This window comes from Phyllostomus hastatus, unplaced genomic scaffold, assembly GCF_019186645.2.
Source record: "Phyllostomus hastatus isolate PE091 unplaced genomic scaffold, TTU_PhHast_1.1 phas_contig_402, whole genome shotgun sequence".
NCBI lineage: Eukaryota > Metazoa > Chordata > Mammalia > Chiroptera > Phyllostomidae > Phyllostomus > Phyllostomus hastatus.
In genome coordinates this window covers 8,120,903-8,248,881 of record NW_025333873.1, presented here as the reverse complement: position 1 = coordinate 8,248,881, position 127,979 = coordinate 8,120,903, and the positions used below count along the sequence as shown (strand labels likewise).

The following is a 127,979-nucleotide window of genomic DNA, read 5'->3' as shown; positions in this document are numbered from 1 at the left end:
AACGGGTTAAACATTCCTGGGGCTTGGGCTAGGCAGACGGGACACTTGGCCTGGGCCCCACCCATCCAGCAGCCTCCTGCATCCCCATGTCAGCACCCTGCTCCAGAATAATACCTGTTTGACCTTGGGCAGCTCTCCCTTTCTGAGTCTCAGTTCCCCCTCTGTGTCCGTGATGGACAGTAGATCCTCACCAAGGTTCATAGGGCCTGAGGGGAGGAACACCAGCGTTGCGGCAGGCAGGGCCCCTCTGGAGCTCAGGGCGTCCTGCTGGGTTATATGGCTCCGTCCACAGAAAGCCATGGCTGTGTCTCCGAGGGCAGGCTGCACTGTCTGAAGTCAGCCCTCTGGTCTTTTTAACCCAATATGGAGGGAAAGTAGGTCAGTTTGGAATCGTCTTTCTCTACTGCACAACATAAAGGAAAACTGGAGTCAGGGAGGGTTTGGTGGAGTGTTTTCATGCCATAAAAGATGACCAGGTTAGTGTTTCTTTCCAACAGAATACCGTATATGTGCCCCAGATCAGTGTGTGTTTCTTCAGGCAGATCAGGAAGAGGCGGGGCCCCAAGGGTGACACTGTCTGGAGAAGGGAAGTAGAGGGTCAGGCCTTGCCTCGACCCAGCTGGCCCCTGGGCTGCTTCCTTCTCCTCCCAAGCCAAATTCTGCAAGAAAATCTGTTCCTGCTGGAAGCAGCTTTCTCAGGGGCCCACCCCTCGGATCTCTAGAGCCCTCGGGCATGCCATGGTGACACAGCCCATACGCACTGGCAGGACCAGCCCTGTCTGCACCCCTTCCTGGGACCCCCCCCGCCCCGGACCTTGTAAATCTAACTAAAGGGTTAGTGTCTGGCTGAGCAGGCGGCTTCCAGTCTCCCATCAGGACACTAAGGCAGGTCCCCTGTCCTGATTTGTATTCCTAACCCAGGTAATTAAATATCTTCAGTGTTATCCCCGGTGAATTATTAACTGCCTTGAATGTTGCTTCCTTTTCCTGGAAGGAAAGAGGAAGGCGGGGCCAGCGCCACCTCATTTCTCTCATTCTTCCCATGGATCCGCAGGGCTTCGTTCTGGGAGAAAGTCCTGGGGTCACCACTGGGGTGGCGCCTGGGGGAAGCGGGGAGGAAGAGGCCAGCAGCTGTGTCCTGTGGGTGGGGGGTTGGGGGGCGTGCCTGGGTGCAGGCTGCCCCTTTGATGCATTAGGCACCTAAACCTCATAGACATGCTCTGGACGAGTTGCCACCTATCAAAACTTAAAGTGCACTTACCCTGTAACTCAGGGATTCTGCCTCGGTAATCTTCCTGCTCCGGTAAAAAGAAGTATTTTCACCAGTGTCCGAAGAGACGTGTTTAAACGTCCCTCCGTAAAGAAGAGATGAAGTCGGCATGAGTATCCCCACACTGTGGAATGCTATATGGTTGTTTAAAGGAAGGACATGTTTAAGTTCTGACATGAAATGTTTTTCAAACCCCATTTTTAGGTAAAAAGGAGCAAGTTAAAGAGTGATCTATATAGAGGATGGCCAACATTTTCTTTAAAACATGTGTGATGTGCATAGACTGACCATAGGTATGTTCTAAAAAAAAGGTCTAGAGGAGAAAAATGGGATGGGGACAGTGAGGGACAATGTGTAAGTTTACTATGTATTCTTAAGTGTTTGTATTGAGAATATATAACTTGTGCAATGTTTTTAATGGAAAGTTCCTTTCTGCACCTGAAGACGCTTTCAACCTCCAGTAACAGCTTCCCTTTAAACGGCTTGAAATATAGGATAGTTAGTGCACGTACTGCATTACCCACAGCACAAGCAAAACCTCCGCAGCACTGGAACCGAAGACCCGGGTCCCACCCGCAGCTCTGCCATCCCCGTGTCACCTTCCTTAGGACGGTGGCCAGGTGGCACTGTTCTCAGCCACCACAGCTAACAGAGCGATGTCCAGAAACAAGGCCACCTTCTCTTAAGTGTCTTTCTTAGGAGTAAGGAAACAGTTCCCAAAGACCCCCTCACACACACACACACACACACACACACACACACACACACTCACACACGCACCCACTTCTTTTCCCATCTCGCTGGTCCCAAGTGGGTGCCGTGTCTTCATGAAGTCATCCCCTGTCAGTGACCTTGAGTACCCGTGTGGATGTAGTAGATTAACCTTCTAGGAGCTTGGATGTGGAGGAGCCAAGGTCATGTCCACTGAATATTTTGACTTCTTAAAAAGTGTAACATTCATGTAAGGACATTCTGTTCAAGATCATCCAAAACACACCTTTTTTTTCATCCAACTTCTTCCCATCCTAAAGCATTTTAAAAGGCAGTTAATGGTTTAACTGGGAACCACCACTTCACACATACAATAAAGAATAATGTTCCTCAAAAACATGAAAAGTGGAATTGTCATATAAGCCAGCAATTGCACTTCTGGGTATATACCCAAGAGCAAGAGAAACAGGGACTTGAACAGATGTGTGCACACCGCGTCCGCAGCAGCACTGCGCACAGCAGCCGGGACGTGCAAACACTCCCAGTGCCCGCTGACGGACGAGCGGATGAACGCGGCGCGGTGCGCACCGCGACGGGACGTCACCGAGTCGGGAGGGCAGGAAATCCTGTCCCACGCTGCAGCCCCAAGGGACCTTAGGGACTTGAAGCTAAGCGAAAATACGCCAAGTACAAAAGGACAAATACCACCTGATTCCACTGATAAGAGATTTTTAGAGTGGTCAGACTCGGAGGCAGAAAATGGGAAGGCGGTTGCTCGGGACTGGCAGGAGAGGGGACGGAGGCATCCCTGCTTAGTGGATGTGGAGTTTGACGTCTGGGTGTGGTGGTGGCAGCTATGGCACCACTGTGTGAACGTACTTAATGTTACTGAACTGTGTGCGTAAACGGTTAAAACGGTACATTCTACGGTATGTACACTTTTTAAAAATGAAAAAAAAACCCTTAATTGCTAAAAACATGAAATCATGAACAACTGTGCAACTACTACCCAGTTTATCAAATCTAAACATGATGTCTCTTAATTTTTTAATTTTTTAATTTCATTTATTTATTTTTTAGAGAGATGGGAAAGGAGGGAGAAAGAGAGGGAGAGAAACATCAATGTGTGGTTGCCTCTCATGTGCCTGATTCTGGGAACCTGGCCGTCAGCCCAGGCATGTGCCCAGACTGGGAATTGAACCGATGACCCTTTGGTTTGTAGGCCAGCAGCACTCAGTCCACTGAGCCACACCAGCCAGGACTAAATTGTTGTTGCTGTTTTGTTTTTTTTTTTTTAATGAAATGAATCATTACAGATTCAATTGAGTCTCTCAATTTATGTTTTGAGATGTGTCCATGCTACTCCCGTGGCTCTGGCCATCTATCTTAATTGCTATATTATAACTGGTTACATGCATATTCTTGTTACATGCATATTCTGTGATGTGTTAATCCCCGGACACTTGGCTGGTCCCAGTTTTTCAGTATTACACGCAATGCTGAAGCCAGTCCTGTGCCTTTCAGCGTGAGAGCCTGTGAGACTTCTCCAGAAGTGGCGGAGCTCCTGGGTTTTGGGTACAAGTACCTTCATCTCTTAGGCATTGCTCCAAGCAAGTTCTCTAAACACATCACTCTCCAAAGGGCTTATAGCAATTTACGCCCCCAGCAAAAGCAGCGAGAGTTCCCATTTTCCTACCCCCTCTGTACGACTTGGCACTTATCGGGCCTTTCATATTTTGCCAGCCTGACACAGGTAAAGTGACATCTCATTGCCACTTGATTTTGAATGGCCGTCCCTTTACAAAAACATGGTGTTGAGGTCTTTTGTTGCTGACTGCTTGGGCAGGCACTACTGGTTTGCTTCCCACACCTGCTTTCCTCCTCCTTTTCAATAAAAGAACTCCTAAATTTCAGCTGGGCTTGTGGCCACTTGAAATAAGGACTACTTTTCCAAGCATCTCTTCTGGCCACGTGCAGCCACGTGATCAGGGCTTTGTCAGTGGGACGTGAGCAGAAGTGGTCGCTGTATGTACCTTCAAGGAAGTGTCAAAGGAAGGAGCCCCGCCCCTCTCCTTTCCTCTTCTCTTTCCTCCCGGCTGGAAGCAGATACCATGGCTGCAGCTGGAGCAGTCATCTCTGGACCGTGACGTGAACTTGGGACCAGAGGCAACGCATGCATGGCGGAGGAACAGGTCAGAAGGAGCGTGGGTCCCTGGCCCACGAAGCGCCACACCGGTCCTGCCCACCCAGGCGTGTGCGTGGTGGACAAGTAGGCTTCGCTTCACTTTGGACACTGTTATCCTGGACTTTCTGCCCCTTGCCAGTGAATCTAACCCCAGCAGTACATTAGGAATGCGGTCTTCCACACGTGACCAACAGATTAGCCTGGGGAGGAGGGCACATGCCCTCATTAAACACCTGTGGGAGGTGACCGAGCCAGTTTCCTAGGCCTGGGTGTTACATCTGGGTTTGACTCAAGGCACCTAATGACCTCTGTCCCCAAAAGAAGTGTACACGAGAAGGACCTCCTCTGAGAGAGGAGGTGCTTTCAGAGTCTGCAGCCCGTGTGGGCCCCTGTTCTTCTCCTGCTCCTCAACGCTCTGGTGTGCAGGCAGCCTGGCCCCGACCCACCTCCGTGGGCTCTCTCCCCCGTGCCTGCAGCGGGGCTGTGCTTGTATCCACTGTGAGATGCGAAGACCCAAGGGCCGTGGGAAGTTTTTGTTTCCTGTAAGAATCTAGTGTGTGTGTTGTTACAGATGGGCGCCGTTCCCACTCACATGCTCACGAGGCTCCAAAACCACAGGCAACGCAGTTACTGCGAGTGCACTGAACTTCACATCCTTCTGCTTCTGGGTTCCCATCCTCAGACCCTGCCTGCCCCCACCCCAGCGTCTGTCTGTCCACGCCTTGTGAAGACTTTCCCTGCCCTTCTCGGTTGCCTCTGATATCGCTAGAATGTCAGCCGAAGAGAAAGAATAAATACATTCCTCGTAAATACTGGCATTTACACGTCGAAATCGGAGGATTTACCTGCCAAAGGTGGTGCGCCCCGCCCCCCCCCCCGCCCCACCCCGGGGAGACAGATGCTGCCCGTGTCATCACCCTAGGATAGATTTTTTTCTTTCTTTTTTTTTTAAGGAGGGTGGAGGGTGGAGTTCACTCCTTTGATAAGCAAATGAGTCCAGAGCCACCGGGATGCGGGACTCCATCAGCAGCACTCCCAGTGCCTTCCGGGGTGGTTCATTGTGATCCTTGGAACAGTGCTCTAGGAATTAACCTCCGGTGGCACCGAGCCCAAATGGTGCCCCAGGAATGGGGCGAAGCAACAGGGTGACAGGGACCGAGGATGCGCTGGGCCCAGCTCCCAGCTGGATGCTGGAGATAGCGAGTGAAAGCATAAGATTCTCACACTCGAGGAGGCCACTCTCTTTGGAGAGGAGCAGATGCAAACCATCATTATAAAACAAAGAAGTGGGTGTCACAGCAGTCTGCGTACCAGCAGCTGGAGGCAACAATTGATTTGCAATACAAAGGTCCCCAAAGATTTCAGGATTGAGGGTAGGGCCAGAGGTGGGGAGAAGCCATTAGAACCTGTCCTTGCATGAAGGAAGATGACTTTGGCAGTGTGTTAGTTTCCTGTGGCTGCTGTGACCAATTACTCACTACAGATGTGGTGGTTTAAAGTGAGGACGAAAAGGGGGACCACAGACCCCGGCAGTGCAGCTCAGCTGGTTGGAGCACCGTCCTGATACACCAAGGTTGCGGGTGGGTTCAATCACTGCAGGGCATTTACGAGAATCAGCCAATGAATGCGTCAGTACCTGGAACAACAAACCCTATTTCCCTCCCCACTCCTCTCTCATTACTAAATAAAAAAAAAATAAAAAGAAAAGGGGCCACATACTGAAACTGACAAGCTTGGGCCCCCCCACCCCCACTCACCCCCATACGGTGGTCTTACAAACTCAGGGAACACAAGCAGCCACATAGGACGGACTGAACATTAAAACTACTGCACTCGCTAAAGGCGAGTCACAACTGGTAGTCACACCCTAGGCCGGTGGCTCTGTTCTCTTTTTGCACGGAGGATAACAGACCTCAGAGTTATCTCCCTTTCCAGACCCCTCAGGGCACGCCCACTGCACGGGAGCAGGGGACCTCGATGCCTTCATTGTTATCCTGCTCCCCCGAATACCATCTGCACCCGCTGTAAATGGTAATGATTAACCACCCTGTGCCCGCCAGTGTAAAAGAAGCCTGCGCTTCCTTGTTTTCCTTGTTATCCAGTCCCAGAGATTTCCCCACTTTGCTTTCTCCCACCCCCTTAGCCTGCCACCAATGGATGTGACGCCCTCCCGTCTCCTCCTTCGATTCTGATGTGTAAGATAAGTCGCCAAACTTCCATTTCCCAGACTCTTTTCTCAATTCCTTGAGATTTTACTTCCTGGCAGTTGTCAGGTCGGTTCAAATAAGCTTATAAAAATTCTCTACAAGTTCGGACGTTTCTTACATAACACAAACAACACAGATTTATTCTCTCACTGTTCTGGAAGCCAGAAACCCCACATCAGTTTCGCTGGGCCCAAACCCAGGCATCAGCCGGCCCCCACGCCCTGCAGAGGATGGAAGGCAGGGTCTGTTCCTCACGGCTCCCAACGCCCGCCCAGTGACCGCTGGCATTCCTTGGCTTGTGGCAGTGTCACCCCTACCTTCAGGGCAGACACCTTCCAATCTCTTCCTGCCTCGTCTCCTCGTTGCCTGCTCTTCTGGGTGACACAGTGTCCCTCAGCCTCCCTTTCATAAATACGGGTGATTGCATTTAGGGTCCACCTGGATAATCTGGGGAAATCTCCCCATCTGAAATGCTGAACTAAATCACGTCTGCAAATCTGCAAGGACCCCTGCCCCTGGTTTATTTATTTATTTACTTATTTATTTATTGTCACACAGGGTGACATTCACAAGTTCCAGCAACTGGGCCATGGCTGATTTGGGAGCCATTATTTGGGCAACCCCAGGCAGATAGAGTAGAGAGAAACCATTCCAGGTGGGGCACTCAGCAAAGAAGAGGCAAGGAAGCAAGAACGAGCTTCAGAATTTCAGGAACCGGAGGGAGTCCGAGTGGCCTGGACAGGTCAGAGCACAGGCCCCTTTTGGCTGGAGCTGCGTCGCAGGGAGACAGCCAGTGTAGCTTTGGGTGCCACTGATGGGCGGGCCTAGGCGGGAGGGAGGACTGACCTGCCCGAGCAGAGGAGGGACTCATCGGTTCCCCCGTTAGAAAGACCCTGTCCCTGCAGGGAGGGAGACTGCGGGAGGGAGTGTGGGAAAAGCCAGCGGAGTGAAGAAGGACCAAGCCAGCCTCGAGGGGGTGGCGGTGAACACGGGAGATGGGGGCAGGGCACAACGGAAAAAAAACGGGGAAGGGGTAGAGTGCCGCGAGGCAGGGGGATGGATGAGGGAGGAAGTGGGAGATTTTGAAAATCGGTGGATTATCTTCCCCTCTGGCGTATGTTAATAGAGGCCAAAAGGACGGTGCAGTGGCTGCGGGGACGAGGGCAGCTCAGGCACGGAAGTCTCTGGGTGAACTCCCCGCTGTGGCTTGTGACTCAGTTCTGGGCCTTTGTTGGAGGCTTGGACAGGAAGCTCGCCAGCGGGCAGGTGTGCCCGTGCCAGCCACTCCCTCCCAGGTGTAATCAGGTGACTCACCCTGAGACACTTCCTAGGGTGGGGCTGCTTGCCCCCCGGCTCCATTCCTGGCGTCTGAGGACTCAGCCCCCTGGTGGAAAGGGGCGCTGCTGATTCGCTGCTCTTAGGGCAGGTTCACCCTCGCAGCTAACAACTGTCTGCAACTTTCTCTCGCAAATTCTTAGTGCTCCTTTCGCTGTGTGACCTTGAGCAAGCAACCGCCTCTCTGCGCTTTAACGTGTCCCTCTGGGAATGGGAGAAACCCTCGTGCCCACCCAGAGAGTGGTCGTGAAGACGGAACGAGCACTGGGAAGGGCTGGCACAGCGCCCGGCACGCAGGTGAGGGCTGCCTGCCTGCAGGTCAGTGAGGTTGGAGACGTGACTCTGGGACTGAAAGAGGCAGACTCGGGCTTGAACCTCAGCTCTGCAGTCCTCTCCCACCACGCAACCTGGGGCAAGTTCCTTAAGCATTCTGAACTCAGACTGTGGGGACTCAATGAAATAATGAATAACATTTAGCACTTTACCTGGCATCTGACTAGGTGGGTAGGTATAATCCTAAGAGAAGTCAGGCATTCTCAAGTCCCCCGGGGGAGACTCGAGTGGGCTCTGAAGGGATTCCTGAGCTCACAGCAGCCAGCAGGCACCTGTGGGTGGCACATGTGTGTGCATGCTCACATGCCCACATGCATGCACACACCGGCAAGCCTCACCCAGCCCCAGGGTACGCCCACAAATTGACTCCACAGCCGGACGCTGATTCTGCATCCCACCACTTCGACCGGGTGCACTAGGCAGAGTTGCAAACCGACAGCCCCAAGGCTGCACTGGCCTGCAGACGTCACCCTCACAGTGTTTTAAAAAGGAGGTTTCCATACGGGAGCCACCCATAGAATCCATGTTTCTAATTTCCTAGCAGAATCACAGGACCTAGTAACGCTGGACCCACATCCCTTTGTGGGAAGGACCAGCTGAAGCCACAAGCTGTGAAGTGTGTGCATTTCCAGCTCATCCACCACCTCTCAGGACCTGTGGGGGGGGTCTGAGTCTCAGACTGTACAGCCCTTCTGTGCACTGACTGGCTCGTGTTTGCTGAGAGCCCACCGTGAACCTGGCCCTGCGTGGAGAGCGGCTTTCTTTCCCTCTCCTTTTCTCCCCATTCCCTTTCCCCCTAATTAATTTTTTTTTTAAAGAGCACTGTGGGTTTACAGAAAAATTGAGGAGAAAGAACAGAGAGCTGCCACGTACTCCCCCTTCTCCTGCTGTGCACTTTCCTCTGTTACTAGTACCTTGCATTGGGACGGCACACCCGTTACAACTGATGAACCTTACGGAGACATCATTACCCGAAGTTCGGAATTTACATTCAGGTTCACGCTTTGTGTTGTAGTTGTGTGGGTCCTGACACACCTATGTCATGTATGCACCCTTACAGTATCGTGCAGAATAGTTTCATGGCCCTAAAAATGGGGATGTAGTTAACTACAGCTTGGTGACTGTAGTTAACAAGACTGTATTGTAGTAATTTGAAAGTTGAGTTTTTTCTTAAAAGTTCTCATCATAAAGGTTGTTTTTGTAACTGTGATCATGGGTAAGTTGCCATACTGTAGTGGTCATTTTGCAATACAGGGATAGGCAGAAGAAGGTTTATAGTTTGAGTATGCAAAAGTTTATTCTTGTAGTATTATTTATTGCAAACGTACTTTTGCCCAACCCCGTACATATAGCAAATAATTTTTTTACAGCTGAAGTAGAATGTTAAATGTCAGTTATAGCTTAACAAAAAGATGCCTTTAAATCCCCTCCGTTCCACTTGTTACCATAGTTCCCACAGGCCCTCTGGTCATGACCTAGGGTCTGGGTACACAGTCAGGACTTGGTCCTGCACTGGGAGAAAGCCTCCTCCTCAGCCCACTGCATGGGCACCAGCAATGCTCCCCAAACATCTCCCGACCTCCCAAGCAGCCCTTCACTGGCCAGGAAGTCGGAGCCAGCCACGCCCAGGAGTCTCGGGGCACGGTCTCCTATCTTCTGCAGACCCTGACTGTAGCATCTGTCTTGTGCTAGATGTGAAGGGCTGGGTGAGACCCTCTGGGTCTCTGATCTCTAAGTACCCCCTGCTCTGTGCCGTCTTTCGGTCGTCCAGGCAGAGGTGGAGAGGAACTGGTACAGAAGGCCAGCAGACAGACTTCTCTGGACACTGTTCCTTGCTCTAAGCCAAACCGGCAGAAATGACTGAGGAGCGCTAACGGTGGCCCCCCTTTGCGTGAACCTCACACTGTGCATCAGTGGCGTTTGCCCGCTCGGCTGTTACTGCGGCTCAACTCTCAAAGCAGACACCTACCGACGATCCATGGGGGCTCTTTAAACGAGCACTCGGGGAACCATCGGTCCGCTGCGGGACCTCTCCTTTCATCAAAGCGCCACCACGGGGGGAAAAAGGGCTCTTTAGCTGCTCAGGAAACGAGAGGCAAGGGCTGGGTGTGAGCGGTGGCAGAAGTCAGCGGATGGTCTGGAACCAGAGTCTGTCTGTCCCAAGGTTTCAGCGGCTTCCGAGTCTCACCAGCTGTCCTAGCAGTGTGTTGCGTGCCCACACCACACACCTTCCGTTTCCTTGCCATCTCCTGGCGGCCACACACCTCAAAGCCAAGCCCCCGTTACTTGTTTAGTACGAAGACAAAGTATTAACCTGTTCTAAAGTTAACTGTATCTTCAATAGCTTTCCTAGTGATTCAGTGATTTATCTGCAACTTTAATCAGCTCATTTGCAGAAACATAAATGAGTTTTCAAGCACGTTATGAGGCTATGTAGAAAAATTTAAAAATTTTAGTTAACATATTGTAGGAGTCACTGAGTCCTCACCACCCACCCCCGTCACACACACTCTCATTTAATCCTGTTTTAGGAGGTGGTTACCATCTCCCTTACCTACACCACGAGGAAACTAGGGCTTTAAAGACCAAACTGTCTAACGCTGTAAAAGCTAAAACAGCTTGGAACCTGGGCAGCCTAATTCCAGCAAAGCGATCCACTACACTGATGTCCAAGAAAATTTGAACTAATGTTCATCTAGGCAATTTCTTAAACTACCAAGTCGAATACAGGCAAATTTCATTTGGTGGAAGGCCCTGGCAAAAAAAAAAATCAGAAAAAAGTTTTGTATGAGTGGAACATCAGAGTGAGTGGTTTACAGAATGTGGAGGCGGTGACCTTCAGTAAGAACCGTAAGCCCGCGTGTACCTATGCCGCAGTTGCTAGGTGCTTAGCGTCACGTGGCCCTCAGACCCGATGTTCTGTGGGCAGCGAAGGTATTATTCCTACTTTACAGGCAGGTAACGTTGAGGCCTGAAGGGCCCACGCTCCTCAGGGCCCACCCTCCTCCTTCGCTGGGGCAGAGCTCAAGGCCCACTGCAGCCTCTCAGGAGCGAGCCTGGCATGCCACAGAGCCCCTTTCACTCTCGCTGGCCTTCCTAGATGAATTCACTGCATGTCGTGGGCGTGGGGACCCCGAGGACGTTACGGAAGTCCAGTCCTTGCAGTTAGGTAGGTAAGGCAGGTGGTGAATGCTGCTCCTTCGCCGATTCTCTGCATTCCCCTACCTGCTCTGCCTTCACCTCCCTGAGAAAACAGTCGTGGGGACAGACCACCCAGGTCACTTGTCCTTAGGCTGCAAAGTGAGAGTGGGAGGATGTCACCTAGACCCCACCTTTGAGAGTCTTTTTCACCACGAAGTTGGTTAAGTCAACAATTCCAGACAAGTTGACTTCAGCTCACAATAGAAACCAACCAAAATAAAATTAAAATTGGTGAACAATGTGTATGATAAAAATTCATTTTCCCATTTAGTTTTTATATAATCTCCATTTTGGATGCTATCAAATTATCTGTGTGACTTTTCTTTTACATGGTAGCAGAAGGGACAGGAAAATGGAAAGAGTGTTAGCGTTAGTTGTGAATTGGGTTCTAGGTATCTTCACATATTCTCAATTCTTAAAACTCTTACGCATCATCGAGGATTTAAAAACAGCACTACCCCATGGTAAGGTGGAAGGCAGGCCCTTCACTTAGATCCCTCACACCCCCAAACTCACAGGGTTTATAAATAAGGAGGTAAAACTAAACCCACACCTCAACTCAAAACTACTTTTCTTTAAACGACACTGTCTCCTGAAGTGCAGGTGCAACGGAAGCAAACAGCTACCGGTAGAGATAAGGGGTTTGATTCAACACTCCAAAACCCCCTTGAAATCACGTTACCGATAAGGCAACAGCCCTAGATTCCATGGAAGTGTGTCATCACTCTATATAATTAGACAGAAATCCTTAATCAAAAGGTAGGACTGATACTATGAGAGTCATCACTGGCCCCAGGCTAGTGTCCACGTGAGAAAAATTTTTTTTTGGTTTTCCTTAAGTCAGAGTAAACTTGAACGGGCAGCCTGAATTATAACTGAGGTACAAAGGGGGTATTTATCTAGAGAAAAACACAAGACCAGATTTATTTCATACAATGTTATTCACACAGTTTTCATTGTCTAATTTATACATAATATACAAAGTAGTGAAGGTAACATTATTTCATATGAACCAATAAGAGCCAGGACTTAGACAAACTGGTCCAGAAACAATCCATGTCAAAAGGAGACTCTCAGGGGCAGAGCCTAGGTGGGCACTGGGAGTGGCAGGCCATAGAAGGTCTACAGTAACATGACTTTTTCTGGAATAGGCCCTGCAGTTTTGGGATGACTGGGTTGTCAACATCAGGACACACGGGGCCATAAGGACCCCGGAAGAGGACTCAGTCTCCCAATGTGCTATCCTCTCAGACCTGCAAATTTGCAGAGATTACTGCCGGTGCCAACAGAGGCTAAGGATTAAAGGAAAATCAGGAATTCAGTTATGCAAATCCAGGGAAGTCCCCACCAATCTTATGCAAGGACAACTTTGATCCTGAAGCCAGGAGCTGATTGATGCTGGGAATGGAAATTCAACACTGGGCAAAGAAACGCTGAACTTGGCAAAACAAGGTGGGGGGGGGGGCGCGGGGGGAGAGGACCTTCGAGTCGGGGAAAGCACTGCTTCTGTGACTGGGATGTGCTGAGGAACCTGCGTGACTGTGAGAAGTGACAGTGACAAGTGGTTGGATTTAATGGCCGCATCATGGAATGTTGGGTAAAAAACGAGTGTAACTCAACATCAAATAGGAGAAAGTATGCCTGGCGCCCCAAACTTTATGCCATTATTTTTAGGGTCGTGATATGAGCAGCTGAGTGATAAAATCTTCACACTGAATATTGTGCTCAGAAGATCGCTTTTCTTCTGCGGATTCCTAACCAATCCCTTACGTGTTCCGTCTGAGGAGATAACATGGTTCATCAGTTTTCAGCACTAAACATAAGTGGGTCAACATAAATGTTTTATACAAAATACTGACTTCAACAAAATACAAAGCACTTTCTTTATCTTTCAGAAACTGAATATACAAAGCAAGTTTTTTTTCCAAAATATTTTCATAGGCAAAGGATTAAAAACGATTTTAATTATACATATATGGTCACAATTTTGCCTTAAAAAGATTGTTGGGAAATGTACATAAGGCCGCTTGTAAATGTACATCATGTTACTGTTATGTCTTATGTCCAGAGAAAAAAACGTTATCATACAGATTTGCTCTTACTTGGGAGTAGGCTATCCAAAAATACAGTACTCTTCTGTACAAAGAAAAAAGTCACATCACATTTAATAAGATGGAAAAAGCATTGGCCTCCATGGTAACCAAATATCTCAGTCCAATACTTTCTATTACACATAATACCCTGACTTCTTGAAAGTGATCCAAATCCTAGCATGTCTGTATTAACAGAGTCAATTATGTTATAAAACAAAATGTTTCTCACAATAAAAAGAAAGGTGGGTCTTACTTCTGAAACCATATAAAGATAAAAAACTTTTAAAAAATCACTCTTGATTGGGAGAAATAAATTTACATTATACAACATATATGCCAGGTCAGAGAGGGCAGGGACATAAATGTACACTAAAATGCAAAGGTATCCCAAAGAGATAAAACAAACTCCATTTACAGCATGAAGGTTTACAAATGTACACCTGTACAACCAAGGAAAGCATCACTACTAAATTAGCAAGGTTTTTATAATAAACATTGAAACGAGATTTGCTTTCAAAGTGTAAACTTACCATCTATCACTACACACACAATGCATATATTTATAGGAAGCAAAAAAAGCTATCTGAGTATGTAATCATGCTTAAATGCTGAGCTATCAAATTCACTGTTCAGTGGCCCCCTTTTCACCTCTATCTGGTTCCTACTTTCTGAATCTACTATGAAAAAGCAAAATAAAGCTCAACACTTCCTCATCATATCCTTGTAATTCTATAAGCAAAACAATATACAAATCTCCACTTGCTCACCTCACACTGAACAGAAAAGTTAAAGCGGGCGTTAACTCTCCGTCAGCGCACTTCACCGGATGAAGTGTCACCATGATTGTTCTCCTACCTCTCAGGACGACATCTGTGAGTATATACAATGCTTCTGTACACGCCAGAGGCGCTTCAGGGCAGTGTTTGTATTAAAATCTCATCCACTGCAAATGATGGAAGTTCTTTCATTGCAAATCATTTCATTCTCGTCTTACTTGCTCAGTTTTATTTGCATGATAGTTTGTGAATTACCAAAATACAACTTAACTTTCTTTTTAAAATATTAATAATATTTATGTAGTTGATTGTTAATCTGTTATAAAAAGCTCCACACAAAGGACAAAAAAAGACTCTATTCCTATATACATCTCTATAAACCTGGTGTGCTATGGGGTCTGTAGACCTAGCAGACTGCAAGCCAGTTTATTAAAAGAATACTGTACTTTTTCCTTTAAAAACTATTTTTGTGACTTTACAAGGTAAAAATTTACAAAATATGTGACAGCTTTTTTTCTCCTACAGTTACATCATATACAGGCGTTCTGTGCTTTGCCAGCAATCCAATCTGATAGGTCTCCACTCAGGGCGAAATATAATTTATAATTCACCACTCCCACCCCCCAAATATACACAAGAACCTTAAAAAATTTACAAATGGATGAGTAAAGTCAATAAATAGTTTTGCTTAAAAAAAATTTTTGAAGATTCATAGTTGAGTTGTGTTTTGATAATTCACAAAATAAACGTTCTTTTCCCACGGTCACATTATCTTCTTTCCCTTTCTCCTTCACAGCATTCCATTTGGTGGTCCTCCAATGGGCCCGAGATCTGGGCTATTTTTCAAATAATATTTTTCCAACTTGGCCAGTATATGCTTCCCGTAGGTGTACTTGCGCAAAGTTGTAATGTGAGGTCGAATCTGAAAAACAAATAATCTGCTTAGGAATCTAAGTTATCTTAGTTTCTGATTTCTTAAAAAAGTGCCTCAAACCCGAGTAATTTTGAATAGTAATTGGAAATTTCAAATTCCAACCCGAAGAAAGCTGTTTATTACGAAAGCAGCTCTGTTCCATGCAATCGGCCCAAACTGCTCCTCTCACGACAGTTCAGAGACTAAGCAAACCACGATTCGTGAACTATTAATGGGCCAACAGCAGCAGAGGGGCCACCAGCGCCACAGGAAACTACAACTAGCCTATGATTTAAAATCAACGTTTGACCCATGTAAAATGGGAAATTGAGTACAGCTACATAAGATGGAGAAGGGAAAAAAATGTTAAAGGTAGATAAATACATAAGAAATGAATGTGATTTTATTGAGCAGATTACCTTGAGAATTGAATAAAAAGGGTACACCATACCTACATCTGCCAAAGTTACCCATTCATTTTAGATTTGTTCCCCAGTATAACACATATGAAAAAATTAAAGGCTAAGGAAATGAGATATGTAGTCTAAAGTCACACAAATTGAATCAACTGTTTTAAGTGCTATCAAATGTATTTACCTTGTGCATGATTATCTTCCTCTGAGCAGGTTCAGCCATATCAATCATTTTCTGAATCACATAATTGGCATATTGGTCCTTCATCATGGTGTATAAGGCACTGTGAGGACCATCATTCTGGCAGCAAACTTCATCAATCAGCAAAGCCCTCTCAGCACGGGAGGCATGAGTAACACACTTTTCTACTACATTGCTGAAAATTAAAGTACAAACACAAAAAATTATACTGTAACTTTTTCTTTATAGCAAAATTTCTTTGGCTTTTGAAAGAACTTGCTCAACACAATGGAAGACAAAAGAATCAAGATGGGTCTCTCATAATTCTCTACAATTACTTTTTGTTAACAATGTTCACTGACCTATTTGAGAGAGAGAGAGAGAGAGAGAGAGAGAGAGAGAGAGAGAGAGAGAGAGAAACACAGACTTGCTGTTCCACTTAGTGGTGCATTCACTGGCTGATCCTCCCGCGTGCCCCGGCTGGGGACTGGACCCGCAACCTTGATGCACCGGGAGGTCATTCTAACCAACTGAGCTACCTACACCCCGCCAGGGCTCATCTCTACAAGTTACTTTTAAAACAGAAACAAATATCATAGGAGAACTCATATTGGACTTCCACAAGTTTAATTATAGGCCTCTTAAAATTATAATTAAACTGTAATAAAAACTGCAATTTTTAAAAGCAGAAACTAGGTCATTAATAAGGCCTGAGACTTTCACAAACATGCACTAAATTAAATTTGCATTTACAGGTCTTGGGGACAAATAATTTTCTAACTACAGACTTTAAAAATAGAACATGTGGACAAACCAATTTGTTATGTAGATTCTTTAAGAATAAGAGCAATGTTCTATATATGCTTTTTGACTCTACTGAAGCATATATGCCAATATTACATTCTATATGCATAGCTTTGCTTACTAATAAAAGCCAAAGAGTTGAGGGAACGGATCCATAGAATTAGAAAATACTGCAATACCTGGCAAATTTGTGTTGACTCAGGGCTAAGACCTTTCCTCTGATTTCGGAAACAATTTTGCTCTTGTCTTCAGGTCGACCATGCTCCAGTACATGCTGAATAACATAATTGCCATACTGATCCTAAGTACAGATATTTAGAAATTATTTTCCTTAAGTTGTGCCTTATGAATGATTATTTTTAAAAAGATGTAGGGTTTTGTCTCACTGTGTCTTTACAGTGTATTAATTTTTAAAAATAATTTCCTAAAAAATATCAGAACCATTTCCAAAAAAACATATAAACATTTCAAATGATCAGGGAGCCTGTACCTGTACCAACTGCTCTGTGTGCTGGTGGAGCTCCTCCAAGACCGGCAAGGTCTGCTCCGCAGTGCAGTGCTCCAGGATGCGCTGGATCACTCTGCAGCCGTAAGGATGAGTTGAAAGTACAAACACCTTGAAACAATGGGAAGACTTAAATTTCCATTCTCTGACAATTTTGGGAAGATCTATAACACAGACAGGTTTCTGATGACGTGCTGAATTAATTTAAGAAGAGGGGTGGGGAATTCACATTTAGTATGACCACCACCACAGGGTACCCAATTTAGGAGTTAACAGGTATTTTGATTAAAAGGAACCTAAGATGGAGGGCATGTAATAATGAGAAGAAATGTATTGTGGGGTGGAGATAGTGCATACTGTAATTAGGAACTATTAATTACTATGTATTAGTGACTAATTAACATTTACCATGTCTTTTATTATACAGTTTTAAGTCTTCCTCCCTCCTCTCCCAAGAAATTTGGAAAATGTTGGGTTTATAATTCTAACAAAGGTTATCTTACGTCTTAAAGTAATGTAATGAAATTCACATTTCTACTTCTCAGCTTCAAAAAAATAAAGCCGTAGACTCACTCCAAAGAGAGGCAGAAATTAACGCACATTGTCTCTTTTTTGTATGAAAAATGTGTTAACACTCAAAATCTAAAATAAGTCCTTAACAACTACATAGAAGCCCCCCGAAACTGTCTTACTTGTCCTTTGAACGCATCAATGATGAACTGCAGGGACTGTGGCTGAACACATTCAATGCACTTCTGTACAACATGGTTCCCGTTCTGATCTTTCACACACTTGAGTACATGGCCATCTAGCTCCTTCACCATTTCACTCTGCGAAAGAGAAGACGACAGTTCAATAATTGCTTAATCAAACAATGTAACAGGATTAAAAATACTGCAATGAGAACAAAAATATATTCAAAATTTTATCTGTGATTTTTTTTTTTACGTACTGAAGTTTAAAATCCTGCCCCCAGAGTATAATCACCAAAAAGTCAATGAAGGTGAAAATTATTAAAACATATTCCAAGATTATAATGTAAATTATACTTGCTGAACTATACCTTAGTGAGGAATTGGATATTTAAACTACTATCCTCACTGTGTACATCTTTCTTACCCTCATTCTCAGCTGACAACTAACAACTGATTCAGAATTTTTTCTGTACTTGGCACGACCCTCCCCATAAATAATAATTTTTAATTTTCAAGATTTTATTTACTTTTCGAGAGAGGGGAAGGGAAAGAGGAGAGGGAGAGAAACAGCAATGTGAGAGCGATACATCAATTCATGTGCTGCTTCTCAGACGCCCCAACTAGGGTCCCGGGCCACAACCCAGGCACTGCCCTGGGACTGGGAACTGAACCAGAGACTTTTCGGTTAGCAGGTCAGCACTCAAGCCACTGAGCCACACCAGGGCAGGACCCAAATAATTCTTTTAAATGGCTGCATGAGTCCAAATGCACTGAAAAGGATAAGAAACTAAGCTCTTGTGGGATATGTGATTTTCCCATATTATCTCAATTATGAAGAAATTGTTGTTTTTTTTTATTCTACCTACAATTTGCTTCAATATGGCTTTTATTTACTACATTTAATACCTTCTTCAGAAACAGATTCTTGGGAGATTTATTTTTTATAATCTTGTTTTTTTTTAAATCCTCACCCAAGGACATTTTCCCTCCATTGCTTTTAGAGAGAGGAAGGGAGAGAAACAGTGATGTGAGAGAAAACCATCAGCTGGTTTCCTTCTGGTACGCACGAGCAACCTACGTATGCACCCTGACCAGGAGTTGAACCTGTGACCTTTAGGTTACAGACAATGCTGTGACCAACTGAGCAGGTGTGGACCTACCAGGTCAATTCTTGGGAGATTTTAGATTCTTACTAATTTAATGAACAAAAATGACCCTTTCAACTGATTACTAATAAGGTTAAACATATTTTCAGCAAGTATATTTACTAACTGCTTATTTTTTAAAGCTAATGCTCTTAATATTTTTTTAATAAATCTGTAAAACTTCATTAAATAAACATCTTATTCCTTTGAGATAAATATAGGTAGCCACACAATAATTGATGTGCCTTATCAGTGCAACAGTGAGTAGTACTTCGAAAAAATGGGAGTACTTAACAGTGTAAAGGTGTTCATATTTCAAATCTCTCACCTAAAGAACTCACCTACGTTTTCGCATAATTACACAGGAGCCCTGATGAGACACAGCAGATGCTTGCTCATACACGAAATTACAGAATAGAATGTACTTAAGAATCCAGACAGACAATACCATTATTCATTAACTGGTTTATCTAACATTTGCTCCTAAGTGCTTTATATTTTCCAATGTTAAAGAAATTTAAGAGATTGTTAAATCATCTATACCAGTTTGAGATAGCAGAAAAGGTCTAAGCTTGACTACATAATCAAATTTGTGGATTTTTCTCTATTGTGATATAACGTCAATTACTCAGGATTTCCTCCAGAGAAATGTTATTTTCTCACAGATTTTCAACGCTGTGACTAATGCACACACACACAACCCCATCCATATATTCCTATTGCTTTTAAAAAAGATGTTATTTATTTCAGAGAGAGGAGAAGGGAAAGAGAAGAGGAGAAACATCAATGTGAGAGTGATATGTGGATCAGATACCTCTAGGCTGCCTCCCTTGCCCCCCAACTGAGGACCTGGCTTGCAACTCAGGCATGCGCCCTGACTGGGATTCGAAGCAGCAACCTTTTGGTTCATTGGCCAGCACTCAATCCACAGAGCCACACCAGCCATGGCTGTTTTTATTGCTTTTAACCATGAAATATACTTCATTGTATGCATGTATGTGGGTTGAGAGTCAAAGCTGATCTCTTTCTAAACTTAGTACTTGTACTTAAGAATATATTTTTTAAAAATTTATTATTTTTTAGAGAGATGGGAAGGGAGGGAGGAAGAGAGGGAGAGAAACATCTGTTGGTTGCCTCTCGCATATCCCCAACAGGGAACACCTGGCCTGCAACCTAGGCATGTGCGCTGTCTGGGATTCGAACCAGTGACCCTTCAAGTCTATTGGCCGGTGCTCAAAGCACTGAGCCACACCAGCCAGGGCAAGAATATCTTTTAATAAAATACTTACTTTCTTATCCTTATTATATTTAATTGTACTACTCAACCCAGACATATACAAAAGAGTATCTGGGGTTATGAATATCATTTTAATAATCTGTTTATCTTAAATGAGAACCATGTAATTAGCGATGCTTCAGTTTATTTTAAAAATTTAGCACATCAGCATTTATTCTCACCCTTCTCTCCTTAATATTCTTAATTTTAAAAATTTAAAACATTATTTTCATCAGTTAAAAGGAAAATTCCTACAAGTATGTGATTCACATTGCATTAATCCCGTAACTTAAAGTATTTAGACTTTTCCAAGAACATAGTATATTCCCATTTAATTTATATGTATTTTCTTTTCTCTCTTAAAGAACTATAAATCTTGTTAAAAGAATTCTTAGGTTACTTTTCCTGTTGAGTGAGATTTTTAAAAAATTTATATATATATATATATATATATATATATATATATATATAAAAACTGATTTTTAAAATTTCATTCTAATGAAAGAAATATAACCCAAATAAACACTGAAAACAGTAAAATGTATTTCCAATATGATGGGAAATGAAAAAAGCAAATTTATTTGCTTTTTCTAAACCCATAATTGAGCACTCTCCTTGCCACATCGTAAGTACTCAAACATCTTCACTTAGAGATGAAGATGAAGAGAATGAAGACTGAACAAAGATCTGTTCTATAACTTTTAATTAATAATCTACTGTTTGAGAGAGATTTAAAAAATCCTTTTGTCTAACTGTGGAAACATTCAATATTTCACTCTAAGATTACTGTGAGATAAAAAAGAATAAAGTAGTACAAAAATTTTGTCTTAACTTACAATTACCTGCTGGTCAGATGAAATGGACTCTAACGCTTTCTGAATGACACGGCAGCCGTACATCTGCAAGGCCAGGGGCAGAACGTGACCACGAATACGAGTCGCCAGGGCTAACTTTTGATCCAAACTCCCAAACTGACAGAGGAGAAAACAGTATTACTAAAAAGTGACCATGGTACTTCGTTACACTTGAATAACCCCCCGTTTGCAGTCTATTGCACCAAATTGTAAAGTATCGCATTTGGGAATTATGCAGGAAGGAGGCGTTTAGGTAAAAGCTAATTAAGGCAAATCCACAGATGCTTAAAATGGTCACATGGACCTTAGGGGTCCAGTCACACCATCAGAAACTTCCTTGTTACTAACATATGTCTTCACTTTTCATTTCAAACAAACAACCCGCATCTTTTATTATAATGAATCAGAGCCATACATTCAGACTAGGTCATTCTCAACCACATTTGGGCATAAACTATACGACACAGATGTTTAATTATAAATTATTAGGTCAATTGCAAAAAAGGATACCTACAAAATCCAATAAAGACTACATCATTATTCACTGCTTTACCTAAGACTTACTCTCAATGCTTTATATTTTCAGATATTATTCAGGATTAATATTAACCTTCCCTTTTAACGTAGGCCTATGTTTTTAAAAGCATTTTTGTGATTCATAAGGTACATAAATGTTGAATCACTGTTGTGTTGTATACCTGAAACTCCTATTGCATGTCAATACTTTAATAAAAAACTTTTTGTGATAAAATGTAGGGTCTGGCAGAAATAACGCCACTGAGTGTGGTTGGCACGGTACATGAATGTCTAGCACAAGATGGACAGTAACTTGAACTAAAATGTCATATGATGTGCTTAAGTGTGATATTGTTATGTTACAGAATTACATGCTTACGATTTTGTAATAAAAGATTTTTATATAATAAAAAGGGGGCATTATTTGTGTTAGACCCTGTATATAACGCCATCTTAACCATTTTTAAGTGTGTAATTCAGTGACATTAATTATATTCACACTGTTGTGCAACCATCAACCACAATCTGTTTCTAATGTTTTCACTGCTCCCAACAGAAATGCTGTATGCAATAAGCAGTAATGCTGTGCCCTACCTTACCCCTGGTAAACCCTAATCTACTTTATGTCTCCGTGAATTTGCCTATTCTAGAGTATTTCACATAGATGGAACCCTACAATGTCCTTATGTATCTGGCTTATTTCACTTAAGCTTCATGTATGTTGTAGCATGTATCAGAACACCATTCCTTTTTATGGCTGAATAATATTCTATTGTGCACATATACCATATGTTGTTTATTCATTTATCTGTTGGACATCTGGTTTGTTTCTGCCTTTTGGCTACCCTGTATAATGCTGAAATGAACACTTTCACATTTGAGTCCCTGTTTTTAATTCTTCTGGGTACATATAGGGTGGGACAAAAGTAGGCTTATAGTTGTTCACATGGAAAGTAATACCAAAATAAGTAATAGCATAAGAATAAGCTGTGTTTTGTATACTCACGACAGTGAGCTTACTTTGCCCTATCCTGTCCATACCTAGGGAGGAAACTGCTGCGTTGTACAGTAATTTAGTTTTTGAGGAACCGCCAAACTCTTTTTCTATAGCAGCTAACCCATTTTACATTCCCCACCAGCAAAGCACCAGGGTTCCAACTTCTTCACATCTCTGACATTTATTTTACATTTTATTTGTACTGCAGTCACCCTAATAGATGTAAAGTGAAATCTCACTGTGGTTTTGACTTGCATTTCCCTAATAACTATGGGTGTTGGGCTTCTTTTCATATGCTTATTGGCCTTTTGTGTATCTTCTATGGAAAAACATCTATTCAAGTCCTTTGTCCACTTTTTAGCTAAGTTGTCTATTTGAGTTTTGGTTGTTCTTTAAATATTGTGGATATAATACTTTTATTTAATATGATTTGCAAAGATTTCCACCAAAGCTCATATACTTTTATGTAAAAATAACTCTTACCCAACTTCCATAGCTTTTCTAAGCCTTAAGCATATACTTGGATAGATAGGGAATACAAACATGTATTGGTGCTTACCTCAAAAAACTTTTGTATAACATAGTTGCCAAAAACATCTGTCATTAACTGATATGCTGCTTGTAGAATTTCATTAAACACCATCTGTCGCTCAGCTGGAGTAGCTCTCTCTAGTTTCTGCTGGATGAACCTACGTGGGAAACATTTCAATGTTATGACAGTCCACTGAAAAGTAGCTTCTGCAAATCTCTCCGACTGAGTGCTGAACACCTCCAACCCACACAAATACAATTATTTCCAGAAAGAGCTTTAACACATTCTTTTCTTTGGACAGCCAATGTAAAATAAAAAGAACAAAAGTTATGAAGCATTTCCTTTGTAATACCTTAACTTAAAAACTATTTAGAATGGCAATAAATATGGATATAAAGATGTTTAATCTTAGCCCTGGCTGGTGTAGCTCAGTGGATTGAGCGCGGGCTGGGAACCAAAGTGTCCCAGGTTCAATTCCCAGCCAGGGTACATTCCTGGGTTGCAGGCCATAACCCCCAGCAACCGCACATTGATGTTTCTCTCTCTCTCTCTCTCTCTCTCTCCCTCCCTCCCTCTCTCTCCCCCTCCAATTCCCTCCCTAAAAATAAATAAAATCTTAAAAAAAGAAAAAAAGATGTTTAATCTTTCTTAAGTTAGTTCCAACTGTATTATAATCAATGAAAAAAAAATTACAAACATTTTTATTGGTCATGTATTTTTCATAATATACATACAACATTACTATATCTTTTTACAACATAATTTTAAAAACCCTTAGAAATAAAGTTCATCAACACAACTGAATTCCTTGTAAGCTTGCTATTTTTCTTTCTTTATGCTTTTTAGGCTAGCCCTTTTGAGTGATACAATGTTCACTTGCTACTCTTAAGGAGAACTTTCAACTACAGGGAGATAAAATTTGTATGCAGCTATCTATCAATAACTGTTTTTTAAAAATTTCAGGTTTACCTTAAAAATACAAAAAAGAGAAAACGTCTCAAATTTGATAAATGTTAGAATTCTATTTTTCTTCCTGTGCTGTATCTTGAAAACACTAAATCAAGCATTATAGTACATGTATTTAATGTACAAAGGCACCAAATATTTCTGTAACAAATGTTAAGGCACAGTGAATACAAATCTATAAAAACACAAATGCATTTTGCTGATTTTTAACTTTTTTTTTTAAAGACAATGTAACTGGCTGGCGTAGCTCAGTGGATTGAGCATGGGCTGCCAACCAAAGCGTTGCAGGTTCGATTCCCAGTCAGGGCACATGCCTGGGTTGCAGGCCACAGCCCTCAGCAACTGCACATTGATGTTTCTCTCTCTCTCTCTCTCTCTCTTTCCTCCCTCCCTCCCCCTCCCTCCCTCTCCCTCCCCCTCCCTTCTCTAAAAATAAATAAATAAAAATCTTTAAGGGAAAAGACAATGTATACATCAGGGATGTTTAAGTCCAAAAACGCAATTCAGGGTATTTTAAGATGTTAAATGTATTCAGAGTTAATGTAATAAAAATAATCCAATAAAAAGGCACTGTTATATTTTAATTATACAAAATTATCACCAGCTCTGCCTGGTATAGCTCAGTGGAATGAGACTGAGCATGGGCCTGTGGACACAAAGGTTGCTGCTTCGAGTCCCAGTTAGGGCACATGCCTGTGTTGTGGGCCAGGTCCCTGGGTTGGGGGCTTATAAGAGGCAATGGATCAATGTTTCTCTCACACATCAATGTTTTTTTCCCCTCTCCCCTCTCTCTAAAAATAAATAAAATATGAACTGGGAAATGTTCATAAATTTAAACCTATTTTTAAAAATCATTTATCCTAATATAAAAGACAATATATAATCCATAGTAGGAATATATTTTTTAAAAGCCTCCAACTTTTATGCAGATCAAATGATTCTAGTCAAGGAAATTTAGGTTTTTACAAGGTAGCATTTTTTTTTAAATGAGAAGTTTTCTCTCTCTTTTTTAAAGATTTTATTTATTTATTTTTAGAGAGGGAAGGGAGGGAGAAAGAGAGAGAGAGAGAGGAACATCAATGTGCAGTTGCTGGGGGCCATGGCTTGCAACCCAGGCATGTGCCCTGACTGGGAATCGAACTCACGACACTTTGGTTGGCAGCCCATGCTCAATCCACTGAGCTACACCAGCCAAGGCTCAAGGTAGTAATTTTCAAAACAAAAAACACAGTGGAAAGTATCAAAAAGCACTATTCTTACCTAGAACCATGCTGATCTTGAGAAAACTCAACTATGTGTCCAATCAAGTCTCTAAGTTGAAGGTTTGGGAAGCGGTTATTTCTGAAATCTTCCAATAATCTGCTTCGGCCGGAAGGCATAATATCAGACCTATTATACCGAAGCCGAGAAGGAGGAAAGAGCTGGCTGCTGGAGCTGAACAGACTAGAAGTGCCTGAAGCACTTCGATATTTTGCTTCCGCTCCAGGTGCTGCAGAGATATATCGACCACTACCATTTGTCAGTCCTCCTACAACAAAGCATTTGTGGTCAGCAAATGTTTTTGACAAAGTCATTTCTCAAATCAAAGTTACTTAAACTAAAAATTCAGTCAGTAAAGAAATACCCACCCCACTAATTCTTATATATTATAACAAGAAATTAAAATTGAAGGGGAAATCTCACATTCACTTAATGTGTGTGGCTATGAGAGTATGGGGGGGAAGAGACTAGAACACATGAGAAAAGTCTATTCTTGGCAGTTTAGTTTACAGCATACTTATAACATCTGAAATCATACACTAAACCTGTATTTACTCTTGGAAGCTTGGTTTAAAACATGATCATAACAACTAATGCCATACATACTAGTATCAATGCCAGAATACTGAAACCACCAACAAAACTTTAGTTACATTAACAAGCAAGTTACAAATAACTAGCCAACTCATATTTTAAGCCACTGAAATAGAGTTTGACTAAAATTTACTCGCAGTGTTAATGGAACACTGAAGGCTAATCTATACTTTTTGAAATATATTTAAAAATCCATTAAGTCATATACTTGTATACTAAGAAATAATTTAATTAACACACTGATTAGAGCTTTGAAGTTAATCACCTCCACAATACTACACAATAAGTTCAAATGATACACTATTTTAAAATATTTTATGTATTTAAAAATACTCTCCATAAAATACTACTTACAGATAAGAAATCACAGTAATAAATAGCATTTATTATTCCTAGAGCTCTAATACTGATCATTTAAGACAATGACTAAAAATCCTCTTTAAGTTACATCCTATTCCAAAGAATAATAAGGCCAGTCAATAGAAACAAAAATAAATATAAGCAGGAAATTGTTCTTATTACAAATAACCATTTAAAGTACTTGACAGTGTCCTTTTAAAAAAGAAAATGTATAGAAAATTGCAATATGCAGATGTGGCAGTTCAGATGAACAAAGCCTGCTGCCAGCTGTTGCATTCCACGCCTATCTTGAGCAGGGCTGTGCATACTGTCCAGGCCACCAGGGTGAGATGATGCCAAGGACACATTGTCGGTGCAAATTTATACAGAGGCGTTAAAGGCCAAAAAGAGTTAAAAGGACAAGGATCAGTGAAACTGTTACAATCCCTGAGTGAACTCGGTTAGAACATCCCTCTTTTACTTTCAGTCCTCACTGCCCTAGCTTTCTTTTTCTTCATTCAATTTTCCATCGTCCTTTCTATGTATATATTTATATACATCTATCCCTTATATATATTTATATACATACATATTAGTTACTTGATCCTTAGCCCTCTACAATGTAAGTGCCATAAAACTGTATTCACCTGCATGCTAGAAACCTTGTCCCTAACACATGTCTGACAGACAGGTACACAACAAATATTCAAGAATATTTTATGTAACATCAACTGCTTAAGGGCCAGTTCTGTATCTTTCCTTAGAAGTGTATAATTTAACAAGTCATTTTATACACCAAAACCACAAACATTAAGTTCTCATGTTCATTCCAGTTCCACATGACTCATATATGAAATATCTAAAAAGTGGAAGAATTCAGTGACTAAACAGTTGTCTCAATTTGTTCACTATTAACCCTTCCAGTCTGCTATTCTTATTTCTATTTATATAGTTCCATTAACTGGTCACAACAATAACTGATCACTAGCCCAATCCAGTCTCTCACAATTCTCTAACCTTTTAGCAGGAAACGGTGCTATAATTATCATTCCAACCTTTTTTATAATTGCATTTTCCCACTCAAAGGGCCACTTGATGCCACTCCACACTAAAAACCCACAGCACCCTGCTGGAGTACCTCCTCTATATCCTTCAGCCTCGTTTTCATGCCATTATCCCAGACCCGTTTCTTACACAACGTTCCTAGCACGTAGTACCCTAATTGTCTACCTCGCCCCCTCTTCTGACGATCTCTGCATTGCTGCTTGTCATGACCTCAAACATAAAGCCTTCTTTTCTCTTTATCCTTGACACACTAAAGATTTTCAACACCAAATTCAAAATACATACCTCAGAAAATATTGTTAAACTGCCTTGAGTTTCAAAAAAATCTCAAAATTTCACTTCTACAAGACTAAATGTTCACTTACAAAACTAAAAAAAAAAAAAAAAAAATCACTCAGGGCAGGATTATCCTCCTGTTATAAAATAAGAAACATTTAAAACCCAATTTGTAATATACACTAGACATTTGAAATTTGGTTTTCTAAACAATGAAAGCATGTCATCCAAAATCTATTGGAGATTGAGGAACATTCTGCAAAATAAATGGTCTGTGATCTTCAAAAATATTGAGGTCACTTGATAGTATTATATTATCGTTAATTTCCTCAGCCCCCTTTGATAACTGTGGTTATATTTGTAGCAACATCCTTATTTTTAGGAAAATACACTGATGTATTTATAAGGAATATTATGTCTGCAACTTCCTTTTACAAACATAAGGGGAGAAATGCAGAGGAGAAGAGAGAGAAAAAATGATAAAGCAAATGTGAGAAAATAACATTTGGAGTATCTTGGTGAAGAATATGCTGAAATATTTTTGTATTATTGTTATAACTTTCCCACAAATCTGAAATCATTCCAAATTTGTTAAAAACATACAAACAGGTAGTCTGTATTCATACCACTGCTACTGGTATTCTAAAAGACATGCTCTGTACTGAATGTGTTAAAAGAATTAATCCCTTCAATTGATCACTAACATTCCTGTCGTATGCCATTTCTTAATCACTATCTGAGAAGAGTGTACGGGACATGAAGATCTGCACTATCATTTCACAGATGAAGTCACTATGGTCCAAAGTGATGTGATGTGACTTGTAGTCAGTCAGCCAGGACTATAAGATAAAAAGATAACATTTTTCAAAGGACAACACTGGGCAAACTTTTGTCCTGAGTCCTTGGCATCTCCTTTTAACACAGGTTTTATGTATTCAACATAATCACTTTCATTACCTACTTTACAAAGCCCATTTAATATTCAAAATTGATACTATATGCTAGACCCTGAGGATCCATGGCATGCATTATTTTGTTGAAAAAAACAAAAAGCAGCCCTGGCTGGTGTGGCTCAGTGGGTTGAGCGCTGGCCTGTGAGCCTAAAGGCCACCGGTTTGATTTCTGGTCAGGGCACATGCCTGGTTGTGGGGCAGGTCCCCTGATGGTGGAATGTGGGGAGTGGCCAACCAGTATTTCCCTCTCTCTCTCCCTTCTCCTCTTTCTAAAAATGAATAAATGAAATCTTAAAAAACGAGAGCAAACAACCTAATCTGTGAGCCTAATCCAACCTAAGTGTCTGCACACTAATATGGTCTTGTTATCCTCCTCCTGCACACAATTAGTTTCTAAAAACTAATGGTATTAGCTACCATTTATTGAGCATTCTTTATTGGGCACTGAGAGAGTGAACTCTGCATAAAATGCTGTACTGTGTTCAAGTGTGTCCCCTGTGAAAGTCTTTCTTTGAAGCCACTCGGCTGTGGAAACCGCCACAGCAGCCCTAGGAAACTAATACAGAGTTTAGTACTAAGAATGGGGTGCTACTGTAACAAATATCTAAAAATGTAGAAATGTCTTTGGAATTGGGTAATGACTAGAACTTAGAAGAATCCTGAGGCACGTAACAGAAAAGGCCCAGACTGCCTTGGAGAGATGTTTGGTAGAAACATGGGTATTAAAGGCAATTCTGGTGAGGGCTCAGACAGAAACATGATCAAGAAAGTTTCTACCGTTGTGGAGAACACATACATCATCATAAATAATGTTGGTAGAAGCATGAATGAATGCTAAAATTCCCAAGTAAGATCTTAGAAGAAAATGAGAACATGTTAAAGGAAACAGGAGGAAAGGCGATCCTTGTTATAAACTGCCAGAAACTTTGCTGAAATGTGTTATGCTGGCTTTATTAGCAGAACTTGTACATGATGAACTTGGATATTCAACTGAGATTTCCAAGATTTTGGAAAAAGTGTTATAAATGTGGCCTGGTTTCTTTCTCCTATTTACTTACAGTAAATTAAGAGAAAAGAACTTGAAGAAAAAATTGTTTACTGGGGGTGGGGGGAGAACCCTGCATCTGAAGATGTGAACAAGTCTTAGATTATTCGGACAGAGTGCTGAGGAAGCAGAGCCTATGCGTTTGACCAGAAATCCCCTGCCATGAAGGAAAGACCAACAGTATTTCTGAGAATTTCCTATCAGCAGCAGCACTGCCATCCTGAACTGAAAGGGACAGAGAAGAGACAAGATAAAGAATGACTCTGAGGGCAGAGTCACAGAGGCCAGAGGATCTAGCCAGAGGTGATTGTTCTCAAGCCCTGAAACTAAATGGAATTCGCCCCGCTGGGTTTTCAGACTTGCTCGGGACTAGTAACCCCTTTATTGCTTCCACTGTCTCCCTTTCGGAATGGGAACGTCTATCCTATGCCTGTCCCACTACTGAATTTTGGAAGCAGACGACTTACTTTCTAGGTTTCATAGATCCACAGGTACAGAGAATTTGGACCCAGGCCAAACCATATCCAGAGTCTCACCTGCTTTAGATGAGATTTGAGACTCTTGAGTTGATGCTAGAATAGGCTGACCCTTGGGGATGCTCAGATGAGGGAGTAAATGTATTTTGCATATGGGCCAAAATGTAAATTTTGGGGGACCAGAGAGAAATGGTACTGGGTTGAACTGTGTCTTCACAAGAGATATGTGTAAATCTTAATTCTTAGTACCTGTGAATTTGGCTTTATTTGGAAACAGGGTCTTTGCAGGTGTAATCAAGTTAAAGTAAGGTCATGCTGGGTTAGGCTGGGCTCTCGCCTGAAGACTGATGTCCTTGTAAGAGGAGGAAAATCAGGACAGACACGCACGGGAAGAACCTCAGGTCCTAGTGGAGGCACACTGGAGGGGCGTCATCTACAAGCCAAGGAACGCCAAGGACTGCCAGCAACCACCAGAGGCTGGGAAGAGGCAAGGGGGGATTGTCCTCCACAGCCTTCAAAGGGACAAGGGCCCTGGCAAACACCTGGGTGAGACTTCTAGCCCTCAGAACTGTGAGACAGTCAATCTGTCGTTTTAAACCACCTAGCAGTAAATACTTTGTTACAGCAGCACTGGAAAACGAACACGTATGTCTATTCCCTTAACAATCCCATGTGACAAAAAGATTTCCACTTTACTTATGCCCCAACAGCCTTAGAGAAACTAAAATACTTCATTCAAGCATGCAGAGCTAACAATTAGGTTAAGGGCTTTTTCTTATTATTTTCTTTTTACCTTATGTCTAAGGGCTTCTTATTTTTTTTACTTAAGCTACTTAAAAGCTTTCAGTTACACTCTACCACGAAGAACATTTTTAATGACATATGATATTTTTAAAATCTGGGATATGGCCCTGGCTGGTATAGTTCAGTGGATTGAGTGCAGGCTGCAAACCAAAGGGTCACCAGTTTGATTCCCAGTATGGGACATGCAAGAGGCAACCACACATTGATATTTCTCTCCCTCTCTTTCTCCTTCTCTTCCTCCTCTCTAAAAATGAAATAAATCTTTAAAAAAATCTGGGATATGCTTGAGCTTTCATGGGGAGTGAACCACATTAAGTAGTTCTAATTATTATTAACTACATATGTGCTATATAGACACAAAAATTTTATTAGGAAAAGAATGAGGCTTCAATGAGTTTAAAAACCAAAGTGATTTTAGTTAAAATTATAATTTTCCAAATGATTTTAAAGGAAGACTAATATAAAAAGCAAAAAGCATAAACACGTCAAATGTGCTACCTAGAATTTGTTCATTTCATGACAATATGTAAGCAAACAACATTAGATGCAAACTACAACCAAAGTTTCCATTTCTATTGCTTGTTAAGTAATCTTACCTTTTAGTTTCTAGTGCCTAAACCTTTTAAAAATATAAAGGGAAGGGGGAGACCATCTGTACAGAAGATATTTAATAGTCTTCCCTCATTCATCAAAGAGCATTTAAATGACTAAATTTTTAACATATGAACTGTAGTCTTCAGACTAGTACAGTATCATTTCAATGACCATACCAATTTCTATTATTCATCAAAAAATACTAGTTTTTGTATGGCTTAAAAAATTGCCGGGATCTTTTATCTTTAGTGAAAAGTAACTACTTCTGTGATTGTTGAACACGAGGACAACTTTAACCCCCAAAAGAACAAGCAAGGGGCTGAACTTTATGGGCCGTCTAGTATGAACAAATGAGAAGTACTTCCCTGCACATAGCAATCCACCCTCTCAGGTTTGACCTGAATTCCTTTCTTTGGTTACTACTTTCGGTGACAGTGAATAAATCAGGCTAATATCTGCATTTCCTTTTGAATTTTCCTGTTGAGATTTCACAGCCAGTAGCCTCTCCTGATTAGGGTGAAGGAAAATTGCAGGGCTAGGATTTTCCTCTAAAATCATGACTACTATGGATTTCTGCAGTCGCAAGATTTGCTTAATAAATTATGAAAACTGGGGAGAATAATTTTGACCCTAGGCAAACATTATAGGCACATTCATTTTCTCTCTTGACGGGTTTGCTATGATAGTGGGTAGAGGGCCGAGTTGGGAAGGTAATGTGAAAGAAGCATTTACCCAGAAAAACACACTCCGTCCCCAAATCCCAAAACAAATCATGCACGTGCAAAAAACAGAAACTCCACAAGTGGCTGTCATAAAACTTTTCAAAGTGTAGTATTGTAAAGAGCATGACCTTAATGCAGTGATCAAGAACATGCCGACTGGGGACCGTCAAATAATGCTTCGATGTAGAAATCTATGTGGGGCGTCAACCAATTTTTTAAACAAGAACATAGGCATCATCATCATAACCAAGTCATCAATAAAATACGAAGAAAAAAACACTCAAATTCACTTATACAAACACATGTTGAGATTTAAATACTCTTACAGCTGTGAAGAAAGGTCTGGGCTTTCATTGCTTTTTAATCTTTTTTTTTTTTTTTTTCCCTTTCCCAAACTCACTTATTTCACCAACACTTAATAGGCTAAATCTATTTTGCCACAATTTTAGTAAATGTTCACAACATTTCTAAATGTAGGAAACAGGAAAAGATTCTTTATATATCCAGATAACTGTTATATAAAAATAAAACATTCTTTGAGGTGTAGAGTTGATATCACCGAATAAGCCAGACAGGCCAGGCCTCAAAATGTTTACTCCTTACTAGCTTCATGACTATAGAAGCAAGGTAGTTCATTTCTTTGAGAATGAAAACTGTGTGTGCATGTATTATAAAAGAGGAGTGAAAAGTTCATTTGTCCCATTTGGATGTTCAACTGCTTCAGTCCAACTTGCCTTATAGTAAGTTTTGATATCCGGCAAAGTTATTAATTTCTCTGTGTTCTTCAAGACTGTCTTACCAGAATTACTGGGGGTGAGGGGTATTACTTTGTAAATTATGACTGTCTAACTGCTATCTTGTACACCTGAAACTAATATAATACTGAATGTCAACTGTAATTGAAAAATAAGATTGGCCTATTCTTGGCTATTTTCCCCATTTACATTGTTTAAATCAAGTTGTCAATTTCTTTAAAAAGCCTTAAAAAATTCTTAAGATTGTGCTAAATCTATACATTAACTAGAAGAAAGTTGGTACCTTTATAATACTTAGTCTTTCAACCCACAAACATGGTTATGTCCTTCACTTTTTGTCTCCTTTAAGTTGTCAGTGTTTTATAGTGTAAAGACTTTGCCCATTCTCCACTGGACTTATTCCTGGGTACATTCTCACATTATGTTGAAAATATTAACATATAAGCTACAAAGCAATTTTAATGTCACCCCATAAAACACATGCTGCTTTCATTTTTAAATGTTATTTGGCTAAGGCTACAGACATCTCATAAAGCACATCTGCTTATATTTTAAGAGCTACTATTTAGTTCTAATTCTACATTTACTTAATGTATATAGTATATAAACATAGTGCAATAATGTAAATTCTAGGTGAATCACTGGTAGATCAAATATTTTCTAGTGATTATCTTAAGTGAATTAACTGGTGAAAACACTGTCATTAGAGCAACAAATAACAGATGTTATTAAAGGATACTGAGTAAAATGTAAGGAAATGTAATAAAAATTAATCATTGTGACCGTAAATTGGAACTAAGATCAATAAATTTGTGTACAGAAAAAAAATAAATTCCTTTATACAAGTAATAATTTTAGAACTTCTTCACAACATGTGTCACTCATCAACAAATAAACTACTTTTAGACACACCAAAAGATTGAAGCTGTGCTTAAATTTACACCAATGTAAGAACCTGTAAATAATATTTTGCTGAGGGCTGGATATGCTGTCCTGTAGCCAGTCCCTGGGTCACCTGCCAGATTAAACATTCTTATTTCATGAAAGTCAGTAACGTATCTGAACTAGACAAGAACTTTTCTATAAATCTCAATAGTAACCAAAATGAGAAAGGTATCTAGAAGTCTAATAATCTTATACACAACCTGAAAAAACATAACCCACTCTACTGTGAGATAAAGTTTCTAAGAGGCCGATAAGAACATTGTTATTTATACACTTTGTGAAGTTGTTCAGTTCATTATAGAACAGCATAACAGAAAAAGCAAGAGCAGCAGCAGTCAGAACTGTGTTCTAGACTCAGTTCTGTTGTTTACTGCCTCTTGGGCTCATTATGACCTATAATTTTCTCATCTTCAATGGGCATATTAACAAACAGGATGAAATGAAATAATGAACATGAAGGTGCTTTACAAAACTATCAAATGCTATTCGGTTACAGGAAACTTACTACTTAACTGAAATCAGTACTTCCAATGAAAGCTTAAAGAAACCAGTTTTCTGCTTTAAGGACCATATATAAAACTCAGAAAAACTGGACATAGCCTTGCAATCAATTCAACCACACCTGTTTCCTTGTTTCCTTCCTTCCTTCCTTCCTCCCTTTTCTTAAACATTTTATTTTAGAGAAGCAGCTGGCTCTATCTGCCAAAGGTGGCAATTTTAACACATGCAACTACTACTTAACAGAAAATAATGATCTTAAAAGTTAATCCTGCCTACACTTAATATAAAATTTGTTGTGATTAGGAGAGAAGATAGGTTACACAATTTTCTAATCCACATCAAGCTAAAGTACCATTTGATTACTAAATTCATGAGGTTAATGAATCTTCAGAACCAACAGCCATCTTTCAATAATAAATTTCACTAAATACAAAGCCTGAGTTATACTTTTTAGCGTCCTTAAGAAATAAACAAGCCAGTTCAAAAATTAAAAAGGTACAAGGGAAAAATCTGTTAGTTTGCCATGCCCTAAATTAGATAAAAATACAGAATACTGGTTTACTCCCCAAAGTTCTATATCAATCTAATTACTACAAGCACAAAGATCACAGTAAATAAGAAATCACTAACATAATTGGAAATATTTAATGTTCTATCACAGGGAATGAAGTATCTTAAAATAAGATACTGATTTTTATCAGAGAGAATGATTAAAGAAACAACTGCAGGTAGAAATTTCCCCCATCTCTACACATCAAAACAACATGAGAAAATAATTCACTCACTAGTTAACACAACCTGATGCCCAGAATTTGACACTGCTCTTGCATTTCAAGATAAAAATCATTAACCTTAAAGTTCTCTTTCCTTGTTATTTCTATACTTGTTTCTTTGACCTTCCAGTAATTTAAATGTTGCTTTTACTCAAGTCAACATGAGAGCCAATCTGAAGGAACTCCAAATGGCCAAAAATGGTAAAATTTCAGGATTAAAAAAAGGTGTAAAATTGATGTCTCAGATTGCAGTGAACTGAAACATCAACTATCATAACATCCATCAATTTGCAGGTGCAATGATGATTTAAAAAAAAAACATGAGTCATCTTTAGAAGCTGCAAGGATACCAACTCATTCTCAAAGTTAGAAAAAAAAAAGGTCAGCATTATCCTGATTCATATGTGAACTCTGTATTTCAAGGTAATCCCACAACTGATGAGGAAAAGTTCCTTTTTATAGAAAAGTTCCAGCTAACAAATGCAGAAGAAATGACGTAAGTACAAATATCACCAATTCATAACTGCTGAGAAATACTTAGGCAATGATCAGACTGACCACCTCACAACGGAGATGCCAGACACGTGTCTCCTGATATGGCACAACAGAAAGAACACAGGACCACCTCTTGCCCAAAGCGACAAACCAAACAACAATCAGACCAGGCCTCTAGCTTTACTTGCATTTTATAGAAAATATAGAGAAACATGCTAATATAGAGGAACATAATAAACACTACCATGGGGAAGCAACAAGCAAAGTCAAGAATATGGGAAAGTCAACAGGACAAAGTTTCATCAACAAATACATGGAAAGGAAAAAAACCAAAGGAGAAATGGTTCCCTATTAAAAGACATGTCAAACTAATGCAATATGTAAACCTCATCTGGACTTCGATTCAAACAATACAACTGAAAAAAAGGCATTTAAGTAAATAATGACATTTAATAAATGCAAGTAATGAGAAATTATTCATTTAAAACAGTCTGAACAGCCCTGGTTGGTGTGGTTCAGTGGACTGAGTTCCGGCCTGTGGACTGAAAGGTTGCTGCTGGTTTGGGTCCCCGGCTGGGATGTGCGAGAGGCAACCATTGATGACTCTCTCACACATGGACATTTCTCTGCCTCCCCTTCTCCCTCCTATCTCCCCTCTCTAAAAATAAGTAAAAATCTTTAAAAAATGATTAAAGTGGTAAAAAATTTTTAAAGGTATGAATAATAATATTGTTTATTAGAAAAGAGTCTCAGAAATTTTATACAAGAAAATGGAAGAATAAAATTTTTTCATGTTCCTGATTTCAGTATACTAAAAAAAGTAACAAGATTGAAAATCCTAACAAATTTTAGTTTACAAAAAATGAACAATCAAAACCTATCACGGCCTGGCTGGGCGGTTCAGGTGGTTGGAGCATTGTCCTGTGCACCCAAAGGTTGCAGGTTCAATCCCTGGTCGGGATGCCTAAAGGAGGCAACCAATAGATGTTTTTCTTCCTTTCCCTTCCTCGCTCCCTAAATCAATAAACATATCCTCAGGTGAGGATTAAAAAAAAAACACCTATCAAATGAAATACTTGTACTTTAAATAAGAGGTGGTTACTAGTCACACTCTTAAAAATTCTGATGTTAATCAAATAACAATTATTTTTAATGTGAAATTTCTGTTTTGGAAAGCCAGAAACACCTAATGTTGTCATTAGGTTTTTCTGTGAATTAAATAACTAGCACAAAGGGGGGCCGATAAAAAAAAAGTTAATATGTTTTAATCCAACACTTTATGAATGTAGACATCAAGGCCTATCATTAACTATAATGAATATATGTCTTAAAATCTCACAAGACAATAACTTAGAACTAATTCCAACCAATTCTAATGACATTGAGAACTTATGTTCATCTCATGATACCATACTCTTAATGTGTAAACTCAGTAAAGTTATTTGAATATGCAAATTAATTTCCATAGGTATTTTATAAATCATCGGCCTTGATAACTTGATTCATAAGGAAATCCGCTTCAAGGATATACAAATTGAAATATGTTTTAGACCAGACAGCATGTAAGTCTTGCATCATGATTTAATCATAGGAAAGCCAAGGATTATTTCCACCAACAGCAAATTTATGAAATTTACTAAGTTATTTTCAACCTAGCAGAGTTTATTCCTTGTTAACAATATTGCCTGTCATACTAGAACTAAAAAAAAAATAAAAAAAATAAAAAATGGAGATTATAAAAGAAAATAATCTACAGATAATTTTAATCAGAGGTACATCGAAGTATCAAGATTTCAAGATGAAGCTAAACTAAGGAGCTGAACCATGGGTACCAAGTACCAGGATAATGTAGAACCGCTGGCCCAATTTAGGATTGTTTCTCATAACTGACTAGAATTTCTTTCTGAGGCATCTACAGTGGCTAGATTCTTTATAGTCTAAAGACAAAAATCTAGACTAATGTTTAATCACAGAGACATCTAAAAAATCATTTATAACCCAGTTTCTAAGCAGTCTGTGTCTACAGTCTATGCAGAACAATGAAGGTTATTTATACAGGCTCTAAAGCACAACATATGCAGTGTAACAGTCAACAGGAATCTGACCTGAAACTTACCTATGAAAAAAATGACAGGACATGACAAATATAATCTTCATGGATAAAACAAAATTATTATGAAAGGTCTATACTTAGGATTTTTTATGTTCCAAATTTGTGTGTATATTTCAAATTTTCAAAGGCATGTCTTATATAAAGGTTGTGGAAGTAGGTCTGAACATAAACAAACAATAGAAATCAGGAACTGAGCAGCTCCTGTGACTATGATAAACAAAGGAAGGTGTCAGACTAAAAACTGTGCGTTTACACAGAGAGTGCTGCAAAGCAGATCAGAGGACACCACCTGAGTAAATTCATAGTTTGTGTGTGTGTATGTATGTATTTATTTTCACTATCCCCAAAAGAGCAAAAGCCCAGAATTTGGGCTAAAGGACCAGTGTTTATTAAATAAGGAATCTGGCCCACTTTGCAATGATGTAATTCTAAAAGATGATTACTATAAAAGATACTTTTGTTACAGGAACACTCACTGTGTTACACAGTATTGTGTTAATGAGCTTCAGGAAAAAATAATAGCTATATGCTTGTGTGTATGTGGGGGGGGTCATCAAACATATCTGCTTACAATGATAACATTAACTTTTAAATCAGAAGCTGATTTAAATCTTTCCAAGACCTTGAAAATCAGCAATAGAATTTCCCACTTTCAGTTGAGGTAACTAGGATTACAAAAATCCAAAATCTAATTTTAATGAAATACTTTTTAGAGAAGATAAGGATTCGTACAAAGCCCCTGATATCCAAAAACCCTTCAAAATATACTGTTAACTCCATGAATAAATACTTCCCAGAGAGGGAAAAATGTAAACCACTAATTCAGTAATCTTAGGATAGGGGCAATTTTAATACATAGATATAAACAAAAGTTCTAAATGTCCCAACATCAAGGCTACAACAAGCCTAAACCATTTTTTGTTTAAGTTAACAACATATTTAAAAATAAAAGAAATATATGGACCACACCCTTAAGATTCTTTAATTCACAAACATTCTAATTTCTTAAACCCTGATACAATCCTTTGGTAAAATGGCCAGGCATTCAAAGGCCAAAGCAAAAACCATTTTACTAAATAAACTATTTAAAGTGAGAACTATGTGACTAATGTTTTTATTTTGGTGTGCAAATCTTTTTATAGTGAAAATTTTTTCACTATCATGTATAAATAGCTGACTTTTCAGATGATCTAAAACACACAGAAATCAAAAAAGCACAGACAAGAAAAAACACACCACTGTTTTCATAAAAGAAACAAGATACAATAGGGGTCTTTACCTTACTGTACATTAGACCCTCACTTCAGATTTTCATGACAAAAGAACTTTTTCAAAAGGCTAATATCTAAAAGCAAAAGCAATTTGGCATGTTTTATCCAACATTCAATATTTTACATATATTATAAACACACACACAAACACACTTACATGTATACATACAAATAAAAAGGGTTTTGGGTTTTTTTTTTTACCTAAATGCAAACTGGATGAGGATCCATGTGATGAAAGTGATGGCGGTGGCGTAAGTGAATGTCCTGGAGTTTGGCTTGGCAGAGGCATGCCTATTGGACTTGGAGAGGAGGAAAATCCCAGACTATTGTAAAATGGTTGCCCTATGGGTGCTAGGCTGCTACTAGATCTTTTGTACAAGTCAGAGCTAGTAGATAGAGACTCTCTCCTTGTGGCACTACTACTTGCAGAACTGCCAACTGAAGAAGAAATAAAAAAAACCCTAATTACATACAGTGTTAACTGAATAAAACCTATCCCCAACTCTTGCTGGGAAATAACAGAAGTGATCACAATAATTATTTTTAGAAACATTATGGAGAAGATAATTACTGTGATAACTATATATACTAACTTGTTAATCATAAAAGGGTATAAATGCACCCCAATAAAGTAACCAAATACTTAACATAGCAGTCATTATGTTCATTATTTCACACATATTTACCACTGACACATGATTACTGTGCTTTAATACCCTGGTATGATTTCTAAACCCTGGAATTTTCAGTTGTCTGCTTTATGAGATGCTAGAGAGTAAATTTCATTAAGGTTAAATTTTGGTAGTGTTCTAATCTCTGGAGCCAGTTCTTAAGACTTCAACTCAATGCCAAGAAAAGATTATATTCACAAATAGGATATTAATATACTTCCCTCACCATTCACATTTAATTTGGCTTCTATGCTGTGTCCAAACCATCGTACTTTAAGTCCATATTGGCCCGAATATTGGTCAGTTGTGAAATACAGATGGCAGCTTATTCCTCAGTACTTTTTATACTACCCATTCTCCTTATCCTTCAAACAACTGAATTACAAAATACATATGAAAAAACTAAACTTTCTTTTAGAAAATACTCTCATTACTGTTAGCACACTAAAAATGTACTTCCACTTACCCCTCAGAATCGTCCGTTCCTACAATTTTATTACAGGCTTGGTTAGCCCCTTACTCCGATAAAGACTGACCAGCCTCCTCACAGACAACGCATACTGTGCTGTGCATACTGTGCTCCCATGTATGACGTGCACCCACATTTTTGGCTGAAACTTTCAGGGGGAAAAATCTTTTGTTTTATTTCAATTATTTATTTATATTCCAGGGTATTAGTTTGCATACAGATATCATTACTGCTTTCTACAGTTACATTTTTAATGTGTAAGCATAAATACAAAAACTGAGAACATTCATATAGACACGGAATTAGCAGCACTCATGTATAATGTGTGTATCCTTATTTTTCCCTAAAAAATCTGGACAAAAAAGTATGCATTATACATGGCAAAATATGGTAATTACTTTATACTACATCCCTTATTGTCTTACATACCAATTCTTTTCACTTAATTCCAAATTTGACTATTAGCCTTCTAGTCCTTTTCTCCCTTTTTTTGCTCCACAAAACCATAAAGAGAATCCCATTCCCATGCAGCTATGCATGCAATGCTCAGAAACGACCCACAACTTGGCTGTTAACAGACATCTGGATAATCCAATTCTTTACCAAGTGTTTGAAGGGGCTGTCTAAAACACCTAACTCCTGCCTCACTTATTACTTACATTTTCAAGTATGCTTTCTTATTTCTAAGCACCACCCTTTAAAACCAAATGCCTTTTTAATCTAAGGGAAACTCATACTGCTTTTCTTAACCTGTCAAGTTTTTTAAGGACACGCTCTATATTCGGACCAATATGGTAGTTTGTTTCAAGAGAATTTTAAAGTTTCTATTCAAACTTGGTTTTCTAACCTCAAGTCAATTGTAAGTAGGTCATAAGGGTACAGATTAAAGAGAAAAATTAAGCAGAGCACATGATGGGAAGACCAAGTTAGGCTTACAATATAGGTAAGAAACTTTAAATTACACTGGTTCTTGCCAAATTCAAAATTCTACAAAGGAAAAACACAAGGCTCCCACTGCTATATTAGGCAAAATATTAAAACAGTATTCAACCTTTTATATCTGCCAGTGGAGTTTCTGAAAGACTGATAATGTGTTTTATTGAAAATTTCACATTTTAAGGTAGCATTGTAATAGGGAAATACTAGCAAACTGTATGCATTTTAATAGCAAAAAACAAGCATAACAACTAATGTAGTAAATAGTTCTTCATGAATTGGTTTTGGCAAAATTGTCAGTGTATACTACATTAACTATGCTAATTTAAAAGGACACTGTCAAAGTGATTTTTGTAAGACATGGCTACATTTTAAAGTCCTATTTATCTCAGAAACAATTTAACTGACAAAGACAACAGCTCTCTAATGAGAGCAGTAGTACTATCATTCCCCTGGCAAATAATCAAATAAACCATGGCTTTGACATATGTGATTATCATTTTCCTCCAAAAAGGAAAAGCCAAACCAAACACTTAAAAGTAATTCAGGAATAGCTTTAAACATAAACAAACAGGCTCCGTGAGTTTTACTATATGCCTAAATTATCTGCAACAGGATGACTATGAAATATGAAACAAAGACTATCTAAAATATCCTAAGCTAGACAGACAATGAAGTCACTAGTCTATCAATTGTGTATAAAATGTTAAATTACAAACTTTGAATTGTAGCAGCACTTTCTAAGGGTATCAAAAGGATGATTTAATCACTGTATTGCAATGGTTAAGGTTCCTAGCCAACTATTCTTATAAATGAGGGTATTTAGCACTGTTAAGCATTAATAATTTCCACATACAGGAAAGAGAATGATTGTGTACACGTTACTGTGTGTATAAATATGCACGTAACCGCAATATACTTTAGTTTTCATATAGGCAAGGAACTGCCATAATGTGAAATGGTAATGGTAGGTTTGTTCTAAGAGTACATATTAGAACACTTGAATGAATTCTCACAAAATGCCTAAGAGGAGTGAGGAGTAATAAGACCATTTACTGGCATTTGGGGTGGCAATCACTAATACCCTCTGAAGCAAGATGAAACAGAGGTACCCCAGACTGAAAATCAGAACTGAATAAACAATGCTTATAAAAGGGGCATGATGAAGACATGTTTTTGGGAAGGAGGCATCTACAGGGGACATTTGTAGGGAACAGAATGTTCATGCCAACCAATTCCTGAATGCAGGAGAAAAGCTCTTCAAAACTAAGATACAAACGAGAATTTGGAAGAATTGGGTAAGGGGACCTACAAATCTATACCAGACCATAACATATTTTATTAGATAAGGGTACATGAGGTTTATCAAAGCTCTTCTCTATTTTCCCTAGATTATTTAGAGTCTATAATCTACAGTTTAGGAACTAGTTATTGCCGCAAAATTTTTTTTTTTAAAGTTAGATGTTCTTTGATTTTCTTCAGCATATTTAGGATTATTTGGGGGAAATGCTTGTCAATTGTGTTAGAAACAACAAACCCCACCCCCAAAAACCAAAAACAAGAAAACAAACAAACGAACAAAAAACCCCCCCATCTTATGAGAGTGCTTGAACTGGAGATAAAAATAAACTCCAAAAGGAATGGGGAAAAAAGTAGGAAAATGACAACAGTGAATGGCCTTCATGTTCACTAGATTTTACCTAAGAAGTGGTTGTGCTCACTCTTTAAGTAGTTTTGTTAGGCAAGTATGATAATTCCCTGCTGAATTTCATTGTAACAAAAAAAGCATTTTGCATCTGAAGGTTTATAGCTGTTCAAGACCACTTCTCTTATAAATATCAAAAATTTAGAATACACTTCCTTAGAAAACTTGTAAGCATGTATTAATAATGACGGACACACGTTAGTTTTGCCATTTTCCACCCACCAGAAGAGACTACTACTTAATGTGGTGGGAAAACAGGTGAGACGCGTTACTGGGGACTTTGGAAGCGAGAGGCCCAACTGCGCAGCCCTGCCCCTCATGAAGGAAACACTGCTGACTGCGCCACAGGAGGGGGGCGAGCCCTTCCCCTACTGCTCCCTGGGCACCCCGGACACCTGCGGGGGGGGCAACGGGCATCTGCTCATTTCATGTAGTTCTTCCTTAGTGACAACGTCAGCTTGTGGGGGCGAACTATTTATTTTATGAAGCTATTTAACATTGGGATTTGTCAAGTATTATATATAAAAGTAGGACACAGGGAAAACACCATTTTAAAATAAGTTGTTAATGATAAAAGCTGAATTATTTAATCTAAAAAAAGAGAAGCATACTGGTAGTTTCTTAGGGGTTTCTGTTTAGAATATTTCATTATATTTTTATGTATTATACAAAATAAAGAAAATCGTAAGAACTGGTAGCATTTCATGAGAATAAATCTGGTAAGCACACAAAGACAGTTATTATTTTAAAACACCAGAAATTTAAGATGGCAAAAATATTTACTTCCTCAAACATTATGTACAGAATAAGGAAGAGCTGGTAATTAGCATAAAATATACTGCTCCAAACAAACCTTATTGAAACAACAATGACAATAATTCTTATAATCAGGGGAAAAGTGTAGTATACTTTAGAAAAGGATAGGCTGCTTGAAATGAGTTCAACATTCATAGATGTTTGCAAGAAGTAGTTTTTCTCCTATAAAATCCAATAAACCAGCATTTTAATCCTGCCCTTCCTACACTACAAGCTATTTATTATTGCTTACTTTAATATTAAAAACATACATATACCTCACATCCACTTAAGAGCACACTAATCTTAAAAAGAAACTTACCTGATGAACCAAATCCACTGAGGGCTGAGCCTATAGCAGCACCCAAAGAGCTACTGCTTCCAAAGCCAAGAGATGTACTTCCAGGTTGGCCGGGTCCATGAGAAAATAAAGAACTGCTCTGGGAGCTATTAGTCAAAGAAGTGCTCCCGTAAAATGAATTAGACTGTAGATTAGTGCTTGGCTGCTGCTGCTGCTGCTGCTGCTGCTGCTGTGGTGGCTGAGTGCCAATTGGCCGAAACAGACCATTTGTGCTGCCCGAAAGACTATTTGCAGTGCCTCCAGCTGCCGCCGCCGCCGCTGCAAAACCAATTTCAGATACTTCTTAAAACTACCCAGAAAAATGATTCTGTTTTTAAAATATCTCAAAAAGAACCAGAAAAATGATATCCCTGAAAACAACAGTTACACTTACCAGCTTGTGCTGCTGCTGAACTAATTAAAACGGGTGTTGGAGCCATTAATCGAACTGGAGCTCCAAGGCCAGTTCTTGCTCCAGGGCCAACCACTAAGGCACCAGTCTGATCATAATAGGCAGTTGGAGCTAGTACTTGATAGCCTAGATAATATAAAAATAAATGTTTATTAATGGAAACACTATTTGTAGAAAACATGCACATTTATTTATCCCTGCATTTGTGTTTTTACCAACCAGAAAACACAGCATTGTATACTATTACTATAAAACCCTTAGTTACCATATGAAAAGCAAACACATTTGAGAAGATATTATTAAATATATAAAAACATTAGAACATAGCTAAATTTTACCAAAGATGCCTTTCACATATGGACTACAAAATAAGGTATTTTTCTTGGTATAGAAATTATAGGCTATTTAGTGCTGATAAAAATATTCCTATTCAGTCAGTTTTGAGAGGAGGATGGATAAAAAGACTAAGGGAAGGGAGGCAGAACACTATAAAGGAATGTTTATTGTACAACGTTAGTTAAGTTCTAAACCAAGTGCCTCATTATCAGTATTCCCTTAGATTTTCCTTTGTAAGCATCCCTTTAAAAACTTAAATCATGACATAAACAGACACCTTAAAATCATACTGTAACAATCTATTTGTAAAAGTTCTCAAGTAAGAATTTAAATAAAAATCATGCAAGCATTAGTATTTTTGGTATTTTTTTAAAAGATTTACTTATTAGAGAGAGGAGAAGGGAGGAAAGAGAGGGAAAGAAACGTGGATCAGTTGCTTCTCACAGGTTCCCAACCAGGGACTTGGCCTGCAACCCAGACATGTGCCGACTGGGAATCACACTGGAAACCCTCCGGTTTGCAGGCCGGCATATGCTCCACTGAGCCACACTGGCCAGGGTGGGCATTAATTTTTTCATAACCCTGAACACAAGGCAGGTAATAATGTGCATTATTCTGAGCTAGAGGACAGTGATGTTTACCTCTTAGCAGCCTTTCTCAGTGGGGATTCCTCATCGGAACCACAGAACAGAAAATGACTATTTTGCCAATTTTCCCAAGGATGACACATAACCAGTACCACTGTGGATGCATGGGGCAGAAGTTAACTACATGTAGTGGAATCTTCAAGTCAACTGGGCTTAGTTCTCTCCCAGAACTCAGAGAAAGGCTGCCTACGTAGTAACAACAACTCAGGCTCAAGACTGACAACACTTGAGAAAAGGTACTGCCAACCTCTGATACTTTCAAATTTAAAATTAAAACCATTAAGATTTTCATATGCAAACGTCTGTAATTAAATACAGTAACTGACTGTTTTACAATTATAGTTATAATCATTATAATAAATACAAATTAGGAACACCAGTCAAATGAAGAAGTACATAGGTCAAACTAGGAGGGAATGCAGAGTGTCCAAGGCCTTTTCTCAAGGAATGAACTCCTTATGGAGTGATAAATTTGAGATTATTTGACAGCCAAATGGAGAGGTCAAATAGGAAATACAACTCTCAAGTGTACGAGAGAGGTGTAGGCTGGAGTTATAAACCTGGATGTGTCAACATAAAGGTAATATTTAAAGCTCTAAGACAGGATGAAATCACCGAGAAAATAAAAAAGGGGTCTATATATTGAGGGTACTTTGCATTAAGAGGATGGAGATAGGAGGAACCAGGGAAGAGACTTGGAAAGAATAAGCAGTAAGAAAAAAAATTTCAACAGTGTGGTCAAATAAAAAAGAATTTCAAGGAAGAATGAGTGATCACCCAAGTCAAATGCTGCTAAAAGCCCTTAAGAATTGAAAACTGAGCAATGGAGTTACCAACCTGGAAGTCATTTTGGTAAGAGACAGAAGCCAAACTGTCAAGTTTAGTAAAGAAGGGAATGGAAGAACCACAAACAAGTACAGACAATGCTTTTGAGGAGTTTTGCTATAAAAAGGAACAGAGGGGAGCTAGAAAAAAGGGGGATACTGAGAGTAATTGTTTTCTTAAGCAGAAAATGTACTTTATTAGCGGAACACAGTATTTTTTTTTGTTTAGAAATTTGTTATTGTGAAATAAAAGTAAAAAAATACAGTACTGCCTGCAACACAAAATGTGTAATCAGTGTTCAAGTCAAGAAACAGATATTGCCCAGTGACCCACCACTCCAATGTCCCAGGCTCTACCACAATCTTCTCTTTCCCTTCCACCAACGTACTATTTTACTATTCATAATTATCACTTGGTTCACATTATTTAAACATTTTTGTATGTTTCATCCAAGTGGTTGTACACACAGATATTCCTAGCTTCCATTTCCATTACTGTATAGCACTTCACTGGATGGACACCAAAATGCATCTATTCATTCAACATTTACGCTACCTGCTTGTCAACAGTACTGCTACATTTTTGTATGTGTATCCTGGAGCATTATGTGTACTTATTTCTCTAATCTAACAAATATATCTATAGTAGTTGACATCCTGAGTCATAGGGCATGCATATATTTTTTAACTTCGGTAAATAATGCCAAGCCACTTCCAAAGTGGTTTTGCAAATTTACACTTACTGCCTTGGTATTAAGAGTTCCCACTGCTCCATGATTTTACTTCCCCAGCCCAAACAACCCCAGGGCCCATCCTTTCCTATTCATGCACTGGACTGGGCTGCCTGGGCAAATCCCTGACCAACGTGTCCTTTTTCAAGAAGAAAACTGTGAATGATGTAATAAAGGAACAGAATCGGGAGTTACGAATGAGGTACACAGAGGGCTGTAAGGAGAGATGAAGTAGCCTTAGAGAAACAAGACAAACAGCTGGAATTAGAAATTAAGAAAATTGGCTAAAATTGGTAGTAAGCTTGCAGAGTTCTAGACAAATGGCTTGTACAACTATGAAAACAAGAACTTTTTAAAAAAAGATTTTATTTATTCATTTTTAGAGAGAGGGGAAGAGAAAGAGAGAAATATCAATGTGTAGTTGCCTCTCACACGCCCCGTACTAGGGACCTGGCCCACAACCCAGGCATGTGCGCCCCGACTGGGAATCGAACTGGTGACCCTTTGGTTCGCAGCCCGAGCTCAGTCCACTGAGCTACACTGGCCAGAGCAGAAAACAAGAACTTTTACTGTTGGTTCAAAAGTCACTACAATGTCCACACAAATGTACGTGATGAAAATTCCCAGATGACGATGACTGGCACAATGTCCACTTCAGTAAAGGCAACGAAGACAGATAACAAGATGAAACACAAAAGACATTACAAACAATGCAGAACTTCCAGAAGGAAAACATGAGAATGGAAATGACTGAAAAAATGACCAATGACATACCTGATGACATCTTGATAGCTCTGATGATTTATGAAAGCCAAGATACCATGAATCAAGTTCTTGATGACACTGGTACTGAGATCTTTGGAAATATGGCCAAAGCTCAGTCAGCTGCCTGAAGCTTACCACCTGCCTCTACTTCAAAGGCTACAATCTCCGATAAATAGACTGAACAACAACTCAAAACTTTAGGAGTGGATTAGTCAAAAAAGCCTTAATATTTTGCATATTGTAACTATTTAGTTGTAATTATAAAACAGGCACATTGCCAATTCCTTTTACAAAACACATTTATTTTGCAAAAAATGAGGATCACAAGTGAACAGGTGTTTCCTAACCCATGGCTATTTTGAATCTCTGGCCAAAGAATAAAAACGATGCAAGTGGGATCAGTTTGGATTTTAATGAGAACTCTTTAGGTAGGAGTGATGATGTGTAAAAAAGCTGATGACATTTTTGCATGGCCTAGAGTAACTGTTCATTACTTAGTGTAGTTTATTTTCTAAATCCTTTCACACCAAATACAAAAATCTTATTATCAACACCATTAGGCACCAACCTAAAGAATCTTGGAAAAACATTAAAATAGATCATTAATGCTAGATCTGTAGCTTGTCCTTTGTAAATGATATGTATTATGACCATAAGTGATTTTAATTGCCAAATTATTTTTAGATGATCAAAATGAAGAGTGCTATTTAAACATGTCTTAAACAAAAACTGCACGAGCTTTTCTTTGCTCCCCCCCACCTGAGAGAACACTGTAGTTGGTAAGTTTATTATCTTTCACAACGTGCTTGGCACCTGCCTTAAACAGCACAGAGAGAGATGGAAACACCGATTTGTTGTTCGACTTATTTATGCATTCACTGGTTGCTCCTTGTAAGTGCCCTGATGAGGGATCAACCCTGACCCTTGGTATATCAGGATGATGCCCTAACCAACTCAGCTACCCAGCCAGGGCTTTACTGTACACATCTTTAAATTATTTTAACTGAAAGAAAAAAATTACGTTTTAAATTAAAATTGAGGTCTCTTACAAAAATTAAGGTTTCTTCTGTTAAGCTTTTAAATGTGAACTCAATATATTAGCAAAAACAGAAACTGAATTAATATTTTATAGTACTAAAATGAGATATATTTTGGTCTTCCAAGAAATGAAGAAATAAGATTTGTTCCATGGGAATTATAATTCCTGTTTAATTCTGAAGTATATTAATATGAATATTGAACCCTCCAAATTGAAACCACCCTTCTCAATTAAGTAGCACTACTACGACAACACTCTAGCTAAGTGTTAAATAAATATTAGCGCTTTTTTCCCTTGGTAAATAAACTAACAACTCTGTAAGAAATCACTACCTAAATGTGTGTTAATGTCTCAGCAGTACTTATTTTTCAAGGTAAAATTGCTCTGGTATTTAATGTAAGTATGAAAAGTAAGAAAATATGAAGTAGCAGGTTATAGAGAGAGACTTTAGAATTATGTTAATTTTGAAAAAATTATGCTGTAATACAAAAACCCCAGAGGAGGTTACATAGGTGTAAGCTGGTTAATTTGGGATGATGGACATTTTGGACAAACACTGACAATATAAACATATTTTAGAACTAGTATACATATGGCATATGGCTCGGTAGTTTACAACCTTTAATCCATTTTATAATGTTCAAAGATAAGGTTCCATTATTGGTAGCATTAAATACAGTTACCTTGAATATTGATGACTCAAAAGATTTTACTGGATTACGGAATGCTAACCCAGAACTTGTTTTGATTCTTGGATGTACACAGTAATGCCAACTAACTTTATTTACTTTCTTGTCTACATGTGGGGGCTTTTGTTTTTAAAATTTGTCTTAAAAATTCTAATAAAGATTTATAACTCTCATGCTTTTATTTTTTTAAAAAACTGGCCAACCTGGAATACATGCAGAGCTGCGGTTTTGATTTTCTATCCCTTCAATAAGGAGGCTGAGCATCTGTTCATATGCTACTTAAGCATTTTGATTTTCTCAAGAAAGGCCTATTTAACACTTAATGTAACCATTTTCCTATTGGGCTAACTTTGCTGATCAATTTATAATTCCTTTTTTAAAAATTTTTAATTTTTTTAGAAAGGGAAGGGATGGAAACAAGAGGGACAGACATCCACCGGTTGCCTCTCCCACACCTCAGGAACATGCCCTGACCTGGAATTGAACCTAAGACCTTCAGTTTGTGGGACAGGGCCCAACCCACTGGGCCATACCAGTCAGGACCAATTTAACTCTCTATGTATGAGGTGTCCGAGTCTTTCACTGTTCCTTCTTTCTTAAATTTATTGTTCATGCTATTATAGTCGTTTCCACTTTCCTCTTCCCCACCTCCACCCAGTCCCACCCTCTGTCCTCCCTAAATCAATCCCCTATCCCTGTCTGGTCCATGGGTCACACATAAGTGTTCTTTGGTTCATTCCTTCACTATCTTTCATCCAGTCCCCCCACCCTGGCCTGTATTGCAAGTATTGTGTTCTATTCCTAGCCTTATCTTCAATCCCTTTTATAGGAACCTCTGAGGTAATAGGGTCAAATTCATTATTTCCTTTAACAAAATTTCCTATCTTTTAATACCTTGAAGAGTCCACTTTTCACTTTAGACATATAGGTCTAAAATCCAAATGGAACTGATTATTGAACCCAAGTTAGACCAGGGGTTCAATTTCATTCTTTTTACCTACCAACCAACAAGTAAGTAGGTGGGAATCCGTGTGCGCTAGAGGGCCCACCTGTTATACACAAATTTCTGACTGGGAAAGTGGTCAGGTCTCTAACCTCTGCACTGTGGAATCAACTAGCTGTGTTTCATCTTATTAATAAAACTAGTCACTCCCCCATCTTCCTCTGCACTGTTTTGTTATTAATTATAATGGTGCCTGTCCATTTCTTTTGGGATTTCTTTTGGGGGCTCTATTCTGTTGCATTGGTCTGTGTCTCCATGTAATAATTTAACTGCAGTTTTAGAGTAAATCTTACTCTAAAGTAAATCAGAACAGAGCAAGTTCTACTTATTTTTTCTTTAAGAGTGGTTTGGCTAATTTTGATGCTTTGTGTTTTTATTAAATTTTAGTATGAGCTGTCAAAATACTAGCTGTTAGAAGTTTTGATTTGGAATGCACTGAAAACACAAGTTAACATGGAAAGAACTGACATGTTCAAAATACTGAGTTGTCCAATGGTATCCGTTTATTTAGGTGTCCTTTAATGTCTAAACAAAGCTGGTTCCCACAGAAATTGTGCACACTTTTTGTTATTTATTCTTAGGTATATGCTACTGCTGTAAGTAACTATCTTTAAAATCTTTCATTTTCAAACATGATGTTGCTGGTTAACAAAAGATTTTTGTATCTAAAAACCTTACCAAAAACATATTAATTCTCATATTTACCTGGAGATTCACTGGTAAAAAGCAATGAGACAGGTGGGAAAGGCAGGAGAGTAAAACATCACACAAGTGACAGCCCAGAGGTGAGTTGCAGAGTTGAATATAGTCATTATGGTAAAATACAACAAACAGTTGAAAAAAAAACAAGGACAGAAGAGAGGTCACACTTTGTGGTCGTCACTGAGTTAATACAGTGTACAAGAATCATGGAGGCAAGGCTTACAAGAAGTGTGGGGTGGAATGTAAATTTTGACAAGTGCCATAGTCCAAGAGGGGACCACAACAGAGAGAGAGAGAACGCTTTTTAGCAGGAAGAGGCAGACTAATTAATTAGCGCAGTGGTTGCAGGGAAGGAGACAGCAGCGGGAAAAAGATGGAAGAACGCCAGATGGCACACAGGACCATGCAGAAGGATTAAAAGTCTATAGTCAATATAGTACAAGGGTCAGGGATCTAGTAGATGAGAGCTAAAGAAGCGTAAAAAGTGTGAAAGTTAACTGAGACAAAAAAAAAACAAACCTTAATTTTCTCCAGATAGCTCTTTTATCAGCCATTAAGCTTTGTATCTAGTTTACAATTTGAATGAGAAAGTGAGAATTATTTCATCCCAGTCCTGGGCAGAAGTAAAGAAGACACCAGAGAAAAGTTTTAGAGTGAGGAAATCATGTGAACAGTCAACAAGTCACTTGGGCACACAAACACTAACCCTAGTAAGGCCCCTTTAATGAGAATAAATTTTATATTTATACTTGTAAAGGGACTAAATGTTGTGGCTCAGAAGGTTAAGTAAAATAATGTTTTTTTCCCTAAAGTTGTACCTGTTTTTAATTTTATCATCGCTCTAAAGATATAGTCAATTCTTTTTAGACGAATATAGTATAAAAGGTGGCTTTCTTTTTAGGGTTACCAACATAGAATTCGCTGTTGAGCAAAACAAAACAAAAAGGCAATAAAGAGTTCTCTCATAGAATGGAAGGAAGTAAATATTAAAAAAAAATTCAAGAAGACCAAAGTTGATAAAATAGCAAAATAACCTTGATGTTTTTAGTAAATAAGATAATGTGGTCCTAATTGGTGTGGCTCAGTGTGATTGAGTACAGGCCTACGAACGGAAGTGTTGCCAGTCTGATACCCAGTCAGGGTACAGGGTTGCCTGGGTTGCTGGCCAGGTCCCCAGTAGGGGGCATGTGAGAGGCAGCCACGCACTGATGCCCTCCCCCACTCTAAAAAAAAAAGAAATACACACACACACACACAGAGGAAAGTGTGCTGCTTATGAAGAAATGGAACAAAGGTATTTATAAGAAATGAATAATAGATCCAGCACCAAGAGCCTAAAAAGCTTAGCGACAGTTATAGGCAGTAGAAAATACACACAGGCTAGAAGCACTCTCTTCAATCAAGGTCCCACTTAGCATCAATTAAGCAGGGCTGTTGCACACCATAACATGTTTCCCCTTCCTACCTATAGCAAAACCCCAAGAGAAACCCAGGTAGGCTTAACAGTGACTTTCATAAATTCCTAGCTCAGTTCTTTTTAGCCCTGTCTCCATGTCCCTCCATATGCCTGCACCTTCAGCTTCACAGTCTATTTCTCAAAGGGCTGCTTTTGCCAAGGTATCTAATCCACAATGGTTCCAGGACAGTAGCTTCTGTGAAATATGTGTATGCAGCTAAAAAAGGAAAAGAAAGAGAAAGCCCCCATTCTATTATCATTTGTACTTTGGGGAAAGCAGTATTAACACCTTCTCTTTGTCCAGTGGCCTAGACAAGAGGATAAAGGCAGACCTTAGAATTTCAGAGAGAACAGAATGAATGCAACTGTCATAGAAACCCTCCAAACACCCGTGGTACTGAGCAGCACTTTCCGCATTATAGAAACCCTCAATCATGTGAGTCAGGGTTTTTCCCAATACATTAAGCACATTTCCTAAATGATCTGAATACAAAATTTACATTACAATTAAATGGAAACTGAAACTCACCTTTCATTAATAGGTAACCTATAGTTGTAGGAGTACTACTCACATACTAAAAGTAAAAAAATAGGATACTTCAAAGAAAATGAGTTCAGGAGGGGAGTGAATGAAGGAGTAAAATAGAAAGTGATACATTTACCTACAGATATTCAAATGTAGTCTTTAAATCTCGCTTTAAACATAACAAGCACTGTTTTAGTGGCTCAAAAATACCTTCCTCCTTCCATTATTATTCAAGTAGTAATTTTGTATCTAGTTTTATAAAAATCTCAACAAAAAAATGTATTTTTATTGGCCCTTTCTAAAGTTGTATTGTGGCAATGGGCAGAAATTTAAATATTCTCCTCTATATTAGGCTTTCATTAGAAATTGCTGCTATTCGGTTATAAATATCAATAGTTTAAAATGTTATAAATGTGCTAAAAAAGACCGAAAATGTTAAATGCAAACTGCTCAATATTAACTAACTAACTAACTAACTGACCATTCTTATAAAGCAGAAATGGCGTATGTTTTTATCTTACATGCCAACTCTAACCAACTGGTTTTGTTTTTTGAAGAACTGCATTGAAAATTCCGGGCTACGTTCAGTTGGGAAGATGCTATAGTTTATGCCATAAAGAGAGAAAAAAATGGCTGTGCTGAGAATTTTAATACATATTTTCCATCCTTGTCATTAAGTCTCACAAACAGTATTAACTTCAACTCTTGGTATCTGAATTCTAAAAAATTTACTGCAAGGTAGGCAAGATTTTAAGAAGATTTTTCTTGAGTTTTTTCAGCCTGCAGTGTGACAGTCTACATTTAATATTTAAAATCTATTCGCACTTCTACAATGAACCAACTGTATACCTGGCATGCCAGTAGCAAGACCCTGACCAAAAGCCAAAGTTGGATTTGCTGCTGCAAGTGATTCTGCTTGCTGCCCCTGCTGGCCCTGATTGGGAGTGAGAGGACGCTGACCTGTTCCAGCACGAAGAACCTATAAAGGACAAATGATTTCCTTAAAAATGAAATTATAAAATAACAGATAAATTTATCTGATAACTATGTATATATCACTAATAGCCTTTGAACATATTTAACATGCAATGAAATGTTGATTTAGCATGAAATACTACAAAATAACATCAAAACACAATCACTGACTCTTGACAACCAGAACAATCTATAAGCAACATGGAAGTTTTGGCTCTTTCAGAAAAATCATTTCTAGTATTTATGCTTTTTAACTTACCAAAAAAAAAAAAGAAAGAAGAAAGATTTTAATGGGAGTGGGGGAATGTATGGCAAAATCTTAGATGAAGACAAAAATTTCACTTAGGTTTTATTATTCTTTAAGACTGAAAACAGAAACACAGGAAGCTTAAGGAAATACAGTATCATTATTCAGTTAGTCTGTTATGAGACTATAGTAGAGTGAAAACTTCCAACTGAACCAAGTTTTCAGAATTCAGAAGCTTTAATAAAAGTAAGTGAAAGTTGCTTTACAGAGTAAAACCTTGGGGTGAATAAGAGAACAAAAAATTACACCACCACAAGGTGAAAACTTTTAAGGCTGGTCAAGTTTAACTACTTTGTGATACATAGTAGTTGCAGTGGTTATACATAAGTATAATATACATTAATTTCACAAAGATAAATATTTAAGTATTTCAGAATAAGAGGAATTCATTGTTAAGACCATCACATGTGATGCTTGTAAGTAAGCACCACATGTACGTGTATTATTCTGGTAGTGTGATATCTTTACGTTTGCCTAAAGACAACAAAAAATTAATAGATTAAAAGATAATTTATTAAAGGATGTGGTATCTACAAGGACTGAGCCAAAAAACAGTTTCAACAGAACACTGATATAGTATTAAACTGTAGGGTGCAGCAGAAGGCAGGCCTGCTTGAGTGTGGTTGGTGAGGTAATTAATGTAAGTGTAATAGTTTATAGTTTTAATTTGAACATGTCACCTAAATGGCATATGGTGTGCCTGAGTGTGATATTGTTATGTTACAGAATTACATATGATTTCATAATGAAAGATTTTGTAATAAAAAGGGGCATTATTTGTGTTAGACCCTGTAAATTAAAGGAAATTCAGAATAAAATTTAACTGCGAACTAAGTAACACTATACTTGTCATTAACTTGCTTCTTTGGTATAAATACACTAAATACAGCCAGAAATCTGGTATTTATCAACAGTTTTTACATTTACCAAAATAGTTCTAGGAAAGTGGTTAAAATTTTAAAAACATCTTTGTGATAAACATTTTGTCTGAAGAAATTAAATCTAACCAATAAAGTATATAGTAATCTTCTTTTTCTGGTCAGAATTATATTAATATATAAACTATATCCTGAATTTAAATATCCTGAACTAAAAAAATTGAAGTGACAATTACTTTGACAGGAAGATCCTTAGCACATTTTACGAACTGAAAAGAAAATTTAAAAATTGCTAAGAGATTTCAAAAGAAATGTAGAAATGGAATACAACCTAATCTTTAAATTCATATAATACAAATTAGAAAAAAACCCCAATCATATAATGAAGACTTGTACACCAACTACACAAGAGTTTGCACAAGTAGGTTCACAGTTGTTCATAACTGGAAAAAAATGTACAGGTTATGATTATTCCAGTAGCTTTATTAACTTAAAAGAATGTCATAATGGCACAGTAAACCTACTTTTGCCCACCCTGTTTATGCTACATATTACATATTGAAGAAAATAAAAAGACAAGACACATATCTTGACCACAAGGAGCTCACGCAATTTCAAAGACACTTCAGGTATTAACTGAACGAACGCAGACCTATACCTGTTGCTGTCCAGGCTGAGCTTGAGATGCAGCTTGCTGATTTGCTGTGTTGTTTGCCGCAGCTGCAGCTTGTTGCTGAAATAAATTGGCTGGATACACCCCCCATGGAACACCATAATACTGAGGTGGAACCACTGCTGGACCTAAACCCCACACCCCATGCAAAAAGGGACAGTGCATAAGACTCAGAGCAGATGTCCTGAAAATCCCCTGTCCACTCACACCCGCTATACCCATTTGTTTTTCCTATTCTATGAAGGAGACAATCTCATTAAGGCACTGATTGTTGAAAGAGAGTAAACACTGAGGCAGTGGCCTTAACGTAGAGATGTGAAGCTAAACTCAAGAGGGACAATGAATTGACAGGACTCTTACCTATCCAACATTTACTGAGTGCTAGTTTATGGGTTTGATCCTGGCAAGCACATTATATCTTCAGAAGACATTAGACACCACAGAAAAGTAAGATTCTCCACACTCAATTCACTTAATAAATATTTCCTGATTATTGAAAATATTCACAAAAATAAAATTAAACACTCTTATCTTTTGATTTGCAACCTATAACATAAAACCAGGCAACATTCTGGTACCAAGCTTGCCACAACTATACCTGAATTGCAAACCTTAAATTTAAAAATATTTTTCATATTTGAAATAGACTTAGTAACAATTCTCACAAGGGAACTGAAAGTCACATGAAAACAGATGAAACACCAGGGTTTATGTGATTAGGAAAATGAACTAGAGTCAAGACAGGAAATAACTATTTAATATGAGCACAGAGGAACACAGACATAAGAAGGCAAACTAGGAAAAATAGAATTGTTCTTGCTCTATTTTGCTTAATTCAAGACAATGTTTGAGTCCTGGAGAGTAAACAGCATCATGTAAAATAGGCCCACCATTAAACTAATAAACAAGATGTCATGATTCCTGACTGACACAGCAAACATGTCCTAAAATTCCACTGAGATGGAATTTAGTACATTTAGTTTGTAGATTTTTGAAAGTCAAATTCTTGGTTTCATTTTTGTTTTAGAAGAAAATAAAGCCCAGTATAAATTCACCGAATCACAAAAATGAAATGCTTTAAAAAGTTTAAAAATAAAACATATTTCTAAAGATAGTTTAAGTACAACAAGGACTGTTAGAACAGTAAACAGGATTTGTGAAGGAAGGCTACAGTGTGAAACAAAACATGAGCCGGACATATGGTAACCAGAGGCTTTAATAGCTATTAATAGCTTGTGGCTACTTAATAAAGTCAAATAGCCTGCATTAAGATGTGCTGAATAAAAAAGTAAAAATATCTATTAATAATTTTAAAGTATGGATTATATATTGAAATGATAATATTTTAGATGTTGGGCTTAATCAAACATCATTGAAATTTTTTTTTACTTCTATAACATGGCTAAAAGAAAAATGTTAATTACATTATCTGGCTTACATTGTATTTCTGCTAGATAGCACTGGTCTTAGAAGGCTGAAGTCCAGAATCACTAGCATGCTCATCTCAAAACTAAGGACCTCTTAAAGTTGCTTCTTTCAGTTGAATAGGTTAATAATTTCCTGTATGAATGATATACCAGCACTTTACACGCTAACATCCAGGTAAATGGCACCAAAAAAGCTTACATGTTTATGGAATCACATGCAGATATGTATCAAAAACTACCAAATGTGACAGATTAGTTTCAGCCTACAAAGATATTAAACAAGAATATGAAATTAACACTTTTTTACTTCTTAAACCTCTGAGTATTAAAAAAAGTCCCCAAACACCTAGACAAAGACTATTCTATGGTTATGACAATAAATAACTGTAAGAAGTAGTCTTAAAACTGTCTAACTGGTCTGTGACAATCCATTTCAGTGAACTTATCTCTGCAAGTACAAAAAAAAAAAAAAAAAAATCAAGACAGCCTGGAATTAAGTCAGCCAGCCAATCGGCAAACTCATTCCAGTGAACACACTTCTGTGGCTGACATCACCCGGTTCCTGCCTTGGTAACCAATACAATCCATGCCTACCACGAACTCATTTGTCTTTGCAACTAACTGAAAACAAAACAACCTCCACTCAAACACCCTACAGAATATCAGCAAATTGCTTTGCTTAGTAAGACTGTGCCTGCCCTGCATACAACTTTCCAATAAATACAGCTTTAGTTTAGAAAAATGTTTTCCCAGCTTTACTGCAATACAATGGACACGTCACACTGTATAGTTTTGGTGCGTATTTCAGTTTTTGAGTGGTGGTTTCAGGTTTGACAGCTTTCAGTAAGTTCTTTCTAACTCCACCCCATCTTTTGTCTCTCAGCTCGCTTGCACATTTTAACATTGCTAAATAAACTTTACTTTTACATACATTCTCAAGACTGCAGAAGCAGTTTACCTTACACTCCCCCTGACCGGGGTATTTATAACACCCCAGTTTTGGGGTTTTATTTTTTAATCCTCACCCGAAGACATGCTTATTGATTTCAGAGAGAAGGGAAGGGAGGGAGGGAGAGGGAGATGAACATTGAGGTAAGAGAGAAACATCGATTACGTGCCTCCCATAGTGCCTTAACCTGGGACCAAACCTGCAATCCAGACATGTGCCCTGACCGGGAATCGAACCCGTGACCTTTTGGTTTACGGGACGATGCTCCAACCACCTGAGCCACACCAGCCAGGGCACCTCAGTTTATCTTTTGAGAAATAACTTTACTTTGTATTGTCTCTGTGGATAATGGATTGGTCACAAGAATGAAGATTTGTTTGACAATGTAAGATTTCAGGAACTATAAAACTAAAATGTAAACCAATTATTGTATGTACAGGAGAAAAGTTATCAGACTTACATTTTTCCTGTGGCAGTGCACTGAAAAATAAACTAACTCTCTGGACACTTCAGCTCATTCTGTATAAATGTTTCAGTTGTTCCTAGGAACTTCAAATTGCCCAAATAGACCAAAATAAAGCATATACCAAGATTAAAACTAAATCCATAATAAGCAACAAGGGTGAACAACAGGTTACCTGCTAATGTTGCTGCTGCAGCCAATCCTGCTGCAGTATACGGATCGGTCCCTGGAGGAGCAGCACTAATAATATATGGATTTGGCACAAATGCAGCTGGAGCAAGGCCTGCTGAGAATACACCAGCTATATTTAAGAAGGGGAGAAATAATGAATGAAAATGTCAAGTATGATTTTCTTTATTAAGTAAAAACATTTCTACTCTGAATTTGAGGTGGAGGCACACAATGTATATAATGGTTTAAATTCTTAGTGATCTTGGACATGTAACAACCTGACTATAAGGTTCTTCTTTTACAAAATAGGTATACTTTATAGGATACTGAGTATAAAATGACTGTCTAGTATCAGCACACAATGTATGTTTAGAACTACAACCTGTATTGCTCAACAGCAGTTTTTCACCCAATATTTATTAGGCCATACTATGAGCTAGTGATTAATGGCAAGGAAGACAGATAAAATCTGCCCTGCCAAATCCATCTAGTGAGGAAAACATACAAGAAGCTGGCAATTGGAATACAGTATTAAATGGTATGGGCATAGAGAAGAGGGGCATCTAACAAGCTTTGGAAGGGACAGGTAGGATGGAGTGTGGATGTAGTGCATAAAATAAAACTGGAGCTATAAAAAGAACAAGGACCAATAAAAACTTCCTGGATTTTATCCTTGAAAGCAATAGGAAAACTACTAATCTTTAAGCAGAAGAGAAAACTGAAGCCCAGTTCTGAGAATATATAGCCAGTAAGGATTCAGTCAAGGCTAAGAAAGACTTGTAAAATATTCATTTGCAGTACTTATTACAGAGAAGAAATTACTGGTATTTAGTAATTACTTTGTACACCTTTAACCATAAGCTACTAAAATATTACTTTGAAAATGTGCTGCCAGAGTTGCCCCTTCTGGAAAATAACTCAGAGAGGGAGAAGGTAAAGAAATAATGAAAAAGAATGTGTTTAAAGTTAAGGAACTACAAAAGGTTCAAGTTTAAGGGAAGGGGCTATGGGTATAAAAGCAGATAAACATAAAATAACTTTTTAAAAAGCATTCAAAACAAGCATGTACCTTGAAGATTCAGAAACTTAATTTGAATTGTATTATAGTGGCTTTCAAATATTTTGACAATGACCCTAATATGTAATAATATTCATATTGACCTAGTGTCCATTTACACATATACACCACAATAATCTTAAAAAAGTATTTATCCTTATAAAGTTCCAATGCACTCCATTTTCTATTTAGTTTTTCTCTTTATTAATGTCTGGAATCTATTTAATTTTATAAAATACTGGCCACAATCCACAACACTAATTTCATGCCCAGACACAACATGGCCATTTTAAAAATCGGCTTTTGATGAAGGAAGTAGGACTTAAACAGAGGGTTCAATAAAAATCCTTTTATTATTTAAAATACCATTTGCTAGTTACATTCTTAAACTATGCCCTAGGTCAAAGGTTTCAAGATTTTCCTCCGGTTTCTCTCTCATGAATTATCTTCATCACAAGAATGCCAAATGATATACTGGTATTTTAATGTTCTATTCATATGACTGCAAAACCTAAAAGCCATAACAATAATCTATATTTTTATGATTAAAAAAGACTGCTTGAAAAAACGCACTGGAGCATATAAAGTGGAAAACCAAAGTCCTTATGCAACGTCTACTGACAGTTGGTATAAACTTCTAAAATTTTTTAAATTTTAGAAATGACTTTAATAATAGCTCTCTCCATACTTACATTATAAAGCAGATATGAAGTAAGGTTTCAAATATGTGAAAAACAAGGAATTAGTTTGACCTAATGGATATATATTGAAACTTCTGCCAAAAAAATGGAGAAACACGTATTTTAAGCTCACAGATTCACTTAGAAATATTTACAACGTATCAGATATCAAATAACATGCTCGTGTGTATACACATAAATACACAGATACATATTTGTATGTTTGCATGCATATATACATGTTTGCATCTGTGTTTACATAAGCATGTATGTATAAATACATATCCTTTTAAAATTTTAAAAGCATATACACACACTTTCATACATTTTATATTCTAGGCTACCACAGCATTTTAAATATAATTTTTTTCACTTGGTAACTGACCAAATCCATCTAGTGAGTTCCCTATGTCAAAGATACTATCTAGTTCATTCTTTTTAATGGCTGCAGAATATGCACTCTACTGTTTAGAAAGAACATGATTTAACCATTTTAGTAGAGGTATATATATTTGGATGGTTCACAGTCTTTTGCCAAAAAAGATGTTGCTATTATTCCTTTAGTATGCAGGTCTCTGCATTATCATCACATTCTTATGAAAATTTACTTAAGTGGGCAAATATATGTAAATTCTTGATTCACATTTCCAGATTATCCATCCAGAAAAGTTGTACCAATTTATACTCCTATCTAGAGTAGGAGAATCTACTCACGCTCTAGCCAAAACAAAACAGCAAACCTTTAAACAGCTGTCAGTCAAGAGAGGTAAAATGAAGTTTTACACAAGGATAATTCAGTTAGAAAATATCATTCATAAAATTAAATATATGCTAATTCAGAGGTTTCATAGACACCTATTTGAAGATGCAATAAAAAGCAGAAGGCCATTTAAAATGATAGCAAAAGATAAAATATGTAGAACTTATCAATATGCAAAGCTACATGAGCAAAATTTTAAAGCACTCATAAATAACATAAAAGCAGACTTGGACAAATGTAAATGTATACGTGTCCTGGATAAGAATATTTAATGTCATAAAGATGTTGATTTGCTCTAAATTAATTTACTATTTTAACCTGAGCCCTGAATTGTGTGGCTCAGTGGGTTGGACACTGTCCTGCAAACCAAAAGATCTCTGGTTCAATTCCCAGACAGGGCACCTGCCTAGGCTGCAGGTCATGCCCACAGTTGGGGACATGCAAAGAGCAACCTGTTTCTCCTGTGCATGGATGTTTTTCTCCCTCTCCCCCCTGCCTCCATAAATAAATAACATTAAAAAAAAAAACAACAGAAATTTTAACCTGATCTTCTGGAAATAAGTGAATTTTAAGCTCATAAGAAAGAACAGAAAATTTAAAACTCTGAAGAGTAAGCAGTGATGACTGTACTAGCCTGCCTCGTATAAACATACCATGAAGCCTCCAGAAATAGAAAGTGTGCTGGCCCATGAACAGACAAAAATCAGCAAGTTTCTCAGAAAGAGAGGGAAGGGCTAAGTACAGGAATAAAGGAGGCTAGGGGGAAAGAGAAAAGAATCAGGCCCAGCATACATGCTGCTATTAGAAGTCATCCAGGAATGTATAGTTATCTTTGATTAAAACCAAAAATAAAATTTGGGCCCTAGGTAGCCTCTTGGAGAACAACACAAAGTTAAGGGAAAAGAACCAACATAGCATATCCACCCCCCTTCCAGAGATCTGATGTCAGAGTATCACACTTTTCAAACTAGGAAATAAGCCAAGGTTAGCCAAAATCAGATGGGCATAAAAATAGTTACACGAATCTACACATGTGATAAAATGACATAAAACTATACAAGCACATTTACCAATGTCATATTCCTGGCTTCGGTACAGCACTACAGTTATGTAAGGTACAGCCGCAGAACCTTTGTTCTCTCTTTGCAACTTAAAAACCCCAACACAGACAACACATACTTGACTTCTAGCAGTTCACAAATGTGTCGCTGTAGTAACTCACATTAAAGACCAAAGGTCAAAAACCTTAATGAAGAAAAAAATATTTTTAAACATTTTCTTGGGATTTCTATTTTTTAAACCATTTCAAAAACAAACATTCTGATTTGATAATAGACACAAATAATTACATTTGAATTTCCAAGGGTTTGACTCTCTCAACTTCGCACCGTGAAAAAAAACTTATGTGCTGGCAGCTTTCACCGAGTCAGATTTTATTTAACCAAGGATACAAGTAATAGTCAGAAAAAGTCCTTCCCTACTAAATCTTTACTCCTGTCATATAATCTATTAATCTTTGATCTCGAGGAAATGTTTCAAAAAGTAATGAAACAATACCACTCTGTAAAAGAAAAATAAAACATCTAAACACTTTAACACCGAATTTTCTCCCAGGGTGATCAAAATGCTAACTTACAAAGACTCACCTATGTGTGGTTGCTGAGCCGCGGCTAATGCATACTGCTGCTGCTGAGCTGCAGTTAACTGCTGAACTGTTAGTGCATTAGTCCTCTGAAAGAGCTAGTAGGGAAAATATTTAATACAAATGTTAGTGCCAAAGCATTACAAAAATATTCTATTTTAGAAATATTTAAAAAACTGGAAATAGAATATTTTGAACCTTATTTGAATCACCTTCTCAACTATAAGAACATTTTACTCAAGAATTAACACTAGGCATTCAAAAACACTATCAATGCCTCATAGCAGGCCACACCACTACAGTTAAGAGGAGCTTCTTTAAAGGAGGGGCATGCTTTACCTGCTGCTGGGAATTGTAGTCAAAGAGGCCTACAGTAGCTCCGGAGGAGTCCATTGGTACCTGATTACCAGGATAGTCAAACTGTAAGGAATCCAGACCAACTTGTTCCATGGCATCCAGATTCTGAGTTTCAGGATTTGAAAATTCTTCAACAAGCGGTTTATTAACTGTAGGAGTAGGAAGAGGCCCCAGTCCTTCTGGGGGATTAGTACCGGGGCCCAGGCGTTCAACTACTTCAGTTGGAGAGGCTTGACGACTTCCTGGAGTACGACTGTATAAACAAAACAGAAAGGTATTGTAAGTAAAATAACAAGTCAGAAGTTGAAGGGAGAAATTAGGAAAATCAGAAAAAACAAATGGCTGTAAAAGAGAGTAAATCAGGCATAACCATTTTACTTCATAATATTTTTTTTCCTAATCCAAATTCTTCTCAGGAAGTGACATGGTTTCATTTTTAAACATTATTAATGAATATTCTCCCCAATTTGAATAGCATAAAGATGTAACTTAATTTTATAGGTAAGAAAATTAGCCAATACCACAACTTAAGAGCTTAGACGACCTAAAAACCATTTTTCTCAAATCACAGACAAAGAACGGTAGGCACAAACAGCAAAAAGTGACAAACACGGGAAGGTTCGACCCACGTACTCCTGTCCCGCCCACCAGCAGCACGTAATTTTGCCATAGTGTCCTGTTAATAACATTTCAGAAACAAACCAGCCACAGAGGATCCTGTGGCCTTCATGACTTAAGGGTGCAGGATGTAGAATACAATAGAAAAAGGGAGTTGGACTAAGACAGAAGGCTGACTCCTGACTCTGAGGATGATTTTGAGCGGATCATCTCATCATCCAGGCTTCAGTTTCCTTACTGAAGAGACTCAAGAGATGACATCGTGGTTCCAAATGACAGGGACAACAACAAAAAAAAACCTGTGTGTGAAAACCCCGTATGATGTTGTCATCTTTATAACACCAAAGTGTTCCAGTTTAATCAAATCAGAAATGAAAATTATAATATTTATAAAAAATATTTTTCTGAGTAGCCTCCTTATAACTTTCCAAAAAACCCCCCCAAAAAACAACCAAAAAACCCCCACTGGATTAAATATTAAGTAAAGAGTCTTTAAAAAAAAAAAAATCACTCATGGTGTAAACTTTAAGAGTTACTTCCAAGATATTTAGGTGAACTCATACATTTTATTTAAAAATCAACCACTGTACATACATTAGAATAAATTTCAAACTCCTTTCCCCTTTAACCATACCTAATTTTTCCTGTGAATATTCCAAAGGTTTATCCCTCAGAATACATGGGGGAAAATAAAATGGAATGTTCCTTAAAATCAGCCTATTAAAATAAAAAAAGACAACCTGCTATAGCCCTCTCATTCCTTTCAGTTCTACTCCTGTAATGATATATTGATGATTGATAAGTTAATGTACATGTTAACAATATGCAGCATATTGTTACCATATGGCCACAGCTATTAGTTTAAAATGTTTTTACACTGTCAAATACAATACTGTATCAAAAATAATTCAGAAACAATTTAAATATATACTCCAAACTTAACAGAATAAAATTAAAAGGCTAATAATATAAAGTTCACACTAATATGGAAAAGTATAGCCTTTTGTACAAAACAACTCTAATGTGGCAAAAAGGACAGGATACAACAGAAAAAAGTCACTGTGCTTTCAGTGGTGCTCTTTTCTTGCTATAGTTAATGGTGGATTAACACTTCAATTATAAATGGATACTATGAAGGGTCTATCATCAACTCAGTTTTAAAAGCATGCCCTTGACCGAAACTTAGATTAGGTCACAGCAGAAGGGTGAAATCAAGATAAGGTTCTAAAACAAATTGACTAGCATTAATTTTATTTCTTGTTAAAAGAGGTTTACTGGTTTTGGATGCTTTTTTGCACTTAGAACAAATATAAATGACCCTTTTTAAGAGCCACTGTTACTCTGCTTTTGGTAATGAAAGGCAATGAATATAAAAGCGTACCCCCCATATGTACCTATATTGAGTTAACTGAGATTCCATGGTTCACAAAATCTCCAAGAAATGGCTCATTTTCAGGCACAGGTCCCAAAGCATCTGACTACTGAACTATAAAGTATAGGAAATCAGTATGAAGAAACAACTCCATAATATTTAGACAGAGGTGCACTGCTTAATCTAAGACCAAAGGCTAGAAGAAAAAACTATAAAGAGACAACTAAAAAGCTACAACTTACAGAATTCTGAGGTTCAATCTAACTTTTTGAAGTCTCTAATATGTTCCCCACCTCCCAATTTCAGGAATGTTAAGTATCAGCACAAACTCATATAAAGGCCACAAATCCTAAGAGCTAATTAACTGTTTCCTCGTTCCCAAGATTAAGAGTTAAATGGGGGATAGGAGATACAATACAGGGATAAATAGAGGAAGCTCCACAGAAAGGTGCTCTCAAGAGCAACCCCAAGAAACCTTCCAGGAAAAACCACTCTAAAGTTCACTAGATTTTAGCAGGAAAGAAAAAGTTAAAATTGAGACTACCATATTAGCAGGAAGGTAACAGCAGCTTCTAACATTACTCTTTCAATGGAATGCATTATTTGAGAGAATGTTTTGAAGAATTATTTTTTAAAACAATGGCTCATAATCGTTAACTAATATTTCATATAAAAATTAATGTTTCTCCAAATTAACACAAGGTACAAAGGGAAATAAAATAAACCAAAACTGAAAAAAATGTCTGCATCAGTCACATCCATTAACAGTAACAATTCCTAAAAAGATATGCTTTTCTTCTTGATAAAGTTAAAATCTTACTTAAAATCTTTGCAATCGGCATCCATTCCATTTGGCAAACCTCTGCCATTTATTTTAGAATCATCATCATCTCCTTGTTTAAGATCTCTGTTTTGGTCCTCCTCAAATGGAGAAGCCTTGCCTTTTTGATCTCCTTTCTCAGGTCCATCTGTTTCAGCATCTCTAGTGCCCTGAGGAAAAAGAATCTGTTTGATTCTGAATACATAATAAAACACACAAAAAAGGGCACCACAAGGCGACCTAAAACTACACTATGGTGCATGTGAACAATAAAAGCATTGAATCTTACTTTGATTTTGTGGTTGACTAATTTATCAAAGGCCAAAATTTGAGTACAAACCAATGATTTATAACAGAAGGGCTAAGGCAACCTTAACTACAGCGGTGCTAGAAAAGCAGTAACACCACAAATGAGATTAAAATGCTATTTAATGCATGTATGTTTTTGTTTAGTTACTTTCAGATTAAATACCATCACAAATAAGCAATTCTAATCTTGCAAACTATGTTCCATATTTAGTATAGTTCGATTTTTATAACACGGTTAAGAATATGCATATCCCCAGTGGTTGTACTGTTCCACATATTCAAGTGGCCAAGAGAAGACAGTAAGAGCACTATCAGCTACACAATTTCCTTTAGCTCAAGAAGGGCCAGAAAAATAAACTGATTTGAAGATCACCAAATAACCACTGAGCAATTAATTACTAGATATTTCTGTATTCAAAATACTTACAAAAGTTCCCTTCCTAAATCGAGAGTCCAATTTATCAGCAGGAGAAGAACTTAGCACATATTCTACCATGCTCACGCCAAGGCCTCCACTTTCTGACCGCGGAGACAGTATTGCGTTTACTTCACTGTTTCCATGAAAACCCTGTCCAGATCTTCTCTGTACCATAATAGGCTGGGACATTGAATGGTCTGTTTGGAAGAAAGAATGCAATTACATATTTGTACTTTTAACCAAATGTCATTTACACAGATTAATATACTAATGTAAGAAAAATAAGTATACTGTTTTATTTTTAATGTTATTATAATCTTTATTATAAAAAGCTCTTTGTTCTGTTGAGATTCACTGGCCTGGGCACATGTCTTGATAAGCCATACATAAAGAGTCATTTGGTAAAGAACAGATAAAAGCCTGTTTTTAAAAAAATGTATGTCAACCAAAAAGGTCAATGAAGAAACATTAATTTGAAAGCTCAGTCACCCATAAATATCTTATTAAAAAACACAGGTTCTTCGGCCCTGGTCAGGTGGCTTGGATGATCGAAGCTTCCTCCTGTATACCAAAAGGTTGCAGGTTCGATGCCTGGGGTCAGAGCACATACCGAAAGTGTGGGTTAGATCCCAGGTCGGGGTGCGTATAGGAGGCAATCGATGGATGTTTCTCTCTCTCCCTCCCTTCCTCTCTCTAAAGATCAATAAACATGTCCTCAAGTGAGGATTAAAAAATTAAGGTTCTTCAAACTGATGGTTGCCAGATGGGGTGTGGAGGTGGGAAAATGGGTGGAAAGGGTATAAAGATTAAGATGTACAAATTGCCAGTTATAAAAGCAATCATGGGAATGTAAAGTACAGCATAGGGAATATAGTCAGTAATAATGTAGTAAGTACGTATGTATGGTGTTGGGTAGGTAACAGGTTCATTGCAGTGATCACTTTGTAAGCTATATAAATGTCTAATCACTATGTACACCTGAAACTAATATTATATTGTATGTCAACTGTAACTGAAAAATAAGTTCTTTTGGTAATTCATAACATTTCAAAACAATAACCTTCAGAGACCAATTCTAGAATAAAGGTAACTCCTCCTAAATTGGCTGAGGCGTTTCTCAAGTTCACAGCTGTGTCCTGACAGATGCAGAACACACGCTGTCCTGCTATAGGACGCAAACATTAAGTTTGAAAAAACTAGTTATAACATAGAATTTTCTATTCCTGGTGCAAAAACTGAGTATCACCTAAAGAATATTTTAAAGTATGCCTTCTATTGTAGCTTAAAAGTCCTCCATTTATTTTTATTTAACACAAAATTATTCACCTGGTACAAGTACCTTTTCTATATATTTCTGTGACAGAAGAAAATGCAGTATTTAAGATCTCAGAGTAAATGGAATATAAATATAATAAAACATTTGAGGCAACAGTCATACAGATTTGCCAACAGAAAGTTTTTTTTTAAGGAACCAATCAATAGGCTGTCAGCTACCTCTGACTTTTTTGTGAACATGTTCAATACCCAATATTAGGTCTAGTCCTCAAAGGGCTGAACTATATCATACAGGTATTATCGTCATTTTATTAACTATAATAGCTTTAAAATGATTGCTACTTTCATTAAGCCATAGTAAAACATTCTTATTTCAGTACCTTTATCCATGAGAGATTAGTCATTATTTTTTATTTGCTCATTCACCCACTTCAAATACTTACTGTCTCTAATATGTAAGAATATCAAGACAGTCCCTGCCCTCAAAGATTACAGGTTTAGTAGAAGGGAGTCATAATAGAGTAAAAGTGCTTCAATAAAAACAATCCAGTATATTTTAAGAATAAAACTGCCCTGGCCAGTGTGGCTCAGTTGGCTGGAGCTCCTGTAAACCCCAAGGTTGTGAGGTGGATTCCCGGTCAGGACACAGGCCTAGGTTGCCGGTCTGACCGGTTAGGGAGCATACCAGAAGCAACTGATCCATGTTTCTCTCCCTCTCTCTAAAACCAATAAGCATGTCCTAGAATGAAAATTATTAAAAACAAAACAAAACAAAACAAAACAAAACGAAACAGAATAAAGGGGTATCAATCCCTCCCAGTTTTAAGAGTAAATCCCAAAGGGAAGGGCAAGAGTTAAGTGGGAGGAAAAACCCCCACAAAATTGGTGAAGTTGAGGGTAGAAAGAGCATTTCAGTTAAGAGAGACAAGCATGTTCAAAGACCTGGAAGTGCCAGAAGAAAATGAACAATCACAAGTAGTTCAGTTTGGCTGAGAAAATATGTATATGATTAGTGCCCTGTAGTAACGGAAAGAAATCTTTCTTTGAACAATTCCTTTAAAACAGGAATGTGTCACTCATGTTTGTACATGCTTGGCAATCAATGTTCAGTAAACAAAGTAATTCATTTCTCATGTCTCCTAGTAAAAGCTAATATTCATCTTCTAAATTTTATCCACACACAAAAGTTGAGGGAGGGAGTGGTATAAGGAATTAACTAAAATTATAAATTTGACATTAAAAAGAAATTACAGGGAATGTATATTGTGCTCAAGATATTCTACTTTAGAATGATATGATTTATAAAACAGTTGATTCTAGTAAGTGAAGTAATTAATCATTCAACGCCCAAAACAAAAATCAAAACATGTCTATCTACCAAGTTTTCAAGCATATGACTTAAAGCAAAATAAGTGCCTTTTGTATGAAAATGTATCTTGGTCCAAACACCTGAAAATTCTAAATAAAAAGTTTAATCTAATATATGATAATTAAAATCCAGGAAAAAATTCCTTGAGGGCAAGGATCGTATCTCATTTATTTTTGTTTCAGAGTACATCACCTTATTGGTTGAACTCAAAGATAATTCCCATTATTTTAAGGAAATTTTAGTCTAAATTAGTGGTTACCAAAGCTTTCAATCTTGTTTGGTTTTAAATGTAAAGAGTATTAATTGCCTGAGAACACACTGATGGTTGCCAGGGAGGAGGGGCTGAGGAGCTGGCTGAAAAAGGTGAAGGGACAAAGAACTACAAACTGGTAGTCACAAATGGTCCTGGGATTAGAGTAACAGCGTAAGGAATGCAGTCAATAATACTGTAATAATTATGTATAATGCCAGCTGTAATATTGGGGGCACCACAATGTTTTGCCCAAAGTATATGATTGTCTAGCCACAATGCTGTACACCTGAAACTAAAATGTAAACCACCACCATCCAAGAGCCCCAGGTAGGTGTGGCTCTGGTGGTTGGAGTATTGTCCTGTAAACTGAAAGGTCACAGTTTGATTCCTAGTCAGGGCACATGCCTAGGTTGTGAGCTCATCCCGCCTGGGGCTTATACCAGAGACAACCACCGTATTTTGTCGTGTATAATGTGCACTTTTTTTTGCCCACATTTTTGAGAGAAAAATAAGGATGGGCATTATACATGGGTAATACCTGAAGTACCTTGTATCTATCTGTTCTTGTGTTTTGTAATTATGTTACATAAAATTTCTCGTACCATAATATGTTCAAAAATAAATGATAAGATTCCTTTAGATAACAAAAAAACAAGTATCTAAATACAAATAAATAAAAAACTGAATTGAAAAAATGAAACATTTTTTCCCCTAAAAGTTTGCGCCAAAAACATGGGTGCACATTATACATGGGAATGCATTATACACAGCAAAATACAGTAATTCATATTTCTCTCGTGCATCAATGTTTATTTCCCTCTCTTGCCCTCTCTCTCAAATCAATAAGCATGTTCTTGGGTGAGGATTAAAAAAAAGAACAAGAAAAAAAATAGAGCATTGATGGCTAATATTTTCTAGCATTTCCTAACTTTTGGACAATTATTTTAGTTTCCTTTAAAAGTACAAAGGACATTCAAATCTTTTAATGTATCTTAATGATTTAGAGAATAAGGAACCACCTGGTCATTTATACTCACAATGTATAGTTGTGAGTATACTCACAACTGTGTGTGACTTGATAATTATTAACCACAAATTTGTTTTTATGTTACTTTGGTCATTTTCTATAGTTTTAGCAAGCTGCATTAAACACTCAATTATAAAAAGACAAAAGTTATCAGTAAAATACATGCTGATAGTTTCATGTGTACATCTCTCAAATTTCCCTGGTCAGCAACATTTAAAAGTATAATATTATTTTAAGAATATAACTATGCTCTTTAACTTATCAATAAATATTGTCACTTCTATATACCAGTTCCTTTTCTCTTAAACATTTTTTTTACTTAAGTCTCTTTCCACTACCTACCGGTATCAAAAGTATTCAAAGTTTGCTCCCTTTTCTGGGGATTCTATTTTAGTAAGGATTTTTATGTCCTTTCTGGGTGTGGTTCATATCTATTGAACCTAGACTGAACTATAACTAGATAAATCAGTCACTGTCCTGTAACACAATTAAAAATTTAAAATTTCTATGGTTAGTGTGTTCTCTATTTTAATGGAAATTCAGAATTTCACAGTTTTCACTTCAAGTAAGAACTTAATAAAATCTTATTGTGACAAGTACTTCTAATCAAATTTTTTCCAACTATTGTCTGGAAGTAGGCAGGGGTTTTAATAAATTCACAATTCTCACACATACACCAAAAACTTACGAGAAGTTCCCCAAGCAGTCTCTCTCCATTCATCATCCCCAAGAAATATGCCTTTTTGTCCATCTTTTGTTGAATCATCAGGTTCCCAAAACTTTTTGGTAGGCAAAAGCTATTTGAGGAGAGAAAAAGATTACATTTAAATTTTATTCTAATTACAAAAAACTAATACATAGAGGAAAGCAAACTTACCACCAATATGTTCAAGTTAGTTTCAATGCTAATAAAAATTCAGAGTGACCTATTACCTAATTTGTCTCAATAAGAAAATTACTTCCTACTTACTGGCTCTAATAATTCTAGATATAAACATTAAATCAAATTCAACATCAAATTTTTCCTGATATTCAACATTTTTCAAAACACATATTGGCTGAATGCCATTGATTTTCTTTATAAAATTTTCAAAAGACTTACTAAATTTCTAACTCAATACAAATACAACGGAAATATTTATATATATGATAAAAATTTCCCTTTACTTCCAAATACTGCTCTTGGATCACCTCCTATCCCACAGCTTCCCAATGGAAAATATATTTTCATTCTTATTTCACTTGATCAATGGAAGTGAACTTCATTACTCTTCCTAGGTCTTGAATACTAATAACTTATCAATTCCAAATCAGGTGCTATAGATAGTAGAAGAGACATAAAGAAAAGATCCTCAAATACCCTTGAGATAACAATCTCAAAGCTCTGTGCTCTATCTATTCTATATTGCACATACACATATTAACATAAAAGTTGTATTGACCCAACCATTCACAGACTACTCAAAATGTACATTTGGCCAATTCCTAATGATACTTCTAATATACATCTAGGTCTTTCCTCTTTCCCTTCCCCGACAATCAGGAAGTGCACTGGGGATATATCTATTTGATGAGAATAGATGGTTTTTTCCCGTGACATGCATTTGACATTTTAAATAAGCATTTGTCAGACTCCCAACCCTCCCAGCCCAGTTTTTCAGTGTTCTTGACTAAACCTGTACATACTTCTTTTACTACACACTAAATTATCTGTGTTTCCCTCCTGGTGGACACGGAGACCTTATCTTCAAAGAATGCAGAAACATATAAATTAACTATAGTAAACAGTAAGAGCTGAATTTGGTCTGAGAGATAAGATTGCGTGTGCTGGGGGTTCAAAGTGTGAGTAGAAGGTGAGGAAGACAAAGTAAATTATAAACAAATGCACAACTTGAGAAAATGAACAGTATGTGTGGAACAGAGTGTAAGATAGAGGAATAGATGCAGGAAGGTCAAAGTTGATGCTGGTGGAGCTATCTAGGTCAGATTATTAGGAACCTTGAAGACATGCCAAAGAAATTGCACATTACATTGAAGCCAAAGAGAATCAAGAAAGGTTGGCAAGAGTGACAATGGATTCTAGAAAACAACTCAAAATATAAGTTTTAAGAATACTGCATATACTAGAGGCAAGATTATCAGTTCAGGAGATACAATATAACAGGGCAAAGCTGACAAGAACTGAAATGGTACTCTCAAAAAGAACCAAGAAAATAAAATGGATTTGAGAAACATTTAGAAGAGTCTATAAAATATGAATGCAATAGGGGGAAGGGTGTGATAAAAAGGATAAAACTTTAAAGATTTCAGTAACAAGGTGAATAGTGGGTACTATTAACCAAAAAGCAACAACAAAATAGGAGAAGTTGCTTTGAAGAAAGTGGGAAAAGTTCAATTTTTCTGTTTCTAATCTACAGATCTTTTTGAATTTTCATTTTTAAAGATAACTAACTTCTGCTATTTTAAAAAAGTTTTTCCGTGTTCAGATCTTCCTGGGTTACAAATAATATGTATTTAAAGTTCAGACATTTTTAAACAATAATCTCCTCTAACAAGGACCCCAGTAAAATGTCTCTGTTCCTTCCAATTTTTAAAACTCTCACAATAAAAGTTTCTTGCGAATATGGAAACAAAAAACAAAACCAGTAATACTAAAGCACTGTACCTAAATATATTTTAACGATTGAACATTTATTCATAGTAACCAAATTAATACCTTAAAAATACTGTATAAATAAGCTATTTCAGGAAGAAGAGGAAAATGGCAAACAGACAATAAAGAAATGCTTTTATACCATACTTCATGAAGAAAAATGTTACAGTATCAGTAAGAAAATAAGGAATAAAAAATAAATAACAATTTCACAGAAGCATTTATCACAGACACAGAAGCAGCTAAAACAAACTAATCTTCTGAGGTATGAGGTATTGTACAATCTCTTTAAGGAGACTATCAAAGTCTTTTGGGATAAGGTTCCGTGCAGTACCTTGGTCACAGATCACTGCTTTAAAACACAAACTGCACGACTATGGGAAAAATCTATGTCAAGCACCAATCCGGTGTGCCCACTTATTGCCAAACACTGTGCTATGAACAGCTCTTGGTTTTGCAAATATTTCTCAGTTATCACACACAGGAAAATAATTTAGTAGTTAATAAAATTAATACTTCTAGCAAAGGCATTACCAATATTCTATAAACAGCGTTCTATGACAGTTTAGACACTGATTTCAAATACTTTTAGAGAAACTACTAGCTGATGACCAAGAATAAGTTAAAAGGACTAAGTATAGAGAAAGGCAACAATTCAGGATAAAACAGTTTAAAAAGATTAAGTGGTACACTGGTTGAACTGCAATAAAAATAGATATTTGCCCCTGGAGACTGTTTTACGATAGTAGAAATGGGGAACTACATTACAGAAAACAAGGAGTAAGAGATCTTGAAGATCTGTAAAATACATTATCCCATACTACTTCATATTAGTTTCCTAATTCACAAAAGCTCTAAACCAAGGTCAGGCAACTCATTATTTTTTGTCAACCCACTCCCTCTGTGCTTCCAACTCAGGAATGAGAGGGTGGCATACAAATTCATTCCCCTGTGATCCGCCATTTTATCAGTTCTTTTCTTCGAGAAGCATTTGTAGCTTGACCTCTCCATCTCCAAAGAAATCAGTCAAAACCCCAGTATACTGTTTCAAAATAAATACATTCCTGCTGGAGTCTATACTATGAGTTACACTTAAACGTCAGATTTTTCTACTACAATTTGTTATGTAAAATGAACAGACCAACCAAATTGACATAATTATAAGGATTATAAGGATTTAAATGTTTATGTCTGTATTATGGTGTTTTAAATGAAGGTGTTCATAAAACATCCAATCTAGGACAGTTTTGAGAAAGGTGGTTTTAAAAAAAATCCCCACTCGAGTACATGCTTATTGACTTTAGAGAGAGGTGAAGGGAGGGAGAGAGAGGGAAACATCAACTGCTTGCCTCTGCACCTGCCCTGGCTGCAGAATGAACCCCAACCTAGGCATGTGCCCGTGACCTTTCAGTTTATGGCCAATGCTCCAATGGACTGAGCCATACAGGCCAGGGCAGAAGGGAGGTGTTATTAATAATTATGCCATTTAAAAAAGATATGTATCACCCTGGCTGGTGTGGCTCAGTGGACGGAGCACCAGCCTGTGAACCAGAAGGCCACAGGTTTAATTCCCAGGCAGGGTACATATCTGGGTTGCGGGCCAGGTCCCCAGTTGGGGATGTCTGAGAGGCAACTGACTGATGTTTCCCTCACGCATGTTTCTCTTCCTCTTCCCCCCTCTCTAAAAATAAATAAAATCTTTTAAAATGTTTTCTTTAAATATTGTTTCAGAAAACAAAGGAGCAGCATTATTTATAATACTAAGCTATAAAAATACTCCCATAATTAAATACATTAACTCAGTGATTTAAATTCTGGGTTCCCTAAAGAATTTCAAGTAGAGGCCTCTTTCCCCTTATATAAAAAATAGGAACTTAGTGTTTATATATAAAGTATGTGTATCTATATGAAAATAATAGCTATGTGCCTCTGCAGTATAGTCTAAAAACACTATGTAGATTAGCTTTGCTCTTTTTAAACCACATGACATAATGCAAAAAGGTAGTTTTTGATGAAAGTGTGTCATGGAAAAGAGTGGAAAGAATGAGTTTATGAATGAATGAATACAGATCTGTTTCTGTTTCTGAATGAACTAGAAGAGACTGCCCTACTGAGGATGGGCATGGTCTATGAAAACCAGTACATATGAAAATAGGTCTAAACGTAATGCAGTGCTTTGTACATTAGATTTTTACAGCAACTTAAGACATAATAAGGACAACTTTATTTTTTAAAGAAAAGTTCAAGAATAGGCCAATCCATTAAAAAAGGATGTTACATTTAAAAAATAAACAAGCAATTTCAGAAAATGCAAAAACCAGAAACTCAAGGCTGCTTTAATTTATTAAAAGGAATGAATTCTGGGATAAAACAAAACAAAAAAACCTCACCTGTCAGGAAAGGAGGAGAAGACTGGTGAGAGAGAGACAGGCAAAGAAGGAAATCCCAGAAGGTTCCCTGCTGCCTGTGAGATGAGGAAAGATAGAAAGGCTTGTGGGAGAGAGAACCCAGATGCAGAAACCTGAGCAGGTTCCTTAGCTATCTCTTAGAGGTAACAGAATTAGTTGGTAAACTGTTAAGAAAAAAACTTAATTAGTGAATAACAGCTTATTTAAAAACACATTTTTTTACTACATGATGGTCACAGAAGCACTGACCTGCTGCTATCCGCCAAAAAGGCAGACAGGCTAAACCTGGCCACTTTAACTCTGCATTTGACAGTCCCATTGAGAAAGCCTAGATTTAAACTTAGGTCATTTACCACAGTATTACATGTTATTCACCCCCAGCTTGTCTCTTTCCCAAAAACCTCAAATATCCCTCCTTCGTCCCCAAACAACTAACTAAATTCCTCTACTACTATTCTGATGACTTTTTTTTTTTTGAACTGGAAAGATGTCTTTGGATTTACAAATACTACTTAGAAAAGGAGGAGGAAAAAAGCCAATTTGTAAATATCTACACAATATAGACTTGGGAAGTAAAGTGCTGGGGGGCAGAGGTGCCTAAATAGAATTACAGTAAGGGTGTGACTTTACTTGCTCTTAAAAAAATCATTAAGTTCAAGTTTTCACATACTAAGCTGAAATATTATTCAAATCTGTTTTTAAGGTATGCTATTCTGCTTTCTAAAGACCAAAGAAAACAAGCAGAAGGGAAACAACCAAAAGCCCTTTTTGACTGCTTCTTTTTATTCACCCACAGGGTAAATAATATCTAAGCAGCCTCCACTGCATTATAGTGGACATGTAGTTATAATTAGAAAATCATTCCCTCTCTCAAATTTTTGTAGGGCCCAGAATTTTACATTATGCACTGAACTAACAAGCTTACTTTGGCAATACTTATGCTTAAGCACCTTAACTCACCCTTAAATCAGTCCTCTGAAAATGACAAACTCTTTGGAAAACGCTGTTCTGGAGAAGGGGAGGGTTAGCTAGCTGCAGGGTGCCCTCTTGTGGTCCAGAGGAGTGACTAGACTCTTTTTCTGCATCTGAAGAGCACAGCATTGGATGGAGTGAGTCTCAGGAAGATCTCTAATCTACCAAGGTAAAATAATCTCCAGGAGCAAGCAATTAATTATACATCTTAGGTCTGTTCACCATTATTTTCTATTATCAAAGTCCACACTATGTTAGTACTACAGAACATGACAAAATAAAGATGTGACCACAGGGTTTTCATCATCAATTAAAATTTTCTAAACATTCACTAGGTATATGGAAAACTAAGTATTTTTGGTGTCTTACATTACTTAACGATAAAGTTAAATGGGATGCCCCCATGAGTCATAGATTAAAAGGACTGATAAAAAAGCATTTCGAGTGCCCACTGTGTGCTAGTCATTTGAAGCTATCAAGCTACTAAAGAATAAACTTTAACCAGTAATATAATAAAGTATATATAAAGATCCGTAAGAAGTCAGATGAGGAAGTATAATTCCACTGTAGATAGCAACGGGACAATAGATAAGCATCTTTTTCAGTAGTCTTGTAGAGGCTTAGAAGTTTTTTAAGCAAACACCCAACAAGGAGAAATTTTTGGAAGAGAGAATAGTAAACAGTAAGTATGGCTAAAGCAAACAACATACATGTATAAAACAGAAGGACAAGAATCAAGAAGGCTCTTTTCTGAGCAAAGTATTTATGATTCATTACCAAAATATAGTACATCATTTAACCAAGTCAATCAAATCAACTAGACAAATCTCACAAAAAAAGTTGAGAATCACACTACATAATTGTATAATCTGAGATTTAAAAAACCTGCACCATTAACCATTATTTTCAAGATTTATGGTTTGAAGTCTCAATGACTCAAATAATCAAAGTGAGGTATATATTCTTAGCATTCACAAATATTTACCTCTCCCATTCCCCGAGATTCTAATGCAAGAGCTTGAAAATCATGATTCATTTCATCCACAGATCAAACCTGTTGAATAACAAAAACAATAATTAGCAGAAAGAAAAATTTAAATAATAGACTGCGTCAACTATGTTTATATTATATTAAAGCTACTACAGATGTTAGCATGAGCTAAATGGGCAAGAAAAGATTTCTGTATGGAGACAGGTTTTCCTAAATAGAGCACATGACAGCAATCTACATTGAAATTTGTAGGAAAACCTGGGGAAGGGTTCTTGGGTTACTCTGCATGCCAAAAGAAATCCTACTAGTTTCTTGAGCAAAGTAATAGATGGTTTCAATTGTGTCTGCAGCTGCCAGTACTTACTGAGCTCCAGCCGAAGGAGAATGGGGGGGGGGGGGGGGGGGAGCTGTTTTACCATGGCTCATACAAAGGCTGCATGCAAATTGCAAATCAACTGGTGGTAAAAGTACTGAGGAAGCAACTCGCTACCAAAGCCACCTGGCAAGTGTGTGTCCTCTATCAGAGGGGTGAAGAAACCTCACCATACAGGCCTGGCACTATGGTGCTTTGTGAAATTAGACATTATCAGAAGTCCGCTGAACTTCTGATTAGCAAACGTCCCTTCCAGAGTCTGGTGTGAAAAATTGCTCTGGACTTCAGACAGATCTGCGCCTCTAGAGAGTAGCAAATGGTGCTTTGCAGGAGACAAGTGAAGCCTATCTGGTCAGCCTTTTTGAAGACAACAACCTGTGCGCTATCCATGCTAAATGTGTAACAATTATGCCAAAAGATATCCAGCTAGTATATCACGTATGTGGAGAACGTGCTTGAGAATCCACTACACAATAGGAAACATTCCATTCTTAAAAAAAAAAAAGTTCTCTTCTTCCTGTTCTTGGTAGTTCTGAATATTAGGTCTATTTTTCCCTACAGGGTAAAAAGGTACCTAAGTACATCATTGCAAGTTGAAAAAACAGGGAACAGAAACTGGGCACTTTTTCCATTTTCACTTGTGTGTAAACTTTTAAAACATAAATGCTGAGGCATAAAGCAATAATGCAGGTCAAAATGTTTCACTGAAGAAGATTCAGCAGTTCAACTTTATGACAACATAAATAAACCTGTTAAATTTTTCCGGACAATGCCAAATTTGGATTAAAAAAAAACAAACAAGTAAATTTCTTATCGATGGCAACTACAAAATGGTGTTTCTAGCACTTTTATCATAGAGTAGATTCCATCCACTCACTATACTTTTCTAACTGTACATACTACAAGCAAGTATGTATTTTTAATGTTATCTGTTTTCTGTGCTGTTCCTGTAAATTTGCTATTAAAATACATTAAACTACATTAAACTAAAAAAAATAAAAGAACAGATGCAAAGAACAGAGGAAACAAGCTCAAGTACTAAAATGTAGTTATCTTGTTTTTTTTTAATGTTGCAGTTCCTATTACAAAATTATTTGCCAAAATTTCTCAACACTTCATTATTTGTAGACCTTATACCAGTAACACTTTTCACTGAAATTATTTAAGTGATGTTTCAGTTCTACCTCAAAGCAAAATGTAAATTAATCAGCTGTAATTATAACAGGTTTCCCAAAGAATAATTCCTTTCCCTTCTCAAGCAAAAACTAAAGCATATATTTCTACTTTTCCATGTCTAACCAACAGTTTAAATTGCTTTTTATCTTTCATGCGACAATGTGTTCTTGAATCAGAGGCCCTTTGCCTGCTAGTGTTTAATACTGCTGGAAAAAAAATCACTTAGGTCTGAAACAAATTCACAGCCTCAAAAGTTTTGGGCCTTGCAACATAATTCTGTTATTTTCCTTGGTCAGCTCCCTCTCTCCAAACCTCCACAGCAGTTTGATGTTACAAAGCATGCCTCCCTCCTGTAATATGCTGCTCTCTGTTGTTCTGTCCCTTCTGGTAATTCTTTTTTACTTTATGGGTCTAGCTGCTTCTACTCAGGCTTCCTCAAAGAGTCCTATTTGTCACCTCAACTCTCAAATAAAGGCTACTGTTCCATTAGTATCCTATCCAAGAAACTCTCCTCTCTAACCTCTGTCCTGGGTAATCTCATTCACTCTAAGCGCTTTAGGTCCCTTCACCCCCATATTTGGATTTATAAACCAAATCTCTCCCCTCTTCAAAATTTCCAACTACTTTCTTCTTCCTCCCATCCCTGGAGACACCACAGGAAGTTCCAACTTTATTCTTCTTTCTTCCCTGCCTCTAACTTGATTCTTTTGTACACCAATATCCAATCACTAACATCAACCTCTTACTTTACTTAAATCTATCCATTTTCCAGCTGTCTGGTTGTTCAGACCACCATCATCTCTTATCTAATATACTGCAATCCTCTCCTGTCTTCCCATCCTACAATCTAATCTCCAAAAAATGTAGTCATCTTTCTGAACTCCAGTCTGACTTTGTGACTCCCATTTTTAATCTTTGACTTAAAGATAAAGCTCAAACTAAATGTGGCTTACAAAGGAAGTGTAACAGTTTCAAATTATGGTTCTAGCAGCTAGTACGTTTAGATTCTGGACAAGTAAACTAAACTGTTTTTTCTTACTTTCCTCAAGGGAACCTAACTGCAGAAGTTGCTAAATGGATTGTTGTGAAAACTGAATTAGACACAACAGTACCAAATACAAAAGCATTCAAAAGTTAGACATTAAGAAAAGCTCTTCAATCTTTGTATCAAATGGTACTTCAACAATTGGATGTCCATACAGGATGGGGCAAAATAAGATTACAGTGGTTTGTATGGAAAATAATACAATAATAACACAAGAATAAACTGTTTTGTGTATTCACAACTGTAAATCGACTTTTGCCCCACCTATATGTAAAAGAAAAATACCTTACAACTTAATATAAAAATTAACTCACAAAGATTATATACATACCTAAATATAACATCTAACATTATAAAACTCTAGGAAAGAAAAAAAAACAGAAAAGCTTGTGAACTTGTTTTTAGATCAGTCACATCAAAAGCAGAGTCCATAAAAGAAAAACTGATATCTATAAATGACTTATGTAAACATACTCTACAAAAAACATCACAGACCAGGAGGAAAATATTCACAAATCACATATGCAATACAGGACTTGTATCCAGAATATATTAAAAACTTTTTTTAAAAAATAAGAAGAGAACAGACAACGCAATTAAAAAATGGGCAAAAGATCTGAACAGATACTACATCAAAGTTATCTGGCAGCAAATAAGCTATTCTGTTATCTTGTTACAAAAGCTAGTACATTAACAGCTTTCACAAAATAAACATTTCATTCATTCTTCCATTAATTCAGTAAGCTTTAACCGGGCATCTTAATGTGTAAGATTTTGTAAAGAAAAATTAGAAGTTAAGATATGATCACTGTTCTCAAAGAGTTTAAATGAATTTGATGTTTCCTGGTAATTGGAGGAGTAGCTCCTACCAGACCAACCCCCCTACAGATAACAATAAACTATGGACAAAATAAACAAAAATAAAAATGTAATTTAAAAGAAATAAAACCACTTAAATTCCTATAAAAAACACAGTCTTAAAGGCTTGAAGATCCAAAGGACAGAGTTTGGGACAAGGAGAGCAGCTGGAAATTGAGAAGTCTTACAAAGGAGACAATCAAATTCTGCTTGGACTTTTAGATGATCCCTGAACTACACAGATGGGACAGATTCCAAGCAGCATTATTAAGGCTAAAAGAACTAAGCAAAATGTTTGCTGCTGACCACCCTCAAGTCAAAGAGCTTAAGTTCCATGAAAACAAAAACAAAGACAACCAGTCTTCTCCATAGGAACATAGAAACTAGAACATCTTCAATGTCAACATGTAACTGGAACACAACCCAAAATTATTAAACATAAAAAACAAATTATTAGACATATGTATAAATAGGAAAACTCAATAAAGACCAACCCCAAGATGATCCAGGTTAGAATTAGCAAAGATCTTAAAGCAACTGCTACAACTGTGTGCAAAGATGAATGAAAGAAAAAAATCATGTTAAAAAAATACAAAACTTCAGCAAAGCAAAACTATAAAAACAACCAAAAGGAAATCCTAAAACTGAAAAATATCTTTAAAAAAGTTTCACTGGATGCACTTAACATCACATTAAAGATAAAGGGTCGGTGAATTTGAAGACAGATCAATGGAGATTTCCAATCTGAAGGAAAAGAGAGGAGAGAATGAGATGGAAAAATTATTTGAAGAAAAGGTCACAAATTTCCCCCAAGTTTCAATGAAAGCAAAAATTACAGATTCAAGATACTCCATGAGCCCCAGGCAAGATAAATGGAGGGGGGGGGGGGGAGGGAAACAAACTGATACCCACACACAAAATAAAAATGCTGAAAACCAAAGATAAAAAGATCCTGACAGCAGCTAGAGGGGGGAAAAATTACATAAAGGGGGAAAATGATACAAATGACCACTGAGTTTGCACTACAAACAGTGGGGACCAGAATATAAAGTGCTGAAAGGAAAAAATGCTATACCAGAATTTTATGTGCTGCAAGAATAAAGGCTGTGCGGGCCAGGTGGCTCAGTTGGTTGGAGCATTGTCCCATACCACAAGGCTGTGGGTTCGAGTTCTGGTTAGGTTGCAGGTTCATCGATCCCTGGTCAGGGTGCATGCAGAAGGCAAGCATTTGTGGCTGCCCGTGCCCCTTTCTTCCTCCCTCTCTAAAAGCAATAAATATATCTGAAGGTGAAAATTAAAAATAATTAAAGGCTAAAACAAAGACATTTTAAATAGAAAGAAAGTTCATTACAACAGACTTCCACCTCAAAAATGCTTTTTAAAAAATTCTTCAGGCTAAAGAGAAATGATAACAGATGTAAATGTGGATCATCAGGAAGGAATGAAGAACACCAAAAATGGAAGTATGTGCGTAAGTACAAAGGACTATTTTTTCCTCTTAATTTCTTCAAAATACACATGCCCATTCAAAGCAAAAATGTCAACCCTGTATTATGGATTTTATAACATTTGTAGATTATTTAATTTACATGCACACTCAATATTCACTATAATAACTATTTCTAGCCATACCATCATGCTACTGGATTTTAAAGCAAAATCCAGTTTGAGCTCAAAATACTCTTTTATCACACAACACACACATGCATACACACATACATATAAAATTTTCTATACATATATATTATGGACACCTATATATAACCACCAACTATCAAGATAAGTAAAGAAATCTTGGTCCAAATGTGTCCCATTACTTCCTAGTCATACAATCTAAGCTCTCCATTTTAATATGACACTAATGTCTTAGTATAGTTTGCTTGAACCATCTTTGACTTCTAAATTTTTCTTTAAAATTTCCTAAATTTGGACAAAGCATATATTCATTATTCTGCAAGTACTTCATAAGATTTCATATTTCTCTTGACTCTATGCCCTTTGTACTTTTTTTAAGATTTATATTTGTGATCTCAATTTCTCTTAAACCTTGCATTTATAGCTCCTATATTTTCCACATCTCTCATTACAGCCTCAACTTCTTCCAAGCATTAACTGCTTCCTAAATCTAATGGCAAATCATACGAAGGTTCAGGATACTGCTAACACGTTATCAGGAATCACCGAATATTTATAGAGCTTTCTAATTTCTTAAGAATTTAAGACATCCAATTTACAAATTTAAATCCTATTTTCTTGACAATGCATTCACACAATTCTGATTTCATAATTCAATTTATAAACATACATTAGATGATATTAACCCCTGAAGTCTGTGCTCATATAAAGACCATACCAATTAATCATTTTTAAAAAATCATGTAACATCTTATTTATCTGTATTCTGAGAACAGACTGTCTTTATTAAGGTAATTGTTCTATTACTTAGAGTGGAAATGGCTCAAAACTGGATTATTATTCTGTTATTGTAAGTTCATGGTTTGACTTTTGCAAGTTGTTAAATCCGTAAATCTGAATTTACTTATATGTTATAAAGATGAAATAAGATAATATATTCAAAAGTGCTTTGTGAGCTATTAATAAAAAACGCCCACCAAATACTATGTATGTATCATTAAGAGCATCATTACAGACTGCTCTAGAAAGACCTGATACCTTCTGAGGCTCTTCAGGTGCTCAGTGTTTGTCTCTCTTGACTCAGCTTTTGTTAGTATATCAGCCTCCTACCTTGCTGTCAGGTTAAATATCAATGGACCTGAAAGTAACGGTACCACTTCTAACATTTCTAATTAGGTTACTTTTAATTTGCAGTAATCTGTAGCCACAGATATCTAACTATGGTAGACAGTAAGATTAAACAGGCGCTAGGAAGAATCTACCTCTAACAAACACAAAAACCACATTCTAAAGTTACAATGCTTTCTTAGGAAAACAATTTGGCATCATATATATAAACGCACATTATCTCTTAAACCTGTTTCCCCAGCTTTGGGAATCAATCCTAAAAATAAAACCTAAATATAAAAAAGCTTTATGTACAAAGATGTTTGTAGTAGTGCTGCTTGCAATCCTGAAATTATAAACTGTATAACTGTCCCACAATAAGTAATATAGTACTATAAAATGGAGTATCATGAAGCTATTAAAAACATTTGAGTTTATAATTAAGAAAATGCTTGTATAGTAATGTTAAAAATAGTGAAAGGAAGAGACTTCTGGTCAAGATGGAGGCACAGGTATACACGCTTTGCCTCCTTGTGCAACCACAGAGAGAATTACAACTAGATCTCAAAGAAATAACACCCAGAACTGTCAGAAAAATTGAGCTGTATGAAGTCTGACAGCCGAGGATGTAAAGAAGCCACATTTATCCAGACAGGTAGGAGAGCCGGAGTCCTGGAGACGCAGAGAGGCACAGATACACAGTGTGGCAAAGAGAGGTGGCAGTGGTGGCAGGAATGGCCTCACATTTATGAATGGTAGATAAAAATTGGGAGGGATACATTGAAAGCGAGGGATACCAACCCCAGTCCAGATAAATCCCTATAACTTCTGACTGTAAAAACTAGGGGGGGGGGGCAGCAGAAGAAACTGCCCGATTTTCAGGAGACCCCACTTAAAAGACCTGCATGGACTCAGAATGTATGCAAACCCACCCACTCTGGAATCCACCACCAGGGCAAAAGCTACAAGGGTGTCAGTCACATACGGGAAGTGTATGAAGTGACTGGAAACGGGGAAAGTGCCCGGAAAACTTCAGAAGCCAGAGAGCTACATAGTACCCTCTCCGAACCTTCCCCCTACAATGAGCCACAAAGCAGTGAAACGGGTTGCCCTGCCCTGATGATTACCTAAGGCTTCACCCCACACAACGTACAGGTGCATTTTCTACAATAGGCCACACTACTAAGACGGAGAGTCAGAGCAGCTCTACCTAATAAACAAACACACAGAGAGGTTGCCAAATTGAGGAGACAGAGAAATATGGCCCAAAAGAAAGAAGAGAAAACCCCTGAAAAAGAACTAAATGAAATGGAGATGACCAACCTATCAGATGCAGAGTTCAAAACACTGGTGATAAGGATGCTCAAAGAACTCATTGAGCAAGACAACAACAGAAAGGAAAAAATGAAGGTGACACTAAGTGAAATAAAAATCTACAGGGAACCATCAGTAGAGGAGAGGAAGCTGGGATTCAAATCAACAATTTGGAACATAAGGAAGAAATAAGTGTCAACGAGAAGAACAAGAACAAAAAAGAATTTGAAACAACCAGGACAGTGTAAGGACCCTCTGGCACACCTCCAAATGTACCAACATCTGAATCATAGGGGTGCCAGAAGAAGAGGAACAGCAAGAAATTAAAAACTTATTTGAAAAATGAAAGCAAACTTCCCTAATTTGGTGAAGGAAACAGACATACAAATCCAGGAAGCACAAAGCATCCCAAAGAAGTTGGATCCAAAGAGGACCACACCAAGACACATCATAATTAAAATGTCAAAGGTTAAACATAAAGAGAGAATCTTAAAAGCAGCAAGAGAAAAGTGGCGAGTTACCTACGAAAGAGTACCCATAAGATTATCAGCTGACTTCTCAAAAGAAACTTTGCAGGCAAGAAGGGACTGGCAAGAAGTATTCCAAGTAATGAAAATCAAAGACCTACAACCAAGATTACTCTATCCAGCAAAGCTATCATTTAGAATGGAAGGGCAGATAAAATGCTTCCCAGATAAGGTAAAGCTAAAGGAGTTCATCATCACCAAGTCATTATTACATGAAATGTTAAAGAAACTTACTTAAGAAAAAGATCAAAACTATCACCATTAAAATGGCAAGAAATTCACAACTCTCAACAACTAAATTTAAAAAACATATTGAGCAAATACCTGGTACAGAAACAGAATCATAGACATGGAGATCATTTGGAGGGTTATCAGCTGGGAGAGAGGAAGAGAAGAATGGTAGAAAAGATGAGGGGATCAAGAAGCATAAATGGTAGGTACAAAACAGCCAGGAGGATATTAAGAACAGTGTAGGAAATGGAGAAGCCAAAGAACTTACATGTCCGATCCATGGACATGAACTAAGGGGGGGGGGGCGGGTTATGGTTGAAGGGAAGAGGGTACCAGGCGGAGGAGGGCAAAGGGGGAAACACTGCGACAACTGTAACAGCATAATCAATATATTTTTTAAAATATTTTTTAAAAAATGAGCAGAAATAAAACAAAACCCATAACAGTCCTTACATGATCAGAGTATACCATTTTTTTCCATCTATTTATCTGAATTTTATTACCTTTCTACAATAAACCTGTGTAATGAATGAGAGGAGGGAGATTTTTATTAAGAAAAAAAGAGTACGTATAGTAGTAGACTTAAGAAATTTTCTCAAGAGTAAAGCATCGAAACTTTACTGAAGCTATTTTTCTGCTTATTCCAGGTTTTCATCTGTGGTCCAAACAGATGAGGTCATAAGCTAAAGAACCTCTGAATGTATGTGAGAGGTCTCTTACCACTATAGATCAATTCTTTTGTTTGCCCAGTGCAGGGGTCAACAAACTTTTTCTGTAAAGAGCTACACAGTAATCATTTTAGGCTTTGTGGAATAACAGCCATAAATAATAAAAAATGAATAAGCATGGATGTTGCTAATGAAACATTATTTATCAACAGTGAAACTTGATTTTCGTATATTTTTCAAGTGTCACAAAATTATTTTGATTTTCCCCAAATATTTTAAAAAAGATTTTATTCCTTTTTTTTTTAAGAGAAAGGGGTAGGGAGGGAGAGAAACATCGATGTGAGAGAGAAACATGGATTGGTTGCTTCTTGCATGCACCCGGACTGGGCACTGAATGTGCAACCCAGGCATGTACTCTGACTGGGAATCGAACCAGAAAGCTTTTGATTTGTAGGACAACGCCTAACCAACTGAGCCACATAGGTCAGGGCTGAATTAAAGTTAGTTTCTGCGGTTATAATTCTGCTTTTCTAGCAAAAGAAGTGTTTTATTAAATTCTAAAACCTGCCCTGGCCAGTGTGGCTCAGCTGGTTGGAGCATTATCCTGTAACCAAAAGGCTGCAGGTTCTACTCCAATCAGGACACATATGTAGTAGATTGCAGGCTGCATTCAACCCCTGGTCAGGATGCATATGATCCCTGATGCGGTAAGGCAACCAATCAACACTTTTCTCTCACATTGATGTTTCTTTCTCTCCCTTCATCTCTGAAAGCAGGAAAAATGTCCTCTGGTGAGGATACACACACACACACACACACACACACACACACACACACACACACTCTGTATATATACACTCCAACATTAGTCATCCACCATTTTATTGCACTTTGCAGATTTTTTTTAACAATTTGAAAAAAGAGCCCTTATCAACAAAAACAAAAAATATTACCATTTGCCTAATTGTGATACTTGCTTTATTGTGGTGGTCTAGAACCAAACTAAAATATCTCCAAGGTATGCCAAAAGCTAATTTTTCTGTAAGCAGATTACTAATTATATGGGGGAAAAACAACCTAGATATAAGCACATCAAATAATTTGGTTGTTTTCATATATACTAATATATAATCCAAAAGATTTATAAATGGTTTGTACAAAAAACCAATATGTATTAAGTACATTTCTATCATTAAGAGTACTAATCTTTCTCATACGGCATCTGATCCAATTCCCTATCACGTGCCTATCGCAATAAATAAGGGGGAAGACTCATTTAGGGCTACACTAAATAGTATTGAAGTACTTTCTACCACCATTTGATACTAGTCACATTTTCATACTATAATTAGTTTTATTTTAAGACAATTAGCCTTCAAAGATTTAACGTTAGAAGTTTTTACTAATCACCAATATCTAGTAATCTGTTATTTTTCTGGGGGCATGAATTGAATCACACACTTTAATGGTATGGGATAAGCCACTTAGCTAGTGGTTGAGTCAAGATCCACACCAACATATTTCAGTATTTGCTACTTGTTTGTCCATGTACTTCCTGGGGGAATTATGTATGCTTATAAATTTTACTAACAAAAAGGACAGTATTACTGACTCAACTACATTGGAAAAAATTAAGTTATATGTTTTGAATGAAATTTGGCAGAAATGTATTATCAATATACAGACTCCCAGAAAACTAGAAATATTCAGATCCTTAGTCAAATTTTCCCAGATTAGAAGAAGTTAGATTATTCTAGCACCAGCATTTAAACATTAAAGTTTTACCAAATATTTCTGTGTAAGAATGCTTTAGCTCTTTGAGGATAATCTCACAGAGATACTCTCAAGGAAGCAAAATAAGATAACTATACATATACAAGTACTTACATATATGCAAATATAAGGCCAAATATTTTTCCTTAAAATTCTCCTAAAGGGGAATCACCATATATTTGAGTCCTTACAACATCTCCTGTATTACAAGTCATTCTCTCAATTCATTTTGAGAAAATACTGCTTAGGAAAGTTCCTTTATTTTGAAAAACAAAATGTTGCTTCTACACACTAAACAACCTCAATTGATGCCCGTTGTTGATGCTTTTAGATATTACCCAAGAGAAGCAGGTCAAAGGGTTAAGCTAGTAATAAAGTCAACATAAAGTGGGTCTAAAGAGTCAAGAATACAAATGAAATGTTAAAGGTATATTATGAAATGAGCCTCCCCAAAATGGTATTTCTAAATTGACGTTTTGTTATTTACTATGCCATTATCGTAGAAGTGGAGGAAGCAGACTGTATGCCTAATAATGTAATGTAATATGAAACAGCACCACCACCTATGAAGAACTACTGCCTCAAAACAACAACAAAACCATTAAACTTCAATCTATCTAATAAAGCTGCTAGATCAAAATAGTACTGGTTTATCAGAAATAGGACAGAGATTGAACAAAATCAATCCATAACACAGAAAAGAAATTAGTAACTCAATTTTACTAATTACCAGTAATTAGTAAAAGTACTCAAACTAGAATACAGAAAAAAGGGGGTGATCACCTGGTTTCACCAACATATCTATGACTTGAAATTTAAAGGGAGAGGAGGAGAACTAATATAGAGGCTTAAATACCAAATATATTGTGTATCCCTGGCTGGTGTGGCTCAGTGGGCTGGGCCTGTGAACCGAAAGGTCACTGGTTCAATTCCTGGTTAGGGAACATGCCTGGGTTGTGGGCCAGGTCCCCAACTGGGGGTGTGCGAGTGGCGGCCAACTGATGTTTCTCTCCCTCTCTTCCCCCCCTCTCTAAAAATAAGTAGATAAAAATCTTAAAATTAAAAAAAAACTGTAAACGTAATTGAATCCTGGTTCTGACAAATCAACTATTAAAAAACCATTTTTTGAGAAAATCAGAGAACTCTAAATACAAAACGGGAATTAGACGATATTAAGGAAGTTTGTTGTAATAGCACGAGGATTGTGGTTTTTAGTAAGTCCTCATCAGTAAGAGAACAAAACAAGTATAAATTGTAGCTTGTAAAGGGATTAATTTCCACAAGGTTAACTGACTCAGAGTCTGAGCTTTTGTATAAATTTAATGTCACTTATTACTTCCTCAATCATTATTTTTGACAAATAATATATGAATTTTTCAAGTGAGCACAAACATCTTTGGACCAATTTTATGCTAGAGATGATACTAGGCATGTTAGCTAATTCTCACTACAATCCAGCAAAGTAGGTACTGTGTTCCTGCTTCACAAACAAGGCAGCTGTAGCCAGTTGTCCTCCCCTAACTGCCAAAGCTCCTGAAATGGCAGAGAATTCGATACTACCACCAAGCACAAACCATTACCCTGCTGATCTGTTAATAAACTCTAAAAGCTCACTCCCTAGCCGGCCTTTTACACTCACCCTATTGCAGTCCCTGGAGAGCTCTTGCCATTTACCTGTTCATGTGCCAATCCGACAATTTCAAAGTTTAGCTCAAATGCCACTTTCTTCACTGAAAACAACCCCCAAGCAATCTTTTTAATTCCCATGGCATTTAGTTGGTATTTCTCAATACATTACTATCATCTGTGACATGACCATTAGACTTGAAAACTTCTCTAAATCAGAATTAGGATGGAAGAAAAACATGTAATGCAATTTTGCAAACTTCTGGTTATGCCACTGTTCAATGAAATGTTAACAGTTACGAGGAAGGAGACCAAAAAGAAGAATATTAAGGATACTGTAATAGGGAGGGAAATTAATAGTTACTGACTATACACCCTTTAAAAAGCACAAGAATGTATTTATGCATATATGGGAAAAAGTTTCAGGATACTAAGTAAAACAGCAAGGTGAAAAACAGTCTGTTTCTATCACCTCAATTTTGTAAAAACTGGATATAAATATGGATACAAAACTGGATATAAATATGCTTATACATATCTATGCATACCTGGAAAACAATAAAAAATGACACTTAACTGTTAATAATAGTCACATATGAGAAAAGAACACATATGCTTTTAATTTTACATTTTGCAGTTTTTTTACTACCTTGAATATTTCCCAAATATTTCATTACTTGTATTTTTGAAAATATTTAAAATACATGTGTTAAATGAACGGACAAAGAAGTTGTATGTATGCACACACAAACACAAAATGGAATACTGTTCAACAATAAAAAGAATGAAATCTGCTGTACAGCCTACGGCCATACCACCCTAAACACACTCATCTCCTCTGAAATCTGTTGTATAGCTAAAGCTAATACAGTAATGTATGGAACTGTAATTGAAAAAAATGGAAATTTGCCATTTTCAACACTAGACCAAGAACATATTATGCTAAGTGAAATAAGTCAAAGAAAGACAAATACTGTATAATCTCACTTATATGTGGAATCTAAAATACCAAAATAATTGAATAAAACAAAGTAAAAATAGACCCAAAGATACAGAGAACAAGCCAATGGTTGCCAAGGGTGGGGGGGGGTGGAGAACAGTGGATAGGAATAATAAAACGTGTTAAAAATCATTAAATATGAGCGCAGGCTGTGAACCAAAGTGTCGCAGGTTCGATTCCCAGCCAGGGTACGTTCCTGGGTTGCAGGCCATAACCCCAGCAACCACACATTGATGTCTCTTTCTCTCCCTCTCCCTCTCTCCCTCTCTCCCTCCCTCCCCCTCCCTCCCTCCCTTCTCTCTCTAAAAATAAATAAATAAAATCTTTTAAAAAATCATTAAATACATTTATATAGTCCTTATTACAGTCAAGTTCGTTTGGAAATCAATGGCCTTCTATCTGATAGAATGCAAACATTTCATAAATACACCTATACACAGAGGCTATGTATCATGACATAACCTAGGCCATCACTTAATAGGGAATCTTATTAGTCTTATTTGTAAACTTCTGAGGGTTTTTAAGGCGCTAGAAAGGAATTTACATGTATACCCAACAACTACGATAGTAAAAATCTCTAGCCGCACCTTCATGACACTTTGGGTTTTAAAAAGTAAAATCCAGTTTGTAGATCTAAACATGCTCTCACCACCTGATTTAAAGGAATGCACTCATGTCATTAGCACTTAGTTTTCTAACCATTTCATCTAGGTTAGTTCTGCTCTTTGATATACTTGTCAAAATGTAAAAATAAAAATAAAATAAAATGGGAGTCAATGAAATCATGCATTTAAAACTCCTCATTGTATTTGACAGTATGCTGTGATAAAACATGATTCACATATTTCTAGCTTTGAGTGTATTTTGCAGAATTGTTCTTTGTTAAGTATTGTCAACAAGAGGTTAGGAGAAGTGAACTGAACTGGGTTAAAAAAATTTTGCCATTCATTAGTCCTACCACTTTACTCACTGATCTTAATTCAGAAAATCCCAGGGGAAACCACAATACTCCAGCTCCATGCTGTATCATTCCTAACAGGAATGTGAATAAAAAAGGTTAATTACTAAAGGAAGTTAACTCTAAGTTTGGTGCCTTGAAGGTTTAACCAGCTGGAGTACAACATGCATTAAGATTTGGGATGGATCGAAGGTATGCCTTCTTATTACAGATAATAAGGACGTATTAATTGATTCTCAGAAAACAAAACGGGCCCTTTAGGGATATGAGCACACCAATTTTAAGGTCACTGGCTCTGAAACGCTCACAGTGCATCAGAATCTAGGTAGAGCATTTTAAAAACTAGAAATAGTCAGATCCCACCTATCCAAAACTTATCTGAATTGGTCTGGGCAGGGAAACAGGAAAATTTTTATTAGCATTTTTTAAGCTTTCCAGGTGATGCTTCCCTGTACAGACTGAGTTGAGAACCTTACGTATCACCATAGCATCTACAGCTCAGGAACATAACCCCAAACACCCTACTGGTTTTCTAACTAAAAAGTTTTCCATCACTCATCTCGGAGCAACAGAAACCAGAATCAAAAACGTAGACTGCAGTTTCATGTTTGCCTCTAGCTGAATGAACTCAGACCACTTGAACTCTCTGGTCCCGTCTCTCCATTTGCACCTAAGAATAACCACTGTTATTTCCTCATATGGTAATTGTGAAGACTAAGTAAGATAATGTATAAAATTGAAACATTTGTGCTTTCCAAAGTATTAATTACCCATCATAATGAGCAAACACATTTTTTCTGTTTAAAAATCAATATAAAATCCTTTGACCAGTAATCTCTTTCCTGGGAACTTACCTTAAGTAAACAACAGCACCAACATGATGGAATGACCCTGTGTAATTTTTTTTCTGCAGGACTGCTTATAGTGGTTAAAAAACAAAAACTGAACCTAAGTTCAACAATAGAAACATGATTTAGTGAAAAAGTTACACACTAAATACTGCAAGTTAATAAAGTTATATTACTAATATAATAAAATGTTCATGACAGTAAATACCAAGTTGCCTAAGGTGTATCATTATGATCCCATTTTTGTTTTTAAAAAGTATAAAAAAATTAAACACCTAACTTTGGTGGGAGAGGAAGTACTGTTGGTTTTCTCTTTGCATTTCTCTATGTTGTGAAGCTTGTTGAAGTTAGCAAAATAAAGTTTTCTTAAAAAGGGTCCTATATAAACACAGTTTAAATGCATTACCATTTAGAGGTTTTATCACAGAATACAGTACAAGTAATCTTCTGCAATTTTCAGTTCATAAAAGCACTAGGTTGAATGCCCAACAATTTAAAGACTTGTGTCAAATAGCTACATGGTAATTTTAAAAAAGATTTATCTTTTTTATTATTGTTTAATTAGTTATCCCCATTCCCCGCTCCATTACTCTCCCCTGCCCTACTAACCACCCCCCACCCCGTCTTCGTCCATGGGTCCTTTTCATTCATTTTTAGAGAGAGGGAAAGGAAGGGAGAAAGAGGAGAGACATCAAACCCTCCTACATACCCTGGCAGCCCAGACTAGGGAATTCAACCTGCAACCTTTCAGTTTGTAGGACAACGCCCAACCAACGGAACTACAACAGTCAAGGCTCTATCTGGTAACTTTTAATTGTTACACATTATCAACTGGCATCAATATACCACCAAGGAGAAATAACGTAAGAAGTGTTAATTAGGTTGTAAGAGAACTAAAGAAAGTCATTTGAATGCATGGTCTGAAACAACCTGGGGAAAAAAAATAAAAACCAGCAGCAGATGTTAGAACAGTTTTAAAAGGATTTTTTCCCTTCATAATTTTCCAAAGTGTGTTCCTTAATTACCACCTCACAGTGTTCTAAGAAATAAGAGGTTCCTTGTCCAATACATTTACGGTATGCTGATCCTTAGCACCCACTTGTTTTTTTGTGAGCTCGGCATTTCGTCCTTCTGGAATTCATTCTCTATGTCATTTTCATAGTAAAGGCTCTGACAAGTCCTACAATTATAACTGCTTACCTTCAACCCAGTACTATCATAACTTTCTTCTGTAAATTTGTTAACACAAAGATATTTTGAAGCAGTATTTTGAATAATTTCCAAGAAAATAAAGAAAAATGAATGTGTGAGTTATAACATACATTTCAACTTTTGCCTAAGAAAAGGCATAACTTATGGCAATTAAGTTTTAAAATGTTTAGTTTATTATCACTATTATGAATAGTCTAATAAAAATATGTGACCTGTACAAAAACTTTGAAGGAAGAGGATTTTTTAGGTGATAACTATGAACTGTGATTTTTTTAAAAGTTCCTCAAGTATTTAAGAATATTTCTCAAGCTGGTGATCATTTATTTCCCAACAACTTCAAGTGAGATGACCAAACCAATTTCCTAAAGATATTCAAGTTAAAAAATTCTAACTTGTTTAGAAAACAAAACCCCCCAAACATCCGAACTACAGTTATCTGGAAAGAGAAATTAAGTCTATGTTAGTTTCAAGGAGTATTAAAGATGCACATCCCAAAAAAGGTGAGCGAGAAATATTGAGTATAATTTAAGTGATATTCATTTAAATAAAAATGTTGAAGGTACACTAAGTTCTCATAGAAAATATACACAACAAAACAAAAACTAATCTTTAAAAATAATGAAGCAAATATTGAATAACAAAAGTAATAAGTAAACTCTAAGTTCAACTGAAGACACAAAACTAAAAGGTATACAGTAAATTACATACGATTCACATTATCCATAGAAAGGAATCACGCCAATTCTTTGGAGGCCACTTTATTTCTAGTACTAAGCTTTAGAAGAAATTTTTTAAGGGGTTATTACAGAGAACACAGAGTTGTAACAGAAAATATTTTCAGCAACATTCTCTTACCAGATGGAAAATTTCATAATCCCATTTTTTAAATAGTCCCTTAAGGAAAGTCATGTACCTAAGTCCTAACACAATCCAGAGAGAACAAGGACTAAGTAATTCTGTAAGGATGCCAGGGCAATATAGTCTACATCTTCTCAAGTTATGATTTTGGATTTCCAAAGTTTTTCAGAATTGTCCAAATTAGATAAAGCCCTTAAATCTCATGGACCCCTACCTCTTTCTCCAATCATCTTTTCAATTCTCCTCATCTCCACTTTAAGCTCCATCATCTTCTTATCACTTTCACTGCACATACTAATCCTTCTGGCTGAATGGCATTTCACCCAACTCATCTATGCTAACTTCTCTTAAGTCTTTTTAGACTCAACTGGACCTTTTGTGAAAAGCTTTTCCTGACCCCTGCAGTGTCTACCTATGTAAATCAACAGCACTTTGGTGTTCTGAACTATAATCACAAGTTTAATCGTCTTCCTCTCCACTATAAACTCTCTCTCTAAAAAAAAGGGGGGGTCATTTAGCACCAACACCCAATGACAGGGTAGCATACAAACGCAAAGCTCAAAACATACCCACAAATTTCTGGTAGTCCAGCTGTATGAAAGGATACAATTTAGGATATTCACAGTAACAAATGGACTTATTCACAGTAACAAACCAGACTTACGTTAAATATTAGCAAACAACTGTATCTTTGGCAAGATCCTCGAGTACTACTACTTGCTGGTGTAGGAGCCACATATTTTAGAGAGTAAATGAAGGCACCTAAGACTTTCCTTTGAATAAGAAGCAATTAATTACACTCCAACTGTAAGGTGATTCAAGGAAGCAATCTATAGGCAAAACTTAGAGTTGTCATCCTCTCTAAACTTCAAATCTTAATTCTGTTTATGTTGGTTGTTTTTTTTTTAAGATTTTTATTTATTTTTAGAGAGAGGGGAAGGGAGAAAGAGAGGGAGAGAAACATCAATGTGTGCTTGCCTCTTGCACTCCCCCCACTGGGGACCTGGCCCACAACCCAGGCATGTGCCCTGACTGGAAACTGAACCAGTGACCCTTTGGTTCACAGGCTGGCACTCAATCCACTGAGCCATACGAGCCAGGTGTTTATGTTGAATTGGTTTTAAGGATTTAGGTTTTACCATTAACACTAAAAGTGCTGATACAGCCCTGGCTGGTGTGGCTCAGTGGATTGAGTGCTGACCTACAAACCAAAGGGTTGCTGGTTCAACTCCCAGTCTAGAGCACATGCCTGGGTTGCAGGGCAGGTCCCCAGCAGGGGGTGCACAAGAGGCAACCACACACTGATGTTTCTTTCCCTCACTTTCTCCCTCCCTTCCCCCCTCAGAAAATAAATCTTTTTGTTAAAAAAGTGCTGATATATACACAACGTTGATGTTAAATGACCTGGTCACCAAAATGGAGACACAAGTAGCTCTTCATCTGTATATAATTCTTTGTCGGTATTTAACAAGATCACACGATACTTTCCATATTTTTCTCTATCCACAATTTGCCTCATTTGACAGCCTAGCAAAGACCTATACTACTTAGGGTCAGCTTGCCCCTACCACTCATTTACCTTCTTTAACATCTGAATAAACAAAAACAGCACTACCTCTTTAGTCAGTTACATTCACATCCCACTGATCACTAAAAAGTCTTTCAGAAATAGTACTTAAAACTCAGAGCTCTCCACTTTGAGAGCTAGAACTCCCTACTTCTGTCTTAAGATGTTCACCACAATATAAATCACAAAGATCTACTGTCAAACTAGCTTCTCCACATACTTATTGGTGTATTTTCTGGTGTGCATTTGCGCGTGCACACACAATCCCCTCCCCCTTCTTTTTTATGTACCTTGGTAGTCAATTGTAGGTTTTACTGGCCTAGGTGGTGTTGATTTAGCCATTTTGTGGTGAGTTTATAGTCAATTTCACCAAATCCCTCCCAGGAAGGAGATTTTGGGAGGATTTTATAGTTCAAAGATACACTGACATACATTTTACCCTACATAGGTGGTGATAATTGTCTTTTTCCCCCTTGTCCCTCTTGCAAAGTATCTAACACTCCAACTGCCTCTTCTCCCTTGTCCTTTGACACTTCGTCCCCTTTTTTCTACTTGGCAGTTACAGGAAATCCTGCGACATGCACAGGTGTCCATATCTGGGTGTTTTCCAATACTCTAAAACCTTTTCTCTCTCCACAAGAGAACAGTAAGAGAATCAGAATTTAAGTGAAAAGTCTGTGATATGTGAACTGAAAATGGATGGGATTGCAATGGCTACATTTATGGAAGTGAAATATACTAAAGGAACTATTCATTTGCCAACCTGCTTGAATATCCAATCCTTTTTAATTCACTAAAGCACTGTAGAAAAATACAAAAACCCAGACAGGGCCAAAAAGTGTCCTGGCAGGTACTCAGTTGGTCAGAGTGTCATCCCGATATGCCAAGTTTGTGGGTTTTATCTCCAGTGACGGCACAGACAAGAATCAACCACTCAATGCAACAGTAAGTGGAACAAATCGATGTTTCTCTCTTGCTCTCTCTCTCTTTAAAAAAAGAAGTCAATCAATCAATAATTTTCTTAAAAAATAAAAAAAGAGGAGACGCTGTTTAAAAAAAAGTCACCAAAAAGAATTTTCCACTCAATTAAAAGGACTCTCTGGAAGGTGACACATGTTTAATTAAGCAAGTCTTCCGATTTTTCATTTGGAGTTATTAAAAGAAAAAGTCACTATGGAAAAAATATATAATATTAACTTTATGTCTCAAAACATACTGCTAGCTGAAACTCTAAGAAAAAGCATTTATCGTGTACCAACCTATATAATAATGCTATCCTGTGTTTCACTGGAAAAACTTGAAAATATTTCTCTAAATTCACTTTTTCCACTACAAAAGTAGTAAATTTTAAACAAAAAAATGTCTTCTAACCATATTGCTAAGCATAAAAATTACTTAAAATATTAGCATCTAAGAAGTTTTGAGGAAGCCCTTCCCAACCACATCAGAATTCAGGAGACACAGGAGTTAGACTACTGATGGCAATCCAACTAGCCCCTTTATTACCGACAGAGCTGCACTGGAAAGCGTAATTTAGACCCAGGCCGTCTTGAGTTTCCTAACACCGCACCCCATAATTATCGGAACCCAGTCACAGGTGGCACAGGACAACCACCAGAAGGGGCAGCGACCGTCCCTGGAGGCCTCCTGAAACAGAACAAAATGCTTTCTGCAGGGGGCAGACTCCCAAAGAGAAAAAGAAAGGGGCTAAGCCATAATTGATCAGTTCCTCTTACAAATTCATCAAAGGAAAGAGTGTGGAGGTGAGACAATAGGAGCAAGTAAGACTATTTTTATGCCTTCTTAAAAACAGGAAGAAATCTAGTATGTCACAAACCAATTTACCCAGTTATACAATTTCAATCTCATCTGTCAGTAAAATGGCCTCAAACTGTGATTGTAAGCCAAAGCCATGAGATACAAACATTCAGTTATTTAGAATATCCATACTGTATAAGTCTTAAGAAAATAAAAAAAAATACAGAATACTTTCCTATCTTAGAAAACCAAGTTTGAAGGTCACTGAATAAAGAAGCATGTAGAACTTGAGCTGAGGAGACAGAAAGCAACCTCCACTTAAAATTACAAAGATTCTGTCAGTGTCTATAAAAAGGAAACAGTTTGGTCACTGAGTAGATTGGTTTTGCGTTCATACCTGGCCCAAATCCAAATCTGTGATCGTAATTATAATCACTCCTGCCAGCTAGGGTAAGTACCTACACAGAAACACCAACTCTCACCATCAGAAAGATTTATAAACAAGTACTGAAAGGTTTAAGAGAAACAAAATCCTGATTATTAGTAGATGTGTTAAGACTACAGTACTGTATTTGGTTTATATACCTGTAATGTCTAAGAAAAACTGGCCTATTAAAGTGGCAACTTTTAAGTCCAACTTAAATATAGGAGTAACTTAGACTTTTTTTTTAAAGTTGAAATCTTACTAAATACTGGAACATGTAAGAGAACTTTGGATTCAAATTAAGTTTAAAAAACTATGTATTAAAATTAAAGTTTATATCGTTTGAAGATGTTTAGGTTTGTTAACAGCAAATCTAACTCGAAGATGAAGTAGCTAAACCTGTGCAAGAAAACTGAACTTAAAAAAAAACAAAACAAATCCTTAAAAATCAGTATTGAGATATATAACTTTATTTTTAAAAATCTAAGTAAACCCTTTCTGATACAAAAACTGCCCTCAAGGACACCTAAAAATTCTAAATAACTTAATTTTACCAAAAATTGGACTTTTAAAGACATTCTTGCAAAAGAAATCCCAAGAACTATTTATGATGGCTGTGCAGATAAAGCAAATATTTTTTTAAGTAAGATATTAAATGACTGAGAACAGCAGCTTAGCCAATTAAAAATATTTGTCTTTATTTTAACAGGATTCCTAGCCAGAATTCCTTAAATCCTCGAACACTCCAGGGTCACATGGTGCAGTCATCTATTAAACACAAATTTCAGCAGTAAACATGCTTTTAAAGCAGTAGACAAGCTTTTCAAATCCTTAGGTTAACTCCCTTTATTAAAACTTTTGATCTGCAATACCTTCAGGTATTACATTTCTCTTAAGCGTTTGAAAGCATTTTTCTAATAGTTTTCCCTAAAAGCCTTTACTGAAAATATCTGTCACCGGTCTTCAGTTAAAAAGCTCACAAAGTACCAAGTCCGAACTTTAACTGACGCGATTGTCTTAGTGCACCCATTATGTCCGCAATACTGCCCCCCACCAAAAAGTGTTTACGCGTTAGAATGAAAAATTGTGAAAAGTGGATTTCTCCTCGCTGTGTTCTCATAAGTAGCACTAACTTTCACAAGCGCGTTTGGGCATAGAACCCTGAACAATTTGTCTTCACTAAATTGGGCCCAATTCAGATGGAAAACTACTGCTATAATGTTTGAGGCCTCTAATCTCTCCTTTGATCTGAATTCACATGTTTTTTGAGTACCTAAACCTGCGTCTAGAAAACACAACCTTCCTTACTACGGGCACCTAACAAGTCGAACCCGAATCGCTGTTTCTTTCACGCCCGACACCTGTCTACCCCGAGCTTCTCCTGGACACACTCAGGCCCTCGAGAGTTCCCACGCTTGTTTTCCCAAACCCACTCCTTCCTCTTCGCCCACTTCCAACACGCACGTTTCTCTGGATCCACCCGCCCTCCCCACCCCCCCTCTCCGAACCCAACGGCCAAGCGGACGGACAGCTCGGTCTCTAAGCCGAAGCGCGCCGGAACCACAGAGCCGGGGGGGGGGGGGGGGCGCCGCAAGGCTTCGGCGCGGCGGAGGAAAGGAAGCGGGAAAGCCTCGAGACCCCTCTGCCAGGCGCACACCCCCTTCCGGCACCCCTCCCCCTGCATTGTGCGAGCGGGCCCCAGGCCGCAGCCATCCCCGAGCACCCCACAGGCCCCGTCCGCCCTCCCACCGGCGGGCTGTTTCGGCCCAGGCCGCCACACAAAGCCCGGGGAGCAGCCCCAGCGGCGCCAGAGCACGGGGAGAGCGAACAAGCGCAACTGACTTACGGGGCTGCTGCGGCCGCGCTGCCTCAGCCGGGGATACCGACCGTTGGGCACACGGCGGCGTCGCTCTTAGAAGTCCTCCTCTCCTCCGCCTTCGGTGGCGGCAATATCTTCTTTCTCCACCTACCTCCCTCCCCCCCACCCCACCTCCTTCTCCTCCCCCTCCTCCTCCTCCGAACCACCGAAGTACCGAGGGTGAGACACAGACTCACAACAACATGGCTGCCGCCACCGCCTCCCCTCCCCTCCCCCCGCCCACCGGGCGCACGCAATGCACTCCGGGAGAAAAGGGCGGAGGGAAGCACTCACCGAGGTGCGGCTCCGCTCAGGGGTTTCCGACGATTCTCCCGCTCTCTCAGCGCCGGCCAGCGGGAACTCTGCGCGTGCGCACGCTCTCGGCGCTTGCACGTTTTGTCCGTCCCTTCGGCGTGCGCTCCCCGCCCTCACCTTGCGGGCTCGCAGCTGGTTCTCGGCTGCCCCGCGGCCCCTGGCTGGAGTAAGCGTCGGGCTTGGCCGGCGTGGGCGTGGTGCTTCCGAACGCTGCGTTCGGCTGTCTTCCCGCGTGGGGCCTCGACTTCAGAATTCGCTTACCCTCCGTTTCCTCCCCTGGAGCTCGTTCTGCCCCAACTGCGATGTCCTTACCGCTCGCACGCTGCTTCCGGGGTGCTGGCACCCACCAGAGCCGGACAGGAGCCGGCTCCAAGCTTTTAAGTTTCACCCTTACCCTTTGCCTGCGGCAAGATTGTGGAGACGCATTTCGGGTGGAAAACTGGATCTTTTAATCTAGTCGTTGCCTCCTGGGCAAGTGGAGCCAGCTCAGCAAATTGCTGGCCTACAATGTTTGGGATAAACAAAGGAAACTGGCCGGTCTCCTGCTGGGCCAGTGATTGTCACCCATGGCTAATTTTCATCACCTGTAGTCCGCTGTTGCCAAGCACACTCCCCTCCGCAGCTGGAGACTGACTCCGTGTGTTTGGTAGGCGTGAGTCCAGAATGGAGACCCGACATGTGTCCCCTCCCTGACCCACAGCTGTAATGTGGTAGGGCGCTGACACCTTACCTGATTTGTTTTCCTTGTCTTCCCAAGTGCTGGCTCTCCTCACATTCTGTACTTGGAAAACGTAATTACTTTGGTAATCTTCCTAGGCGACTGTAAACTCCACGAGGGAGGGCCTACAAGAACCGTTTATGTGTTTCCCAGTGCATGGGCCATAATACGGTTTAATCATCAAATGGTGAATGCATGAGCTCTTCGTTTTCAATAATTATCAAAAAAACTATGACATTGAAATCTTTCAAAAAGCTTTTACCTGTTGCCTAAATTTAAGGCTTCTAGATATTTCCACTTAATGTCCTTCCTGGCACCAAATGTTAAAAACCAACCCCACCCCCAACTCTTGCAAGTTTCAACAGTTGGTAGTGCCACCACCTATTCAGTTCTCCTAAGGAAGAATCATCCTTGTCTCTTCCTCATAATCCTTTCTCCATATAGGCAATTTGCCAAGCCTTGCATATTTTTACTTCCTAAATGTTTCTGGAGATAATCTTTCCCCCTGCTCCTCAGGTCTGGAATTCTGTAGCAGACTCGTAACTAGCCTTCCTGTGTTCAGTCTCACTCTCTCCAGTCATTCCGACCACTGCCATCTAAACTGAAAATCTGGCGCTGGCTGGTGTGGCTCAGTGGATTGAGCGCTGGCTTGGGAACTCAAGGGTTGCCGGTTGGATCCCCAGTTGGGGCATATGCCTGGGTTGCAGGCCAGGTCGCCAGTAGGGGACGTGCGAGAGGCAACCACACATTGATGTTTCTGTCTTTCTCCCTACCCCTCTTTCTAAAAATAAATAAATAGCATCTAAAAAATAAATAAATAAATAAATAAATCTGATTCCTGGCACTCATGTCTTTCCTTCAGTCATTTCATTGCTTCCTATTACCCGCATCTACATTTCCCAAGTGTGTGCTCTGTTCAGGGCTAATAGATGTTAGTCTAAGAAATGTCCCATGATTGCCTTGACTGGTGCAGCTCATGGATTGGGCCTTGTTCTGCAAACCAGAAGGTTGCTGGTTCAATTCCCCATCAGGGCACATGCCTGGTTTATTGACCAGGTCCCCACTAGGGGTGTGTGAGAGGCAACCAATGGATGTTTCTCCCCCTCTCTTGCTCCCTCCCTTCTCCCTCTCTAAAAATGAATACATAAAGTCTTTTTTAAAATGTCCTGTGGTCAATGGGAGACACTGGGACATGCATATTTTGCCTGCTTTCTTCTTCTTCCTCCATTGGGCTGTTAATGGCAGAAGAGTTTAGATACAGTTGTTTAGTCCAGGTGAAAATTTGTGGAGCCATCAGAGACCCTCTCTCAGAATTTGAAATTGATACTAAGATACCCCAATCTCCCTCTGGGAAGTCTCTGGAACCAGGGATCTCTAGGCCGACGTAACTCACCAGGTGGATGGGGAGCACATAGAGAAGAGTGGAACAGAGAGAGAAAAGGAGAATCCTGACCACGTTTCTCTTCCCCTTTCTTCCTGTATGTTGCTGGCTGCCTCTACCCTTGCATTCTGTAACATACTCCTGGATCTGCATTAGTATATTCTGCTTTTTTGCTTAAGCTAGATGAATTGAGTTTCTGTTACAACCAAGAGTCCTAACTAAAAGCCATGTGTATAACAGTTATTATTTATTTAGTGCTTACAGTATGCAGGCACTAAAACGTCCACCTTAACTATCTAATATTTACGGTAGCTGAGGAGCGCGTTCTTACCTTACAGGTAAAACTACAAGAGAAGCCAATTATAATCAGAAGGTACTTAATGAGCAAGGCCAGGTTGCAAAGCATTTGTGAAGGCTCAGAGGCAAGAAACTGCTCCCTTGCCTAGGAAATCAGGAGGCAGAGACAGCTGGAGTCAGAGAAGCAAAGGGCTGGGCTCTTATTTTGAAAAAGAAATTCTCACCTGAGGTCCTTTTTTGTTGTTGTTGCTTTTAGAGAGAAAGGAAAGGAGAGGGTAAGAAACATTAATTAGCCACCTTCTTGTACACACCCTGATTGGGGATTGACCTGCAACCTGTGTATATGCCCTGACTGGGAATCGAACCTGTGAACTTTTGGTCTATGGGATGGATGATGCTGCAACCAACTGAGCCATACTGGCCAGGGCTAAAGGGTTGGGCTTTGATCTGTGTTCTGCAGAGCACAAAACCTCTAAGAGATTTCCCGTGAAAAAAGGCTTTCTCGAGTCAAGTTTGTTTTGGGAAATATTGCATACCATGTCCCTCATGGGGATATTTACAATACCTACTGCTAAGAAGTGTGGTAGTAAAAAAGCCTTTGCTCAAGTACAGTTAATATTTCATAAATAGAACAAGCTATATGACTTGTAGGGTCCAGAGTAAAATGAAAATGAGGGGCCTCTTTTCCAAAAACTATTAAGGCTTCCTAGATGGTGACAACAAAGCATTAAACCAATTATGGAACCCTTCTAAAGCTTGAGGCCTTGAGTGACTGCACAGGTCACATACCCATGAAACTGCTCAGTTCATGGGAATATTGGAGGCACTAAATGAGACAGTATATGGGAAGTACTTCAGTGCTTGCAAGTTCGATTCCCAGTCAGGGCATATACACAGGTTGCAGGTCAATCCCCAATCAGGGTGTGTACAAGAAGGTGGCTAATTAATGTTTCTTACTCTCTCCTTTCCTTTCTCTCTAAAAGCAACAACAACAAAAAAGGACCTCAGGTGAGAATTTCTTTTTCAAAATAAGAGCCCAGCCCTTTGCTTCTCTGACTCCAGCTGTCTCTGCCTCCTGATTTCCTAGGCAAGGGAGCAGTTTCTTGCCTCTGAGCCTTCACAAATGCTTTGCAACCTGGCCTTGCTCATTAAGTACCTTCTGATTATAATTGGCTTCTCTTGTAGGTTTACCTGTAAGGTAAGAACGTGCTCCTCAGCTACCGTAAATATTAGATAGTTAAGGTGGACATTGTGAATGACACGTGACAGCTATTCTAACCACCTGGGAGCTTGTTTAACACAGATCTTGGCCCTACTCCAGGCCTACTGATTCAGAATCTGCATTTTAACAAGATTCCTGGGCAATTCCTCGACATGAAAAAGTTTTAGAAGCATTGGTAAACTCATCACAGTAATTGCATTCAGCTTGATGAGAACTGGCTCTGTAATGGGTGTGTCGTCCATGTTGAGCCAGTGAGACAGAGGTGCAACTCAGAGCATCTTGGTTAAAAAGCCAGTCTCTTTCCTTCTGGATGTAAACAAGAAAGCATGCTGCCCCTGTTCCTGCTGGAGACCTCTTATGACCACAAGGAACCCAGGCTGGGGCCACGGCCGCTGGTAGCCTACCCACAGTGGCCATCCTCCTCCTCTTCTTTAGTAACAGGTCCGGGGGGCTGGAGGAGGAATAGGATGGAATGAATGTCCTGACCTGCTGGCATCACGAATTGCATCTCAGGAATGTGTCTCCATGGCCTGTCGAGACAAGTGGTTCTCAGCCAGAGTTGCATATCGGAATCACCTGCGGGCATTTACAGTCTATCAACTCCCAGGCCCCACCCCAGAGATTCTGATTTTATCGTGTAAACTCATGTAAACTGAAGCCTAGATATTGATATTTTTAGAAAGCTCCTTGGTGGTTTAGAAAATGGAGCCATTGAGAACCACTGGTTTAGACAGATTGCATCTTAGGGCATAATGCCATTTTAATATTCCCTGTGCAAAGGTCCCCTTTCCACAGAGACTACTTATGGCACTTCTTTTAAAATGGAATTTGTCTTTTATTTAAAAGCAGACTTTGTGTGTGTGTGTGTGTGTGTGTATGTTTTAAAGATTTTATTTATTTATTTTTAGAGACAGGAGAAGTGAGGGAGACAGAGAGGGAGAGAAACATTGTTGTGTGAGAGAAACATCAATCTGTTGCGTCTCATCACGTCCCCCACCAGGAACCTGGCCTGCAACCCAGGCATGTGCCCTGACTGGGAATTGAACCAGTGACCTTTCAGTTCACAGGCCAGTGCTCAATCCACTGAGCCACACCAGCCAGGGTGAGACTTCTTATAAACTGGTTTCATAACTATTTTATAACAACAAATACAGAAGTTCAAATCATTCCAATTTTAATATCACTGAAATACTAATATCCACATTTAGTCAACCATTAATCACCTGCGTAGATACAGGTAGAGGATGGAGAGAGAGCTACATAGACAGGGTGACTGGAACATGAATAGGCTCAATCGGTCTGTGCTATTTTTAAAATGTGCTGAATTTGGCCTTACATGAATTTAACAAAGAAATACCTGAAGCAACTGCTTAGATGTATGTTTCTTCATTGCAAGAGATTGACACATTAAAAGTTTCTCAAAGGTTAAACAAAATTATAAATATCATTAATAAGACAGAGTAACTTTAACAAACTATATGCTTCAATATTAGTCAATATTGAGTTTTTCTTTTCTTGTGGAAAAGTTTAAAAAGTATGAGAGCCCTGGCTGGTGTGGCTCAGTGGACTGAGCACTGGCCTATGAACCAAAACACCACTGGTTCGATTCCCAGTTGGGCCCCATGGCTGGGTTGCGAGCCAGGTCCCCAGCTGAGAGTGTGTGAGAGGCAACTGACCAATTTATGTCTTGCACATCGATATTTCTCTCCCTCTCTTTCTCCCTTTCTTCCTGTCTCTCTAAAAATAAATAAATGAGGTCTAAAAAAAGTGTAAGAGATTAGCAAGCAGATTTTTACTTCCTTTTGCTTCTTCCCCATGCTTCCTAATGTTTTGCTTATAGTGCTTCTCAGTTGCCAGGGTTTATAACATTTACACTCTATTTTTATCCATCCCTTACCTGTTGATTCATCAAAATGTTGGTATTTAGTATATATTATTTATTCTGTCTTTCGTGGGATGTGCTCCTTCCCCCCACCCTTTGAAGTCTGTTTGCCTAATGGAAGGGCCCCTTTTTCTTCTAGCCACTCGAGGTTACCGTAGGGAGACCTGGCACACTTTCTTTTCGCTTTGAGCTACTGAGAATGAAACCTTTGACAGCTTTCTCACTCATCTGGGACCAATGTGTCTTGCTTTCAGAGCTACAGTTTGAGTATCAGATACAGTCTGAAGCCACTTTCTGTGGCCTGAGCAAACCACGGTGTGGGGGAGGGAAAGGTCCCGGCACTAACTTTAACTCTTGCTGGAGGGCCGGGATTCTCTTCCCTTGGCAGTCTCTTCCACATTCTTGGCCAGTGCCCAAGCCATCCAGTCAAGGGGCTGTCTGTTCCCTTGGGTTGCATCTTATTCTGTCAACTGAGAGTGTCCTAGAAGATGGCAAATTTTGGTGACATCCACTCTGCTTCCTGGCTTGTCCTGTGGTAGCAGCTTGGTCTGCTAGAGCCCTCTCTCAGCGCTCGGGCAAAGCAGGGGCCCTGCCCTGCTTGCGCACAGCTGCCAGAAACCCCCTGCCCCTTCCACGACTGAACCCAGTTTCTCAGGAATTGTATGTTGTGGTGGCTTGATTTTTATCAATTTCCCGTTGTTGAAGGGATGAGGAGACTTTTCTTAGATGTTCTTAAGTCTGGCGACTTTGCCTAACACAGAATAGTCCCCTTGCTCTCCAAGTGAAATGTCCAGTCTCAAGTAGAGCCTTTCTCCAAAGCGGTTCTTTTTAACCTCAAAGTCGTTCCCACAGTTTCCTTCTGTCATTCTGGTGGTATTCTGAAGAGCAGCACGGCTTGCACAGGCTTGAATTCTACTCCCTTGCCCGAAAGGCTTTGCAAAATAAAGACCCTACTGTTCGTTAAGCCTTTGACTATCTATTGTTCTCCCGTGACAAGCAATACACAATGGTGATCTGGACTGCGGTATGTTTTGGGTTCTGGGAACAGTTGTGCTGGCTTGGATAAGCTGTGGTGGCCACGGGTTTGCTTGCTGTATTCTCCAAACGCTTGTGTGCGAGGCCCGTGCTGCACTCAGCTTGGACATTGTATTGACCCCGGAAGGAGAGGCTAACTGAATATTAGAGGGAGAGCCAGAGGCATTCCCCTGAATATGAACATACCTAGATTGGGTGGGGTTCTCCCTTCTTGCTATGGTTTCTCAGGGGGAAAATTCTGGCCAGTCCTCCCATTTGGGCATGGTGGAAAGTAGGGGTTTTCTTGGCTTAAAATAAGGAAGTTTACATCCTACAGACAGGGAGGTCTGTGACTGTTCAACGCCCCTAAGGCAAGGACAACTCCGGACCAGGGGACTGCACTATCTCAGACATGCCACACTTCAACATTTCCCAGAAGATGACTCGCATACCGCTGGGGTGACTCTGAGGCTGTGAGAAGGTGAGTCACAGAGTCAAATTATTCTCATAAATTCCAAAATAAATCATCATTCATCCATGATGTCAAGAATAATCTACTGGCATTTTGTACTTGATAGACTGCCAGGAATGCCAGGAATGGAGATTTTGAAAGTAGATTACGTTTTCTCATTTTGTCATTAGAGATGCACGAGAGGTGCACTGCCACAGGAAAAATATATTATACGAAATATTATAGAAAATTTCCCAGTCGTGCAGCGGGCTCCCTGGGATGCTGTGATTTATAATGTGGACAAAAAAGAGGTGCTGCCATGAATCTAACTCAAAGTAACCTCACAGGGTGATATGATCTTAAATTCCTTACTGGACAGGTCATGGTGGGTAGTCGTGCCTCGGGCATAACTTCTTTAGTGAAAGGTTTAAACAAGCTCTGTTCGTTGTTCTTGTGCATCTAGGTTAACACACCTTTGAAATGCCCACCTCCGTGTAGTCTTTCTTATAGTTCCTCCTTAATTCTAAATGTATAAGAGAGAATGCAAAATTGTCATTCTCTAGAGTGTTTAAGATCTTGCTTCCTGGCATTGTCATTAATTTGCCTCGAATAAAGTCCTATAAAAAATCTCTACAGGTTTGGTTGGATGTTTCTTAATGCTTACATTAGTAAGAAATACACATTTGATCTTCATCGCCATTCCTGGCACACAGCTCCCAAAACCCTTGGAATTTCCTTTTGTTCATAACAAATTTTTTTGAAACTATACTTGAGTTTATGTAAATACGGTGACTTTGGAAATCCCCTAGGAGTAGGGGCTGGTTGCCTCAGGAACAACCAGGTAATGAGAGACTTGGAACTTCCAGCCCCATCCCCCACCCCTGGAGAGGGGTTGGAGGTTGAATTAATCACCAATTACCAACGATTCAATCAACCATGCCTACCTAATGAAGCCCCTATAAACACTCTGAACAACAGAGCTCAGAGAGCTTCTGGATTGGTCAGCATGCCCCTCCATACCCCTTCCCCCAGACCTTGCCCTATGCATCTCTTCCATTGGGCTATTTTGAGTTGTACCATTTTATTTATTTTTTTCAAATCGTAAGTGAAAGTTTATTTAGAAAGTGACAGAGGAAGTGAGCCAGCTGGGCTGCATGGGCTCAGGAAACAGGTTACAGAGGCAGGAGCAGGGTCCTCGGAGCTTAGGAAAAAGAAAGGCGGAGGTAAGAGCCTGGGGGGAAGAACAAGGGACGGAAGGGGAGACAACGCAGCTGCGCACTGGGGTTGTATCTTTTATAATAAACCCATCATCTAGTAAGTAAACGTTTCCCTGAGTTCCGTGAGCCTCCCCAGCATACGATCACACCTGACTTATAGCCACTTAGGTGAGAATCTGGGCCTGTGTTGGCCTCTGAACTGTGCGGGGGGAGGACGATGGGGAAGAAGTCCTGTGGGATTAGCCCCTAACCTGTGGCATCTGCAACAGCCCCGAGGAGATAGCATTAGGACTGAACCGAATCGAATGGCAGGACACCAGCCGCTGCCCACAGGGAACTGGAGGATCGCTCCATGTGGGCGGTCACTACATGTGCTGGCCAGCAGCGAAGTACTGAGAGTAGCAGAGGGAGAAACGGCATTTTTTCCCCTTTAGTTTGTCTAGAAGGGGAAACGAAGACCTTTTCCTTCTCGCTCACCCTCAGCGTGAGGCCCCCCGTGTGCCGGGCATGCCAGAAGGGCCCCACAATGTCTCTGTCGTCACCAAAGCTCACGGATGAGGACGTTCTCAGAGAGTGCGCACGGCGTGGCGTGGGAGAGAGAACTGCCCGGCCTGCCGCCTTCGCAGGTTGGCAGGTGGCGCCAACACCCAGCATCTCGTAGAGCACGTTGGAGAGGCGCAGATCCTCCTCTGGAGCACAGACGTGAGCAAACTCGGTGAATCCCTGCCCGTGCGGAGGAACTAACTGAAGTGAGGAGTAAAGGTCCCAGAGCAAACTGCACCGTGTGGGCGTGGAAGCCCACAAAGCAGGGCGTGGAAGAATCCGTGGACTGAGGAAACCTGAGGGGAAGAGGCTGTTCTCTCGGCCGCACTGATTAGTGGATTTTCACCAGCTTCTAAGTGAGGAGAAGCTGAAGGCTGAGATTAGAACCTTCTGCACAGCATTTACAGTTTATCGTCTATGAGAAAGCAGAGTAAAGTGATTGCGGTTCTCATTCCAGGGTAACGGGCTTCTTGTTCTCAACTAATCCTTCTGGTGTTTTCACAAAGTCCGAAATATCACCTCAAGGTGTTGCTGGAGATGATATTAGAGCTGGTTGAATCTTATCGGACTATTCAGGTCAAAGGTCTAGTGCATACATTGGTCAAAACGAGGGGAGTCAACTGCCGTCCCAGGCTGCTACTTTTACGACATTCTGTCTGGGTACAGCTCGCACCTTATGATATATTCACATCCCGATGCACACTGGTGTCATGCTCTGTCCACGTAGGTCATGGACTCACCTGCATTTGTACCCACATGCCCGCCGTCAGTGTCATGCCCTCGTTGGGCCCCTTGTGTACTTAAATGCACGTCGGCACACACATTTGAGAGCTTACCCTCTTGGGTATGATTGCTCTGTCCAGGTTCTTGGCAGGTCCCTTTTTTGATTCCTGATTTTCATTCTCTTCAGAGAAATACAAGATCCCAGGATTGAAAGAGTGTTCTGTGTGTGTGTGTGTGTGTGTGTGTGTGTTAGCCTCATTCTTTCTTCCTGTTTGCTCAGATCAACATTTGGAGTCATGCTGGGATCATCTGTGATTTTTATCTTTCTCCAGTACTGCACATGCAATTCATCAGAAATTCCTGTTGGCTCTGTCTTTGCGGTATATCCGGATTCCATTCGTTTCCTACTATTTCCATCCCAGCCCCTCTCAGCTAGATCACTGCAGAGCCTTGTCTCCCTGCCCCCACCGAGCCCAGATCTAGCCTGTTCTGCACCCAGCAGCCAGAGAGTTCCTTTTAGAACTCAAGTCAGATCATGCCTCCCAGCCGCTCAGAACCCTTTAATGCCTTCTCACGTCCCTTGGACTAAACCTGGAATCTTTGCCATGACGTTCCCAATCTGCATCCCTACTGCCTATCAAGTTTACCCCTCTCCCCCTCACTCAAGCCACTCTGGACACTTGGCTGTCCCTCAGACACACCCGGACACTTGCTTCAGGGTCTTTGCGTTTTTAATTCCTCTGCCTGAAAGCATTTTCCTGCAGATTCACACGCAGTTCACTTCTTCCGCGTCTTTGCTCAGATTCAGTTTATTGGGAAGACCTCCGAAGAGCCTTCCTCGGGGATCGTACACACAACGTCCTTCCCTGCTGTTAGGCATGCCCTTACTCTGGCTGATGGTTCGTCTGGCACTCAGCACCTCCCGGAGCATCATTTGCTTGTTTGTTGCGTCCTCCCGCACCAGAATGGAAGCTCCATGAGCGCAGGGACTTGGTCGAGCTCACTGCTCTCCCCCAGCTCCTAGAACGGCACCCAGCACGTGGAGAGCACAGGAGAAATACGTGCGGAACGGGTGGGTAAACTCCCCACGGGAAAGTGGCCGCTCACACGTGCCTGAGTGCTTCTGGGAGAAAGCTCTCCTCCAAACCCTCCGAGGAGACACGGTCCAGGCGGGTGCCGCCCAGCCGTGCGTCTGTCCTCACACGGTGGGCAGCGGCCCCGGGGAGGTACGGTTGAGCTGTGGGAGAGATGTTTATGTTTTCTGAAGTGCAGGCCTGTGAATGGGAGTCATCCAAACCAGTCGGACAAGAGTGAGGGCAGGATTCTGGATTCCGCCCAAACTAGCAAAAACAAGAGAGTCACGGGGGCCTCCCCAGCCTGGCTTCTGTCTGTGCCTGGTGAGACTGCGGACACTGTGACAGCCCCACGGAGTTCTTGCTGAAGGACAGGGGCGGAGACAGTGAGGGCCATGGGGCGTGTCCCAGCAGCCAAAGGGCATCGAAGCTGCACCCTGGTTTGCCGTGAAACCAGCGGCTATGGGTAAGCAGGCCTTACTTTCAGTGTCATCCATCCGCTCAGTGAATATTTACTGCCTTTGTGCCAAGCATGGTTTTAGCCTTAGAGGACTGTTCCAGAAGCTGGAGATTCCTGGGATGTGGACCGCAGGGCCACAGGGAGGAGCCAAGCTTGGCTCGGGACAGTGCCCAGACCCTCTCCAGTTCAGGCCTTCCCTTTTTCTCCATGGGGGAGGCAGCGAAGGGTGGCCAGGCCCCCTCTCCACCTGCAGCAGGGAGCAACGCTGCCTGTGTCACCAAGGCTGCTGGTGACTCACGGAGGCCCGGGACAGCCTCTGGAGGCTCCCATCACTGCTCCTCCCCATGAGGACCCCCCAGTACTCCCCCTGCAACAACTGCTAACCCTCTCAGGGAGGGAGGGATGTCTCCACTACCTGCTGCCCTGTGCTCTGGACCCAGAGCTCCACCTGCTGACAGACTCTTTTCACCACCCTGGAGCGGCCTTGGGCACTACGACTGAGGCTTGCTGGGGGCTGGGGTGGGGGGAGGATGGGGCGTCTGAGGGAGGCAAGAAAGATAGCCATGCATAGTGGGGGAGCAGAAAATGAAGGTGTTTTTTTTCAGGGCAGGGTATTTGGGTGAGGAAATCTCCAGCAGAGACAGGAGGGGGACAAATTATAAGCCAGTTGTATTGGGAGTTTGGAATGGGACCTTGGGCCAGTCTGACACTGGCAGATGCCCCCTGGGTGTCAAGCCCTGGAGGGCAACGGGAGACCCACAGAATCTCCAGCAGGGCACAATGACCCTGAGGCGTTCCAGGTTGGCCTCACCCATGCCCCCCCAAGCCACAGGGGCCACAGGCTGAGCACAGACTTCGTACAGGACTTTGGAAGTAGTAGCAGGACTTCTGTGATGGCTATCTTCCTCTGGGGGCTGGTGGGGTGGAGTCACCTGTGAACCCTTGGGCGTGCATCTGAAACAGCTGGGTGAGGCTAAGAGCAGGCAAAGGCTGGCGTGCCTGGCCGGTGCAGTTTATCCTGAGTTCCAGGAATGACCAGCCCCTGGGGGCTACTAGTCCTCACAAGCAGAACTACGGCATAACCTTCCGTTGTCTCTGGGGATGCTTCCAGCGCTGCTGATCTGACTCCTGGGAGGAGAGACGTGTGTCATGGGCTTGGAGACTTTCCAGTTTCTGTATAAGAACACTCGGAGCCCCGAGTGCAGCACTTGGCTGTTGTCGGGCATATTCGTACGGGGAACTCCCCAGAGACCCCAGGCCCGCTGCGGGGCTGCCCAGAGGCCAGCATGGGCAGAGCCTGGGCCCCAGCGATGTCCCCAAACACCAGTTCTCCGGGCAGGCGAGCTGGTGAGTGATGGGGAAGAATGCAGCGCAGCCAGCACAAGTGTTCCTGGGGCCTCAAAACACCCCACGTAAGCTGCTGCGGACGGTGCTTCCGCCTCAGAAAGACGGAGGTAGGGGGTAGAGGAGGATCTCATTATTATTAAAAATTAAGTTAAATTAAAAAAAAAGACCTTATTTGGCAGCCACAGGGGCTGAGGTCCGGGGCTTTGGGTGAGACACCGAGAACAAACATGCAGAGAGCACCCGGTCATTATTGAGCTCTGATCTTGCCTGTCTGGAAGTGGTTTGTGTTTTTTTTTTATTTGCTCTGCCTGCTTTGGACACCGCCAGCTGGACCACAGTTAGTAGCTGAGTTCTCTTCACTTGCCTATGTACACCTCCAGAGCCCTGCAAATTTGACTTTCATGAGTGAAGGGGAATTAAGAATTTTATTTACACCAAAAACAATTTTTTTGGTTATCTGAGACCATTGAAAACTACCGAAATAACTCACACAATATACCGGCAGTCAATTATGTAATAACCTTAAATTCTACAGAGCTGCACTGTCCAGTACGGTACCCACCAGCCACGTGAGCCTATTTGCATATTTTAATGAATGCCAATGAGGTAAAATTAAAAATGCAGTTCCTCAGTTGCACCAGCCACATTTCAAGTGCTCAGCAGCCACGTACAGCTACTGCCACAGCATCAGACGGCACCACGGGCAGAGAACACATCCCCCACCACGGGAAGCGTTACTGCCGCTCTGTTCCAGAGTGTCATTCGGGCCCTACAACTGACTCTCCTCCCACTCTGGAGGCGCCGAAACCCTCACTGCGGTGTGACGGATGAAAACATCTCTGTCCTGGCTGTGTTCGCGTTGTCCTCGTCCTTAATCCTGAGGCTTTCTCATCCGTGTCCCTCGTCCCCAGCTGTCTGACCTGGGAGGAGCGCCTCTTGAGAACTTTGTTGACGTGCTCCTGGCCTCACATTCACTGCCTTTCCTCCTGGAATTGCTTGGAGTGTACATTTTTACTGCAGAAGCCTTTGCAGCTAGTTCCATACCGACTGCCATAGCGGGAAAGTGCCAGGAGTTTGCATGAAAACCTCTCCTTTTTGGAACTCGGGGGAGGTGTCCAGCATTTGCACAGGTCTGAGTCCATAGGTGCCAGACTCAGGGGGGCCAGAACCAAGGTCCTCAGAGCAGCCTGCTTGTCCTTTGGTTCAAACACCCCTGGGCTGCTGTAATCATTAACTTTTGCAGAAGGCTCAGATCACCTACGCCTGATAGACCACAGGTAGTTTCTACTGCAGTTCTAAGAAGCGGAGAAGTAAAGAGAAAAAAATAAGAAAGTGAGAGGGTGGCGGTAAGAGTCCAAGAGTCCAGTGGACACAGGGGAGGGAGGGAGACTGACCAGCAATGGCCCATGCCCACGATCACGTATCTGCCGTTGTGTCGGTCCCTGTGGATAGCCCTGGGGCCAGCCTCATGGTCTGAGCAGCCTGTGGCCTCCTGGCCATGCTGGGCATTGTGTGCTATGTTGAGGTGGGCACGCTGGTTCCCAAGTGTGGGGGTGGGGAGGTGTCCTTCATTTACACCTTACCTCTCCATGGCTCCTTGTCTGCCTTCCTTGCCACCCACACAGGGTGCTGACGACCTGCTCTCTTTGAGCTTTGTTAAGTGTGCCCAGCCCCTCTCCCCTGGCTGCTCCCCGGGCCCCAGGTCATGGCCAGGCTGCAGTGATTCGTGCTGGACACCTCCCTGCCTGCACTCGGGCTGTTTGCACGTTGCCTGGGGCTCTGACACCCTGGGCCGTGCTGCCTCACCACGCAGAAGCCCTCCTCACCCATCAGGATTTAACAGCCCATGCCAGGCGCTTTCCTCCCCCCACTCGGGCGGTGACACCCCGCATCAGCCAGCTGTTTCCCACGTGGTTTCCCAGCTGTTTCCCAGCTGGTCCCCTCTTTGCCCACTTAGGCTCCAACGTCCCAGAACACGTCACTCATTGTCTTAGTTGGTCCTGGCTGCCATAACAAAGTAGCACAGACTGGATGACCGATAAACAACAGAAATTCATTCCTCACTGCTCTGGAGGCTGGAAGTCTGAGATCGGGGTGCCGGCATGGTTGGGTGCTGGTGAGAACCCTCTTCTGGGCTGCAGAAGGCCGACTTCCCACGGGTGGGGAGAGAGCTAGGGAGCTCTCTGAGGTCCCTTCAGTAAGGACACTCATGTCATTCATGAAGCCTTTACTTTTGTAAGCTAATCACCTCCCAAAGCCCCCATATTCTATATCCATCACATTGGGGGTGAGGATTTCAAAATAAGAATTTCAGGGAGGGGCATGCCAGCATCCATTCCATCATACTCTCCTACCCAGACCCCTCCCCCCCACTCGGCTCAGGCTCCACACTCCTCTTTGGGGGCAGCACAGCCCCTGCCCCTCCCCACCGACACGCGTGCCTATTTTGCCTGGTGCCACCAAGTGACTTTTGGGCTGAATTGATTAGAAGGGAAAGAGGAAAAGAAGAGGAAGAGAAAGAGGAAGAAAGGTTGTTTATTTTTAACGTCTACTAAGTCTCGGCAGTGACCATGTTGTGTCAGTTTCTCCTTGTGCGGTTTCTCAAGCTGCCCTTCCTTCGGGAACGTTTTCTTGAACTGTTTGTTCAGCTCCCTCGTCTTGTTTTCCTTCTTTGGAGATTCCACTTCTGTTCTTGTGGCATCTCCACTGTCTGTCTTGTCCGTGTATCAGTTTTTTAATGAGATACTTACAAGCTGTATTCTTTTTTATTTTCTACATTTGTTTCATTTCTACTCTCAAGCTCTTCTCTACATTTTATTTTTAAGATAAGTTTAAAAATTGATTTGAGAAAGAGAGAAAAACATCGAATTGTTCCACGTATTTATGCATTCACTGGTTGACTCTTATATGTGCCCTAACTGGGGGTTGAACTCGCAACCTTGGTGCATCAGGATGACACTCTAACCGACTGAGCTACCCGGCCGGGGCTCAGGCTCTTTTTACCTCCTGTTCATCCTACTGCTACTCACAACAAATGTGAGGGTTTTCCACGCCAAGCAATTCTTCAGTTTTCAGCGGGCACCAACTGGGTGTCCTCCAATTTAACTAGATTCTGACACTAACTGCCTGGAGCTAGTGAAACCCCCACAGTTTAAGAGCTCACTCCCATGACACTGTCCCCATTTCAGATGCTAATTGCAAGCCCCAGGTTGGCTATAAATTGGGGGTTTGTATGACCCTCCTCCTTGTGATTGATAATTTGCTAGAATAGTTCAGAAAATGCAGGGAAACACTTATGTTTACTGGTTTGTAACAAAGGCTATAGGAAAGGATACAGATGAATAGCCAGATAAAGATGTATTGGGTTGGCAATAAAGTTTGCTTGTTTTTTTCTGTAAGATGTCTCTAGTAGCGCTTAGTTGTCTTTAACATCATCCGAAACAATGCTGTTAGACTGTATTGTGACAGCGGTCATACCAGCATGCATTAAAAAAAACCTTATCAAAATTGGAGGATTTTTGTGTAGCCATTTAAATATTGAAGATGGAAGAAAATAAGCAACATTTTCGGCATATTATGCTTTATGATTTCAAGGAGGTAAAAACACAACTGAAACGCAAAAATAAAGGTTTGTGCAGTGTCTGGAGAAGGTGCTGTGACCGATCAAACATCTCAGAGGTGGTTTGAGAAGTTTCGTGCTGGAGATTTCTCGCTGGACAATGCTCCAAGGTCAGGTAGGGCAGTTGAAGTTGGTAGTGACCAAATACAGACATTAATTGAGAACAGTCAATGTTATACCATGCAGGAGGTGGCCAACATATCCAAATCAATAAAGTTATTTTTTCGGAAAAAATTAAACGGACTTTTTGGCCAACTCAAAACATAGTGCAAATTGCCCTAGTGAAGGGTCCCCGATGCAGGAGTCCCTGTCCCCGCAGAGTTGGGGTGGGTGCCACCCTGCACCAACCCAGAAGCTCCCCGAAGCCCATACTTTGAGAAATTTAATGGAGGCTGCATCACGTAGGCATAATAGAGTATTAACTCAATCTCTATTCCCTACCCCCTCCCTGGAGGGTGGGGGTTGGGGCTGCAAGTTCTAAGCTTCTAATCCTGTTAGCCTTTCGGGGCCTCATCCAGGAGTCCACAAAAGTCACTGCGCATTAAAACAAATGACAGTCTTATCACCCAGGAAGTCCCAAGGGATCTGGTTCTGCATCACAGGCTCTCATCATCCCCTCCCTCAGGAAATTCCAAGAATGTTAAGAGCTCTGCGTCAGGCATGGGTCAAAGACCGAACAGTAGAACAAAAGGTGTCCCTAGCACCTCTGTCACTCAGAGGGTTACAAGGGTTTTGGGAACTCTGTGTGAGGAACCGGGGCCCAAGATCAAATATTCCCAAGCAGAGACTGGGAACAGAGACCAATATGCATATTTCTTACTGTTTCACATGTACTGTTCTTCTGCCTTCTCAGCAGTCTTATGCAGTTGACGATTCTTCATATTAACTTTTTCCTGTTAGTTCAATTGCTGTGTGGTTTCTGTCACCTGGTTGAATTCTGACAGATACATATCACCTGGCTTCTCTAGGTTTTGTGATATAAAAACAAAATTTTCTGTACTTTCTTGTAGTCCTTTTAGGACTTTTGTTCCTGCATTTAAATCCTTGGTGCATTTGTTAGTAATCTTGATAAAAGGCAGGAAGTATGGATATACCTTAATATGTTTTCCCAGATGCCTACCCAGTTGTCTCCACACTGTTTATTGAAGAATCCATCTTTCCTTCACTGATTTGAAATGTCACCTTATCATTAACTACATTCCTATCAACATGTGCATCTGTTTCTGGATTTTTAATTTTGTTCCACGGTTTATTCATGTGTCATTATTACACTTTTAATTATTTTAGCTTTATATTTTCATATCCCATAAGGCTAATATTTCCTCACATTCTTTTATTTTAGAATTTCCCTGGCCTTTCTTATTATTTTATTGTTTTCCATAGGAACTTTAGAATCAGCATATCTAACTAATTAAAATTAAATATTAATTAATCTCCTAACCTTGATCGTGGTTTGAATTTCCATTTGTTCCATTTTTTTGTTCAGTTTCCATTAAGAAAGTTTAAAAACATTTAAAATGAACCTGGTTCATTAAAGGTTAATTTGCATTCTTGTAATTGTTAGTAAGGTATAACATCTTTTTACATTTTAATTGGTCATTCATTTCCCCCTCCCCTTATTTTATGAATAGCCCATTTATAACTTACTGCCAGAGTTTTACTTGAGCTATTTCTTTTCTTATTCATTTATAAATGTTGATTTATACATCTCACATAATCTGGATACTAGTTTATTGTCAGTAATATGAATTGGAATCACCTTCTCCCAGTCTGTTGCTTGTTCTCCATCGGTACCATTTGATTTTTAAAAGTTTAATTTAGCTCTGGATGACGTAGCTCAATGGATTGAGCTCGGGCTGTGAACCAAAGCATCGCAGGTTCGATTCCCAGTCAGGGCACGTGCCTGGGTTGCAGGCCACGGCCCCCAGCAACCGCACATTGATGTTTCTCTCTCTCTCTCTCTTCTCCCTCCTTTCCCTCTCTAAAAATAAATAAATACAATATTTTTAAAAATAAAAAATAAAAATTACTCTTATTAAAAAAAGTTTCATTTAAAAAATACACTATAATTTACCCATCTTTACTTTTATGGTTAATGCTTTCGGGGCAGGGTAAAAAGGTGAAGGATTGGCCAGCTGGGATAGTTCTGGCAGGCTTCGGGCTAGTGGGATGGTTTCCAGTTGCCTGGGCCCCGGGCCTGGACGGTCAGGAGCCGGGAAAGTCTGGGCTTGGTGTGCGAGAGCTGGGGAAGGGGGTGGCTTGCCTATGAGAAGCATGCTCCCAGGTAAGTTGTCGCCTGTCTCTAGGAATTAGCTGCGCCTGAGAGGGGCAGCCTCTCCCTGAGAGTGTAAGGCCCCCAAATGTCAGAGAATAGAGAAAACAGAGTTAATGTAGACACCAGGTTTTAGGATGAACTGTGAGTGTCTGCTTGCCTTCGTGCGCTTGTGCCTTGTGAACAGCAGACCCCGTTGGTCTCAGGAGACCCTCAGGAGGGACATAGACCAGAGCTGCCCGCCAGACCTCCAGCCTGCAGTCTGAAGTGCAGCCAGGCCACGGGCAGGTCTGCTGGACTCCGGCCGCCTTTCGGTGTGCACGCAAAATCAGTGATCGCTGTTTCAAGCAACCGAGTTTGAGCTGTCACGGAGTGTCACTGTGGCAATCCATTACTGATGCAGTCAGTGTGTCTTATGAAATGACACTTTCTAATTCTTTCAAATTGAATTTGTTGGGTGACATTGGTTCGCAAAACCGTGCAGGTGTCAGGAGTTCAACCCAATGAAACCTCTGCACCGTGCACCCACTGCCCTAAGCACAGCCTCTTTCTGTCCCCATTCCCCCCTTCTGCCCACTTCCACCTACCCCCCTTTCCCTCAGGCTATCACCCACGTGCTGGATGGGGAAATGGCACAAAGACGTTACAGAACTTGCCCAAGATCACACAGCTAATAACCAGGGTTCAAACTCGGGCAGTTGGACCCAGAGCTTTTCTGTTGCCCACCAGCCACGCTCTGCAGACCTGGTGGCTGGGGTGCTGTGTGTGTTGGGGAGGAGGAAGGATGGAAAAACTAGGTTCGAGGACTATGAAGGCGGAAACAGCATTCCAGACGCCAGCATACAAGCTATGTGGTGAAGACGGTGGGAGGGGCCCTGGGCTGGCCTTGCTCGCCCCACCGCGGCGGGCACTCGTCACTGTCCCTGGAACTTCCGCCACTGCCCACACGCATCGACCACAGGGGTTTCTGCTTCTTCCCATCACTGTTTTCCGATTCAAAATGTAAATGCCTCTGACTGGCAGAACCGAGGCCATGTGCTCCCGTACCCAAGCTGGAAGCGAGTCTGAGGAATAATCTTTAGCCCCTTTAGGGAGACACATCTTCTGCTTCACAAGGAGAGGGTCTCGTAGATATAGGAAGACGTGCAAATACTGGGCAGCCACAAACAATGACAAATGTCAGTACACTCGATATTTTGCTTTTCTTCTTCTTTTTTTCTGAAAGGGACTTCATGTTATCCTGTTGTATTTGCCAGTGTTGTTTACCAGGTGTTTTGTGGGTGATTAACTTTCTCACTTACTCTGATGATGACCTCTCATTGTAGGATCTCATTGTAGGTTCAGTGATGAACCGTATCTTAAATTTTCAGACAAGAATGAAGGTCACTAAGAAATCCGGACTCAGCAGAATGTAGTGACTGAATAGAATCCTCAGTTGTTCCCCTTTGGGGACTATGTTAAGTGTATCAAGTAGCTTTTGCTGTATAACCGATTACCTTAACGTGTATGAATTAACATGGTAATACCACATGAGTTCATGATTCTGCCGGTCAACAATTTGGGCTGGTTCAGTTCTGCTAGTCTTGGCTGGGCTCACTCAAGCTTCTGTGGCCTTCTCCTGTTTTGGCCCAGTTCCCCCCACTTTTCTGGCTGTTGGCAGGGGCGAACATGGCAATTGGTTACGTGTCTCTCACCATCCATCCAGCTCATTCGCCCAGCTCACTGCCGTGGTTGAAGTCGGGGTTCCAGGCAGAGCAAGCGAGAGGAAGCTTTGATGCACAAGCCCTTCTCAGTCTCTGCTCACTTCAAGTTTGCTATCACCACGTAAAATGACGTGGCACCAAACCCCGGGTTAGTATGAGAGGGGACAATGGTAGGGGAGCGCGAGAGCCGATCGTTAAGAGTTCCAGGAGTTTCAGAAGCCAGTTGTTAAACCGCTCACAGCCTCAGATTGGCCGTCGTGGGATGTTTGCCCACAGAAATTAGTAACCGTTATAATCTAGGGCTCCCTCTCTCTCTCTCTCTCTCTCTCTCTCTCTCTCCCCCTCTCCAGAGAACCAGTTTACCACTATGTTGCTAGGCCTGTCTGAGGACATGGCTACCCAGAAAGGAATTATTGCAGCTCTTTGTGAAACTACCATAGTGAATGTGGCCTTTTTTATATTTGACAGTCACAGTGTTCGAGTGTAACCGTTATCAGAGGGGTGTGTAGGCAAAGACAGGCCGTGCATGTGTGGGTCAGTCAAAGGTTCCCATTGTTGTGGTCGCTGACGTTTTTTAAAAGCATCCTTTGGTGTTTTCTAGTACGAGACCCTGCTGGAGCCAAGCTCAGCCACTCTTGGGGACACAGTGATTTCACCAAGGGACAAACCCACGAGCCAAGCTAATTCAGCCAGGAATAATCCCCAGGGTCTTTTTTTCAAACCGAAGCTGGGGGAGGAAAATCCCTCTTACATATTGTGTCGAAATGAGCCAAGAGCCGCCAGCAGTCATAACCACACTTTTGTGGGGGACAGTCAGCCTAGCCTGCCAGAGAAGAGCTAACGTCCAGAGATTTGCATGAAAGAGAGGCAGGAACAGAGAGAAGGAGACCGGGAGAGAGAAAGTTGGTTGTGCCTCATACAATATACATATTGTCCAGAGCAGATTGAATGAACATTCTGTCGTGCATGCCTGAAGAGTCCCAACAAACGCACAAACACGCGTATCTCGTTGCAGAGGTGGAGAAACTAGGACGAGGGAGGGAGAACACTGTCGCACACAGACAGGATCTGGGTCAGGGCACCGACCTCGTCCCCGGGGGCTGAATTAAACAAAGGAGGGCATTGCTGATATCGGACGAAGAGCTCCTCTGAGATTTCTAATTCTCTCTTCCCCCCGGCCCCTGTGTCAGTGCCAGGTACGGCTGAAGATCAGGGAAGGGACTCCGGACAATGGAAGCAGAACGAGACTTACTCCAGGGAATCAGGTGATTACAAAGTTGTCGGCGCGCAGGAGGCTGGGCTTCCAGGAACGGTTCCCCTGCCCAGGAAATCATCATCCCTGTGCCTCGCTTGACGATCTACCATCTGAACTGTGTGTGATTCACATAAAAAAAAAATTGTGCTCTGTCTCTTTGCAACCACAGAGCGAGAGTCCACCACTGAGATTCCTGCCTCTGCAACCACAGAAAAAACAAACACCCTCCGTCTGTGTTTGCTGGCAGAGATGCCCGCAGCCACAGCGACAAGCACTCACTCCCCGATCTCAGTCCTTAGAGGCAACAGCATTTTCTTGTGTCCTTCCAGAAAGTTTCCAAGCATACGCATGTATTTCCAAACATACATATGTATTGTACATATGTGTTTGCATACATATGTGTTTAAAACAAATGGGATCACACTAAATACTGGTCTGGCTGCTGATTGATTTAAAGGGCCTGTATTTGGATACCCTTCCTTCCTTCCTTCCTCCCCTTCCTTCCTCTCCTTCCTTCCTTCCTTCCTTCCTTCCTTTTCTAAACGAGAATGAGAGAATACGACTGGTTTCTTCTTTCTTTTTTTTTTTTTCCTATGACTGGGTTTCTTACACAGATCACTCTGATCCCTAATTTTACATGGAATCAGAGTTCTTGGGAAAAAAATCTAAAATATTTAGGAACAATATTAAAAATTAAATAAAGGAAGAGACACCAAACTTTTGAAAATCACTTTAAAGTGTCTTTTTGTTTGGATTTGTATAGACACGTCTTTTTCATTTAAAAACAAAAGTCTTTGTAATTATGAAGGTGAAAATGTATATTCACGAACTTTTAAAAGAGCAGAATTTTATAGTTCTGTCTAAATTCTGTCTCAACATTTACACAGCAAAGAGCAAGTACATTGTCCTTTTAACAACACAGCAGGAAGGGAAAAATAAAAACAAATTGAAAAAATCCTCCAAATGCTAGAAACTAAAAAAAGTATAAAAAAGAAAGAAAAATGTTGAATCTAAGAGTAAGTAGCATTTGTGGGCTTGGTTTCACATGAGGGATAATCGGATCAGTATGTCACCTGGTCAATGCCGCTGAATCAGACTCTACAGAGTCCAGTGATGTACGACAGACACAAACCTAAATGAGGGTGAGGAACAAGAAAGCCACTCGGCAGAGAGGAGCACCGGCCTCACTCTCACTTCTCAGTGGGCACAGGTGTGTCCCCCAGGCCCTGGGGCCTGTGGGAGGAACCAAGGAGGCTGGGCAGCCCTGACGGACTGTCTTTGTGTGGCGGTCCTGCTGCGGGAGCCCCGTCTCTGCCTCAGACTCATCGATTCTGGCGCCACTCACGACTGTTAATCATCACAGCCCCGGGAGTGGCCTCTTGAGTGTGAGCCTCAAACAGGGAGAGATTCCACCCCGTCTCTATGGGCAACCCGTTCATTCTAAAGTCAGTGTCACCCTGCTTCCTGCTCCCACATTGGGGACACCCCCTCTGCTGGCTGTTCTGGGAGGATGGTGGGGCCTGACTGGGTGGGTCAGAGTCACTGGGTTCAGATACTGGGATCCTCCAAGGGAGGACCTGAGGCTTGAGTCCAGCTGCAGCTTTGGAGGGGAGAGCAGTGCTCTGGAGAGTGTGTCCGGGTCCCTGTGCTGAAGGAACCAAGGGTGAGGGCGGCTCTCCAGGGGACTGGGGAGAGGGGCAGGGGGCAGGTCTGAGGGGTGTGAATGGATCTGAGACTCCCAGCCAGGGAGGGCTGGCCTGGTCTTCCTGGCTGTGGGTGAGGCGGCCGCGTCAGCCATGGCTCTCAGCGGTTGAGCCCTGGTGACCAGGGGTTGCAGATAGCATTCCTGGAAAAGTGTCTCCGAGACAGGGATTCGTATTCCCAAGACTGGTTAGGCAGTTCTCTTGGGATCCCCGTAGGAGGGAAGGGAAGGAGGCAGGATTGGGAACACGGCCCAGCTGAGCCACAGTGCAGCCTCATTGGAAAGCTCAGTGTGGGCTCGGGGACTGGCCTTCAAGTTCCCACAGGGACCAGGCGTCGGAGGGGAACCTCCAGGGAAGGAGGGTCTCAGTGGGGGTGGCTCCCTGCACGCGAGGAAACCCTGCGGGATGCTGACAGCCAGGGTCTCTGCCAGCAGCACCCCCAGCGGTGGGAGGGATACGTCCGCCGCTCCTGGCGGCCTGTCACGGCGCATGACACAGCGAGGGAACACAGTAGGGCTCCTAGGAGGAGTGGGTTCGGCGAAGGTGATGGGTTCTGTCTTGTACACGCTGGGTTTGAGGCGTCTAAGGGGTAGAAGGTGGGGCATCCGGTGGGCTGCGGGTGTATAGGCCCGAGCCCTGGAGGAAGGTCAAGGACAGAGATACAGCTTTAGCAAAAGCATAAAGGTGGAGTGGAAGTCGGAGGAACGGACGGGGCAGTGAGCTGATTCGTTTGGCAGCTGGTCCTCAAGAGGGCCCTCGAAAGAGGGGACACTTGGAAAAGACCCGCAGAAACCAGTGGGTTCGGGAATCCCCAACTCGGCTGGAACTCTGGAGTTGAGTGAGAGCCCTGGTCCCACGCAACCTGATGGAGCTCTGGGTGGCTCACATGCCCATTGAGGGGAAATGCTGACTGCACGGTGAGACATAGTGCTGGCCAGGACACGGGGGTGCTCACAGTGGGTGGCCTCTCCGTGAACTCCCTCCACGTCCCACATTCTCCCTCCACGTCCCACATTCTCCCTCCGCGCCCCACATTCTCCCTCCGCCAGCTCCCTCTGCCAGTCCTTTGCTCTGGGGCTTCTCTGTCTCCCTCTCCTCTGCTCTCTCCCTCCCTCGTTCTCCTCTGTCCTGTTCCCTCTCCGCCACTCCCTCTGTGCCCACTAGAGGGCAGCAGCTTACAGTCTAGCCCCCAGCGTCCACTGTCAGCTTTTGCCTGTGCTCTGCCCCTAGTGGCCGGGGTGGGAGAGGACGAGTTGAGGGGGGCAGGCACCAAGATTACCACAGGCTCTTGGGGCTCTTCATCCAAGAGTCAGGCCTGTACTGGTAAAGCTCCTGTGTGGGGGAGACGCCATGTTCAGTGGAGAGGACGGGAATTGCTGCTTCTTGGCCCTGCTTTGCCAAAGCGGCCGGCTGTACCTGCCTTGAACAGGTGGGGACACTGAGGCCCTGAGAAGGGCCAGGACCTACCCAAGGTCTCTGAACGGACAATCCCTTTCCTCTGCTTGCTCACGGGACGGGAGGTCCCCAGAGCCGTCTGCAGCTGGGGCTGGATCTTGTTCCCACCATTTGTGTCCCAGCGCAGTCTAGAAAGGATGGTTCCGGCAAACAACAGGTGTCAGCGTTGTCCAGAGCGTCAAAGGCCCAGTGCGGGTCCCCGGGCTGCTCCATCCCACCTCACCGGGAAGCCCCACCAGGGCCCGGCTGCCTGAGTATGTGCGTTTCCACTGACTTTTTTTGTAACAAAACTAGCAAAGGTTCTGTAATGCAAGGTTTTAAAAGAATAAGGGAGGATCAATAAAAAAGGTAAACACTATATTTTGAAAGGAACATTATTCATAGATTAATGCAAGTATTAAATTAAATATATAAGTATAATTTCAGGTATATATGCATATACATAGATCTGAAACTAGGGAACTAATGGAACTCTTCGCTAGAGAGTAATGGCTACCACTGAAGGAAAGCTTATTACACGCCATACACCATTCCAGCTTTTTCTGAATGGGCTGTTACTTCATTCTCAGAGCAACCCTGTCTGGTGGGTGTTGTAATGGACAGAGGCGTGGGGTGATGTTCGGAGACCTGGTCCCGGCTTGCCCAGCAACGCAAGACCAGAGCTGGGACTTGAACTCCGGCCGTCCACTCCGGACCCCGACAGGCTCCTGCCCACCTGCCCCTTCCTGCGAGGTGACAAGCTCTGTCCTGTACCATTTCTTAAACTTGAATCTTTATTATATTTTCTCCGTTACCCGGTAGCCCCCTTCTACCCCCTCCCCTGTGCTGAGCACCATTTGTATCCTCTTGTTTGACCATCTCGGTTCTTCTTCAGAGTGGGGCTCATGCGTTTCATTGGAGCCCCAAGAAGACGGGGACTTCAGGGCCTGGCTGACGAAGCCATTGCAGAGGTTCAGAGGTGGCCCCATGTGTGCCATGGCTCAGCAGTCGCCTGGCTGGCACAGAGCACTCATGCACTTGTCGGCATGCACACACTGCTCTGGAGTTGGGCGACAAGGGTTTCTGCTAGCACCCCTCTTCCCTCGGCCCTTCCTGGGCCGCACTGGCAAACAGCTTCTGCAAATGCTTGTCCTGGCATCTGGGCTGGGCAGCGGCTGGCAGGCCAGTGAACACCAGGGCCTCTCTAAATGCCATGCCCTGGCTCTCGGGCGCTCCCATCTTTAACTCCTGCAGGAAGCCCAGAGGATCCAGGAGCCAGAGCATCTGCTTCCGCCCAGGGGCACACAGCAACTACTGAAGTCCTGAGATGGAGCGAAGTCAGGAGAGAGATGGTGGTGAGGGGGTGGCGGAGCAGGAGACAGGTGGTGGGGGCTGAGGCTGAGGAGGGAGCTGGGCCTGCGGAGCTGTGTGTCCTTGATCACTGGCTCTCTGATCCACTTTGGCATCTTCAGTCACCCCAGGGGCTCTCTGTCTACACGGGCAGCCCTGGGGCCAGTATTGTGGTCTGGGCAGTCTGTGGCCTCCTGGCCACTCTGGGTGCCCTGTGCTTTGCTGAGCTGAGCTGGGGGCCCTGGTCCCCAAATCCAGGAGGGGGGTATGCTTGCATCTTGCACACTTTGGCTCCTTGCCAGCCTTCCCGGACGTGTACACATCTGTGCTGGTGGGCCCTCTGGCTGCTGTCACTGCTGTCCCTGAGCTTTGCCCAGAATGCAGTGGCCCTCTTTTACCCTGGCTGCTCCCCACTGCCCCAGGCAGCACTCAAGGGTATGACCGTCACTTGTATCCTGCTGCCAATGCTGGTCAACTGCTGGAGCTCACAGCTGGCCACCACACTGACAAACATGGGCCCAGTCGCCAAAGTGTCCTTCCTGCTGGTCACCATGGGGGTGGCGTGGGCCAGGGCCAAGGCCACATGAAGCACTTCTGTCCACCTTCCACAACACGGCGCAGCAGACCGGGAGCATCGTCACAGCCTCTCACCAGGGCCTGCAGTCCTTTGATGGCTGGAACAGCCTCAGCTACGTGGTGGAGGAGCTCAAGAACCCACAGGGGAGGCCATGGCAAGGCTTTGGGGGCGGAGCCTCTGAGCATCAGCGGCTTCGGTTCTCGTCGTCTGAGCTGAGACCGTGGGAAATTGGCTGGAAGCAAGGGCTCCCTTTCTGTACTCTTGGGACTGAATGCCAGCCACTGTCTGCTGTGATTAGTTTAAAGAATTACATAAATAATGACTTCTCCGGTCAGCAGAGAACTTCATGGTATCGCCCCCGTGGCCTCATTTTGCTGCCTGGTGAGGTACGCTTTATCACCCCATTTTTCACATGGGAAAACTGAGGTTTAGAGAGGAGAAGTAAGTGATTGTGATTTTGAGGTCATACCTCTAGCTAGAGGCTGTGCTTGATGGCTCAGTTTGATATCTCCTGGCTCCTCCTTTCTGCAGCGTTGTAGTAGACACTTAGTTCACCAGTGCCAAAGCACGGGGACCACGACAGCAGTGTGGTTTGGGGCAGAAGGGGCCAGGCCTGCCTGGCTCATCCACCTGTGAACCTGGGGCTGGCTAGTCATTGCCCTGGTGGGGGATGGGTCTGCAGTGCCCCTTGGAAAGCACTGGGAACATTTGGACTTTTTGGTCACGAGAGATATTAACTTCTTGCTATAAATATATTTGCTTAGGAAGCTATTTGTTTTCTTGTTCCCCTGAAGGAGTTTTAAATTCTTACAGGATGAGAACTGCCAGTCTTTTCCTCTCTGGCCCCT

At 40.2% G+C, this 127,979-nt stretch overlaps 1 protein-coding gene across 8 annotated transcripts; it reads right to left on the bottom strand.

Annotated features, from left to right (window-relative positions):
• Window positions 1-12,142: 12,142 nt before the first annotated feature.
• Window positions 12,143-100,696, bottom strand: PUM2 (pumilio RNA binding family member 2). Of its 8 annotated transcripts, XM_045844380.1 has the most exons (23): window positions 100,564-100,692; window positions 77,754-77,822; window positions 76,757-76,881; window positions 75,779-75,852; window positions 71,424-71,532; window positions 66,821-67,008; window positions 66,085-66,254; window positions 63,257-63,527; window positions 62,922-63,015; window positions 58,783-58,908; window positions 55,754-55,896; window positions 53,785-53,914; window positions 44,200-44,343; window positions 43,788-44,084; window positions 39,091-39,327; window positions 25,169-25,436; window positions 22,970-23,099; window positions 20,880-21,014; window positions 17,620-17,757; window positions 16,913-17,038; window positions 16,602-16,723; window positions 15,622-15,814; window positions 12,143-15,033 (listed from the first exon to the last, which is right to left on the bottom strand). In XM_045844380.1, the coding sequence occupies exons 6-23, from the start codon at window positions 66,998-67,000 to the stop codon at window positions 14,902-14,904; spliced, it is 3,036 nt and encodes a 1,011-aa protein (XP_045700336.1). In that variant the 5' UTR covers window positions 67,001-67,008; window positions 71,424-71,532; window positions 75,779-75,852; window positions 76,757-76,881; window positions 77,754-77,822; window positions 100,564-100,692; the 3' UTR covers window positions 12,143-14,901. The 8 variants fall into 8 exon arrangements, with proteins under 8 accessions (XP_045700336.1, XP_045700337.1, XP_045700334.1 ...); XM_045844381.1 differs by lacking the exon at window positions 76,757-76,881; XM_045844378.1 differs by lacking the exons at window positions 75,779-75,852; window positions 76,757-76,881 and having other exon boundaries at window positions 100,564-100,696.
• Window positions 100,697-127,979: the final 27,283 nt, after the last annotated feature.

What these genes read in the sequence shown, in the direction of transcription:
- PUM2 (XM_045844378.1), bottom strand. Translation starts at nt 77,804, where the DNA reads ATGAATCATGATTTTCAAGCTCTTGCATTAGAATCTCGGGGAATGGGA. An exon ending in GATTTAGGAAGGGAACTTTT is followed by an intron (nt 66,255 to 66,820) that starts GTAAGTATTTTG and finishes CTTTTTCCTCAG; the next exon opens with GGCACTAGAGATGCTGAAAC. An exon ending in CAGTGGATTTGGTTCATCAG is followed by an intron (nt 39,328 to 43,787) that starts GTAAGTTTCTTT and finishes TTTCTTCTTCAG; the next exon opens with TTGGCAGTTCTGCAAGTAGT.